Genomic DNA, 144,106 nt, shown 5'->3' with positions numbered 1-144,106 from the left:
TCCCAAACTTGATTCGCTTTTGGCTTTTAGTCTCGGCATGATTTACGTGTGTACGCATATGTGTGTGTGTGTGTGTGTGTGTGTGTGTGTGTGTGTGTGTGTGTGTGTGTGTGTGTGTGTGTGTGTGTGTGTGTGTGTGTGTGTGTGTGTGTGTGTGTGTGTGTGTGTGTGTGTGTGTGTGTGTGTGTGTGTGTGTGTGTGTGTGTGGTGTGTGTGTGTGTGTGTGTGTGTGTGTGTATGAAACAGTCAGTGGTCTCCCTCTGGGAGAGGTTTAGGTATATACCTTTAGCATATCCGCCCTCAGGGCAGTCTGCGAGGACGACGACTCGGCAAACACGGTCTTCCTTATTCATACGAGCTTCCGCTTCGATATGCTGCATGTGACTTTTTCTTCGACTTGTTATGCTTCGCATACGAAAAGAAATATACCTATGCCGAATGTATCAATGTTGGATATATAAAGAAAGAAGCCTTTCATGCGTAGTTCTTCACAATGTATACTACCCAGCTCTTCTCTCTCTCTCTCTCTCTCTCTCTCTCTCTCTCTCTCTCTCTCCCTCTCTCTCTCTCTCTCTCTCTCTCTGTTCATGTATAAGCTATTTTCTAGTTGAATGGATAGTTACACTTTTTCATATAAATTCATGAACTTTTAGCCGACCGTATCCCAGCCTGCTGCTCTCGGTCTTTTCATCGCTTCGTGTCGTGTGTGCGTAGTATATAGAGATTTTTTTTACACGTACATGTAGAATCAGCTTCTCTCGGAAATTTCATTCGAACTGTCAAGTGTAATATCAACGTTCTTTATAATTCGTAATAATAATATCAAACACCCGCAGGCTATTTCATGCCGTTTCGTTTCAATGTGGGTATACTTTAGAGTTTTAAAAAAAAGAACAAGAGTTTGTTTTTATTTCGGTGCATTTATGAGCGTGGCGTTCATTGTAATTGCATATATCCTTTTGGCATTCGAGTCGCTGTGCGAGCGTAAAGAAATTTCCGTGACCGTCTTAGTGGTGCCGGCGAACAAACAGAGAAGAAAAAAAAAACATGAAGCGCGCGGAAATTGATCGACAACAGAGAATAACGAGGCGAGGCAACAGACAAAGCAAAAGCTGCAGCAGCTTCAAAGACGAAAAGACCACGTCGTCGCCGCTGCCGCCCACATCAGCTCTCTTTCCGTATACGCTATACAGCTCTTTTTGGACGCTCGCGGCCCACATGAGTGTGTTGCTCTTGGAATGGAACACGTCACGTAAGAGACGAAACGACAAATTTTCATTGTTGACGTTGCTGTTGTTGACGTCAAATTCATGTAATTCGACGCGTCAGATCTACCAGTTTCTCTCGATGTGTGACGTCGCGGACAGGAACAATGATAAATTATGCAAAGCATCCTGCCCCTATCGGGTTCACTATCACCTCGTTCATGCCAGTCAAGTAGCTGCTTGGCCGAAGTATGGCTATACATTGTTAGAAGTCAACGAACTCGCTGTTGAAAGATCAATTTCTTGCTTCATAAATTTTCCATTGAGCTTTGTGTACAGTCCTCCTACGCATGTCACTCGATTTGTCATGTGATGACAATGGACTTCGTATAGTCTCATTATTCATGTATTTAGCTTCTCGGCGTTCGACGCATTGCGACCGCGTGAGAGCAACTATGCTGGTTCACATTTTTGTCTCGTTGAAGACGACGTTCACTTGAAAAGAAGTTGATCAGTTTTTTCGTTGCCGTCTGTAAACGTATTTTTCCTCGAGCTGGTACATTTTAATGAAGAGCCGAGATAAACAGAAGAGGCCAAAGATTTCATAACAAAACAAGGAGAAAAATGTATCTTAGCTTCATCAATACGATCGGTAAAGGGATTCCTTTATCGTTTTTTTTTTCTCTTCGTCTCTCGTTGGCTCGATATCGAGCAAAAACGTCGGCGAAAGACTGCTCTAAAAAGGAATATTGCTCGAGCACCAAAGGAAGTTCATTTGCCAAGTACAGTACGTAAAAATCTATCGATAAAACGAAGCAAAAGCCTTCGACAGAGCAAGATAGAAGAAGAAATATAGAACAGTGAAGAAGTTTTAGACGACAACGAGCAAAGAAGAAAAGTTCAAAGCTTCGCTCTGTATAGTTCATTTGCGCGGGAGAGAGGAAACGTTTTTTAGCATGAAAACGAGCGGACAAAAGAGAATCGGGCACGACGCGATTTCCTTCTTTCACGCTCGCGCATAACGAATTTCGAATAAGCAAACGCGCGCGGATTCATTGACAGTAGCCGACGCCGCTCTTTTTCTCTCTATACAGTCGCGCGGATTATGGAAGAAGAAAAGGAAAAAAAGATGACAGGATTCTGCTGCTCATTCATTCGCGATTTTCGGACCGAGAGTGGTGGGATGAGTTTCAGTATAACACACACACACACGCGCGCGCGCGCACACACACACACAGAGGGAATGTACAACCGCGGATTTGACGCTTTTATTAGCTCACTGCCCTGGAAAATTCGTTAGCCAGTCTACGCCTACTGTTTTCCGCGCTCTCTCTGCCTCTTTCTCTCTCTCTCACTTCCGCATCGCTTCGCTTTGAGAGCGTGAAACAACGCTACTGTGCTACTGCACTTCGAGTGATATATATATATGTATTTATAGAGCTGGATGGAAACACGAGAAAAATATTCTACTTGTTTTGTATATTTTTCTATGTGTCGACAAGCTTTGACACTGATTTGTAATTCAAATTTCATTTGATGTATATTTTTTAACTTGTCGAGTGTTTTTTTTCCTCGTGGCTCTTCGCTGTTTGTGACACTGATGGGGGACATTCGATGGAACGCTATTTTTTTTTTAATGTAGCTGATTTAGTACTAGTTTAGAATTTTGCAGAGGTTTTTAGTATTCAGTAAAGCTGGAATTTCAGTTTCAGTAGCTGGTTTAATTAACGTCGTTAATTGAAGTTTTAATTTCAAGTAGATTGCCCCATTTGATGAGCAAATATTTCATCAGACGTGTCGAATTGCAAGGTTAGCTGATTATCCACCGATTACCGCTTGTCGATATTATGTAAATGAAGACACGCGTGTATTACTAATAACACTTGCGATACCCTCCACAAATTGTCAATGGATAAATATTTGACACGAATTGCAGATTTATCAAAATTGTATGACCATTAGGTGTTTGATTATATCCGCTTCATTGAAATGCTATTTTCTAGAAACTAGCGTTAACTGCTCTCATTACGTAAGGATTCATCGATATATTTTCCACAAAAACTATTGTCGATTCGCACGTAATTTTGTTCCGACGAACAAAGCTTGCAGGCGACATTGAAAAAGTCAAGCAACACATCAGCACAATAATAAAAAAAAAAGTGGATAAAAATCTACATAAGTTTGGAAAGTCAGCTCGCGCTCACAATATTTCGTGCAGAGAGAGCATTAGTAAGGAATGGATAATGTTCGCTTTCGTCGCGCGGTTTTGTACTTTTTGGCCATAGTACAGTTGAGTTAATTTGTATTCCGAGCAATTTTCGAAAAGTGAAGCAAAGTTGGTAGGGAGAGAGTCGTGGGGGCCACGGTAACAAAAGAGTGCGCCGCTATGCGTAACGACTGTGAAGTAGAAGCCCCGGGTTCGATTTTCCATTTTCAACGTCGCGCTCGATTTGTCGCCGTCGTCGACGCTCGCTCGCGCGCACCTATAACAGCTTACCAGACAAATGAGCCAGGCGAGCGACCGAGAGGAGGGAGAGAAACGAGAGGCGAAGAAGAAAAGTCGAAAGCGATTTGTCATTATAATAAAGCAAAAGCCGAGTCGCGGTTATAGCCCTTATCTTCGCGAGGCTTTGTTCACGACTTTCGTGCCTGATTTTTCATCGAGAGATACCCTCTTTGATTTTTACCAATCACTCTGTTTTTCCCTCAAATCCACTCGCCTCGCTGACGATCTTCCTGATTTCCACTGATTATTATCGTGAAGTGCCAGTTAACAGACGAATTAGTAGCTTTTGTCAGATTGACGCTGACTGAGCCTGTCTGAGTCTTCGTTACTTATACATATATCTTTGATGTAACTAGTTTGTCGCCAAGTTCATTGACATTCTCAAAACAAGAATATCGCAATCTAGATTTTCTTCATTGTTGACGAATATTAATATTCCAAAAGTTAATCCCAACACTCCATCCGAGGATGAAAACTCGGAATAATTACAATTTAATTTGTCGTCGAACTCCAGAACATTTTCGTAAAACTATTTACGTTGCCAAGTAATCGTGAAATTTTCATCATAACTTGTAATGAATTCATCTTGTTTGATTACTGTTCTTCGAGCATCTTGAAAATTACGAGGGAAATCGCAAGTAATGTGAAAAAAGAATGTCCGACGAATAGAAAAGAAAAAGTATCCTGTACTCGCGTGATCAAAGTCCAACTAAATACGAAAAAAGATGAAAAAGAAAGATCGCGCGGGCGTTAGTTCGTGAAGCAAAAAGAGAGGGCGAGAAAAAGGGGGTCAATTACGAGTGAAACTGCTCTGGCAATCGGTAATCGAACTAATTAATGGGGCAACAGAGTCGCGCAGAGTTGGAAAAGCGAGCGGCAAAGCGAACGATAAAATCACTCGAAGCGCAGTGGCGCGCAACCGAGTGTGCATACGTAGGTATATGTGTGTTTGTGTGTGCTCAGTGGCCGAATTTGGCGTGCGCTTGGATATGGGCCATAAATTGCACTTCGATGCACAGCGCGTGCATGCGAGTTCTGGAATAAAATAAAGATAAAAAAAATACGTAGTCAAGCAAGGAAGTCAAGGATCGTTTAGGAGGGAAGGCTTTAGGTGAAATAACTACGGTTTATGTGTATGTAGCATGCGGCTCTCGTACGGTCCGATACCCGCGATTAATTCCTCCTATTTCGCCCTTTTATTTTTTACGAGTCCAGAATTTGGAGCTTGCGTTAATTGCGCATTAAGCTCTCTCTCTCTCTCTCTCCACCGATTTTACATCGTACTTCTCAGCATTATAATGTCAATAACATGTTAAGCCATACCAATGCGAATATCATATCGACTACTTACATGGAAACTGTGTATTAATGTAAATTCTTTTTGTTGCAGGTGAGTTGAACATGCAATCGTGTTGTTACAAATCGACAGACACGTGAGTACAAAACATGTTATCTGTGCAATGCTGTATTATGTGGGCGAGCAAAATCGATGCATTATAATATAGACAGACAGAGGCTTAACTGCGTAACAGTGGGTTGGATGCGCGCATAACGCACAGCTCTCTCGTAATTGTTTACATCCATTCAGGCCAACTTTCGTGCGGTGAACGACAATACCCCACCCCCTGGAATGTAAAGCTCTCCCTCTCTCTCTCTCTCTCTCTCTCTCATTGGAGCGGTGAGCAGCTGTCAAAGCTTATTGTTGTGCGCACGATGCCAACTAATTAAAAACGACCAGCAGTAACGCCGTCGCTGTACCACTCCTGCCGTTGTCATGCTAAACAATTATTTGCTACTTCGGCCAATTGTTATCAGAGCTGCTTTATATACGCGTGTGGTGCTCCTGGCATGGAGTGTGAATTTTCAATACAGTTCAATTTTCAAACCAATAGCCGAGAGGAAACATTGGCTTTGCATTTGTGGGAAGATTTATTATTATATTGTCTGGCCGTTAGAACGAAAATTGGAAAATTTATTATGATCGAATGCGTGCTGCTGAAATAGAATTCACATTAAAAGCTTATTGACGCGACTGCTTTTAAAGTTCAACGCGTTAACGAACTCGAACTTGATTGCTCGTTAAAAATGTACGCTACGATATTTAATGAGTATTATCTAAAAGTACGAGCGAAATATCGAATCTATACACGCGACAAACGATGGAACAGTCGTCGATTGAAAATTCCATTTGGCACTTGAAAGCTCGACATTGTGCCAGCGCGCTCATTATTATAAAACTACTTCAAAATAAATACTCGCTATTTTCTGCGCAATGGTATCTTTCGAAATAACAAAAATAAAATGAGCTAGCGAACAAAGCCTTTTCCAAATTGCAACATTGTACACATGCACATTGAAATTTAGCATGCTAAAAAAGCAAAAAAAACCAAAGAAAAAAGGAAAGGAGGAGAAGCGAAGCCATTAAATCTGGTAACGCAACGTCGACGAGACAACAATAACGAAAGTGCGTACGTGCGTCGTGTGCGTGAGGCGCTTGTGTGTATATATGCAAGAGAAGCGAAAATGAGGTAAAAACGAGGTCGTCCATAACGACGCCGCCGTCGTCGCCTCTCGACAATAGCAAGGCCAAACGAGAACGAGATGCGGGCTAGCGAAAAATAAACGAAAAAAAAAAAATTGCTAAAGCTGCAGGGCGCGATAAATGCAACTCTCTTCGGTAGCTTATACGCCCAATTAGCGGCGTTTCGTCTGCTGCTGATTAGCCAATTTCGAATTACCGACGCCAGTACAGAGCTTGTCTTTTGTCAGGGGGCGTATTTGCGTTGCGTTTTCTAAAGTGAACAATGTTTTTTTCAGCAATCCAAAAGAATGCTACTGTTGTTGCACCTTTGTACTGTAGTAATGCGAGCGAGAGCTTTGGATTTGGCTTTCTACTCTTCGTTTCAGTGAATATTTTCTGTTCTCTACGGCACACTCTATTCGTTAATTTTAATGAAAGGATTTATAATTATGACGTGTTTAGGGTAAAAATAATAAAGCTTCTTTTATACCTGTTTCTAGGTCCGAATATCACGTGAAAATTCTTGGAAATCGTAGATACTGCATATTTCACGACCCGCATGTACATTGACCACATAGAATGATTTTTGCAAAACCGTGGTAAACCTGTTTCGAAAGAAAAAATCGTGCACGCTCCACATACACGCTTTTATGTAAAGCTCTACATCAGTTATTCTCGAAAATGAAAATAATTTCGTCCTTTTTTTCTTCTCAAACATAAAGGAAACAAGTAGCATTCCAGGTTAAACTCATTTCTACACTAATTTTAATATCGCAAGCAGAATGTGTGTAACCCAGTGGAATAATTTTTTTTTTTCTGTGGAAGCAAAGGAGGTTAATTCTGTTTTCCGAGATCAAGTCGTTTTTGTCGTATTTCTTTATGTTGAAGAATGTATTTTACAACTAAAACAAGAACAATAAGTTTCATTACTCACGGGAAAGAAACTTTCATAATATTTGTCGTAATTCGGAGTTAATTCAATTTTCAAACTTTCCATATAGTTTAATTCCAGAGAGCTTTTCACTTTCGTTCTTCCTCTAAAGTTATAATTCTGCCTCATCTCAAACCGTTTAAAATACTTTATATCGCATGGTTGCGGGACCTTAAATCTTATCTCAATAAAACTCATATCGAAGATTTTAATACTTCAAGAACTTACATAACTTGCACATGATATTCACGATGGATTACAGAAAATGTAGTAAATTATATGTTACGCTTGATACGTTTTTCACGCCTATGTCAGATTATCAAGTATTTTACGATACGCCATATTTTCCTATAATACCAAATCACGTCGGACATTAAAACACAGCTGAATGGTTTATGCGGTTCTCGTCGAAGTTTAACCGACGCGTAAGACATTCAGGCAAATATTGAATTTTAGACTGAGCGTAAATGAACCACTAAAAAAAGCACACTGAAAAGCATACATTATCCACGGCATCGTACATATCGGCAAGCGATGACGAAGTAAGGCTACGAGAGCCATAAAGTTGGAGAGCTTCGTATCAGGATAAATTTTTAAAGCCAAGCCATTTCCTCGATACTAAAGGAAGGCGGTCGTGGGCGCTTGATTAAAGCACATACAGGAGGGACGCATAGACATGCGATACGGAGACTCGCGTAGTATATGACGCGCGAGAGAATGAATTTCCGAGGCCTGAGGCCGATCGATGCGAGAGAGCATACGTGAGCGCTTGCAGCATAATTATACGAGGCCACCGCTGCCGCCGGTGATTACCGATATCTCTCGCTCTCTCTCGTTCTCGGGCTGACGAAGGTACAGACTATTAGGATGTGTGTGCCGGCGATATACAGCCAACTATTGGGCTCGCCGAGCGGAGTTTCTTTGGAACTGTGGGCGTCTGCGTGTGTTGCGGGATTACCAACTGATGCCGCTGCACGATCGAATTTCGCAGGATGCTGCGCTCTGCACTTGTCGCTTCCGCTCTCTGCCTCCTCCATCTTCCTCGCGTGCATCCTCTTGTTTCTCCCGCTCGCGGCAGCGACGAACCAGCGGAGCTTGCCTTTTTTGTGCTTTTCGCGCAAACCTCCCGACGCTATCTTTTGCTCGCGGGAAGAGCTGTACGTCGGACAGGGCTATCTTCCTTCCAAGTAATTTCGCAGAGGATTCGGTTAGCGCCAACGAAATGGATGCGCTGGCTGATTAAGTGCTTTAGCTGTGCTTTCTTTCCGCGCGAGAGATCTCCAAACTGGATTAGCAAGACCGCGAAGCTTTTCCAAGCCGCGTCTCAGGATACTAATACGCGCGATCTTCCTGACGGGAGGCATGAGTCTTAGTTCCGAATGAAACGTAGGTACGAATTCCGCGCGAGGCGAGTTGCGTTCTGAGAAATGCAGCGAACGAGAAGCCGGCCATTGTGTAACGTTAAAATGGAACCGCTTGTTAGCCGAAGTTTCAGCAAAGTATAATCGAGTAGTTTGCGATTTTCAGGCTGGTCGATTCGTTTTGCGCGAAGCGCGATTGCATGGAAACATAAAGAAACTGCCTCGGTGATGTGACCTCCAGTTCTTTCGACAGAATTCAATTAAAACGAATCCATGAAATTGGGAGTTCTCGAAAGGCAGCCGCCGCGCCGCTATCTTGAAAGACATGGTTATTAAAAAGAAGTAGCAGCAGCTCTCTCGCTCGTTCGCGCCTCGCTGTAGTATCAAACGCAGGCAAAAGCCACTTCAGGGCGTTATAACGTGCCACTTGTGTTCCTACAATTTCGCCACTAGCTTTTGTTATTTTAACAGACGCGCGCGTTATACATTCGGGGATGCGCCTTTTGTGTTTATGCGCCCTGAAAGAGAGGCTTTTGAATTAATTCGAAGCATCCGACCATAGCATTTATCTCCATCAAAAAGTGACGCGCAAAACTTGAATAATGGATCGCTCTCGCGGCTGTGCAGCGGCAACAGAGAACAGTATAATAAGGAATCGGAAGGAACGTATATGTGAGGCGCATCAGTCGTAAATCCCCGCGAGATCTTCGCAAAACAAGCTGTCAGGATAACCAAGACTTATCATATAGTTTCGCAATTTTCTTCCACCACGCAGATCGAAATCCAAAGTAGACATCCATCCTATGGTCGCAACTACACGAACTCATTAACGTATCTCTCTAAACGCAGACTGTCATCCTTCGTGTCAGCCAAACATTCGTGCAGCAGCCGACTATTGCAGCAGCTCAGTGCTCGCGCGGCGTTGGCTTATATGCGCGAGATCATCGTTGAGGGAGCCAGCGAGCGTGCCACCACGGACAGCTCTGACAGACCAACTGTTCTATTGAATATGCATATATACCAGCGATCCGCTGAGATATATAGCTAGAGAATACTGTCTTCTATTTCATTTAAATCCAATCAGAATTATGCGATCAGCCATTCACGCCACTTGATGGATATTGCATTTTCAATTTCTTTTTTTCGCTACCAGTCCAACTGATATACGATTTATATGTATACTCGCGCATTATGTCATGTGTGCGGAGACAAATTGGAAACGGTTTATAAAACAGAATTTAATGGGAACTGATGAGCCTTTCACTTGTAAGAAAACGCTGTACGTAGGAACGTGAGTTACGCACCAAATTTAGTTGATCAAACGATGATTTCACATTTTTTTTTATTTGTAATTGACTTTCGTCGATTACGCGGTCAACTACCGTTTCATTTTTTCCTTTCTTTAATTTTTTAAAATCCGCGTTAAAGTAACTCATGATCTATAAAGTGGTACTCCTTCCAATTCAATTTATATATATAATTCCTTTATACCAAGAGATCCAAGTGCGTAAGGAATCTTGCCAAGTTATTTAAATTGGATTTTTTCGAGCAATCATCGTAAAAAGACCGCTTAAATTGTAGAATAAAAATAAAAATTCGCACTGACTTTTTTTTATTCCGAAAGTTGGCGAACGATTATTCGTGCTGACGCTGTGCGAAACTTTTTTCAAGGAAAATTGGAGTCAAAAAACAAGAAGAGAGAAAAGCAAGAAAGCGACTATCAAACATTGACCCGAATACCAAATTATATCGAAGTAGATAAAAGAGAAAAAAGGGCTTTTCTCGAAGCGTTTTCAACAAACTTTCGCGAAGCAGAACTTTGTTTTTTATATTGTCACGTGTCTTTACACGCATGTACGTATGTCAATAAATTAAAGTTGCAACCTAAAGAGATTTTAATTGTCTCTTTACTTGTCCATCGCGGCACGTTTTTTTTCATACAAAACGGGAGACAGGTGGTTTGAAGAGAGAGAGAGAGAAGAGAGACAGACAGACAGACAGACAGAGAGCCGAGGACATTCTTCTCACAAAGTTTTCCATCGTCTTTCCTTTTATTTCTTCTCAATTTAGCTACGCGAAATTTTGCTGATTATGCGAATTTTTCAACGCGTCTAATTGCAAAACTGCTCTACATTTTTAGCCTTTCGACGCTGAGCAGTAGAAGTAGTCTTGATTGTACGCTCAAACGCACTCGCGTGCTGCAGAGTGTGTATGACTCAACGAGAGAGAGAGAGCCTCATTAAAATTTCTTCCAGCGCGGAGCAAAAAAATCTTTTTCCGCTTGTTTAAACAGCTACTAAAAAGAAATGTGCGCGCACGCACTGCTAGCTAAATGACAACGAAACTTGTTGATAAGCTGCAGACTCCTGTTAATCAAACTTAAAGTTCCGCGTCTCACGCCAAGTTGTCCGAGATCTAAGAAACTAATTCGTAAATTCGCGCTATTCGATGAAGTTTTATAAATTTTCGTTCTGTCTTTGACGCAAGCTCCATTATTCCGTTGTACAGTATGTGATGGTCTATTACATTGGAAACTTTCGTCGGGAACAAGTTCGTCTGAGATTAAAATGTATAGTTGTCCGATCTCGTTAAAGAGTATCTACTCGACAAAAATCGTGATTCAGTATCTGCCAAGAAGAACAAGAGAAAGAAAAGAAAAAAAAGTGGAAGACGATGTGACGAGAGACAGAGGTACAAGAGGGTCGGTCGCATGCTATATTACAATATCAAAGGGGAAAACGGATGGCGCCCTCGCGATAGATGAAATCCGATGAAACGAGATCCACTGTTGTCGAAGAGTTTAGCTGATCCGCGAGACCGAATCGAAGCGATCCGTCTAGCCTTCGTCGTCGTGTCCCCTTAATATTTGAGAGAGCTTTCGTTTCTTTTTTACTTCTGCCAAGAAAAATCCAGGACACTTGCGCTCGCACAAAGGAACACAGAAGAACGCGGGGCTCTCATCTCTAGATAGATACCGAGCTACTTAACTTTTTTTTTCTGTTGTTTTTTAATTGGAAAGCACATTGTTGTTAAACTTCGCCGTATAGGTCAAAAGTTAGGATGCTTCGTCGTGTATTTTGCTGCTTTACCTCATCAAAAGTTTAAAAAGCTCGCTCCCCTTTTCTCGCGGGAGCGTAACATGTCTTTGCAGCGCAGGTTCACAATTTTTGCTTTCGATAAACAGTCGACGTCAAGTTATTATTGGATAGTTTGCTTTTCATTTAACGGCCTTTCAAGTTTAGCTACTAGAAGTTTAACGTGCTCGCAAGCGTGGCTAATGAAAATATAAATGCAGGTAGCAGCGAATAATTTTTGTTTTTAATTAAAAAACGGTTAAATATACAACTTTTCAAAAATGTTTCCGTAGCGCGTTGATAAAGTTAACTTTCGCGTACACGAAGGTGAAGTCTTTTTGAGCGCAAGTTCAATTAGAATCTAGAATCAATACGCACTGAATAATCGTTGAAAGTTTCGCAGCGTGAAATTGAAAACTATGAAAGTAATCAAGCTATCGCACTTCGATCGAGCGGAAATATTCACTCGCGCGTACGTGCGTCTAACGTGTCAAGCACAATTTATCCTTTTCGGCAAGTTTTTCACGCCCTGCTGAGCATTGTGCGAATGGAAAAGAGAGGCTTCAAAGCCGTTTATTCGTCATTTTCCAGCGAGCACTTTCGACAGGTTGCAATTTACAGCGGCAACTCTCTGCGGCGCGAACTCGTTGCCTCGTGGCTAAAATGATAATGACCTCCATTCGACGATGCTTTGGAAAAGAAGAAAAGGAACCGTGCTGAATTTCGCGCTCGAAATTATACGGCTGTTGACAATTTTGCCGGCTGCCTCGAGCGCCTGGTAATGACTTTAACCTTTGTCGATGTTTTTTCGCGCTTTGAAATGTTTGTTATTCGATTCGAGTGCCACTTCTATCGGCAGCTTCGCATTGAACGGTGCAGACGATGCTTATCGACGAGGACGAGAAAAAAAATCGAAACAGCTTTGCGGGCGTATGAATTGAAATTTTGTTATGCCTGGTAGAATGAAAAATACGTCTTTTCATGCTTCATCTGCGCTCTATTTTATCAAGTTGCAGCGACGGAAAAAAGCGCACTGAATAACGCAAAAGCGCTTAGTTTTCCGATGGTCACCGCGAGGAACAGGAGGAAGCAAGTTCATAAATAATTGATATAATGTTTGTTTACGTTTCTCGCTTTTTTCCAGATTAATGTCACTATAAATTGAACGATGCTTCTGCGGTATATTAACTTCTATGGAATGTGTTTTTGAAAAACTTTAGCCGAAGTGCAAACTAGATTTTACTTTTTGATTGCTCCTGCTCCATGTCATATTTGAAGTTTCACCATCTGAACAACTTCGTTAAGAGGTAACTACGAACAAGTTGGTTTATTGCAGCAACGCGAAACTTTAAGAAGCGTAAAACTCTTATAAGCTCATTAATTATATTCCTCAAGAGATGCGCGAAAAATCGAAGCACGCATGCATTCTCGCGAATAAGATACAGTAGTAACGCGAAAGTTCCTCCCTCGCGATACGTGTTGCATTCAGCATCGCGAAAGAACCTCTCTCCTGGGGCTGCATAATTCACGTGTCTCGCGAAGTGCGACAGTTCTTGGAGATTTATTGGCGCGTATACCGTCTCCAATATTTAAACTTGCTATCAAGTTTTGCGACGAATTGAAGAGCTTATTCCGCCACGTTAAATGAAACTGCCTCTTGAACATTTCTCGCGATGAAATAAAACCAAGAGCTCTGCCGTCCGACGATAGGACTTGGAGTGAAGAAAAAAAAAAGAAGAAATAGCGTCGCGGAATGGGAATTGTTTCACGTGCAGTTTTGGTTGGCATCACATGCGTCCTCGACTCCATGCTGAAAAAGCTTTTTCCGCACACGGCATTGTTCGACCATCGAGCTGGAACCTTTTGTCGAAACGGAAATGAAAGGCGCGATCGGTTCTTACGTAAAAAAAATGACAAATACAATTGAAAAAATAAAGTCACAGAGGAGCGGCAATAGCGATGAGGTTCGAAAATAGAAGGTATCTCTGTCTGCACGCCATTCTGCTCTTCTTAATGTAGGTGCTCAAGTGTCCTCGGCGCACTTTCCTAAGCGGTCAGCGTGTCTCGCCTCGAGTGTCGAACAAAGAAAGGCACGACTTCTTTTTTTTTCTTTCTTCCCTTTCACGTCGAAGCTTGTATCTCCGCGATAGCGTTTCATTTTATTGGAAACGCGCTTCGCGTCGAGAGAGTTTCAATTGCACTTCGATTTAAGCTGAAAGTGCTGCTGACTACAACTTGCTAATTAGTTTGTAACGCTACTTTAAACTGGATTGAACATCATCAATTGCCTCGATAACTAATTGATCAGCGAGATCTTGTTAATTATGCACGCGCACATGTACACTGTTGCTAAAATTAAGCTTTAATTAACGAAATGTTAATGGGAGTGTGCCCCAAAAATGCAGAACGCACGCGACCTCAGGCGTAACATGGCCTAAGCCTGTACAAAAATAGCGGAAATCCTTGCGAGTGAAATCCCGTCAAATAGCCAGATTCAAGCGAATTATTCTCTCTTCTCTCTCTCTCTCTCTCTCTCTCTCTCTCTCTCTCTCTCTCTCTCTCTCTCTCATGCATATGTATACGTGCATTCCGAGTTCGAGCTGCGGTGAGAGATTACCGTGCACCCGTATAGTGAAACTTTTATGTACGGCAAAAATTCGATCGTGAAACACGTAACGAGTTTCGTAAGTATTTAATCGCGTCGAGTGCAAGCGGCAGAAAAAAGCAGGAAAACGAAGAAGGGTCTCTTGTGTTAAAGAACTATATGTATACAAAACGTCAAAGAGGAGCATGGCGCCCCAAATACTACGTTCGATGGTGGGCCATGAAAGATAAAACACGTAGCTTGCACTCGCAAAGTTCTGACGGCAAAAGAAACTTTTGCCGAGGCATAGAGGCTCTTGTTTCTCTTGTACTGCTACACATGCTCCTGCCCATGCTTTGCCGTCTCGCATAAACCACAGCTAAAATTGCAATTGCCACGTTGCCGTATTCGAAAAAACAAAATACTACAGATTCTGAAACAAATTAGAACTCGTATTCCGTTATGCGTTTAATCCGCGGAATATTGCCGAATTTTTTTTCCCGTGGCACGCGGGAAAAAAGAGAGAACATACGACGAGGAATATTATGGGCTCGATCAATCACTTCGAAACTATATCTATGTATGAAGCGGTGACTTCTGAACCAGTGGACTATTTAAAGGCGCAGCTATTGCAATTGCAAAGCAAGAACACTGAGGGCGAGCGCGACAATCCGTATGATGCACAGAATGCAGAAGTCCACGCTTTCTCTCTCTCTCTCTCTCTCTCTCTCTGCGCTGCCCTGCTCTGAGATAGCCATTGTTTTCGTGGAATTTAGCCTTTCTCGCATTTCATCAATGTCGATACCAACCGTTATATAGCCCTCCCATTGCTCGATGCTTTCGACAAAATTGTTCGCCTGGAAGCTCTCTCTCTCTCTCTCTCTCTCGCTCTCTCCCTCAACTTCGTGCAACTTATGAAAAAGAACTGCAGACACATGGTCGCTTGAAAACAGTTTTTTCATCGTATCTTATGAGCGAGTGTGCAGTAACGATTTTAAAATTATGCGAATGTTCATATACTTTTTCTCACGTGAATTCATTGTGCGAGCGCGTCACAATTATGATTAGCTCAATCTTATACCTTGTAAGTAGGTATCTAAGGCCAGCGATCTTTCTCTCTTTCTCTATCTACGTCTCGTAATAATTTTTTTCCCACGTTGACACATCGAGTCATCAAGCTACCCTATTTAACAAAATTATTCTGTCGTAATGTGCACGCTAGAGGAAATAAAAAGTACATGGCGTTGTCCGTAAAATATATTATCATTGTCATTCATCGCAATAAGAAAAGTACATCGTATATAATTAACTGCGTACGCCCGCAAGGTGGTGCGGTAAAAGAAATTAAAAAAAAATAAGTATCGAATAACGAACGGCTCCGTAGGAGAGAAAAATTTATCGAACACTGAAGACGTGCGTGCATGTGTGTGCGTGCGTGCGTGTACGTGAATGTGTGTGAATTATGCAGTAACAACATCCGTGATAAATACGAAGCACTTCTGGTAGTGGGAAAAAAAATCACAGCAATAAACATTGCCGCGGCGAGGCAGCAGCAGCAGGGTTGGCCGAATTTATCCGAGCCACTAAATTTTGATCTCCGCGCTTCTTATTTCGTCAGACACCCGGGGAAAACCTTATTTGTCTGACGTAATACCTTTTTGACCTTGTCACAAGATCGCCTAGGAAAGTTCGTTAGCAATTCCCCGGAAAATTGAATTCATGGAAATATATCTTGCGAAGGAGATGAGCAGCTTAATTAATGAAGGCAAATGGAATTGCAGCACACGATCAGTTTCACGCGTTTATACCGACACGGGCTGGAATCGTCTTTATTTTTTGTTACTGCTGTGTGCTTGATTTAGCTATGCGATCTGCTGCTACTGCCGCTACAGTTACTGTCACTGTTACTATAGGGTTGACGTCACCGAAAATATAGCCGTTGGCGTGCGAGATTCTCTGGCTTTCCCTTACTTTGCGCGCACTCGGTTTCTTTGATTTTTCCTGCCGGTCGTATGAGATATGTGCTGCTGAAAATGTGCCAACGCATCGTTTCTCATCCACTTTTTCCCCCTCTTCTCTTTCGAATTTATCTTGTTTTCCTCACCACAGCCCTTCCTGCACTTCATTTGAATGAAAATTCCTCTTCGGCAATTCATTTTGTTACATCAGCTTACTCGCATTTCCAATGAGAAAGCACATTTTTCAACTAGCTAACAATAATTTACTGGAATGATCATGCCATCGATTTATTGCGATCAATTTGCTTTTTCATCTAATTCAAATGAAGATCATTGTTCGTGGAATGTAGTCGGTGTTTAATCAATTGGAACCTAGTAAAATCTACGGTTTGGCAGTGGAATCAGCAGAGAAATATTAGAATTTTACGTGAACGCACGAGTAAAAGTGAAACGAACGCACGCAGTTCTTTTAACAAAAGCATAAACCGTTTCGCCCATCTTCGTTCTTTCAGTATCGTGAGAGAAAAAAAGGGATCTCATCATTGCGCGACTTGCAGCAACACAGGCACATAACAAGCGCGAGTGCACGCTCCGGCGGCAGACACAAACTTGAAAATACAAGAGGCGTATTTCTTATTACGGTGGCGCGTGTCTAATGTCTCTCTGCTACCACTACGACTCGTCGTCCATTTACTCTTGTATCTTGTACCTCGCCTCTCTGACACTTCTTCTTTTTCTCCTTCTCTCTCGTTTCTTTCTTTCTTTCTCTTTTTTACGAGCTCTTCCGCCCGGTTTATTTTATTTGCCGAGTACTCGGCGTCTTATCCGTTCCCCTGGGTGTTCTTTCACAGGTTATCTTTTTTCGCTGTTGTATATGTACCGTGCACTTCTGCTTCCGCACGGGGAGCAGATGCTGAACTAGGAATGTTTCTGCGAGAGACAGACAGACGGAAAATGTTTCGTCAAATAGCTCGAGACGGATGCGAGCTGCTTCTCTTTTTGTTATTGATACTTGGATTTGCGAATGCCGAGTCTTCGTGTGAAGACGCTCGTCCGAGTGTAAATGTAGCTCGGGACTATTTCCGGTGAACTTGCACACGAAACTTTCAAGATATATTTTCAATGCAAGCTCTAATTCCAGTCAAGGCCGTAGCTAGAATGAAAAATGAAGTTAACTCTCGAGCAAAGAGGCCATTTTGTCAGAGGCAGTCTCATCCCGTCGTGTAGTACAAGAAGGAGCGACGGCACCAGCAGGGACAATCTGTTAACGCCTATTTTATGAGCGTGCTCGTAGCACTATAGCCTCGACTTAATTAATAATCCAATTTATTTTCTCCGGTGCGCTCTCTCTCTCTCTCTCTCTCTCTCTCTCTCTCTCTCTCTCTCTCTCTCTCTCTCTCTCTCTCTCTCTCTCTCTCTCTCTCTCTCTCTCTCTCTCTCTCTCTCTCTCTCTCCTCTCTCTCTCTCTCTCTCTCTCTCTCTCTCTCTCTCCACCGTAATTTCTGCCTCTCGCGAGTCTGCTTCACTTTATTCAGAGCGTGCACGACATGAGCGTTTCGGCGCGCACAACGCGCGTTCGAACAAGTCTACTGCCGCTGCCATGTGCCCGAATAGTTGAACCGGGCTTTAGTTTGCGCGCGCGCAAGTCGATAATAATGGTGAGCCCCGTGTTTAAATATTCGACCAAATTGAATTGCGTACGTTCAATTTTTTTTCCGGAAGATAAAGCATTGCGAACAGGTGGTGGTTTGACAAACGAACTGCAGACAGACTTGACGAGCAATTGCTACGACGGAACGAAGTTGGAGGAGACACGATCGAGACGTACCGCCAAGAGAGAGAGAGAGAGAGAGAGAGAGAGGAAATGCCAGCGAGAGTAATATGTTAAAAGTGGTATATCGGTAGCTGCCCTTATTTTATTTTATTTTTTCTCTTTGTTCCTACTGAATTTCTCATGTCTAACGAGAGAGGACAAAACAACTTTATTTTACTTCAAAACTATTGTGTAATGCTTTCGATGATTTTTACTCGTTCAAAAATTTAGGGTCTTCAGAAGATTACTACTGCAGATGCAATGAGAACTTATCGAACCTGCATTAAAAAACGTAGTTAAAAGTTGTAAATCTTTTGCTTTTTATTTACTGAAAAATTAATCGTTTCATTGCGATATTTCTGCTTGGTGTCAATTAAAAGTTGTTTTACTGTAATTGAAGAGAAAAGAAACAAAATGTCCTTCCATATCGACTCAACTATTTTGTAATCGGAAAAAATGTATCGGTTTGAAATTTTTTTCCAGATTGCGTGATAAAAAAAAAGTCCTTGGAAAAACTAGTAGCAGCTTGAACGAATATGAGATGTCTGAGTATAAGCATTTACTTTTCCTGCCTCTTGCTCGTGCGCGTGAAAAGAAAGTTTATACTTGAACCCGACGAAATTAAAAGTCGTATCAAAGAAAATACAATAACCATGTATAACTCCGCTATCTCAATGAAAAGTTCTCATATAAAACTTTGATGTTTACGCTCCGAGTCATTTTAAAAGCTCTCGGTTTTTCCATCATTAACGCCTTCTATTTCTTTAAAAATTTCTGAAACAAAGTACACAGCAAATTTCGATCCCGTCTCGCTAAAAACTGAATTCACTGTTTTCAAAGAAGCCACAGAATAAAAAAATAAAGTGCTATAGCGAATAACCGATGAATCATCATCATCCACCAGCACAAAGCCGGTTGCCATCCCTCGCCAGCTCATATAGTCCTGACAGTGTACGATCGGCATGCGCGCGCGCGCGTGAGAAGGGCTGTAGCCGGTGGCGGTGGTGGTGGGGACGCAGAGGCAGGAAGGCAGGCAGCCGAGAGCCAGCGAGGTTGAGGTCGCATTGATTTTGTCTAGACAGGGTGGAGACTAGACAACTCGCCGATATCGCTTTGTCGAATGAAGTAAAAAAGAAAAGCTCATTGTTGCTGAACAAAACGGATACGCTGTGTTGTGAAATTCAGTGTCGCTCGTCGAATCGGCGAAGTTCGTCAATGTGTTTTAGGCGATCAGTTATTCAGTGATGTCGACTCGAACGAACTGTCAGTGTGAATTCGATCGATTGTATACAAAAATCGTATAAATTGTCGTGAAAAGGTCGCGTATTTTCGGAGACTGGATTTGCGACGAGAAGCCACGCGTGGGCGTTCACCGGCCGGCGTCGTTGTCGATGCAGCAGCGCGCCGCTATGTAGGCAACTTGCACTCTTCTCGAGCGATGAGTCGTTTAGGCTGAATTGAATTACGCGTCGTATCGTATATCTGCAACTTACAAAAAAGGGGAGCCAAATGCGCTCTCGACAACGCCCAAGCCAACAGCTGTACGCCCTAACCAAGCTCAAGGGATGCTGCTGTCGGCGTCGATAAATTTGGCCGCCTTAGCGACGTGAGTTTTCCATATAATTCGCCGTTTTTTTTTTTATTTAACAACAAGTTTTTTTTTACTAGCATGAACGTTAATCAAAATTTACTTCATATGTACATTAAGTGGGTTACTTTGATGAAATGTTTGTTAAATATCTCGCCGACGTAGTCACCAATATAAATTATGCTTACACACTCGTAAGGTCTATATTAGCGCAGAGTATCACTTGTTTTTTTACGACACCGTAAACAAAATTTTTGTTTCCCTCTTTATGAAAATTGAATAAAGCGCACATAATGCGTTAAAAATGGTGCTTTGCCATATAACGCGTATCGATTTTTTATATGGCTTCCGCGTGTGCGGCGCGCTATATACGTAGTGTCACGTTTAATGAAACAAAAGAAAAAGCGAAAGAAGCAACATTATCGCTCGTACGTTGACCCCCTCTGCTGCTTCCTTTATGGATTTTTCAAAAGTTTACGCAAGCACTTTGAAAGAAAAGGGCAGATTGCGATTGAAAAGAAATGCGATGGGCGAAGACATCTCGGAATGAGAAAATTTTACGAATCATTGTTCCCTCGACTCTGTTCCAGTCAATCGGATATACCTTCCTCGCGGTGATGCGGCGAAGCCGCTGCCGCCGCATCTCATCTGGAATTCTCAGGCCGTATGAAGAAGCGGCCTTCCGCTCGACACGCGCGCTCAACTATTTCAATCGCATCGCCCGATAAATCCGTCCTCCAAAGCTTCATCTCTCAGTCTTCCGAATGGGAAAAAGAAAGGCAAAGTTTCCCAGGCACAGAAGGGCTCACAAGTTTCACGAGCGGCAGAAGCTTGTGGAAACTTACTTTAATTAAAGTTTTTGCGTGTTCGAAATCGCATAATTAACGCTCGACCTCAAGCTGCCGGCAAAATGCGTAATTATCGACCCACAGACTATAGCGCTGCGTTGCCCTTTCGCGATAGTCAACCTCGAATTAATCCAATTTGCGTTGCCAGCCGAGCTCGTAGTTCTATCTGGACGCGAGTCCTTGCTGTTAACCACTTTTGGCCCTTCGCATATAGGGTCGTCTTCCTTGTATGATCAATCGGCTTTTCACAAGGGGTTCGCACTCTTGCAAGTGGATATCTTGATTTATCCAATTGTTCCTGAACAACATAGACGCATACTTATGATCTTACTTTGATCGGTTGTATTATATGGTCTTACTTTGATCGGTTGTATTGTAATGCACTCGTAGTTTTATGTATTCGTAACATTTTTTTAATCACCAGTTGATAACTAACTTATTAATATATTGTTACAGCAACACCTTCCACTCCAGTGATGCCGGGTGGAACGCCAGGGACGCCTTCATCCAAAGCGAAGGTGTGTATTTGTAGATCATAACAAAGAGTTTGGTATATCTCATATTTTGACACACGAATACCAAAAATATGCAATACTATATTTATTTGTAAATGTTGAATATACTCGCCTTTTTGTCCTTTATTGAAAAAATCTAGCTCTTTTCGGGTCGATTAAGAACTCAATATTTACAACTGCGAGTGCTCAACTACGTCTCTAACAACTTAATTCGAATTCGGATTCAATAGAGCTTCGTCCAATAATATATTGCTTGAAAAAGCTCTCGGTGTATCAGTTGGAATAAAAAAAAATCCACCACTCATTCGAGATGTTTTTTATGTCAATATAGGAGAAGCTGATGATACGCAACAAAGTAGTCGTCGCTCTATATCCTTTCCGAGCTATCGAAGGTGGCGATCTGTCTCTCGAGAAGGTAAGAGCCTTCATGAGTGTTTCAATGAAACATCTATCTATATAGCCTAATAGGATCGTATCGTTAATTGCTTCACTGACCTGCCGAGTATTGCTCCGGTTGCTCGCATTCAATACCAACCATTCGAAATGGCAGATGTCGAAAGCCTTTTCAGTTCATATCAATCTCCACATATATGGGGATATGTCGTTGAATATTTCTCGTACTACCCCATTAATTGGTATATTTATGAATTCGGATTGGGTGACATGGTGAGATCAATTCGACGTATATATTTATTCATATCAAACAGAAAAAAAAACAACGGCTTTATTTTAAATGCTAATTGATGCAACTCGCGCTCGTTGAAGCAATTATAGTAATAAATAATTTATGCATCAATGACGAGATTGAATGGTAATTTTTCATTCAGGGAGCAGAGTATGAGGTGCTCGATGATTCACAGGAACACTGGTGGAAAGTCAAAGATGAGCACGGGTAAATAATCGATTTGAGCGTTTTATTTTATCAGTGTTAGCAGCTGCAGCTGATTACATAGTTGTCTTCTGCTTTTAGATCAATCGGCTACATTCCCAGCAATTACGTGAAAGAGAAAGAGCTGCTCGGTTTACAAAAATATGAGTGAGTATCGAGCCAATGTGAAAGTTGAATGTTATGAATAATCCTTCATAATCTAAATCACTCTTAGGTGGTACGTGGGAGATATGTCAAGGCAACGCGCTGAATCTCTTCTCAAGCAAGAAGATAAGGAAGGCTGCTTTGTTGTTCGTAATTCATCTACAAAGGGCATGTATACCTTGTCCCTCTACACAAAAGTGTAAGTATCTTCAAATATTTGTTATGCGGGTTATCTACTTTCGAGATATTGTGCTTACGTTTTTCGATCTTAACAATGCGAGATTCAAAAGTTGAAGCAACTTTTGACGAACAAAAGAACGAGTTACTCTTACGTAATAATGGAACGGCATTGTCTGAAGCTTAACGAATGAAAATAATATTGCAGCCCTCACCCTCACGTGAAACATTATCACATCAAGCAGAATCAGCGAGGTGAATTCTACCTCTCGGAGAAACATTGTTGCGGCTCGATTCCAGACCTCGTTAATTACCACCGTCACAACAGCGGCGGACTGGCTAGCAGACTTAAGGCCAGTCCATGTGATCGTCCCGTTCCACCGACTGCCGGCCTTAGCCATGGTAAGCTTGCCATTTCCCTTATCCTACTCCTTTTTTTACATTTTCCGTATGCTCATGAAACACTCGTTCTATTCGAGTACGAGAAGTAAAGACGAACAGTTTGCTCGTCATTAGACACGTTAGGACTGCTTGTTGACAATGACGCGCAATTTGTTTTTCAGATAAATGGGAAATCGATCCAGCAGAGCTGCACTTGCTGGAAGAGCTTGGATCTGGTCAATTTGGCGTAGTGCGTCGAGGAAAATGGCGTGGCTCTATCGACGTCGCCGTGAAGATGATGAAGGAGGGCACCATGTCCGAGGATGATTTTATCGAAGAAGCTAAAGTCATGACGTATGACAAACTTTTTATCTACCAATTATATATACAATTTTGAATGAAAATCACTATTTTATACCATTCATTCTACTGATACAGGAAATTGCAACATCAGAATCTAGTTCAGCTGTACGGTGTGTGCAGTAAAGATAGGCCTATCTACATTGTAACAGAGTACATGCGTCACGGATCTCTACTGAACTACCTCCGTCGTCATGAAGCTACACTTGGATCGAACGTGGGACTGCTTTTAGATATGTGCATACAGGTAACTAACGCGACATATTATATATGTTCAAGATACTTTTAATCTGTAATTTTATTATTTATTAATAACGAATATTTGTTATCAAAAAATAAAAAAAAGAATTAAGTCAAATAAAAAATTGTTAACCTTTAATCGTTCTTATTGTAGGTTTGCAAAGGAATGGCGTATCTGGAAAGGCATAATTATATTCACAGGGATTTAGCTGCTCGCAATTGTCTCGTTGGCTCAGAAAATGTCGTCAAAGTAGCAGATTTCGGTCTAGCTAGGTAATTGAAAAAAAAAGAAAATTTGTTTATCTTGGATACGTGGTTTCCTAACGTAAAATTACTATTCTAGGTATGTATTGGACGATCAATATACCAGCAGCGGTGGAACGAAGTTTCCAATAAAATGGGCTCCTCCCGAGGTCTTGAATTACACCCGATTCAGCTCAAAATCCGATGTTTGGGCTTATGGAGTACTCATGTGGGAAGTATTCACATGTGGTAAGATGCCGTACGGACGTCTAAAGAATACCGAAGTCGTCGAGCGTGTTCAACGTGGAATTATTCTGGAGAAACCGAAGGCTTGCTTCAAAGAGGTTTACGAGGTCAGTGAATTTCGAATATTCAATTCACAAGTGTTTTTCCTTTAGTCAAGTTATTTTAAAATTCACCGACTAATAAACATTTTTTATAAATTACTATCACAAATAAATGTTAATATTCAGCAAATATTGAAAAAAGTATGGATGAGAAATAAACGTATAAACATAACATTTTTTTCACCCTTATCATATCTTAATATGACGTTGTTCATAAATGAATACAAAACTATAAGCACAAAACGTAGAAGTTTATTAAATCGTCCTATGTGTTTGTTTAGACAAGTATGAAAAAAATAAGTGTATTTTTCAGGTGATGAGGAAATGCTGGGCCCACTGCCCAGAAGTCAGACCGTCTTTCCGTGCGTTAAAAGATCAGCTGCTCAACGTATCTCAAGGTCTGCTCAATGATTGACTCAGTCTCCTGCGGTGCTTACGTTTTTCCTCGCCGACCTCGACCGGCAGCGGGCGCACCTCCATTAGTACCATCACCAGTACGACCAGTACCACCAGTACCACCACCAGTATCCCACGCTCACCCTTCCTTGAGCGTAGCAGTCTGCCCTCGTCCAACAGCTCCACCTCCTACAACTCGGCCACCCTGCCTGCCTCGCACCGCATTCGAAGCAACGCCTCACTTCCAAGCGCCGCCGAACTCTTGCAGCTCTCCTCGACTCTCTGTCGCGTCGCTAAGAATCGACAATCACGGCACGACAAAGACAAAAGCTCGAAAATCAAACCCAAGAGAGAAATGAGCGCTACCAGTCTCAGTCCGGTGAGGTTCAACGACGATAATCTAACAGAGCACCAACAGCAGCCGCCGCAGCAACAATCACCGCAACAACAGCAGCAGCATCTCAGTACGACATCTAGCTCGTCCAGCGTCTGCGATATTTGTAGTTCCTACGGGCATCCGTGGATCGAGATTTGCAAGGCCATCCGAGCCACTAAGGGCAATTGATTTAAAGGAAGACGTGCCGAAATTTCATTGACGTGACGATTCAATTAGTACGTCTATACGAAATTTTCTCTCTTTTTAGCTCGAGTGATATGGTTAGACAAGGGTTGCTAGTAGAATGGTTTAGGACCATTTTATATGTAGCATGAGTAAAGCAGTGTGTTTATTATATTGGTTCGATATGAACTGAAACATATGCGACGACTTGCGTTTGTTCGAAGTATATTACGTTCATTATTTCCATTGTTTTATTGCTCAAAGTGACTGCCACAAGTTAAATCATTTTTAATCAATGTTTAATCATTATTTTGTATTGTTTTTGTCGTTATTATCCAATTTTTATATATTTAGAAATAGCATAGTTAAGAACTATGCTAGTCTTTCGTTACTGTGACGTCATATACCTCGGTTAGTAAATGTTAATTTTTTTATATAGTTGTCACTTCTATTAAACAATGAATTTTAATGAACGTAATAGAAAACGGATAAACAAGAGAAATATTGAAGTCTTGAGTGTACATTTTTCGCTTCATTTGAAAAGGAAACTAGGAAAATATAAGAAACCTATGAATCACTTTTTACCACACAATAAGATCTTTTTAAGAACTTTTTCGAATACTACGAATGAAGATGAAAAAAAAATAATTGAGAACTTGTCATTTTTTATAAATACGCACCGTCTGTTATGATGCGATAGATAATTATTACGCACGTGTGCATGATAGAACTGCACCGACAACTCCCACTAGGGAACGAGAGTAATTATGTTCAATTTTTCATTGTACATTTAAAAAAATATTTTCATGCAATAACGAGCATCGAGAACGTGTTAATGTGGTTTTGAAAGGGACCAGAAAAGTGCTTTATTTATTCATCTGATCCCTGTTGTAGCTTTTCTTTTTTATATATTAATTAAGTTTTCGGTAAATTTTTTTTTGTAATAACTATTGTATCATTAAGTGAAATGTTTCTTAATTTGCAGTTTTATGTTGAATACACATGAGTAACAATATATATTATGAATGTAAGAATTTTCCGCGATACAATATTGCAGTTTGACTAATGAGGATGCCACCGGAGTCACTGTTGAATTGAAATTTCATCAAAGACTAGTGATTATTTTATACGCCAGTATGGTGAAAAGTGATAATGTTAATTTAGAGTTTGATATGCACCCAATACTTAGTGTCGCCCTAAAACCTCTTTAATTTATAGTCTATTATTATAGCTGTACTGACTGACAAGAAGTGTAAGTCCTTCCAGAAATACAAAAAATAAATGGACTTGTCGATTTTGTATTAAAATGAAAGTGTCGAATATACTTCTCCTTGCTTTTTTTACTGTCTACTAAAAATGTATAATCTTTTCGAAATGGAATCACATACCCTAAAAATTATCTTTATGACAACGAACTCATATGACATATAAGTAATAAATAATTACGAACGCTTGTGTGTTATGGGAAAATATTGTCAGTCCACGCAAAAAATAATAAAGCAAACATTGATTTGCAATAACTTTTGTTATTCAATGCAATGCAGTGTTGGATCTTTGTGAATGATCAAACAATAATAAAGTAAGAGAAACGTATGTACATATTAATCATGTAAGTTTAGCGTAAGTTTTATTACTTTTGTTGATTACATTCGTGAAAGTGAATAATCATCACATAATATTATTGTCACATTGTTAGAATGAGAGTAATGAATCTCTTAAAAATTTACTATCGTTGAATACGTTAGCATGATTTAGATAGGATCCAAAATTGCTTAATATTTGCATTTTTACGTACATGCAGATGACGATATTCAGAGTTCAATTGGATGTATTCACAGTCAATTTTGGAACCTAACTACAAAGTCATATTAAATCATTTGTACGATGTAATACAATTAAAAAATCTCAATGATTACATCATTTAAAATTTTATTTTAACGTCATTCATAGATATTAATTTTATCAATGGCGATTATACGATCAAGTAATAAGCATCAATGACTATACTAGAGATTGACCATATCGAACTGTTTCATCTAGCAATCGTAGAAGAGGAAATGTTTGTTAATGAAAAATTCACTAAATGAGCTTAACAGTACTGGTTGAGCAACCATTTCAGTACCCCCCATAAAGTACGTACAAAATTTTGTTGAATAAAATGTCATCGCTTTTATAGTTAGTCTAGAAATAAAATGTTATTTTACTGAATGGATTTTGTTTATAAATTTATTTAAATTCATTTTTTCACATTTTTCAATCCAAACAAATGCGAAACAAATGTAAAAAGAACACTATGATAAAATGAAAAACATATCAATACAAAATCATATAAAAATATAATTAAACAAAAATATATTCATTTTTGTTTCTAATTTTTTTTAGTTATATGAACTTTTTGAACGAATAATAAATTTAGCTTTATATTTCAATTAATTACATTTATTATTTGACCAACATCGAATTCAACATTTTGCTTTGAAGCTGGAAATATTTTTCTTTGGCACTAATTTTGCAGGTGTGTGCAAATGTTTAGGAGTCCAGTGTATTATTTATAAACAAACAATAGTCAACTGTAATGACTAAATATAATGCAAATAATTGCATCCTTTGCTCTAAAACATTCAACATTCAATGAAAAGTTCGCCGTTTTTAATTTGAAAAATTTAACGGATCGGCTTTTTTTACTGTCTTGGAGATAATTTAAATTTGAATAATTTATGATGCAGTATAGAATAGTCTGATTATTATATCGATTTTTTTTGTTTCACGTAATTACATAAAAATTTGTTTACCTGATGAAAATTTTTGTTACATATTATTACAGATTAAACATAAATAAATAATTTTAAATTTCATGCAATATTAAACGAAATGAATAATGATTATAAATCTTGTTACTGGTTAATTGTTATAATTAATCACGCCGATTGATACTCGTTTGCGCGTCAAAACCGTACGCATATAATAGCTCAAATATTCTCGATGACGATTGTAATTTCTATGTTCAATGGTTTATTATGTAATTTCTATTGTTTCAATGATTCATCTGCCTGGAATTTTAAATTATTACCATTTTAACTAACTTCTCAGTTTCGTGTTTTTTTGCGTGAAATTCATGAGCTATCCTCAATTCAGTGAAGATATTATATCTTTTATCGATAGAATTTAAAAATACAAGCCATTTGCCAAATCAACGGGTACCTTATATAAAAATATAAAAATTGTCGGATAAAAGAAGCCAGCCCGGAAGGACGTTTGAAGGTCAACTCTTCTGCGAGAATAAACGCAATCAGGTTCGAAATCGAGAATGTATCCTACAGAAATGTACTATCTGGATCTGAAAATAATTATTTTCTATATATACATTTATAAATACCATTATCACAATGAGTACAATACAAAATTATAGTACAAATTCTGCTAAACAAGTCCTTCAGTTAGGTAATTCTGTTACACTCATACCACTATTTGTAATAAGCATAAAATAATTCATAACGAGTTTGCACCACAACTGGAAAAGAAAAGAGAATATTTAGTGAGATCGGATAAACTTGCTACGATTGTACACAATCATAATTTACAAAAGTAAAAAAATATTTATATTGAATAATAATTCTTCATCTGCAAATAGTAATATTATTACTATAGATGATAATGTTGAAATCAGAACAATGATAAAGAAAGGTAAAAATTCGATTGCATGTGAGATAGAAAACTTTTAATTATTTTCAGTATATAATTTAAAGAATAACGCAAAAGCAATGTAGTTTTACACTGGTTTCAAAAATTATGATAGATTCATGAGAGTCTTTGAAACTCTGGGTCCTGATAAATATAACTTGAAATACTGTGACAATAATAAATCAGTGATTTTATCATAGTTAGACCAATTTCTAATAGTATTAATTCTGTTGAAACAGCATAAGTTTCATTACGAAATAAGCATTATGTTCAATGTAACATTGAGAGATATCAAAAATATTTTTATTACATAGATACAATTCATGTGAATAGAATGGAATCGTATTAAGATTGAAGAATTACAGAAATTGCATGAAAAGAAAACAATAGCATACAAACAAGTAAAAAGGCTTTGTATTCTAATAATCAAAATTGTACGGGAATGCTGAAAATGATAATCCAAATTACGCTGACAGTTGAAAAAATGTACTAAATATTTTTCAATGGACCTGCTAACTATATTGAATCGCATTTAGTAAAAGTTATACAATTTATTTGTGGAAAATTATATTACTTCACAGAAATCAGTAATAATACACTCATTATATTAAAACAACCAGCAAAAAAAATTAATTTATAATAATACAGATATTTTAAGGACTAATGAGACTCCCTGCGTTTTTATTATGGAAAAGAAGTAACTTTAGTAGAGTAAATGTAAAAGTACGTAATTTCAATTCAAGTATTCAAGTTTTTACCGCTATACGATTTTCACTGCCATCTAGAAGAGAATTTTTGAACTAGATAAGTAACTAGTTGATAAAATCGCCTCGACTGTTTATGAAAAAAACTTGAATAAACTGGTTAATATTATTTACGTATTCGTTTCTTCAAGAGACTCAATTATAATTACAAGAAGTTTCCGTTTATAGAGTATATTATATATATTAACTATCATTGAATGAATATTTCAACATATAATTTGTATTTTTCGTTTTCTTTAAAATTTGATTGCATCAAATTTTATATAAAAAAACTATACGAAATGTTTGTAAACGATTACTTAATTCAAATCGATTACAAAACAATAGAGAAATGTTGTTATTTATGTTAAATTTGGAAGGAAATTTTATAACATATGTATGGTATTGTTGATTAGATCAAAATTGTTATAAAAAGACAATAAGTTTTTGGAACAGATAATCGTTAATTAACAGATTTAATAGTACAAAATGTAAGTAATGTCATTTGATCAGAAAGTAGTAATACATAATGTTGAATAGTAATGAGTGCTTTTTTTACATTATTCCTTAATTTCATATTAAAGCGCCAATTTATAGTTTGAAAAATCAGCAAGTTCAATGAGAAAATCAACTATCCCTAAAAAACATACATCCAAATATACGGTATATCAATACCCTTATATATCATACTACTCAGCATTTCTGGTGCAAACAGCTGTTCAACAAGAAAAAAAGCGTAGTAGGCATAAATTTCTGACTGGCTGACAGTGATCGCGGACATCTGGAGATCGGATGATGTGTAGGTAAGTGAGCTGCCAAAATATATATAGTGTTCCGCGAGCTTAACGCTCCCGCGTATCGTTTGGACCTATAGGAGCAGACTCTCTTCACGCACGTTCAGCTCGTCACGTATCAACCAGATAAGATAGTATCGGTGTCGTATGCATGGAAAGACTACAACGTGACGCCAGATCTAAAATATCTTCCCTTTAAAAGTTGTTTGTACGCAAAGTTTCAGGACTTGATGCTCCCGTGAGATTCACTTTCTCGATTGGCGCACGATCGATTCCTTTGCGTACCATTTTGCCGCTTGATTTCCGGTCTATTTTGAAATGGATACCGCGAGTTTCATTGCTTACTGTTATCTCGTCTGTGCACTTTCAATTTGTAACGTTAGTGTACCTGTGACATCTTTTGTTTTCGATAAAGAAGTCGCGATCGACCGCATAACTGCATATTCTATATTTTGTCCTTTTACATCACGTACTGATTACGTACGCAGTCGCGTATACTCGGGATACTCTTTTTCCTCCAGACTGTTGTCTCTTAGCTTTCATTTAGATTTTCCTCGCGGCAAGAGTACCGAGCTGAAAAAAAAGATACGGTCGACATCGCAATATAACGTCAATATCATGCCGGTAGCAAAGTGTGCAAAAAAGAAGCTGTGCGATTAGGATCAGTGTCGTGTGGCGAGAGTAAAACTTGATCGGCTTCCAGAATGCCCCAGCCCTTGTGGAAAATACAGTTGTCTTTCGCTCTCCGGCACGCACACGTGGGCGGAAAGTCGAGAGGGCCGCGGAGCGATACGATCGGTTGGGCGAAGTTTTAGCAGAGAGCGAGACAAGGGCGCGCTGAGCTGGCACTGACTTCTGTGAAATAATGCCCGACTTTCGGTAGTGTAGGCGCTTCTTTTTATTTCAGACACTTGTCGTCGTTGCCACTCGACAATCTGCTACCTCTTCCTAGACTGCTGACTGCGAAGTGAAAGCAATTCATCGCTCACGACGAATAAAAAAAGATGAAATGTCAAGGACGAAGTTTGCATTATATAGGGTGTTATGTGACGTTTCGATTGCAGCGACGCGTGGATTTTGGAAGTGAATGCTGCGGCCGACCGCTTCCTGATTTTACTACTGATTCCCTAATCCGACTATATTCAATTACGTTGCGTGATTCCCGAATCTCATTATGCAAATTTTTCAGCTGTGAATACGACTGTTGGGTTCCGTTCGAACAACATCTCTTGTGTTCCACATTTCATTACATTTATAGTTACATTACCGATTTAAAAGGTAATGTATAAAAAATAAGGATCAAAAGAAATTCGTTAATTTCATTAAAATCAACTGTACGTTTCAAATGAACCTTTAATATTCTACATAATCAACTAGCAAACAAATACCTTCGACCTAAAACTAATCGATGCATCCCTATTTTTATTGACTCACTTTCGATAACATTGAATATTCAAACATCCTGATTAAAGAGTTATCATTAATCTTTGTCATTCTAAAAGTCAGTTGAAAAATTTGCTTCGTAGATCTAGGAAAATATGCAGTACAAAATCCTCGTGAGTTACGGAAATTTGAGCTTTATGTAAGAGCGACAATTAATTATTGTTTGCAAGAGAAAGCAATTTAGCATTTAAAATGTACCAGACCTTTGCTAAATTTCGCCTAGGATAAAGTGGATTAGAGAATTTCTATCGAGATACTCGGCTTTTCAGGGAAATGCGAAATTGAAGTAGGGTGCGTCGATGTGTGAGCCGATCAATCTTCGTTTTATGTCTGTGTCTTGCAAACGGATCTTTCCTTTCCAAGGTGATATCTTTTTGGATTTTCTAAACTATTTTTCTTGTCCGTGTCCAAGCAGTAAAACCGAGACGTATTAGTAAAACCATTCGGTCAAGGTATTTCACATGTCGAGGCTATACCTTGTTGCGTTAAAGCTGATTAAAATATGCATTTGGGATTGCACGATTATTCGTTCAGAATGATTTTTTTATTGATTCTTTGGCTTGCGAAATTGTACTTGATTTATGGATATGAAATATCCACAATGGGATAAATTGTAACTTTTCCTAGCAACTTGTTTTTATCTTGATTCTATTTAAAAGCTATTCCATCATAAATATACTTAAATTACTATACTGAGAGGCATAGAGATAGATTTTTTCACTTTTGATTAGTTAAAAATTCGGAAGTTTTACTAGTTATTTTAACAGAAAGCTATGTGTGAACGGTAATTTTCAAACACGACTTGCCCTCAAAGCTGATCGTAATACTTTGAAACGGGCCACATATAATTTAAAATCGAAATCACACTATTAGTACCTTGTTAATGATTGGTGATATTCCATGATACGTTTAGTGATAAAATACCCTCGAATAATTTAGCTATCAGTATTAGCATTCATATTCATCAACATAACCAAAAACATGGATTACGTAATAACAATTAAAAGGCAGTTTTAATCTTTTGCAGCGAAAAATTTGTGAACGCAGAGGCACTTTATTCATTTTTTAATTTATTTATTTATTTCTCTAGAGTGACATACATAAATTAAGAAACACATGCATGTACGTTACAAAATTTATATTCCAGCAGAGGAATATATTCCTGTTCGCTGGTCTAGATCTTGCTAACTGAAACTAAAACTAAGAACTAGAATCTTTAATCTAATATTATTCTTCACCAGAATCTTATAAACATTGCTCTTGCTGTAATGTAGTACTGCACAATAATAGCATAAACGATAAAAATCGTTCAGGCTATTATTGTGACTTAATAACTGATCTTAACGAAGATTAAACTGCAATCGTCTAATATTAGAACGTAAAAGCTCATTTCGAATTCATACGTGGACATATCTACGCAAAAAGAAAAATTTTCAAAAAGCTTTTACGTCAAATGGCAAGCACATCATTTAAGCGCTCCGAGAAAATAGGATTGCAGAAAAGATGCTCCATATTACGAGTATAGTCCAGAATTCCCTATTGGTATTAAAAGACAAAGTCGGCCCTGACGTGTCAAGCGCTAGGGTAGTCCATTATTTTTCCCCTTTGAAAATTTGATTTCGCATACCTTACATACACACATAGTCTATGAGAATTTGCTGCCAAAGATCAAAATGTCCTTGTTTGCCTCCCTTTATTCTCTTTTGATTGAATTATCGCAAGCTCTCATATCCACTTCTCGATATTGAAAAAAGTATCGCAATTAATCGCTCCAATGCTGTTTTTCATTAGCGTGCTTCTGTTCAACGGAGGAGAAAGAGAGAGAGAGAGAGAGAGAGAGAGCGCGAGGGAGAGAGAGAGAGAGAGAGAGAGAGCGCGAGGGAGAGAGAAAGATCAGAGATGCTAATTATAACCGTGAAGGAAATAAAATATCGAGAAATGGTCCCTGGAAAAGAAATTCAAGTTGTTTGTTACAATCTTTATAGGCGCCAGCGAAAAAAGAAAGAAGAGAGCGAGCAGGGTCGAAATTAATAAGTAGAAATAAGGTCGGATCCGTTGGAGAGTAAGGGCGTCGTTGTGCCATTGTGAATAAGTCACTTCGCGCGAAATAAAAAAGAAAGATTGTTTTCCGTAACTTTGATGAATTTTCGTAGATATGACTTTCTTCAAGAATCTTTTATTTAACTTCACCGAATCATGATTACATATTTGACCAAGCAACCAAACTTCATATAGCTATTACGCATAGCAAAATAATACAAAATATCCTTAAGCGTGAATCAAGCTCAATGAAAATTCCGATGCCACAGAGAGTCGAACGTTTCTCTCAGCAGCAATTCGAAACTGTACAAATCAAACATCCATCTAGTGAGCTAGTGGTTGTTTGGCGCCTGTGATGAACGACAAACATTCGAATATAGCCATCAAAACGTTGGAAATGCCACTCTTACGCTACGTTGGCTACCGTACCAGAATTTCGAGCATTTAATAATGTTACCGATGGCGTGGCTATCGTTCGTGTCAGCCATAAAATAGGTGATAAAGTACATAGCACGCGCAATGGAAACAGCGACAACCGCGAGGTAGCAGGCATGACATTTACAAGCTGCAGCGACCTGTCGTCACGATTACAATCCGTAAGAACTCGGACGTACGTCGCTCAAAAAACGCTTGGCTACTTTCGTGGCGGAGATGTTAAAGAATAACAATAAAAAGCCTCCGCGGTGAAACAGAGATAGAGAGAGCGCTTGAAGTAGTAGCGCGCGTCCACGCGAAAAGTTTATTGCCATATCCATATGAGTTTGAGAAATCGGTCGATAAAACGTGGATTATTTTAAATTCAAAAATTGCTTAGCTTTGTGCAGCGAGGCGAAATTAAAATATAAAATTTTTATCGAAAAAATTTTTCATACTTTTTGATGAAAATGCTCATCCACGCTTTTCCTCTTTAGGAATCCTTTGTCGATGTTCGATTTCACTCCCAGTAATTTCTAAAATAATAATTTCCTTTCCGCGATTAACGGAAAATTCAATTAACACTTTGATGCAGGTTCTTTTACGGATCATTATTCGAATGAATATCAACAGTGATGATAGTATTAGTATCTCCCTTGGCGAATATTTTGTATAGGTGATTGCCAGTGCTAATGAGTTAGAAAAGACAGAGCAATCTCTCATGTAAAAAAAAGGACTAATGCGGGGGAAGAAGTGAACGTTACCGCGGGAGAAAAAAAGAAAAGAGAGAAAAATGTTCTACATTCGACGCGACGTCTATCAATATATAACCGCAAAGAGAGAGAGAGAGAGATTTTTTGGCTAGGAATCCCAACTAATCACTTTCCTTGGCGTGTCTCCTTCGGCTTCTTGCCTAACAAGCATCTCAAAGGCTCTTCTCCTAATTAGGCATTAGGCTTTGTAAGCTTTCACTGAATGGCTTTGACGTACGAGCATTTAAACTTTGATCCGATTGTAATATCGAAATTTTGTGTATAATTTCTTGTGTTATGTGTAAGCACAAGTGCAACAAATCAACAATTACAAAGTGAACAATAACTGATTTAAACTAAAAACAAGCAACGGCTAATAAATTGGCGTGCAGGCACGCGTCAAGAATATTTTCCAGGCAACCAATTCTCGGCGAGAGAAAAAGCCTCGAGTGTAGAAAACGCAAGGGTTCTTTGTACTTAGCTATTCCTCAAAGTGAGTATGCGAAACAACGATTCTCCTTTTATCCTCGCCTGTTAATCATCGCGCATTATCCATTGTAGCAGAGAGAGAGAGACTAGAGAGCAAGTGCGTTCGGCCACGCTATGCACGTGTTAAAACAGGCCAGCTGCTAATGGCAGTGGTGGCAGCGGTAAATTAATTAAAAAATAAATTATTCAGGGGATGCTGTGTACACTTTGCTAGGGACTCATGCGCCCGCCAGCTATCGCTTAAAGAGCAGTGTGCGCTTTAAATGTCAAAAGAGAGAGAGAGAGAGAGAGAGAGAACAAAAAGGGTAAGTGAAGGGAAAAGCAGAGCTTGCTTGGCGCAGTATAAAACGCAGCGTCGTACACTTTGGAAAAGGAAGAGAAGAAAACGTGTAAAATAGAGAGTGTACTGCAAGCGAAAGAAAAGCCTCAGATGTATACACTATTATCGTTGGGTGCGTGTGTAACAGGTTATTTGTGTAGCTCACCGTGTCGGTCCTTCGCTTTTGTTGATCTGATAAACATTGATTTACGCTGGATATGTCGTCGTCGTCCGCTCGGATTACCACTAACGCTGCTGTAATAACAACTGGCCGTGTACGTGTCTGTGTGCGTGCGTGCGATCGGTATCGATTTTTCTCTCTCGACAACGACAAAGAGGAAAACATACGGATGACCAATTGAATCTTCAAATGTCATTAGGAACAATCGCGCAGGAGCCATGCTAATTCAATCGTATCAAATAATTTTCTCCGATTGAATATTCTCATTAAACGTGTGCGCTTGTTGCAGTAATTATCTGCATTAAAAGCACGACTTGTTATTACTGTTACTATTAATATTGCCTATTGTTTATGGATAATCGATAGGCAGCTTGTCATTATATAAGTGCGATTTAAGTGTATTTTACATTTACACCATCGTGGCTGCGTTACATTTCAAATAATGTTACATATATTGCGAAGTAATTGTCGGAAATAAAAAATGCGTCTACTAAAGACAATGAAATACCAACAAAAGTAAGTGTTGCATGTGCACGTAAAACGTACGCTACTCTTCTAATGAAAATTGGCAGTAGTGTAAAAAATGTTGAAAAACCAGGCAAAACTTACTCGTATGTTTTAAAATTCGTTAATGACACTTCCAATGAAATGCCTTTTTTCTTCTATAAGGATGTTTATAGAGCACTTTCAAATCATTCTTTATTCTATTAAAATAATCTGATCTATACGAAAATTCTAGAATACTTAGATCATAACCTATTTGCATTGAAAGCGAGTCATAAATTTTCGCAGAATGGACGCAGCATCTTACATATTCCCGTGTACGAAAAGCTTTTTTAAAGTTACAAGCGAACCGCCGATGGGAATATGCGACACTCTTCTTGAAAATGTGAGCAATTGTTTAGAAAATAGACGGTGTGTTGGAAAAATGCATCTATGCACTGTGTGCATTGAAAAGCATGTATCACTCGATACAACAATACGTAGAAACATGACTCGAGCGATCATTATCGTCATCCCGGACTTATAGACACTCAAGGCAAAAACAGCCGGCGGAGATACTCAGCCGTAAAGCCGCCAGTAGTGATCACGTCGCGGATGGTCACGGTGTAAGTAGTTGTAGAGTTAAGGTCTGTGTCCCCGGAAGCGGAGGTGGCTAAAAATTAAGCCAAACAAAGCCGACGGTCAGCAGCAGTGGCGCAGAGACGAGGAGCGAGGGGAGGGGGCAGCTTGTGAAGACTTGTGGAGTGGAGGGAGGCAGAATTCTCCGAGAGAGCAAGTTGTGCGCAAGCACAGGTGCAAGTTCACCAGGGGGAGGGTATAAAGAGCCGTGGCGCGGCCCCGCCGCGCGCACTTTGTGATCCGCACGCAGCCGATCAACAGTGACACGCATCCGCAGGCAGAGTCAGGAAGCAGTGCTATTTTGTGCGAAACGACTACCTGCTCTTCTCCTACGACCACAGCAACAATCCTAACGGTTAGTGCTATTGTTCTCCTCTACACGAGACAACTTGTCAGTTTTGAGATGTTGATTTTCCCCTGCGTACGCGTAAAACGACAAACTTTGCCACTGATTCTATAAGTAGATCAACCTAGTTGCCGCCAACACTTTTCCTTTTCTCTCTATTAAACGCATTCTGGCGTGAGCACTTGTCGATATTGACTGATAGATCGCTTCGAGATTCATCATGTTTTGAACGCTCTTTTACCATCGTCCTACGCTTTTCCTTCATACTTCGGGCGATTCTACAAAGCTTGGGCTTTTACTTTCCTCTTTCCGTTCGTCTGCCTACTTTTTAATTAAAAATTGCGATAAGTCTTTTCTCACTCGCGGTTTTTCCCAGGGAATTCACCTTTGACTTTGCTTTTCAAACTATTTGAAGTTTTAATGAAGTCGTTGGTAGTGTAATAATAATAATTAGAGAATGTCTAGCAACTTTAGATAAATTATTGAAAGAAATACTCCAGTTACCAAGTTCAATAAGTTCGCTCTTAATTATGAAAGCAGATAGTATTTTCATCGCGTTCCTACGAAATAGCTTGTTTAAGATACGATTAATTAAATTTATCCTGTCATTCAACAAAAATTTGATAGATCTTTAATCAATTGCTCTTGAAATAAAATAATACGTATATCGTTGGAATGCTGTCCAACAAAATACGCATAAATGATAAATAACTACATAAACGCATTTAAAATTGGACGTTTTAATTAAAAAGCTTCCAAAATCCAAACACGCGTTCACAGGATGGTAAATGAGTATTATATTTGCATATTTCTTTATCGAGAAAATTCATTTTATTGGAAGAATTTTTACGTCAATGACACGGCAGAAACGTAGGCACATATATGCATAGAAATACCACCAAAGCTAAATTGTGCCTGGCTAAATAACAAAACATCTTTTTGCGTACGCTCGTCGGCCCGTGGTCGTATGTGCAACCGAAAAGGAAAGAAAAGTACTTTTAGCGCAATTCAACTACGAACGAGAATGTTCCGACAATAATAAGTGAATTACAATCTCGGAGGAGAAAAAGCAACTGGACTTTCATATCCCCGTGGAAACGCTGAAAAATGTGTTTCGATGCACAGCTTTTTTTTCTTCTTTATTCGACTATTCTCTCTCTCTCTCTCTCTCTCTCTCTCTCTCTCTCTCTCTCTCTCTCTCTCTCTCATATCTCACGCGCACTTTGCACCCGACCGTAATATCGCAACGAAAAGCACTTTCAATGGGTCTCGTTAACCCGGAAATACTTAATTGAACGCATTCACCAGTCGAGTGTGTATGTATATAAAGGGAACGCGAGCGAGCGCGAAAAAAAGAAACCTATATGAAAGGTTATTTTTCCCTGCTGAATTGAAGTCACTCGCTTTCGAAAAAGGGGGGGGGGGCGAAAGAGCGAGCAAACGCGCGCGAAAAGTGAGGAGTGCGCGATTTCTCGTCCCGACGTAATTGTTGCCGACGTCCGTTGATGTTGGTTCTGCAGAAGGCACTCGTCAAATTTTCTTTTCTTTTTTCACCATCGCCGGCTATATACAGTTTACCTTATCCGCCATTGTTCGCTGTTGAGAATTACTTCAATCATATATTTTCTTTCGCGTGTAGCGCGATTTCTCGCCCGATCATTTAGCAATTGTCTTTCGAACATTAATTTTTTTTCTCTTTAAAAATCTATATTGTCGAACAAAAGACAACACGTACAAATGTCAACATTAGTACCAGTCAGTTTTCATAAGTGGCTCGTTTCTATCTTTTGTTGGCAAAAAATTTGTTGCACGCTTCCTTTATCCTTCTTTCAAAATGATCTCCTAGTACACAAAGCATTTTTGTGTATTTGAAAGGCAAATATGTCCTACTTGATACGTATACGTTTATGAATTCTGTGAATAAATCTGTTTTGAATATTATAAAATAAAGTATTAAAGTAAATACAGGATTTGGTTGTAAAAAGGTATGAAAAGTTTCATATTTATCGCTATATTGCCTTATTTTTCAAAATTTTTCGCTACCTTTGAATTTCTCAAGATCTCATATTCTAATGATTTTTTTTTTCAATAATTAAACATTTTCTCTCTCAACGCGCAGCATTTGCAAACCTCTTCGTAATAAATATTTATTAGTCGGATGAATAAATCATCGTAAAGCGCGGGGGAAAATTACATTGAAAGAAAAACCATGACGGCGCATTAGTCGGTGATAAACGTCACAAAGCGGCAGCGCGAAAATAGTAAACATCACGACGAGGCTCGCTATTCAAACTGGTAGATTTTCTTCAGCCCTCCGCTCGCGTCGCTTCAGTAGCGCGTTCGCTCGGCGGCTCCATTCTATCGCGCGGCTGCAATTGATGATCGTCGCCCCGTCTGGCTTTCTTCCTCTCTTTGTACGCGTTGGCGTCCTTAATCACTACTCTCTCTCTCTCTCTCGTCCATTGCTGCAACTCGACCTTGCACAAACGTCACTCACGACGACGACGTTTGCTTCCACGACAAAAAGACGACAAAAAGACAAAGGCACCAAGGAGCTGGCTGCTTGTCACATCAACGTGCAAGAGGAAACCTTACGTCCACTTTTTTCCCATTATATGTTTTCACGCGCAGTCCTTAGCACCACTTCTCCTTCCTTTTGTGTTGTGTCGTTCTTCTTATAATGTTCGCATTGTCATATTGTCATCGAAAGCGAGCGAAACGTCTAAAACGTCCGACGCTAAGTCGCTCGCCTCATATAGGCCGCATTCTGCTGGTCACTTAGCCAATCCGATGGAATTTCGATTGTGATTGCGCGCAACAATGTTGCCACCGCTTAGCGCGCGCGCGTCATTTTTGACATAGCCAGACGAACGTGCTCGCTCTGTCGCTCAGTTTATTTGATTTTTCGACCAAATCTGACAATTCCATTGGATCCGAGAACGGAGAACGCCACTAGAGAACGTTTCGGTAGACTGCCACTGAAAGAAAAGTCAAGTTCACGGTATACAAGTTTAATTTGATCTTTATTACAGTTACCGGCGCTTCCCTTATGTACTTTGCTCAGCCACGTGCAAATATTTTCCAACAAATTTCACCTTCGTACCTTTCCTTTCTGCTACAGTGAATCCCGAACTTTTTATTAAATCGACTTTTTATTTTTTTTCCAATCGCTTTTTGTTTGCTCTTTTCGAAGTTCTCACGTATGCTTTTCGTTACTGCCGCGGAATAATTACAATGGATCATATCCCCGTTGACAGTTTTTGGAGATATTTTATTATAAGAAATCAGCAAATTCACTTGTTTGTTTTGTTGAAATATTATAATAAATGGACAGTTGAAAACTCAAATAATGAATACTTCATAAGATCGAGTAAAAATATTCTCACTAATGACATGAAGCATTACTAGTCAAAAATCATAATAACCTGAACTTCGTTCATGAAATTCTATACTACATATTAATTTTTTAGAACGTTGATTGTAGTAAATATTTATCGTTTATAAAGATATTTCTTATTCGAAAATACTGATTATGATTATCGTAATATTATAACTAACAATTGTTCGATCAATTTATGATTAACTCTATAAATCCTCTTAGTGTCAATATTGTTAAGAGGAAAACTGGATAACACGACTTATGATAAATTCATCACAGCAAACTTTTGAATTAATCAATATCCTCGGAAAATAGAAGGAAATTATAAAGAAGAACTTGCAATTCTAAAGCGATTATAAAATAATATTACCTCTCTCGGGTGGGTAACGCTCTCCTCCTTTGTTCAATTTATCGAACGAATCAGATATTCTTACCTAGATCACGTTGGATTCCTCTGGGTATACAAAGATCAAAGTGGCTATAACTCGCGCCGCTTCGAGAATGGCTTAAAAGCTCACTCCCGGAAACTTATGTACGTGAGTGTTAGGCAGCACCTACGTACCGCGAAAAAGAAAATATTTTTTCTACTTGGCGGAATGAAATTTCCGCAGATTTTACGTTTATTGTCGTACCCTTCCTCATGCCGCGCACTGCCAAGTGATTCTGTTATAGGCCCATGCCCTTTGACTTTTTTTTCGCGAGAAAGAGACATGACGTGTCAGATGCACTACGGTTAGGCTTTATAAGGTATTGTACCAGATAATTTTTGCCTCTCGTCGTGAAAAATAAGGGGAAAGCTTTTCCTTCTTTGAAAATGGCTTTGCTCGCTTGCACCATTTTTCGCCAATATTATGTTGGATTGAATATTTTTCACTGTCATTCCAATCCATAATCTTTGATGTTGATCTAATAAACCATCAATTCCATCAATAATATTTCGCCGTATAAGTTTTTTTTCTATATCGACGGCCGTGAAAAATCTCAACCTTTGCTACGAAAGAAATTGGTTTATTAAATTCAAGCCAAAAGCAAAAAAAGCACAAAGTAAATCTATTGAAGCAATACTTCAAGCGAGATCTTGATTAATACGTAAATGAGCATTTCGCATGTGGCAGCCATATACCAGTCTACTAATATTCGAGTAGATTCAAGGAGGAAAAAAATTGTTTCGCCAACTTCTTAAAGTCAGAGCAAAAAAGAGGTTCATTAATTATAATTATTTGAATAGTTTGCCCAAGAAAGTCTCTTTCTGTCTTCGAGTAGAGCTACCTCTTTTCACAGACGACTGCTATTCAAACTGCTCCAATTAAAGGATAAAAAAAGAAAAACGTGATATTTAAAATGGAAATTGCAGGGGAATCAGAAAGAATCGCAGAGAGAGAGAGAGAGAGAGAGAGAGAGAGAGAAAGAGAAGAAAAGTAAGCACATCAAGCTGATACCGCAGCCGTGATATCTGTCTGAGGGAGGGACGGGCGCACCTGCGTCGCTCGCTCGCGCGTGCACTTAATGGAAACTGGGCGTTGCGCAATTTCCAATATATTCCTCGGTAAGAAGGAGGCAAGCGAGAGAGAGAGAGAGAGAGAGAGAGAGAGAGAGAGAGAGAGCAGAGCTACGTGACGCGGGCTTAATCAGCCCATCTCCATAAACGATAAGCGTCGAAGAAGAGCTTGTACGTAAGAGCTGGCTTGCACCTGAAATTAATTGGAAGCGGAAGCCAAAAGCAACGACGACGCCGCCGCTCGGCTTCGCCAGCCGTTCGGACGAATTCGGTTGATGCGCTTGGCTTTATTCGTAAATTCATTCGGAGACGAGGCGAACATGTTTGTCTCGTTGCTTGCTCGCTGTAGACTCTGTTGACTCGCTTACCTCTCTCGCTCTCTATCTCAGCGTGCTTACCTTAACCCACGGCTTTATACCTCTTTCTCGCAAATGCACTTCTCTTGCGCGTGTTTACACGATTAAATGAATTTTGCTTGCTCGAATAGCCGATTGTTTGATCCCGATGATTCCGATGTACGGATAGGTCAACTTGCTTCTGGTTAACTTGTTTTTGGTTGCTCTGGCCGTGATATCATAACCGTGTGTTTATGTAGTTGCCGAACGAGCAATGTTTGTAAAGTAAATGTCGCGGTGAGCTCTTTTTTCCCTGTCCGACAAAAGCAGGCGGATGGAATAGAATTTCAAATTCGTCGGAATTTACATGCACTTGAATGTCCATTAGCATAGTTATGGAAATACACATACAAGGGATTAAACTGCAAGTAGCTTTAAATTAGCTATCGCTTATCAATGCTCCTCGAAACTTAACGCAGCGTATAAATTACATTTGCGATTCACGCCAGCCAGCCAGCAGAGTGAGTCAAAGGCCTTTAAAGCGTTTGCCTCGATGATTCGACGTGGAGCCAATAGAAACGCACTCGAAAGCTATTTCTAATCAATGTGAACGCGCGCTGCTCCCAAGGCAAGTTGCCGTATGTGGCGAAAGAGGCACGGGCGCGTCTAGTTTGAGCTGCTCGGCGGGACGCAATAAAGCGAGCTCGCGCGCAAATCCGCGTCCTCTCATAAACGAGGACTACGCCACGAGGAGCGGGATAGTTTGCAAGTGGAGTCGGTGATTAAGCTTAGGCTACAGCGGGACTAAGTAAACTCGCGTATCGCACGCGCGCGCTCGCGCATCGTTGAGCTTATTGGGAATTATCGGCGCGGCCACGTCAGCTTGCGAAACGATTCGTTCGGCCAAGGCCGCGAGCGTAATTAGCGGTGCACGCGCCAAACTTCCCTCTGTCCCTGTGCACAAGCCGACATTTCCCTCGCAATGTCTGCCTACCGAAACATTGACGCTTTATTAATCGTCGTTGCTCTTTGCCGAGTGTAATGGCTACGATATTTCTTGTTTTGTCGTTTGATTTGCGAAATCTGATGACTGATTTATGGTTAGCCTGCTCGGGATGGATTTGCCGTAATCGATCAGTGGAACGAATCCGACACGGTCGGACATGATTTCTCTTAATGCTATACCTATACGTCGAGATTGGGCGCAAATTGCATCTTGTACAATTAGAATGAGCTGCAGGCGTTGGCGGTCAATGACTATTGACAGATCGACCAATTTCTTTGTCGATAGGATTTTTCGAATGAATTAACGAAAGTGACTCGCACGCGCGCGCATGTACGGGTGTGTGCGCGTGTGCGTTTAACGTGACAAGATGATCAAATTTGAAATTCCAAAAGCTACTTTGAATCTATTGTGCAACTGAGGCTCAATAGTCCTAGTGAGCGTTCCACACGAATCGAGCCTGCGCGATAATTAACTCATGCGTAAGTAAATAGCTTCCATGCATCCAATAGATTTCACGCTTACGAGCATTCATAGTCACATTATCATTCTCGATATACGTGCTTATAATGTCCTAATTAAATCAATTTACAATAATTTGTTGCGAGCTTATATCGCGCTGTTATTTTGCGAAAATTCGATAAACTGAGGAAACCCAGCTTATCATATTGCTATTTTTATCGAATGGTTATCCCTTGTATTGGCAACGTTTTTAGCCGCAGACGGCTAAATTCAATAATACTTTTGCGTGAATGATTTAATTTCGTAGAAATAGAACGTTTGATTGATACGGTTAGTTTGCAATGATTATTGGTTTCCCATCGTCTATTAATAAAATGTTTTAGGGATGAATTTTGTTGAAATACGCAACAAAATATTCACAATTCTTGCATTCAACAGTGGAAACGTCAGCCTGTTAATAGAATAAACGCAAACAAACAAAGTCTTAAATTGCATATATAAATAGTCTCAAATAAGGAGTTTCATTTTTAGAGCTTTAATAACTTGCAGCGTAGAAAAGTCGCTGCACGAAGTTATAGCAATTCTGAGAATCGACGGGTCGAGTCTATTATTAAATTAAATTAAAGCCGAGAAATAAAAGAGCCGCAGCAGTGTTAAGTTGCTCATAACTTCTTCGTTCTCACTCTAAGATTGTTAAATCGTAATTGAAAGCAGGATGAATGAAATTTTGATCGTTTTCAGCTGATAGAAATACTGCGTGGAAACGATTCGGTGCAATGGACGTCCGCGTAAATTGGAATTTACTTCTAATCGAAAGTCGCAACATTAAACCATTGGGTGCGCTCTGCGAAATTGATCGTGGCATGCGCGCGCGCATAAAATACGGAATCGTGATTGAAATTTTTCACGCGGACACGCACGAGTATTAGCCACGATAATCGAACGCGAAGTATAATTTGCCCCGTGACGGTTGGCCGAAATTATTTTTTTTTTTTTCCTCCCTCGCGTTCGAACGCGCTGATAATTAACGAGTGGAATCGTGATTTCGAGGCGCGAATTCGTATATATCGTAGTAAACTGCGGACGCGCTGAAGCGACGCGTGGTTTTATCGAACCTTTTCTGGCGCGAGTAAAGAGATCGTTTTCTTTGAGAGCCCTAACTAATTGGTAAGTTTAACTTCAGTGTATACGCGTGTTCGAGGGGTAAATTAGCATCTTCAAGCGGTCTTTATTATGTGAGAGAGATACGATCAACTTGCGCGTCGAACTTACACGAGTCACTCTTACTCATGCTTTACTTGCTTGTATCGATTGAAATTCACTCTGTTACTCTTGCAAAATAATAGTTTGTTCCTAGTAATAGTGATAGAAATAGCTTATCTTTTATTAAGATTAGGATGAGTAAAGATAATAATGTAATAAATTACCAGTGTTGTTTCAAGGCAGCTTCATACACTTATGTAAGATACCCGCATGATGCGACTATAATATAGTATAGATTGGAGGAAAATTCGATACTCGATTTATCGGAGAACTTATAAATAATCGAAAGATATTAATAGAAGATTGCCGATTATAGACATTCAAGACATGTTTTCTTTCACTACGTGAATGTCGCGACTCATGCATCTTCAAGAACAAATGAATCGTCTTCTAAATTTACAAATTCATCGAATCCATCAAATTCGGTTTCTGCACGATCACCCATAATGTTGAAATTGAGCCGTTTAACGCACAGTCATAAAAAAAAATAAAAACCTCATCCCCTACGTATGTTCGGGGGTAAAAAATATTATTTTGAAAAATCCAATTCAGTCAGCTCCTTCCTACCCAGGTGTGCGCGAAGGAAAGCCAAGTTACGCCTGAAAGTAAGTAATGCTCGTATGCGCGCTTGCGAGATTTTCCGAGGCCTGCACCCACGGCACTGCGTGTGTCCTTCGCACTTGGTCGCTTCGAATGCATTATCATTTCACGCGGTGGCAAGCGCTACCGTTATTATAAGCCTCCGCCTCCATAAACTTTGTTATTTCTGGAATTGCGAAATAAAAAGCCACGTGTCAGAGGGTTAGCAGCGTGCCGTGAAGGTAAACGATTCCAACCTTCATATAGTTCCATATTTTCCTTTGATGCCACTCGATTTCTCGATCGTTAATTTTTTACACCGAAAGTTTATCGTTCAAGAGGTACCGTGTTTGTCGTTTTGGCTCGGACTTTATGATCGTCAACGTTTTGAATAATGTTTTGCCAACCGCTTCGCGGGATCGCTTGCACGCACGCTTTGTGCGCTGCTTTTTTTTTTTTTTTTTTATATTGGCAAATGCGCAACAGGGATGAATTTCAAATAAAAAAATTTTTTTTTTACTTCGGACTTGTCAGAGCGTAACGAATCTACGATAGTGCTTGCTTTTTTAGTGTGTTTTCGATCGATTTTATGATCGTCGTTATGTTGCCATTTGCATGTCACGACTAGAGAATAAAATTCACAGATGGAAAGAAACATGCGTTTCAATCTTTTCGGTGGTTAAATTTCAATGAAATAATTTGAAATATCAAAATAACATGACAACTTTTAATTAAAATAGTATACTAGGTCTAACTTGAAACAATGTTCTAAGGAAAAATGTTTGTTCTATAAATGAATAAACATATTGTAATAAGTCATTTTGTAAATAAACATACTTTTCATTAAACAGTTTACGAAAATATAAATTTGAGCACAAATAGTCATGATGATGAAAACGTTTTAAGCAGTGCATATAACGCGAATGAATAGAGTCCCAGCCTTCGATGGGAAGGTTAAGTTAATATGATTTACGACTGTGCAATCATTCATTAAGGGCAGCGTCCTTTTAAACATAGACGATTCATATTACGTGTAAATAGGTGTATATGTTCACACGACCCGTGTCAGCAAACTTTTTCTATATATCTACTGAGTAAACAACGCGAACATATTCAAGTTTGAAGTGCTTACTCAAGATTTCAAGGTAATTTCGATCTTCAAATTAATCACAGAAAAAGAGAACAAAATGTCTAGTTAACGTGCTAACGTAATTTTCTCGAAAGTACAGCATTACAGTAATAAGGCATAGAAAGGACTACGATGTCGTGGCAGCTGTGACGTGAAGACACGCTAAAGATATGTATAAAACTGAATCTAAAAGCGACATTTGAATATCAACGGAAAGCCGCGAGTTGACGCAGCAATAATTACTGTCCCCTACAAAACAAGTGCAAACGTACTGTAAATCCTATCGTTTGAAAGTATGTTTACCGACTTATAACGAAGAAAATTATTCCGTTATTAATAAAGTTCTTGATTCTATTAATTGAAAGGTTTTATTAATATTTTATTAGATTTTGCTTGAATATTAAACTTTTGAGAAATGTAACGAGCTTTCACTGTCATTGTAGCGCTACTGGTAACTTTAATTAATCGAATAAATTTGAGAAGTTTCAGTATTTAACCACTAATGGATAAGGTAAGTGCAGGAATATTTCTTACTAGAGAATTATAGAGATTATCACAGAATAATAGTAGCGTAATAAACGTATCATTCTCAACGTGGTAACGGAACTGACAGACACGAAAATGGAAACATTCATCGAAAACGCAAGAAAAATCATTGTCGCTAACGAACTGGAAGACTCGCTCTCACTGTTGACTTGACTAACATAAAGCGTTAGAGAGAGAGAGAGAGAGAGAGAGAGAGAGAGAGAGAGAGAGAGAGAGAGAAAATAAGTTTATGTGCGCGCGGTTGCTGCCAGGGTCGTGCGCTTAGATCATAAACTGCCAGTAGCAGTAGTGGCTTCGTGTTGCTCGCGATGAATTTCAGGGTAACGTGAGCGCTCTCTAGGTATTCTCCAACGACAACGCCCTCAATCTTCGTTCCGCATATTTAATAGAAACTCTCGTCGGGAAAGATAGCCATTAACTTCCGTGTTAAAATGGAAGATTTGCCGCGCTTTTGTAGGTGCACGTATACTTACACACACGCGCGCGCGCGCGGGCACACACACACATATCTCACTGGACGGCGAACGCATTTCACCTACCCCCTTGAGTTCAGTCGAGTTATTATCGCTGAGATATTTCGGCAGTCGAGTCGTAGCTGCTGAATGAAAACTGATAAAAAGATTATTTTTTCAAAGTCACCGAGGACTGATTTATCTTCATGCATGCGCGCGCGTGCCAGTCTTCGGTTGGTTTTGCGAATGAAAAAATAAATGGCCATTTCGTCGGACTAATAAGACGACACTGAAACGGTAAAACTACTGCGAGCTTGAAAATGAAGCCTCAAAGGAAGGCGATTGATTCAATGGGCGCGCTTTATATTCAATCCCCTTCAGCTATCCATCAACATTAATGATGCTAAAGCCGCGATTGAAGCTGACGTACGTAACAATCTTGATGCAATAATGAATTCTCCGGCATGGCCTCCAGACGTGTCGAGTAGGACGAGCGAGCGGAAAATTTATTCCGCATTGCGCGCGATATCGCGCCGCGTTTATTAAGATTCTCATTTAATCCTCCATGGCAGTGCCACACGCGCGGCTATTATACTCGCGTCCACGTCAAGCGCGTCTTCTTTCTTTCGAAGCGTCGTCGTCGCGCTTCAAAGGCTATCTATACACATAGTTGTGGCGGCTCGCGCAGCAGCAGCGTCAGCTCGATGAAAAGGCGTGTATGCGCACGAGCGCGTTGATAAAAGATTAAGAAAGAAGAAAAAATGGAGGAGCAGGGCGAGAGCCAGTGAGGGTAATTGGGTTAGCCTTAATTATATCTCGTCGGCTTGGAAAGTCCGCCGCCAAAATTATCTAGCAATTGCACCCCATTAGCTATCGACCTCTTCCTGCCCCCCCTCCCAACAGTGCGTTTCTTGCTAGCTTCAACGCCTCGTCTTCCTCCTCGGATAGCCAAATTTCGAAATTGCGCGCTCGAGCGCGTGAGCTATTAGCTGATTACTCCGCGTGCGTTTGCACTAATGTTACTTTACTCTCTCTCTTGCTCTCATTAGTGCGATCTGTCAGGCTCTCTCTCTCTCTCTCTCTCTCTCTCTCTCTCTCTCTCTCTCTCTCTCTCTCAGCCCGCAGTCTTTTTAGTTTTAACCCTGCGCATTTCCTTCGTATGCGCTGTTAGTCTATCTAATGGTCATGTTGCCTATTTGAATATATATGCATATACATATATCCATAACAAATTTCTCGCTGTGCTTTTCGTTAATGCCAACTTTGTGCTTATTCTTCAAACTTCTAATGAACTGGGTGTTTATATTTTTGCTGTGAAAATTGCCGTTTGGTTCACTATACAAATAAGTCGCACAAATAAAAAACGTAGCTCATTCTCAGAGCTTGCTGAAAAACAATAACGCGTTTTTTCGCGCGAAAATTCTAGTTAAAAGCCTCGTTAAAAAAATGTGAATGTAATTTGAAGTTTTAACTGCAGTTATGACGTCATCTCAATTTTCACTTTCCCTAGGCTGAAAATTCCCTCAATTGAGCCATTAAACATTCACATGGCCTGTTTCGCACGCGGTGATGTAAAGGCGGTAATTACATAGACGTGGTTGCCGGACTATATTTTCGAAATTACCTCAAATACATTAATTATCATTGCAATTAGTTGCTTTGGGCTTCAAAATAGTCAAGAATAACAAAGCGCATGCAATTTTCATTTTGAATCACAGGAATACTTTCATCATCTATCTTATTTTATGCAATATTGTAAATCATAAAAGAATAAATTGATATTATTCACGTTAGAAAAATAATCTAAAAATTAAGCAGGTTTCGCAGTGAATTTTTTAAAATACATCTAATTTGGAAAATATTGTTTCTAATGCAAAAATGCACCAAGCAGAAAGTAGGTATCGTAGTAGGATTAGAGAGTGTTATATGAGCTTTACGACAATCACCACTATAAAACGTATTTTTGACAGCATCATATAATGACAGATATATCAACGTTCGGTACAAGCACCCGTGCAATCCCATTATGTTCATATATACTGCCATCTTACATAAATGTCAATATGTTTATAGTCAGTGTACTAGATAAAGTAGTTTGATAAACGCGCGACTAATAAAGTAAATAGTCCGTAAAGTCCTAATATTTTAATTAATGCGTACGTTTCTTTATTTTTCTGACAGCTTTTTCTAATTACTGTAACTAATTTCAGTTCTCCTTCATTTAATCGGGCGTGATAAAAAAATCTTCCATCTGTTATTTGTAACAAAGGGATGTGAAAAATAAAATGGATGCATATTTTAGTCTTGCCCCATTTCTTTAATTCGTCATGAAATAATAAATTAAAATGTCGGGAACAGAAATGCAACCCGATCAATTGGGAATAAAGGATTTCGTAATTAACATTTGATTCGTGTTGGATCTTCATCAATCAATGTTGGATTTTAATTAGCTTATCATTATAAAATAATTATACTCACTTCAGAATTCATTTGATAGGAAGGAATTTCTTTGATTAATGTACTGCTTCATTCACTAATTCGATAAGACAATATTACTCCGAGATGAAGTCGTTTCGCAGTTTATTGCGGTGTAAAGTAAATGAAATGGTAGTCGTATGAAAGCACGGTTGTAAAAAAAAAAAAGCTCGGCTCAAAAAAAAGAAGTGCCAATCTCCCCAAGTGGAATTCATCATCACGGCTGTTGCAGATTATTAGAAATGTGTCCTACAGCGCAAGAAGGGGGAAAGAAAGAAATGTAAAAATCACCGTTGCGACCGCTGCTCTTTCTCTCTCGCGCGCACGCCGAGCTATAACCGTGGTATGAAAATTTATGCAGCCTTCTTTACATCTTTCCTTACCGGGACCTGCGAACAACCAACTTTAATGTGACTGGGGTTTTCTCTCTTCTTCTTTCATTTTCTTCTTCTTTTTTTTTTCGTTGAAATGAAAATATTCTTTCTCCTTGAACAACTTTATGAACTCAATTAGAAGGAAAACTAGCAATGCGCTATATAATTTTGTGTGCGTTCTCTTTTTTTGACATTAACTAACATGTAATTTCAAATCATTGATGAATAACCTAAATTCTCGCCAACGAGGTCGTCTTCCAACATAATTATACAATATACTCTGCTCTGGTCTATCAATTTTGTGTCTCCAAGCAAATTATGTGCCTATGTGCAAACAAGCATATATAGTAGGCGAGTTAATAAAGTTTTTGATGAAATTTACAAAGTTTCTAAAAGCTTTCGTTGCTATATAGCAACCAAAAAATTCAGATCTGTTTGCCTTGTCAAATAACGCTTTCTCTCTTTCCGTCGAGCATTAAATCTCTTTATAATCAAACGAAGCATTCAGAGCTTCTAATCTGACTTGGCCGAACAATTAATGCGGCAGCTCGTGCTTGCGAGCACTTCTAAAGTCCGAAAAACTGTAAGCGTCTCTCACACTACATCGACGTTCAATTTCACCTGCACACTCGCATCAAATGCAATGCTCGCGCCAGTCGAAAGTTCTTCCGTCGTTTTATTGGCCTGGCAGCTCTTCCTACTCGCCAACATCCTCACGCTGAATTACTACTAATGCTGCGTTCTGAGGACGACAGCTCGACTTTATTACGCAGCTATTGACATTCCACTCGGATTGCGGTTGACGATTGTTGGAAGAGATCTATGAAATTTTCTATAAGCGAAAAAATGGACTAACACTTCAGTTTATATAAGACAAGTAGGAAATTACGTATATTGATTAAACAAGTTGAATGTTTTATAGGACTGTCTAGCTCTACCCAAGTGACTAAACTTTAAGACAAGATTACCACCTCGCTATTGCACTTGACACGTTCCAATGAATGTTAACATATTTTGAGATACGACCTTGTTTGGAATTGTAAGACATCAAACTGTTCAAAGTTAAAAATGCCTACTACCCTTTCGAGAAGAGTTGTATAGCTTTATATAATTGACAGAGTTTATGATGGACTAAGCACATTATGTTAAACGTATTTTGCAACATAATAAGTATACAATAGATACTGGTATATATAGTATATACTGGTCTAGTCATTTCCTTCACAAGCAGAGACTAGAATATTTCAGATACAACGAAAAATAATATATTTCGATAACAACGCAACTGTTGTCAAAAACAACAATTTCAACGTTCTTCAATAGAATTGTGTTCTGATTTTTTTTTCGAGGAAATTGTACTTAATATTCACTTTATACGATAAGTACGCTATCCGTACAAGAGCGCTTCGAGGAAGTTAACTTTTTTTTTGTCGATAACTCGTAAGGGATTTACCACGGTCAGATTATAGAGTACTCCACTCAGTTTTTTATTGCATTATAACAACGTCTAATGACTTCGTCGAGAGCGCGAGCGAGCCCAAAGAAATTCATTTCGTGCGTTTAACATTGCACGAGGAAATTAGACTCTCCTAAATCTTTGGATTTTCTACAGCCTCTACGAGTAAATATCAAATTCGAAGCTACGCAAGCTTCACGCAGTTGGCGTTAATAAATTAAGAAAATAAGTTGTAACTATCTATGGCAATAGTTCAAGCTTAACGTTCATACAAAAATGTGTTATGTCAAATACGCTGACATTTACAGTAGCAACAGTGGGTTGAAAGATATTTCCATGAATTCTCAACGCACAAACATGGCTCAGAAATCGATCGCCATGCCCACAGAAAAAATATCATATCATCACGTTCAAATAGCAGCTGGCGCAATAATTGTTCATTCAGCATTACTTCTTTTGATCGCATTATTAATATTTACAGCCACCGGTCGTATATCATTCGGCGTCACGGCCACGGTAGCAGCAGCAGCTTTATCTGTGTAGATAATGGAAAAGTGTATCAAGGTTTTTCTCTCTTGCTGTGGCGAAGTTTTCTTTCTCTCCTTTTCGTCTTCTTTTTTTCTTCTTTTAATTTTTTTTATCAATAATCAATTTGCCTCGCCGTCGTTCGATTCTATTTACAGCCGCTTTTTAAATTTATGGCTCCTCTGTCGCATGCGTGTAGCAGTTGTTGTATCTTATTTAAAAAAAAATTTTAATGCAAAAACGTGAGTGTTTTGCAAATCGCTGTTCTCTTGTTAGAGAGATAGAACATAAAAGCTTCTCGCGTCCTTGGTGGATTTTCAGAGGGAGTATTAAAAGTAATACTACTTCAAAGGTATGCTCCATAAGGTAAATCTTTGCCGAAGCTTTGTGCAACGATTTCAGTCTCTCGTTACAAAATCGCTCCTTTTCTAAAGACGTTAGCCGCGCACGGTCGTTACGCGCCTTTATTCCGCACGATAAGTATAAGCTTTGCCTTTGATATTGGCAACATTACTGCGGCAGTAATAGGAAAAGCGATTGCTACGGCGTATTTTTCACGCACGCGGCTAAAGGTATCATCCCGCCGATGACAATGTTATACTCAAGGTTATACTCTCCGTCAATGACACGAGTTGCACGAATAAGCATACATTCTAATTTACGTTTGCGTTGACGAATGCGCAACGAGGGGTATGACGTATTTCGCGTGATGTACAACTTTTCCTTTTTGTTGTTTTCGCACGGATCTGACTAACCAAAATGTAAACGACTCGCCATTTTCGCGTAGCCAGCTTTAATTTATCTCGTTGCGGGTCAAACGAAAAAAAAAAAAAAAAAAGTCAAAGAAACGCTTTGGTGGAAGATTAATACGGCTAATTTGCACCTCGAAGTCGAAATCTCATTTCCATGGGTTCTCTTCGCGGGCATGTGCGCGCGAGTCTATTGTGCCGAAACGCTTCCGACGCGCGGGGCAGTGCGGCGGAGGCGGAAACTTGGCAAAGTTCAGCTGTCTGCCTACCGGCAATTTCCAGCTGTCCCGAGCTTATTATTATCGCTACCGTGCGAGCCATATTCAATGAGCGAGGTTCCGAGATATTTTAACGTAGCTAACCTTTCGAAATGCTCACGCATCATCGCAGCAGTGCTAACTGATGTACAATGCTTCTGGTTGTCTGATGTGCGCATCGAGCCTCAACTATGTTACCGGATTTGACCTTTCGTCGTTGAAATTTATGGCTTGATCGGATGGAGGAATGGCGCGCGTACAAGACATCCTGATATTCTCGTGAAGTGGACCGAGTTAGCAACGAGCGACTTTTTCTTGCCATGGCTAGTTTAGATATTCAGAGAGATACGAAAGTTATCTATAGAACATTATTGTACTGACGATTTGCGTCTGAATTATTAAGTTTTATTAAAAATCTATGTTTTCAAACTAATATCTTTTCTATTTGCATGAATATCATTGTACTAAGAAAAATGTGCTTATTTTAAGTATGCAGCAAATTGAAAAACTGTATTGTTTCTCATTTTGCTGTGATAATTTATAATTGTTAAAATCATTATTTTTGTATGGATTTCTTGATATAAGTAATAAGACCTATTTATTTTCATAGTATTTTTATAGGCCTTTAATTAAAGAAAATAATTTATTTTAATTCACTGCATTATATTTAAAACAATCCTCTTAATTTAACAGTATTGCTGTAACGTTTTAAATATTTTTTTGATATGTTAAAGTGTGAGCACAAAAAACTACATGTACATGTAATTAATATGTTGCGTTATAACTGGTGCATGGAGCTCTCTCTCTCTCTCCTCTTGGTGTCAAGATAAAAAGTAATTGGTGAAACACACAGCAATACCTGCAAAAAGCGAAAAAGAGAGAGAAAGAGAGAGAAAGAGAGAGAGAGGAAACGCTAGTAAAAATGAAGGATGGCTTTGAATGCACTCACTTGTCTACGCTTCGTATTCAGCACTCAAAAATTGATTGCATTCAAAAAGCACAGAGATAAAGAGAGCTCTTCAATTTGCCCACGCGACGACGAGGTGACGATTATTAGAAAGCTATCATACATACACACGCGAAAAATATCTCGCCTCTCGTAAATTGAAATTCAATCAACTCTGCTCAGTTCCGGAGTTTCGCTAAGCTGGCAGAGTTAAGACGAAATTCAAAGCAAGCATAACTTAATACGCTCCTCGTATAAGTTTCAGTTAAATCTTCTCAGGGCCAGCGTCACGAAGTTTTGCAACGTCGAGTTTTGCTTGCCTCGTCATTTATTTACCGCGTAGACTCTCTATCATCAAAGCCAACGTTTTCTTATGCTACTTGTATTTCTTCTCTCTTTTATTATACAGCAGAATAGATACACGGCGCATTAACTCTTTCGAATCTCGTGGGACAGATCGCTCACGTAAAAAATAGAGAAACTACGCTAGAGGAAGCAACAGGCTGCGCGAAAAAAATCAGGTAAAAAAAGAGCGGGCGCAGAGGTCGAATGCTTTATAAGTGCCGGGAATATAGAATCTCGCGAGGTGCTCAATGAAAATTTTATGTCGACCCCAAAGAAAATTAAAACGCTCGTGAACAGCATTCAATTAAAGATTTCGCTTTTCCTCTCTCTCTCTCTCTCTCTCTCTCTCTCTGTCCGCTATACATATGTATTTGAATGTAGAGTGGCACGCAAAGATTTCCACTCTGTTACTAAAAAATTACGGGAGAGCTTTTTGTTTCACTTTTCTTTGACTACAGTTCTCCGAGCTGTGCTTTACCTCGTCAAGAGAGGAAACCTGCTAAAAATGCATGAATTCTTTTTTTCTCATTCTCTTGATTTGGCTTCTTTTTTGCCCGACCGGATGCCGAAACGCATCCTTTTAATATATCTTCTTGAAAGTTCGACTGCGAATGTTCGTTGTAATACAATAAGCCGATTCTACTTTTTTTTTTAAAGAACGATTTTTAATTAATTATCCTGCTGTGAGTTAAGGCTGAAATGAGTTCTTGGATTTCCATTGGTAATTTAAGAATTACCGTGCAACAACGCGTCCAGATGGAAAATTAAGTTTACTCGTAATAATAAGTTTATCAAAGCCTTTTTACTCATTCTTGTAAAAATTGTGACTTCAAAAGTAACGTTATACAAACATCTACAGCAAGCATAATTCATGATTCATTGAATTCATGATGAATATTTTACAAGAACATTTTTATTCACAACTGGAGGTGTAAAAATATTTACTGATAAAATTTTTATTGCAACAGCTCGTTTTATCTTCACGTTTTTTCTCGTACGCTGGCTGCATATATTCTATACGAACGAGTAAACAAACAATTCTGAGTATTTGATTGTTCCATATTTTTGTGAAAAATGTTACCGGATTCCCTTTTATTTCGAATAACCTTTCCCTCTTTTTTCAGTTAAGAGTCAGCTTTGAAAAAAAAGTATGGATGAAATCCGGTAGTTCGACAGTCAATAGCAATTTCCTGGTGGGATCGTCGAATTTCTAATCAAGAATCGTTAAATTCGTCGCTGCAGCTTTGTGTACTGCTGTGTCGTGTAATTGAAAAGCTGAAGGCTTAGACGCGCAGAAAAAGAGCCGAAAGAATGAGAAAAATAAAAATTTATGTCTAGAGACTTCTCCCCTGCGGCCTTAGGTATAGCTTTGCAACAATAGATAACCGCGGCTAGCGTTCTCTCGACTCACTCGTGCACAAATGCGCAATCTCCTTGGGCTTCGAGCGCGCACCAACAATTTGCATTTTCGTCTGTATTCTGCGGTTCCTCGGCTAAAAGTGCTTCAGGGGGAATTCACATCGGAGCTTGATGCCTTCCTCTATTACTCATTTCAACAATGTCTGTTCTCTTTTTGATTTTCCTTTCTCTCGCGAATATGTACTTCCTCACGTCGCACTATCATACAAATTGTTAGCTGGACTTTTTAAAGTTATCGATCTTTACAAGATACTGCTAAAAGCTTTTTCCTAGTTGAAAATGTAAATAAACATGAAGTGTTCCTATTTTTTTTTAATTTTTAAATTACGAAAATTTTCTCTTCTAAATGTAAGCTGAAATATTAGAAAGCTCCAACATTCGATGAAAAAACTTTTAAAATTAATCCTGGAAAGGAAGATAACATTTTAATTGATACGTGGTTTCTTAATGTGAATATTGTTTGCAAAGATTTAATTTTACATTTCAATGAAAGCCAATGAAAAAAATAGACGACATAAACAAATCATCAGTGGTTTCTTTTATAAATTTCAAAATTGAAATTACATTTTATTTCAAATTAATTATTCTACGTATCGATTCAATTACACTACAAATCCTACCGTAAAAAGGTTTTGTGTTTATTTAGTTTCGTAGTGAAGGCAGTTTCATTCGAAAAGCTATGAAACATCCGTAACATTTGCAAATAAAAAAATCCTTAACATTGAATAAACTTATATTACACGTATTGTAAAAAAAATAGAAATTTAGAATTTTCAAATGTAAAATTGGTTTTATTGCATTACAAAAAATTGTAATAGCTTGCTATGCGTTTCCAAAATTGTTATTATTATTGTAACTTCAAGAACTACATCCACGTGGAACACTGCAGAGGTAAACTAGGTACCTGTATACATTAGTATGCAGATTCACCTCCCCCACCATTTTTTAAAAATAGTACAGAAGGAAAAAGTTTCGCATAAATTTATTTAAATGATAAGGAACCTATAAGCACGGTACTAGTTTTTTGAGGTCATAGCATGCGTATTGATTTAAAAATATTTTGTCGCGTCATATCATCATACCAAAACATTCACATAGCTCGGCTCAGATAAATACACGATGAGAAGCCATTAGCAGTAATCTTCCTCAAAAAATGTAACCCTCGTCACAGGCTCTTTTCTCATTCCATCTTCGTCGCGGGCGTGCGACATTTACCGCATGCACTTTTCATCGCATTGTCCTCTTTACACGTTCGCGTGCAAAACCGGCGCTATATGTTATGTCGATGAGGTCTTAGAATATCAAGCCCATGAATAATTAATGGAGGCGCGCTCGCCTCGCACCACCCCGAAGCTGCGCGCTTAAAGCTTATACGTGAACCTTGGCTACTGGTGCCTTTTTTACCAGTGAACACGTGCGCAAACAAGCTAGAATTCGCATCACACTCTTCTTCATTTGTTTGGGACGCCTACAGACAGCTTTTCATCCGGGAAAATGTGATGTTTTGCTTTATTTAAATCTCGGATTGCTAGGGATGATGTTTTAAAATATCCACGAGGTTGTGGAACATCTAATGGCTTCGCGTGATAATTTATCAATGACAGCCCGTTAAAGATAGATTTAATTGTACGAGCGCGCCCACAGTGAAAAATTACCGGATTACTCTCTTTATCGATGTGTATTTCCGACTCTGTGCTCTTTCGCCAATTCAATTCTCCGCTGACATTCAATACTATCGTATTTCTAAATCAGCCGCCCGCGGAGCTTCTATTTAGCTGGAATGCGTGCGTGCTATTTCAAAAGTCATGCAAATTTGTCGTGGCCCAATCAATACGAATCGCTTCAAGTGCTCGAGACAAATCTCAAGAAAACATCGGTTTTATCGAGAAGGCCCTTAGACAGTGAAGGATTTAGGGGCGCGTGCACGCTTGTTCTTTCGAGATTAAGATAAATTTGGTCAAATAGAAAAAAGGGGATAGAGAAAGAGAGAGAGAGAGGGAGGTAGGGAGGAGAGAAAGCAGCAAACGTTGAAATGTTATTTAAATCACATTTTTATAGAGCTCTTCGTACATATGTAATTTTACGATCGACGCTTCATAACCGCATGAATTTATGATTCGCTAACAGACAAGAATACATTTGTGTTATTTTATTGCACATCAACTTTTTCATTCCTTTACGAAGTCTTTTTTTATGTTAAATTTTCCGCTTGAATTTTTTTTCATATAAATTGAAGGTCTTTTAATACGATTAAAATTAATATATATGTATAAAGAATTAAAAACGACAAACTTTTTATTTCATCAATTTAATTTCGTATTTGAGAAACAAGAGATTATTAGATTTTAAGTTCAGAAATATCGATTATTTGGTAAGTCGCTAAGTGGGTACTCGAAAGTCGATTCCAAGAGTCTTTTCGAAAGAAAAGAATTTTAAAGACAATAACTTTAAGTATCATAATGAATTTGTTTTATGAAAACGCAAAGTATATATTTCGAGTCATGTGGGACTTCGTCTCGAAAATTGAATCTTATCTGGATAGACAAAAGAATTTCTCGTGGAACGGAAGGATAAAAAAAGAGCAAAAAAGGCGATTCTTTCCTCTATTTCAGTTGTGAATTGCTTTAAATTTTTTCGCTATCTCTTCTTTCGCTCGATGTAACACTACACACATATTTATAATAAGTGTGTATCTGTAAAGGAAAGTTCCTTGGTAGAAAATGTAGCGTAGCACGCAGTAGTTAAAAAGAAAAAAAGGGTCAAAATATCAGACGATGAAGTAAAATAGTAGAAAGAGAAAGAAAGGAAGAAAGAAAAATTAAGACAATTGACCGAGGCGGCAGACGAATTAGGGTAGGTAAAGAGTCGGAATGAGCGAAAGAAGTGCAGTCCTGGGTTGAACCAAGACAATTAACATGAGATTTTTATAGCGCCAAATGAATTTTCAGAAATCACTGCAAGAATGAGTTGTCGTTATTTGCTTGAATGTCGTGCTAACTATTTCATTTTTATTTTATTTTATTTTTATTTTATTGGTATAATTTATATGCATGTATTTTGGAAAATGAATTATATTTAAATCTTTAATTTGTTGATTGATTTATCATGGAAATAAAGAGAAGCTTTGAGTTGTTTTATGAATAGTGGTTTTATAAATTATAATTGATCTTTAATGATATACTGACGGATGTGAAGTATTTATTATCATCTAGATATAAATTGAAATTAATTAACGTGTAAACGCGATGACGCTTGAAATATCACGAAAACTAAAAAAGCCAAGTTTCGAGATGATGCACCGATTAATCAAATGATGTCACCCCGGGGCTGGGAAATAAATAACACCGCAAATAGATTTACAGCGCGAAGAGAAACAGAGAGGATAGTAACTATAACATAACAGCCGATCCAAGTCAATACATAACTCTTTCACTAGTCATTTGTAGCCACAATCTCGATTGTTGAATGCACATAGCTCTCCCAATCGACGATCGCGCGACTCAAAATTTATCTAGCTCGCCGCAGTCTTACGCGCAGAGCGAGGTGTCGGTATTGATTTACCGAGTATCATCGAATCTTCGCGCGATAAAGAGTTTGAGCTCCCCCCATTTTTCTTCTGTTCGCACACAGGTGCAACACATAAAACGCGCAGACACAGAAAGAAGAAAAACAGAAGCGCTCGCCTCGGGAGTTTTGTAGAAATACGCGCTAAAGGCGTAGTCAAATGATTCTTTCTCGATGCCGTGGGACGAGATAAAGAGGACAAATAACGTGCGGGGACGATGAATCACGAGGGCTGTGCTACTGTGCTAAATATGGAACTACAGGAATGATTCTTTTCTGTACAATACATTTTATTCTTTCTCTCTGTCTCCCTCCCTCTTTCACTATCAGCATTGTTTTGTTTGAGCGACACTCGTACATATACATCTCGCGAATATAAATTATGAGGCAAGGGCGGGTGATAAGTGTTATTATGAGTATACTGATAAAGACGGTTTACGACGTAATCAATAGTAATATATGAGACTATTGTTGTAACGTTAGTATCGATTTTCTTGAAGTTTTGGTTAATATATTTTCATTATATTCCCTTTGGAAAGTAGTACTTTATCTACAGAAAATTTGTACTTTTCAAAAGCTAGTGTATGATCGTCGGTTGAATCAGCAACACCCTGCAAATATAAAGCTTGACACTATCGAGTCAAAAGGAAAATCCCTACAATGATCAGAGATTGTATATCCATCTCCGTAAAAATTGCAGTGGTACAATAACACGACAATAAATTCTTTGGTTCACTAGGGTATAAGCCGAAACATTTGAAAGCAACTCAAGTGAGGGGAATAGAGAAAATAGAGAAGACAACATCCCATAACGCACAAGAACGCGCACGAGGGAGGCGAGCAAAGATGATCAATGGGGAAATCTCATTGGAATAACGCAGCCTGCGGAGGATTAGGAAAATATTGCTTTTCGAGGATCTTCTTAATCAGACACTCGTAAAAAAATAAAAGGAAGAATGCGTAGCGAGGGGTGGTGACTTGAAGCGATATACACGAAGAGGGCAGAAAGAAGCAATGTATACATCCGTTTTTTCTTTTTTGTGCCGTGCTCGCGCGCGGCCGTCTTATGATTACCTGGAAAAGTGGAACAACGGTCAATCTTTATAGATCTATCGTATCTCAAAGCGTACCGTTCTTCCGATATCCTTTGAGATGTTGCCTCTATAAATAGCCGACATTATTTGCTGCTTAGATAGGCCATTTGTTGCCTTAACTTGCACGCAACGGATTACTTAGTCTGAAGTTTTCGCTCGGTTCGTTAGTTCTGCGCGATGTCTTTGTTTACTTGTCGCGCGAGCTCGCCGAGTGTTGAGATTTGTTTTTCATTGAGTTTCGCTATACAAATATTTGAAAAATACATACATAAGCGTCGCTCTTGTGTCCATATAAGTTGGTTTCTGAAAATATATAGATTGAAGAATAAAAAGCAATAATTCAGTGCAATAAAATATAGAGCTCTTTTTGTTTTCCGGGAACATTATTCGCATGACATGTTGCGGTTCAAATATTAGCCTTTATGCATCGGCAGACTTGTTTTATCCAAATCATTTTAATAAACGAAATGAGTTATTCAATTATACTATTGTGCAGATAAAAACATTCTCGATATTCTCTTATATTTATAAGCGAAATTAACAAGCTGCTGGAATCTCAAACGAACTGTAAATTAATCTAATGAAATTATCAATTGATATTCTGATGCGTGCGCTGCATACTACCTTGAAATTTCATCGGATAACGAGAAAAAAAAGAGACAAAATACTGCCATCCATTTTTCGTTCATTATCTGTGCGCGCTCGAGGAACAATAAATTAATCCTTTTAAAATATCACGCAAACTCGAATGAACTTTTTTCCAGCGCTCACCCGTCTAAAAAACCATTATTTTCCGCATGAACAAGCTCACGTAGTCGACTTCGCGAATAGAAAGAAAAATTGATGTCCCAAAGCAGAATAGCGCTTTAAAACCAAAAGCACACCTTGCCGTAACTTTTTTTTAGCAATTTGAAAACATGCCTCTCTTAAGCAAAAACGCACTCGAGCTTTTCCTGAATCCATTAGGCCGAAGCAAGGCGAAGTTTCGACCGAAAATAATATTGCGCCGTACATAAACAAAACGAAGCTTTCATGCAATCATACTATTAAACCACTGTGCTGACAAATAAACAATCGACCGTAAATAAAACTTTCTTCGGTGCTTGTTTTTCCGTTGCAAAAGTTACTCATCGCTTCGACAGTCAGAATTGGCCCAATAAAGTTGACTAACTGTTATTTTCACTCGTCTGTCAACGGCTATAAAAAAAGAGTAGTATATATCTGCAATAGCACCAGCAGTCCCATCAATATCGAAACAAACGGGCCGCTTTGTGAGCTTTAAAATTTTCCGAGGTTCCTGCCGCGTCGACAAGAGCTCACTCTTTCTCTTCTTTTTGCTCGCCAGCGGCACCACTACTCTCTTGATCGCACAATCAAGCTCGAGCTACCTTTTCTACCTTTCTATATACATATATATATATCCTTTTCTTTTTTGTCATTTCTCAAGGACATAACTCGTTCTGTTGGCACGCTACACCCGTCCTCTGCTGCGACCAGCTATCATCGTTACGTCCCTCAGTTTCTTCTCTTTTGTGTGCTTTCAGAGCTTGGTGTTCTGTCGCATTGTTTTCTACGTTGAAATATTTAGCCAGGATATACCTCAGAATATAATTCAGTTTGCAGTAATGTTTTTATTTTCTTTTAAAGGGGTGAAAAGTAATTTTATTTCATTTAAAATTTTCATATTATTATTATAACTTACATCAACGTATTATTGTTGCATATTATTGCAAGTTACCATCATATACAACCATGTTAAGAATATCAATCATTTTCCATGCAATTCGGTGCTCAATATCTATGCAACAATTTGATTCTATGTAAGTGTTACTGTTTTCGAATCAAAAGTATAAGTCTTAATTGCTATTTTTTACAAACGTATTAGTAAAAAACGACACACTATGTTCCGAAAATTTGGAAAATGATTATAGTTGATTGATAGCTCTGTGAAATAACAATAAAAAGCAATAAACTATAATAGGATTGTTTAAAATGAAGTAAACGAGGCAAGAAAAGCAAATATTAAAATACAATTTCCATGCTCAAATAATTGCCCATCACCAGTCATAACCATTAGTGTGATTGAAAAAAAAACGCAGAGCGTAGCGAACGAATAAGTCGTGAAAAAGATGATTACCTGGTCGTTTAAGAGTGTAAATTGAAAACATCAGTTTAAAGTCGAGCGAAGCGATCCGTTGAGAAACAAAAAATTGTTTCGATCCGAGCTTATGTGTGTCAACGAGACCACGCATGCACTTCATTAGTACAACTACGAACCATTTTTCTTCCTCAATCCCTTTCAAAGCTTCAGCTTTGCCCTTGCCAAAAACTCCGGTGCTGATCATTGTCTCGTTCCGTCGATAACATAAAGCGTACCATTGCGCTATACGTATATCTGCGAACGGATTTTGGCGCGAGACAGCAGTACCGCCGGCCAAAAGCTGTTAAACGCGTGCAAAACTGCGATTAGTTACAGATACAGGTATGAAAAGACCACTTTTGACATCGCGAATCTTTGTCGGCAGAACGTCCGATGCCAAAAGTATTTGTCTGCTATTTTTGGAATTGCTATTACGGAGCTTCGCTATCATCGTACTTTATGTACTTATGAGCTCGACTGTTATTTTTTTGAATATAAGTATACTGATACTTATATATATAACTTTCAATACTTATGCTAATGACATTGTGTCAATTGCAATATAGTGCACGAATAAGATTTCCGATTAAAAATAATCGTCGAAAAATTAAATAATCAATGTTGTGGAACTGTACTATCGAGTAAGTATATCTACAAAATCATCTTGTGCTACATTTTTATCTCAAAGAAAATTATATCTCAATCTTACATTCGTTTTTATTGCAAGCAACTTTACCTTTCATAACCAGAGAAATTTGTATTTGGGTTATTAAATGAGTTAAAAGTGTCTACCATTCCAGTAGCAGCAGCAGCATGCGCTATGTGCCAAAATGACAAGTCGTATAACAATGATTGCTTAGTATAATAAATTAATGACTTGATAACAAGAAAACTTTCAGTGTATTGAGAGTTGATATGTAGTCATGAACTTTATAATTGTAAGCTTATAGAGAGATAATCTTTGTGCTTAACTATAATTTCTTGTTTGTGGAATATATCGTGCATTGATAAAAACAGAATATGTAAATTAAACTTGTGGTCTTGAATATGGGTCTTTGAGGTAGTTAGATATATATTCAAATAATGCTAATTCAATTCCTTACATCATTGTTATACAACTGTCAATACCTACTACGTCTGACTATACTCGCTCGTAACTACTTAGAAAATTGTTCAGTCATTTTAAATGAAACCATTCGACGATTAAAGTTGTTTTCGCTCATAGATCCTATTTTAATCGACATTCTTAAAGAAGTAATTAATTTTTTCTATACATCTATAAAAATAAAAAGCATTAATGGGTTTAACTAATGCTCTATTTCCTATAAATTGTCATTAACCGATGAAAGCCAAATCGTGGCGAGATTGGATCTGTGGCAATTTTCATTCAATGAGATTTGAAGTATCCGAGAATTCGGTCTTTGATCTTGAATGAAAGGGAAAAAAAGAACTGCACTAGTAATTGAGCTTTAATGACATACAATGACATTTCGCGTGGAAGCGTGCGTGCATCAAAATAGGCGGACGCGGCAATGCGATAAAGCCAAACGCAAGCATATATCCCTCATATAAGCAGCACCATCGGTAGCAGCAGCGAGTTAATAGAGCTTTAATGCCCCTGGAATGGCAATTATGCTAATTAAGGAGTGCCGAACGATGATTGCTAGTCGATTCGCGATCGTGGCTAATTAGCAACCCCTCGTTATCGCGGCTGCGAATACATGATAGCGGCGAGCGCATCCTGATGGCTATATTTAATTATATCTTTAAGGATTCGTCATCTATGGCGCGTATGTCAATTTTCATGACGCTAGGCGTCGGTCGTGAGCGCGAATCGTTCCTCTTTTGCGCACTATGTTTTCTCAGCGACACAGGGAGTCGTAACTGCGTTAAATTCGCTCGCGATTCTGTTGGTTTTTCTATGTAAACTGACCTGTTTTCCCATGCAAATGTCTTATTTGTCAGAGAAGTTTGTGAAACCGCGAGTTTTTCAGCTTTAGTTATCATACGCCGAGTAACGTAACATGTGACTTTAAATTGAGATGTCGAAAGCGGATAAATCAATTTTCCAGATCGACGTGATAGATTGGACTTTGTCGAGTATTTTTATTCTTAGCATCTTGCGGATGAAAAAGTATCTGATGGTTCTTATGAATGAACTTTGCCGTAGATACCTCCTCATAGCTCAAATAATTTTTTCTTATTTCCGTAACGTTATTCGATAGGCGATGTACCAAGAAGCTATTGTTTAGATATATATCGAACGAAGTGCTTGGCATAGGAAATCAATAAGACATTTCAAGCTGTGGAGGCGCAGTATTATTAAGATTTCCAACTCGTTATACACGAACTAGAAGATAAATAAACAATATACCGAGTGTATTTGTACTACCATTGATGCTTTCTTTATTCAGATACTGTAAAAACAAGTACCACTTTGGCAGGTGACCTTGGCGAAAAATCAATTTTACTTTTCTCAATCGTTTCCCATTCGCTCTCGCATGGACGCCTACGCGAGTACATTCCGTGAGTTCGCGCGTACGAGGCAATCGCAATTTTACCCCATTTCGAGTATCAAGATCAGGCAACGGACACGTCGGCAGTAGCAAATAAGTCGATGGCAGTCGAAAATTCCTCGGTCCCGGGCACCTTATACGCGGCGTACGTATATATAGAGCGGGCACACGCGGGACCACTACGGGCGGCGCAATTTCTCGCTTTTGACCAATAGCGAACCGTCGACGCGCGTATTTTTGCTAGATGGATCTTTTATTGCGCCCTGGCGGCTCGTTCTCGGCTGCCTGGGTTTCTTTTTATGCCAACCTGCGCTGATCTATATATCTTCCTCTCACTCTCGTTTTGACTTCTCACGCTTTCTTCGCCTGCCTTTTTTTCTTTTTTTGTATTTTTTACTTTTACTTCCGTTATCTGCAGCTGGGTCGTACTGAATAGTCGGTATTCCTCTGTTTATTTTTAAAGATTTTCGGGGATCGCTCGAAAGAATCGCTATATTCTGACGGGCACGCGAGCGTCTAGGTATTTTTTGCGCAAACCAAGTGTCTGTAGCAAAATTGCTTGCATTCGCGTTCTTCTTCACGTCCAATTACTTGCGTTCTCGCGTACTATTCGTATTTCTGCGTTCACGTTTACACTTTTCACTAAAACTGCAATAAACGACTTTTAATGTAGGTCGCATCCATACGAGAGCATACTTTCTGCAGACTTTCAAATGTGAATGAACTGGCGCATAAAACTTTTGTCGTGTAGTAATAAACAGTAAATTCGTTATCTCGAATCGTCTCGCTCGCTTGCTAAAGAGATTAAAACGTTGTGCAGGGGTGTGTATATATAAACGGTTGCCAGACGCACAAAATCAAGAAACATTAACGCTTACTTCGGTTTCTTAGTGTGTAGTGTCCCCGTCGGCCGATATTAATCTCAGGCGGCCTTACCCTCTTATTAAGACTATCTCCTACACTTCATTTTTATACCGCACTTACCCTCGCTCCTATTATCAACCTATCCATCTCTCTCTCTCTCTCTCTTTCATTCTCTTGCCTCCCGGCCTTTTATATATATGTAGCCTCGTCCTTTTTTTTCTCTCTCTCACCCCCCAAGATTGGCCGAGATTCTCCAAGAGAAGTAAGTACCTTTCGTACGCGCGCGGCCGCTAGCCGAATTATTTTTACGCCGCCGCGGGCCAAGCACGTACGACATACCTAGGGACCGAATAGCAACCGTTTGGCAAATCGTCCGTTTAACTTTCACGCCGTGCGCGATCCCGCCTCGTCTCTCCTTTGTTGCGCGGATCGAAACCACGACGAAGATGCGTTACGACTTGCGCGCAGCTTTATTACACGCGAGAAGCTAAGTGCACGTCGCTGTTGTCGAGTTTTAACAACGACACCGCCGCCGTCGAGGTTGTTATGGCGAATGAGCCGTTTTATTATTGTTTCTGTGTTTCGGCGATGCTCATTGCCTTGCAACAACTTTATGAGTTCTGCCAATGATCCATTCAAGCTCGCGAACTCAATACTTTCTAAACTAGGTGTATAACGACTTATAACAACTTGTTGAGTATCAAATGACAAAGTTGTGGGGAGATTTTTCAGTTCAACATGTCGACTAAATTATTGAAATGAAACCATACCTTCGATTTCGCAAACTGACAACTTTACATTCCAACAAGCTTTTATTATTATCATATTTTTGATAAATGATCAATAAAAATAATCGGATCATTGAAAATTATTAAAAAGCTACTCAGCTATGCTATAAAATTTTATTTTAACAGAAGCACATTATATGTTTAGTGAAGGCACATACAGATTTTAGTAGAATATTATATACGCCACAATTGCCTCGTAATTTTCATTTTGAATAGCATATCGATTTAGTAACATAACACAAAATGAAAAACTACCACTAAGCATTACAATTCACAAGCGTTTCTTTTTCTAAAACACATAAAGTTCTGATATTTGACGTAAACTCTTGTTCACCAAACAGCTTTTTCTTTCGGTTTCATCAAAAAAATTTAATAAAAATTCTTGATAACACTAGTACATTTTGATTTTCGGTAATATTATGAGACATAACAAGTCGTCTTCTCTTAACAAAGAGAGAAATTCTTTCGTTTTATACTTTCATAAAATTACGCATTTCACGCTGATAAAATAAAAACATAGGGTAGAGGAAAGAAGAGAGGGTGAAGCACGTGAATTTACTTACAGCTCGAATGAAGTTTAACGCGTTTCTTTAGTGCCGTCTGCAGCTCAGCTGAATAGCTTCCTCGTACAGAAGGCTCACTCTCTCTCTTTCTCAAGGGTGTATAAAGAGTAAAAAATACGCGAGAATCATTTTTTAAATTTCGCGGCTCGAGAAGCCAGAGCAGCTAGCGACCGCGCGCAACCAGTCGAGCGCGAGCTGCTGAAAAAAGGCTGAAAAAAACTTTATCCAAGATTACCGCGGGAGTGAGCTTCGGCGGCAAGAGAGAGAGAGAGAGAGAGAGAGAGAGCTCACTGGCGCATGTTGTAAATACATCGCCGGCGGATGATGCGCTGAGCCGTGTGCCACGCCACCCAGAGCTTTATTTAAAGTATATAACGCCGCCGTCTTGTGCTAACTCTGCCACGTTCGACCCCAAACTGACAATGCACAAAGGGGCTTCAATTTATTAGCCGGTCATGAAGCTTCTCTCTCGTCTCTAGCTCCTCGTTCTTTATTTATTTTCTCCTTTTTTTCCCTTCACTGCCAGTGTATAGCAGCCAATAGGTACGATGAGCGAGATAATGGCCTTCGTTACGCCGAGAACCCAGCGGAGAATTGATTGGAGATATTTTCGACGCGGAAGCGAGCTGATTTTTAGAAATTGACAATATTACTTTTTCATTGATTTAGATTTCATAACAAACAAACGGGCATTTGATCAGCAAACTTTGTGTGATAAGCACCAGTCGTTTTGTGCATTAATTGGGCTTTATCAACATAAATTTTCTATTCGACGACAAATGACTCTTCTAAGAAACATGAATCACACTTTACAACAATTGCAAGGCTGTCTCACACGTGTCTTCGAATTGACGTCAATACAGTCACGCTATTTAAGAGATTTACAAGTCTTTAATCTATTTTTTCATTACAATGATATAAGAATGAATTACAAACGTCATAATAAATTTACCTAACACGTAATCACGGACGATACGATAGCGTAGTGTGACCTTAAAAAACACATCGCTAGAAAAATTATTCGTTAAGATCTAATAGCTTTGTAAAATACATCATCAAGATCAAACTTTCAAAAAGAATAATCAGTATATCATACATGAAATTTATCTCCGAATGTACGTGACTACTGAAAAGAAAGATGAACCATATCCCTCCAGTCGCAAACGACGAACTTTACTGTTCTTCATTATCAAAGCTCCGTCGCGCCATCATAAAAAAATATGATGTTTGTTTTAAGAAAAAGAAAAAGGTCGACGCAATGGTATAATCTACATTATAGTCTGTTGAGTCAATTCAGGGAGAAACCGTCATCATCGTTTACGACTCTCAATCAGATAAAGAAAAAAAGGTGGAGACGAGGGAGGAGAGGGCAAAAAAAAATACAATATTTTTAGATATCGCTGATTACCTTTGCGGTGCCATAAAAGATTACGAAGGAACCTGCGTCACACAATGTTTAGCCATCATCTCTCTCTCTTTCTCTCTTTGCGAGCAAGCAAACTTTTATCAGTCGCTTCGGTATTTTATATTGTGTGAGTGTGTGTATGTATGAGGGTACATTCTACCGCGGAAGCCAGCGTTTAGTGTGTCAACAGCGTCCTTCGTCAAGCGCGACGCGCAAGATTTTTTAATAAAAAGGTGAGCGACATCGTTTTTTCGGAGCACTTAATTTCCTTGTATCTGCAACCTCGACTCGGTCGTGTCTACTGTGCCTGTGTGAGTGCTTGTGCGCTGTGTGTGACTCTCGGAGGAGAACAGCATTACAACCAAAAGCATTTTTAAGTGGCGTTAAGCTGAGAACGTTCGCTCTTATACCGACAGCGATTGTTATTTCAGCCTCATAATATCCGTAAGTATGTGAGAATTGCATTAAGCATCCATCAACTTTCTCACTTTAAACTTTGCGGGCAATTTTTAAATTTAGGCCACACGTGTTACTTATTAAAGCCTATTAACATCAAGTTCAACAATAACATATGAAAGTAAGCTTAAATTTTAACTGTAAAGATTATGCAAACTTTTTATCACCACTACTTTGGTTCTTCTCAAAATATTTTCGTAAATTAGAATTCTAAGTTGGATTGTTTCATAATTAAAGGTTCATTTCAAATCGAGTAAGCAATATTCAGAATTCTAAAGTAGGTTAAATACTCAATAAGTTTTATTTAATAATTGCCAAGTAGAATAAACAGATATATCTATACTATAAAATTATCCGATATTGCAATGCACTATCTTCGTACCATATTGCTACTTTATATATACCGTAGCATTGGTTAATACGTTTCTAGTATAAATTGCACGCATCGACTAAAAGACGACCAATATTGAAATAAAAACTAGTACAAATGAAACTAGATTCCGCGAAAGAATAGCAGAGTATAAAGTCTAAGAGCGAATTACATGCCAAATTCATTTTCCACTCAAAGTCAACCACATAGAAGTGGAAAGAGAACGATTCCGTACGTATCAGCGGTAGTGCGGCTGACTCTTTAATCCGATGCAAGAGGGGAAAAGCTCGGAGGCTCGGTTTAGTTAGCGACGCATATCGGAAATTCCTGGGGCGGGGAAAGGGCTTTGCATGTAAATCGCTAGCTGCTACAGCAAAAAGGGTACGACGAAAATCGTAGTTCTACATATATAGCCACGTATGTACTCGTATAGTACCAGAACCAATCGAAAAGCCACGCTCATCGATTGCCCCCCCCCCCCCCCCCTACACAACTCTCTTTCTCACGCATTCGTGCTTATTACAAAGAGCGGCGCCACACCATCGCGCATCCCCTGGGAAAAGTCTTCCCGAGAGAGAAAGAGATAGAGAAAGACAGAATCCATACCCTCGTCCTTTTGCTGGTTACGTCTAACTGTCAATCTTTATCCTCTGTATCTTGAGCCTAGATATGCTCCGCATTTTTATGCCTGGCCTTCTAATTTTCTTGAGGTCCTTTTTTGAGCATTACGAATATATTTGATTATCCGGGAAATAGGTGAAGGTTGTAGATCATAGATGGTATATAGCGAAGATTGTAAAAATATATGAGTTTTTTTACCCAAGAGAAATTAACCACGATACTCCGGATTGATGGATTATTTGTATTTTTTTTTACAACTTGAATGAAATACTTTACTTCAATTGATAACTAAATCTTCATAGATTATAAATTTATAAAAACAAATGATTACATGACATTCATAATACTTCATGTCTTCATTTTATATTGTTGCAGAATAAACATGTCGCTATCAGAGTTCCGTAAAAAGAAGCTCCTATTCGTTTTCAACACGTTTTTCGGTGAGTGCACTTTCTTTTTTATTACATCGGCTCGTACGACTGATGCTCATTTTTCATGAATTGCAACAACGTATATATCGATAGAAAATAAAACGAAAACGATAAAAAGTGAAGGGAAGACAGACGGATCTTGAAGAGGAGAAGCAATGGGCCATTCGATAGTCAAGTTTTCATTCATTGCAAGACTTTATGACTGATATAAAAAGTCGCTGAGGAATCTCAAAATCAAAGGAAAAAAAATAAAACGAAAAAAACGAGAATGCTACTAACACCGGAGAATTAAAAAACTAATTTCTATAATGGGAATGTTTCGCAAGTGAAATTACTATTCTCGAAAAAAATATATAGAAAAAGACATTACATTCAAGTGATCACTGATGGAATTATTATAGCGGTGAAGACTGAAAAAAAAATGAAAATATGTGCGATCTTTGCAGAAAATTTATAATATTCTAATGAAAAATGCTATCCACTTACAATAAGTACTTTTTCAATTATAGGATTTTTCCAAAGTAAAATTCTAAAGAAAACCTTTTCAAATTTTTAACTAAATTATGCATCACGTGCAAAAGTCACGAGTTGATATTTTCAACATTTGATATATAGAAAGTAGAACCATTCAATTTTGTTATTGATAATTTATCAAAAGTGCTGTGACTTTACGTTTTCCATCACATTAAGTTTAGTCCCAATTCAATCCTCAGTTAAGTAGTAAAAGTTGAGATACAGTACGACAACCATTTGGCACAGACGAAAAAACTCACTTCGATATAGCATTGAAAGAGAATCTACTGTACCAGAACAGAGAACGAAAAGTTCTGGTCGTTCGGCGAACAACACAAGACATGTTGCACACGTATAAAGGGCAGATAGGCCCGTAATTATCGTAATTATAACAAAACAAGGGAACACGGGCGTAGCAAAACCACGAAGGCAGGTGTACAATAACACAGTGGACGTCGCAAGCGCTTAATACATGCAAGATGAAGCTCGCCAGTAACGGAGAGCGAAGGTCTCGCGTGCGGCACTAGCACGAGCGGGATAAAAAGCGACGGTTCTCTCTCTCTCTCTCTCTCTCTCCTTTTCGCCTCGCAGCTCTCATTAGCCGGAGTTTGCCTTTGACGCGTGGCGCTAAACATAACTCTCTCCTGGCTCATCTCGCCACAGCAGCAGCAGCCTTCGATCGAACTGCTGTCACCGCCACCGCCGCTGGCTGTATGTATATACTCTCGGACGAACGAAAGACGAGCGAGCTTGTAATTTGAAAAATTCACGCCCACTCATCTGGTAGCGTCCGGCGATTGATTTTTTTTTCAGTCTCTTCTTTTGAGAGCACGCCGGCAGCTCGGAAATAAATTTTCGGCTTTCTCTGCTCTGTATCTCTTTCGCAGACCTGCATCGGCTTTTTCGTCTTTCTTTAGAAAAGTTTACGATAAGAGTGTTTTGTACTTTGATGGATAGGTTTTTGCGAGTGCATCAAGATCGCGCTTGCGTTATTTTTGTTTCCTGTTGTTTCTCAAAATTTTCGTGAACGACGAGTCGGCAGGGATAAAAGAAAAAAAAACTTAATTTATGCTACACACGAAAGTATTCGATTTGTAGGGCATAGTGTTGCGTCATAGCGACTCCGTGTGACCTTTTATTACTTTGTGTAAACAACGCAATAAAATCACGGCGTAAGCCGCACTGGAATGCATTGGAAAACCGCCGAGGGACGTGGACTAGCAAATAAATGTAATCAATATGGTCGAGCGTAACACATCTCTCTATTAAAACTAGATTGCGTTTGTCTGTCAGAATGCTTTAATCAGTAAAACACAAAAACTTGCATGGTTTACATTTCGCTAAGAAACGGTGCTCTGTATTTAATTATTTTTTCTTTTCACTGGAACTTTTTTTTGTTTAGTTTTAAGTGAATAATTTTTAGTTAATACATCTCAGTGATAGTTATTTTGAAAGTATAGAATGATCATTTAACGAAGTGATTATTATAATAAATATTTAATTGATGGATTCACATAGTAAGCAAAGCTTATTCATATGCTATGTAATATGTGACGGGCTACAAGATATTCCTAATTACTAATTTATATAGACAATCCGAATTTTCCATTTGAAAACGACATCCTAAGATAGATACTGGCTTCATTTCCAATAATTTCGTTGCATTAATATATACTATATTACTCGATTTCTACATTTGATAAACCAATATTCTGTATATTGTTAAAAATAATAGGATATTCTACTACTATCACCAAGTGTCGTAGTTTGCTGTCAATAGTGCAAGTCTATTTGCAACATTAGCAAAAAGAATTTTCCGTTCAATTTAAGTTTGAAGTAAGCTTACGTCATACTGGAAAGGTATTCCAGACATTAACCTTGTAAGCTTAGATCTGTAAACTTGATCGCTCAAATAGCGGCTAGGGCTTTTGTATGCTTCCTGTCGTAATATAACGACATTCATATATATAACGCAGCATATATTGATTCGAGGCGACACTAAGTCAAGGTTCGCTTGTAATGCATGTAATGTAATGTAACATCCACTTGAGGAGCTTCGTATTCGACAGTTAACAACTAATTACCTTCATTCGCTATATTCTTATCTCTTTCGCGATACCATCGGCTCCCTCACTCGTTCTCTCTTCACGCCCGTTGCTGATTTTTCTTTATTATCGCTAGCTCATCGATATCGGGATTTATGCCTTCAATTAAGAGAATGGTAGCATTTGCAGCTTTCTCAGAACTTTCAACGAGATACGAAACAAGCCGAAGTTGCGGATAAACAAAAATGGCGCGCGTATAATTCTGCTGAGAATTTCAATTTTCATTCGTGGCCAACTTATACTTTTAATGCATCGCGCAGCAAGGGCGAAAGAAATTATTGAATGTATTTGCATAGTTTTTGAACTACGCCTTGCGCATAAATTTGCATGTTTACAGCAATGCTAATATACATGAACGCGTATAGTGCGAGAGTGTCTCGCGTAACTGAAACTAACTAGATTATGATAATCAAAGTTTCACCGGGGACAGGCTGTCCCTAAATTGTGTCACTGGAGCTCGCGTGGACTATAGATCACCTGTTGTCGTTTCTTCATTCCGCAAAAATTACGGATGCTTCGATCGCAGAGTTCTAGTCGAAAAAACTATCAGTCAACGTGCGATTTCTCGTTTATCAGCGACTCTCCGATTTTTCTCGCTCTCGTCTTCTCGAAGTGGCGTGATAAAACGCGACGGCCTGACAAATACAGAGTAACGCCTGGAATCTATCTCCGATGATCTGATGAGAGAGGCTGTCTGCAGTTATTGGTCAAAATTTAAAAGATTTTTATTGACAGATTGGAAATAAAGCACTAGAGAGATGCCCCATTCTGTTAGATTGATAATTTGATTTCGTTCGTGTGGTTGTTATGTATTTTTTTTCTATCGTTCAAAGCGATGTCGCGCTTCGATAAGCTTCGCGCGTAGCTTTTCTTCTAGCTTTTTGAATACTAGTGCAGGCAAATGATTTGAATTGCAAATAGAATTATTCATTTTTCAAATTACATTTGAATATTTCAAATTAATTTTTTTCTTTTTTTTTGTCGTTTCGATAACTTTATTAAGCATGAACTTGAGCTAGTTTTATCTTAATATTCGCAGTCACATCAAAATAATCAATACTAAGTATATCGGTTCTTTATTTTACTTTTTTCGTATTTATACAGTAAAGATTGTATGCAGCGAAAAAGACATGATGTGGTTTAATATTTATGATTCACAATTTCAGAATATTTTACTTTTATTATCTTGAAACAGAAAAAGCGACTAACTTATACCGATATAAAAATAACATTAACGTAAACTTTTATATGCTTTTTTGTTTTTAAAATTATTGTTAAAAATTTATATTAGAGGCTGAACATTGTACCTTGTTGCTTTAACCAATACAACAGAAATTTCTACTTCATTTTGTAATTCAGTTTTTCAGTATCACGTATTTGTCGACCGTAATAATGAAAACAAGCGTTGATGTTTTATGTCGTTTAAAATTCCTTCTGTACATTCGGTGAAGTTTTTATAACAGGCTGATGTCAGTTGGAGTTATAGCTGCAATTACGAAATAGAATATTTTTCTCTTTATATGTTTTTCAATTTACGTAGAATAAAATGATGAGTTGTTGTCGAAAATCATTTTCAAAACTGAAATAAGAAAAATATGCACCGTTGCTTTATAAAAAAAAAAAAAAAAAATTAATCAACAAATTTATCAAAAATTTAAGGAGTTAAATAATGAGAAAAGTTGTTGAAAGGACCGCATTGTTCCAAACAGCTGAATTCGCGCTAGAGAGGACCGTGTCCGGCATGCATATGACGGAATTAAGACCGTATACGCATTCACAGTGAGAATAATTAATTTGGCGACTCATATCGCCGGAAATCGCGTCGCTGTCGGCAAAGCTCAAAGTGCATACATTAATACGATCGTTGTGGGGGTCGAAATCCGACTTGGCGTCATTACCAGTAAAACTAATGATACCCGATTCAGTAAAGGTACGTGCGCGTGTTCGAGAGATTTATGGGTTTGTAAAAGTAGCTGAAATTTTTGTTTGGGAATTTCTTTTTAAATTTAAAAAGTTGTTAAATGAGAGGATGCGAGAGCGGATGTGGTGCAAAGGAAGATAAAATACCGGCGACGTTCAGTGACTCTCGGAAAGGCGAAGATGTTGCAGGAATTTCCGGGACTTTAATTTAGCGCTTTGTGAGGACTTCCTCGGTACAATTTATACTCTTGCGAACGAGAATCAGCTGATTGCCAAAGTAGGAAAAATATCAGGCCAGTGGAATTAAAGAAATAGAACATTTTTTAATTTTAACTCACACTTTATTTTTAGTTAACAAATTATACACGTATGTGAACCTGTCGTATATACAGCGTATTTCTCGATATCCAATAAAGTTTCTTTTTGGTCTTCTCTACAAACTTTATACATGAATTCACGAACAGCATGGAATAACAATCACGTTTCTGATTTTTGAATTAAAAAAACAACTTGAAATTATTTTGTTTTATCTATTGTAGATGTCAATCATAGCGGATCCATTGATATCAAAGACTTTGATTTGGCCGTTCAGGTAATTTACATAATATATTCCGAGATTTAATAAAGATGTACTTTCTTGAGAATATTAATTGAAAATATTTATGAATTTAGAAAATATGCGAGGCGAGAGGCTGGGGTGCTGGACATCCTAGATTTCAGCAGACAAAAGATACCTTGAACAAGGTTTGGGATGGTCTACAGAAACGTGCTGATGCTGACAATGACGGTCAGGTAAATATTGTGCATTGATCACATAAGTTATATGCTTTCATTCTTTGAAAAACGAAAATACGAGCAAAGTAGTTTTTATCTCTGAAGATATTGTTTTACAAACAAGAAGAATGATACGTGCAATATTAGGTCAGGGGTAGTGAAAAATATGATCTAAAATTGAACGCTTCGTATCAGCCTGGATGCTTAAAATCATAGAACAAGTGCAGATAAGAATAATTATATCTACGAATGAATCCAGACTTTAGTTAGATAGGTTTTAGAATTAAAATAAATAGATAATGTTGAATAAGAGTAAAATGTTATTTCGCTCACGAATATAATATTCAACAATTCACTGTTGATCTTTATAGAAATTAAAATTTAATTTTTAAAGGTTCGTATACTTTTTACATAAACTTTTCATGTAATAGAAACACGAGTAACGTTTTTCATCTACAAAAAAAGAAGAGAAACCTTGTAAATTTGGTTTTTTTGGTTCCAAAGTAAAGAGTTGCCCTTTGGGAGCTTGAAAAATTTGGGTTGCGCAGCGCGTGTCGCTACTTCCCAAATGCTCAAATGGCAAATAAATAAGACTAGTGGAATCTAGTTCAAGGGTAGTCGATGCATTTGGCTCGTGATGCACCGAGTAAAGTGGATTCGTGTGCGTGCACGTACATCTAGGCACCAGGTTCTTTAGTATATTGGCATTGCTCATCTGGCTGCTGAGTCAAGCCTTGGGATTCGTTGCAAGGGCTCTTAAGTGGCTTAGATTGTCAGAGAGTCTGGCGGGAGCACTGAATGGATAATCCATTTGATAAATTGTCCTCAAGCACAAAAGTCACGAGTAGTGTATGCAAATTACATTCCGCATGAGCGTACATACGCACGCACGGGCGCGCTCCTCTTCTCAAAAGAACAAAAAGTAGTAATAGGAAGAAACGATAGAACTTGACTGTACGCTCGATTAATTCGCTTTGCTGGCTTCTTTGCAGATCAGCCGGGACGAATGGTACTCGATGTGGGAAGAATACGCCAAAGATCCGGGACACGCCGTTGAATGGCAGCAGACTTACATGAATCTCGTTTTCGATCTTGAGGATACTTCTGGTGAGTGTGCTTGTAAATCAATGACATTTCTTCTGTGATGGCTCAGCTTTCACATTTACAACTACAAGATGCTTTTACCAAAGTCAAATTTTTCAAATAATAATGTTTTTATTGGAATTTAAATATTTAATACTGATATAATGGAGATCGGATAGCTAACTATAAAAATACATTATTTAATTTAAGATTAAAGATTAAATTATTTGGTAGAAATAATTTTTTTTTGATAAATTTGCGGCCTACTTTTTTGTATGGCCAATAAAATTAAATGTTACGGAAATGTTACTGTTGATACCTTTATAGTATAAAATAGGATACTTAATTTAATTTGATGATACTGAAATAAAGCGATAGATCATGTATAAACTGTTCGGAACATTAATAAATTATCAAGTTCATATCGTGATTCTATTTAGTGAGCCACACCGTACATATTATACTAAAGAATATTATTGAACGTGCAGTCTGAAATTCCATATACAAATGAATATTATGTTCTATTTAATATTATATACACGGTGAACCTATAATATTAGATATTTGCAGAAGCGAAAAATGGTTTATCACTGAATGATTGATATCCGTTCATTTGGAAGAGTAGCATCTAAAAGCTGCAAGTAACTAAGATTTTCGCTTTTCCGAACGCTATGAAGGACGAAATAACATGATATTTTGATCGAAAGTCATACGAGTTCCCCTTGACATATGGAATATTCAAGCCGTGCATGTTTGATAAGCCTGAGTTAACGAATTTAGCATAACGCGAGACGTAATGTGCGATATTTTCATCCTGAAAAAGATCAATAATTGAGATGTTTAAATGACGGCGATCGCTGGTTGCTTGCAGGTGACGGCTCAATCGATGAAACGGAGTTCAGTCAAGTGTGCATAAGTTACGGCGTCAACGAGACCGAGTCGCGAGAGGCCTTCAAGAAGCTTCAAGTCGTAAGTTTCTCTCCGTTTTCGATTAGCACCTTTGTGTACTGGACTATTTGCCTCTAAAGATCAAGCGATACTTGCAAATAGTTCTCACAAGTTCAGTTGTTAACAATACAGATGTGATTTTGCAATCAGTTCTGTTTCTCGAGATAATGAACTGAACTTGATGCTTTCTCAATTTTACTTGCACATTTACAAATTGAATCTCGAAAAATTATGCAATTTACTAATGTAAAACATAGAAAAGCTTGACATTTTTAATACTAATAAGAGTGATTCGGATACCATTGGTAGATCTGCCATTTCATGAATAATAACAGAAAGATAATGTTTCTACAATATTTCTCTGCAGAAGTTTTCTATTATAAGTATTCTAACTTTATCAAAATTGCTATTAGACGAAATAATCCGGAAAGAATCTTGAGAATACGTTTTCAACTACTCTCAAATTCTATAGTAAAAACATCTAGAAGATCATAAAGATCATCATCATCATAAGTAACAACTCTATTCATTAAAACTATTTTACGTTTTTCTTCAGTTAAAAAATTTAAAAGTACTAAATTTTGTTTAACAAGCTACATAATGATATATTGAATGCTGCAGTAAATATTAAATGTGTTCAATTTTGTGAAATGAAAATGTTTTTATGGAAAAATCCCCGAGCATTTGAAACTATATGTTAACATATTTTGTTACTTTTCAGGGAAGCGAGGTAACTCGTGATAAGTTCGAGAAGCTCTGGCAAGAGTTTTTCACGTCGGACGATCCGAGCACGCCCGGCAACTATATATTCGGTAAAACATCCTACTAAACGAGCGCATCTATGTTAGAGACCAGCGTATGCACAGGCGAAGTTTATTCGTTCCGACCGCTCAACAGCGACGCAGGCGACGACGGCTTTGAGAAGCGCCATAGAGAAGAAATAAACGATTGTATAACCGTAACATAAACAAAAAATAATAATAAAATAACAAGCACACACAGGCCAACGAAGAAAGAAATAGAACAAACAAATTAATGGACATACGGAGATGGCCGTTTTGCGCCGAAAGCGTGGACGGGCTGCTATATCAATTAATTGCTAACGATGCTGCTACTTTTGCTCTGCTTTTTACACGATTGTTGCGTCTCTTTGTCATTCGATCTTTATTTCAGCTTTATTATGCTTTCCTTTTTCTCCATCTAACCGTTACGTCTTATTATTATGTGAGTGACTTTATTGTAACCCCGTTACAATCTCTTTCCTACTCGATTTGCACTTCTAGTTTGGATTTGGAACATTTGCAAAAGCTAAAAAAAGATCAATTGACTTTTCAATATGACGTCCTTGTCTTTTTAATGTTTATGTGAAAAAGCAATAGCTATTGTAATTATTTAACGTATTAATGTTTTTATTCTATTGTTGTAAAATTGATGAATCCATTGTAAATTATAATATTCCAATTCGCACACTGGATATGACATTTAAAATTTATTTATTCAGTCAAACAATTACAATTCACCGTATTACATATCTTCGCAATATGAAGAAACTATCTCGAAATATCTACAAATTATGTTTTGATCTACAAAACGATAAAAATAAAGAAACCGTACCAATACCAAATTCAAGAAGCTAATGAAAAATACATATTTTAGTATTCATGAAAAAGACAAAGAAATTTAAGAAACGTAATTATAATCTTGAAATCACAGAATATATATACATAGACAAAATATTTTTCGATTAAATGACCGATGTGCATGGGAAAAAGTATAAACAAGAGTGTATAATGTTACAAAAAGTCGTCTGAAGAGACGCAATGCGCCAAGGCATAGTCAATAATGCAGAAAAGGATAGAATGCAAAAAAAAAAAGAAAAATCAGTATTGCGCTACGTGTAAATGAATGTTTAAACGAATATAGATATATATTTCTTCGTAGAAAGAAAAACAAGTACATATAATCATAATTGTCATTTAGAAATTATCGTATAAAATTATGTCATTATAGAGTGTCAAAAAAATGGAGTTGATATGAGTAAAATAATAAAATGCATATATATGAGGGATTAGAATCTCTAACAAGCCTGGTACAAAGTAAATGTAAGAAAACATTCCATGGTAAAAATTTATAGGAAAGAACGAAAAGTAAGTTTTGTCAGATTTTCTCGATGGTTTTCCGAAACGTCGATCACTGCCCGGAATTACGCACGGATAGACGTTGTTAAGCTGATCCTCATCCATGAATTCACGTTGACGTATAAAAATGGAAGATGCGAATCGAATTGTAAGAACAATGATTTCAAAAGGATTTGGATCGTTTGGCATGAGTGATTCGACGTATATGTAAGAGACTTTTTCCTAAACAAATGTGGTCTTAGTATTTCAAAATCCACTTTTCACAATGTAAAACTTTATCTCTTACGATTGTTGGAACTAGCTACAATTGTTTTGAATATTGTTTAAGATAAAATACCTCAAGAGATCGAAAAGTATTAAAGTTTTCAAAATATTTTATCTCTAATTTATTTAAACAATAGTGTCATAAATTAATTTTCTCATACAAAACATATATTTCAATTTATTTGAAATTGAACCAACATTGATTTCCACTAACACTTCTTTACTATCTTGTGACTCGATGGTGAATGTTTATGTCATTGTTGTTCATAATATCTAATTGTAAATGTAAACGTACAATAATATATGATGAAAGCCTGTTGAAATCGTCGACTATGTTACACGTGGTAATTATTCTAAGCGGATAATATATATATACATATTATAATGCATTGTTTCACCTGTGAGATAATTTATCAAAGAAAATAAAATATTAATATTTGTGTTGAAATGCCTAAACAGTTTATTTTAGTGTACCATCTGTTATATTATATCAGCAATAAATTAAAGCAAAATTTCATTTTAAGTTTAAAGTATATATACAGATAAAAATAATAACTAACTCAATCATTTAAACAACGTAAGTCTCATTTTATCCTTTATTAATTTACTGTAGTATTGAAAACAGCTTTCTTTATGCATTAATTATTTTATAAGTTCAAATTTTGTAAGAAGAGAATACAAATATTTATTTTTATTTTGTGCATTTATTTATTAGAATTTACGATATGAGTTATGAAATGAATGATAATTTAGTAAATGTTGATAACTTGCCACTTAAAGCTGAACCTTAGTACTATAGAATTCTTCCTAGTTAAAAGTCGATAAAGAAGGAATCTGTGTCATACATCAGTTTCCTATTTGTTCATTTACTTCCAGTGTCATAAATACATTTGACCTTACAAAATTTATAATCCAGTAGAGGATTTAGTATCCTGTACACTAGTCTGAATTACACCAGTATTTCACATCAGAAGATGTATTTTTAAAATAAAAATTTAAATAGATCCTAAAATAATAACCACTTTGAATTAATTATTAGCTGAAGTAATCTAAATTTTATTACTATTATTACGATATTGCATCACTTTTTTAAATTATATAAGCATTGTACAATCTATTTTATTTGCGAAAATCTTTGAAAAAATTACTATGTCACGTTCTATTAATTCTAATTTCGAGACATTTTTGATTGAACTCCAAAAGTTATCTAATTATTAGTGTAACTAATAACAAATATTATATTAAGGTTACTTATACTTCTTATAAAACATTGTGAATTGCAAATAATACTTGAATAGTATCAATACCTATAATTGTTAGAAGTCAACACAAAAATGTATATAAATATTTTTTCAAAATCGAGATCAGTTAAGGCTTAGTTAATTAAGCATGTTAATTTTCATCAAAAATCAAACATACCATAATTAATGCATATATTCTTATTAAATAGATGAATTAAATTTTATATTTTCAATGTCACGTTTGCAATCGGGTTAGCTAACATTAAAAATAAATGATTCTGAATTAGTTATACAAAAGAAACAAAATCAATGTAAGTTAAAAGTCAAATGATTGAGTGATTTCTCCACGAAATATAGCATTCGTAGGTTTCAAATACTTTCTCGAAAGCATTGCCAAAGTTATCTTCCTAAAGTGGAAAGGCCCGGTTCTAAGCTGCACGTCGATGTACGGAATCGCGATGTGAAAAACAGACTGCATTCAGTTTTCTTTGAATGAGCACCTGTTGCACAAAGTCCTTTATAATAACAAGATTCGCAAGGCAAACTCGAGGAGAATTTAGCTTCGCTCGTGCTGTGCGTTTTTGAGAGATCTAAAATCATTGAGATTCGAGCAAGGCCTGTCGAGACAGGCATTACTTATTAAACGTCATTACACACCTTTGCTTCATCTTTCGCAAAAAGTGATGATGCGAATTTTCTCTAACACGAAAATGCCGCGCGTGTATGATGAAATAAACGCGAGTGATGGTTAAATTGCTCGATTGGTTTGCCATCTACAGACACGTGTCTTTTTTCGAATTTGCAATCGAGTTTGACGTTCTTGTCAATTTGATACGCACTTAATCGATTACGAAATAAAGTTTACAAAGCATTTAGGTATTGTCAATCATATTAAATTTTCAAATATAATTTTTTTTTATAAAGATTGAGCTTTTTTTTTTATTAAACTGTATTTATTCAACATAATACTTTTTTAATTGTACAAAAACAGAAAATAGTATTTATTAGAAAATAAGATAAGATTGAATATATAAAATTTTTACCGAAAATTCAATTTGAAAATAACTGGCTCAAAGTATTCTATTACATAAAAAATTTTCCAAATATAAATAAATGTTTGAAAAAATTATATGTTTGGAAAGATCAGCCCTTATTAAAACATGATCAAATTTACGATTATGCTGTGTAGAATACTGTGTGCCAATTACTTTTGTGTAGAAAGAAGTAATATGAGATAATACTTCATTTTTTAAAATTAATTCTTACATTATTTGTATTACGCAATAAGAAACGTACTCAATTGCAGTGATTTTCTACGGCATCAGTATTATATTAGTATTCGTAATATATTTTAACATCGTATGTTCTTTTGTTACCAGTTGAAAACACTTGCGAACATTTTTCAAATTTAATATTCTGATAATTAGTTTTGGTTTCTATCATACCTCTCACTTTACAATGTAAAAAAATAAAGATGTAACATCCTTCATTTTATTCTATTAACTTTTTCTTTCTTCTAATCAAATTTTAAGACGACACTGTTATTTTTACAGATGGTAATCAATTATCGATTTGTGTAAAATATTCCAGCGTAATTTGAAAATCTATTTCTTATTGTCAAAAAATGACTTATTAGTGGCATATTTTCATTTTTCCAGATTATTATTTATATTAAGTATTAATAAATTGAATTTTGCTATTGAAATATAAATGTCAATCTTCTAGATATATAATAGAACTATTTCAAATTATACAAACATTCGAAATTTCTTGCTCTTTTTTACATGAACGATTTTTATACGATTAGAAGAAATAGTATTTTGTTTTCATATTCAGTAAATACGTATTATGTTGAATGAACACAAACAAAATTTAAAAATCAGTATAGAATGAAATCATGAAGAATCGGTATGTATACGAAAATGGGGAAAAACAATAAAGCATTTAGCTTATATAGATTGTATCAGTAACAAACAAATACAAATCAATAAAATGTTTATTTTCAAACTCGATGCTCTACAAATATCAGCATCTTTTTCAATCTGTATCTCTACGATAATTAAGCAATCTTCATTCTTCCTCACGCTCTCTATTGTTTTTTTTTATAAAGCAATCAGTCTGACGTTTGTGCCAAGTCACAGTCTCCTCAATGCACCGACGCATCCTCGTCTACACGGAAACGTTGTAAAAGAAAAAAAAAATCTAACAGTAAGCAGTAATCGCTCGGTATGTCGACGAGACGGCTAATCAAAATACAAATAAACTGCAGCCGTAGGCCGTTCACATCAATCTGCAGCAGGCGTTACAAATCCATCGAACAATTTGTCCCGCGCTCGTCTAACTGGATAATAAATATATACATACATATATATAGACGTGCAACCAAGTCGGCAATCTGAGTGTAAATCTATCAGACAATTAAGAATCCAATTACGCGAGTGCGCGAGGCCAATTAAGAAGTCGACACCTGAGCCATCACGCCTTCACCCACTTCATTCGCTCTCTACACTCGACATATAGGTACGTCTACCTTATAGTCCTTATACTGCACGCGTGTCGGCAAGACCGAGCGTTTTCGCCTTTTCCCTTTACTGTTCGCTGATTATACTGTACTTCTTATACGTTGTTTTTCCATCGTGCTCGTATTAAATGTTATTGTCTAGAATTTTATGATTCATTTAGCAACATAAAAGCTGCGTAGTTGTTGATGCATGATAGATTTACGTTTTTATATTTTATTGAAATATTTCAAAAATAATATTATTTTATCGTTATTGCTTCATCGATAGATAATTTTTGTTGGACCTATAAATTTATAAGTGTATATTTACGGTACGTCCTGCTATTAAAAAAAGTCACGTGTATTTTAAACCCAATGAGGAATGTGCCCTTTTGATCCAAGAAGGGCACATCCTGTTTCCGAGGAAGTGCGTGTCTGAAGGACTGTAGCAAACTAAATTCGAAACAATGTGCAGCATATATAATTATTAGGTACTTTCAAGGAAAACATAAACAATAAACTTTTTGAGCATTCACCGAGAAAACACCTATAAAAATATAATGGGTTGCACATTGTTTTTGCATTTGCTATAGAATGGGGCACATGCTCCTTTCATTCCGGTCTGCTGTAAAAGATTCGATTTCTTCAGGTTATCGGTACGTTAGAAAAAAACATTCTGTCATCTAAAAATGAAAATGACTCGCACGCACATTTACGTAAGCGACAACCATATTTATTACTCGAAAGTTTTCTTTTTATACAGTGGTAGCAAGATGCTATTTTGTCAAATGGAAATAATTTGGTATATATATAGTTGCCTGACATTTATAGCGATTCGTTTAGCAGCTCTATATCTCGTTGATAAATAAATAATCTGTTTGCGCTCCAATTGTATGTATAACAACAACTTAGATAAACTTACTACATTAGCAAATGATTCAGCGGTCGAGTGTCTGAAATATTCTTAAAACTCAAAGAACCACTTAGACTCTTGTAAGTGTGCTACTTAATTTATAGATAAATATAAAATAATTTATCATTGTGTACGAGGGAAAAACCAGATTAAAATTCCGAGCGACGCGCGGTGTAGAGATAACGAAAAGCACCGAAAGCAACCGTGTAGCATCGAATTTCGAACAAACCGGATAAACCTTTGTTTTCGAGCGACACTCCGTCCTTGACTGTTCGCGTTCGTAGGCCACGCATATCTTGCTTCCGGTCTACCTCTCTGTCTTCCTCTGCGCGAGCTCCCCTCGTTTCCAGTCGGCTTCGAACGTACACACTCGAAGCTTCCAAAGCGGCGCATCATCTCGGTGCACGGCCCGCTCGGGCGCGCTCGCGCAAGGTGGTCACCTACAGCTTTCCTCGCGTTCCTCCTCCTGGCGTAGAACGTACGGTCGTTCCCTCTCTCGCGCTCGCAGAGCCGGCTTCGTGCGAGTGCAGCGGAGCGGGCTGTCGTGCAGCACCACGCGGCAGCGGGCCAGTTGTTGCTCGAGAGCGGCCGCGCGCGCGCGCCTCGACCATACACGCCAGCCGACTCGCTTTGCTTTGCCGATTTTTGCTCGTTAATGCGCTCCGCGCGCCCAGTTCAGCTCGTTATTGCAGCCAGGCGGAAAACGAGAGGAGAGCACGTGAGCCCGAGTGCTCGCTCGCGCGATCTGGACGGGCACCGAGAGTGCAAAACCAGCGAATTGTCAGCTCTCCGCTGTGCGCAGTGTTGAGCCGCGAGTGCGCGTAGCCGGCACTTGTTGCGCTGCGCGAGCGCGAACCGATATACACCCTCCTGCATCGAGGTTTACGGCTCCTTCATTTTTGACACTGTGGCATTGGTCCCGCCCGCAGCTCTGCATATCCCGCGTATCAGTGATAGTTATACTGTCTCAGTGTGCGCCACTGCCTCGAGTGCGAGTTTGTTTTTCCTCTTCTTGTTCGCGCGCGCGCGCGAGGAGTCGATTTCATAAGCGCGGACGCCTCGAACTGTAACGCTTTGCTGCGGCTAGTTCTCCCCTTAGCGATGCAACATCCGCTTACTTTTATAATAATAATCGTATTATAATCGCTCGCCTTCGAGTCAGTCGCTTTTGCGCGAGCGATAAAACGTCTTCGTTTCTTTTTCTTCAATTCGTAACTGTAAACAAGTGGTGCGCGCGAGGCAAAGAACGAGAAGAACAATCGAGTGTCGCGATATATAAAAGCAGCGTCAATCAAGAACAACTACGCGCCGTGGAGATGCGCGACGAGGAAGTGTAGTCGTAGTGCCGCAGCAGCAGTCCTGCAGCCTAAGATGGATTATGATCGCCGCGGCCACGAGTCGCGGAAACGATAATTGGACTCAAGGAAGCTTTGCCTGCCGCGAGAGGAGCACAGAGAGTGAGAGTCGACGTTGCGTGGGCGCCAGCGAGAATCAAGGTAAGCTTAATGATCCTTGCTGCTTTACCTATGATATAACCTGCCTTTATATTTTTTGTTTTATTCAAGATCATTATTACCACTCTAACGGTAGAAGTTGTTTTTAAAGACCAGTTTCCATTTTTAATGATGCTGCGAATTGTTGGTACTTTTATGTTGGAGCGATTGCGAGAAATATTAAACTTTTTTATGAAAATGACGTGCTGCGTTGCTCTGACAGTTTACGTTCGTACTTATCGCCGGGCTTACTTCCTATCGTAATCATTTCTTTTAATTAAGCCGCCAATTTCAACCATCGTTATTGCTTCTTTTTTTATCGTGTTACCGTTTAACAATTTTTGCTAAACAATGTTTAAAGTTGGAATATTTATAAGTGGTATGGTTAGTAAATATATCTGATGGTAAGGTCATCTTGAAATTTATAAGCACATAAGATTTTTTTCTTTAAATTAACAATTTTTCAAAAATACTAATTGTATTTTTTTTTCTTGATACGCTTCATACGTGATCTCATAATTTACGTATTTTAAAGTATTTTTTTTTTAAATCTGATGATAATACAGAAATGAAAAAAGGAATAATCGAATACAAAGTAAATCATATCAAGTGCATCGATAATTCGATTTAGTTAATATTACGAGAAGTAAAGTAGTGACATACTCTATTTTAGCTATATAACTCAGATAACCTTCGTGAAAATTAACTATTTTTTTTACGTCGCAAATGAAAGTTACGACAAAGTCATTAATCACTTCCCTTAATGGTGTGCGGCGACGAGGACTGTTTGCTCGAAGCGTTTACGAAATTGGCTCGAAAAATTTTTTTAGCTGGCTTAAGTAAAAGAAATTCAGCCAATATTAATAAACATTTTTCTCCAGTTTTTTAACAGTAAACAAGTAATTAAGAATGCAAATCGTGAGCGTGCACAGTGGGATTTTTTTATTTTTCGGTTGACCTGATTAGACAAAACGGTTGTAATAACTTGTTACTCTCACTTTTGAAGGCAAACTAAAAACCGAGAAGAGCTCTTTGAACACGTAACGGTCAAGAGACTAATCCTTTCAGTGGATTTGACTTATTAAAGCAAATATACTCTGTATATATGCTTTTCTGATTCGGTATAGGCATTGTTCATCCAACATTTAGTTTCCATTCTTTGAATGTCGACTTCTGATCAAGACAAGAAGTCATTGCAGCATAAATATTACGCGAATCGACTTTCTAAAATCTCAACAAAACTAATTATTATCTGAGATTCTCGCTGCAATCGTATATGAGCGGTAGCTTTGAAATCGGTCATCAATTAGTTGCTGTACGACATAAGTATTTTTATTGAAATTAAGAGCAGGTATAAATTGACAAGCAGGTCCGGTCGAAATCGCAACTCATTAAATTAAAATAGCCGAGCAAGCGTGCTCTCGCGTAGTAACGTAGGGTTAACGGCATTCTCCGCTAGACAAACACGCCGAGAGAGAGAGAGAGATCAACAGCCGCGAAATCTCGTTAGTCCGCGAGTTAAAACTAAAGCCTTACACTAGCGTCCCCAATGCGAGCGAGCGAGCTACGAACGAGTCAAAGAGATACGTATATACACAAATCCAAGTGGAGCGAGAAAAAGTTGACCGAACCTTGACCGAAAACGAGAGTACGAGAGGCGCGCGTTAGCTTACAGGTGATGGAGAGTGGAAGGCGAACATTCGCCTTTTATATATATCGGAGCTTTATACGCGCACAGGTATTACGAGAGAGGTGATCGCAGGTTGCGCGTGGGATTTATTGTAATTGATGGCTCTTTAAGTGTTTCTTCCTTTTCGTTTTTCTTCTTCTTTACTCTGTCACATCGCTTTCGTAATACTCGCGTAAAGTCCCTTTTGACGCAAAGTGATTGTGGTAGTTTTTGTCTCATTTCGTCTCCACACAAAAATGGACCGCATAAGTTGACAGTTTGAGAGATCGAGCATGTACCTGACAATGCGTATTGAGACAGCGTACTCGAATCTGTGTGTTATTGACGTCGTAATGGAAATAATATTGTCGTTTCGTGATATCATCGTCAGTATCAAGAAAATTTAGATAATTACGTACAGTGAGCAACGATGATATAATCATCTGCAATTCAAATGGTACTTAAAGTCAATTAGGAATTCGAATAACAAGACTTTGAAAGAGCCATGTACGTGAATCGATAGACTTTCACATCAATTTGTCAAAAAGAAGAAGAAGAAAAAGAAGCTGCTGTATGGCGAGTTGATATCGAAAAGAGAAAAAAAGACGTTTCGGAAGGGTTGCACACAATAGGGACATTACAGTGTCTGGAAAATGTCGAGTTTGGACTACCGTTCGGTGGCCGCGTCCAAGAGTTTAATGATTGGGAGACCAGCAGAGGTTCACAGCAAAGAGAGAAAGTCTATCTGATGCGCAAGTGCGCGCGGCGGTCGATGCAGGCTTTGTATCTGCCGAAGCCACGCGATAGCAGTCGCACTCGCGCGATGGACGCGCTAGTTAAGGACTCGCTTCGTGCTTCGTCGAAGCCGTATGATTTACCACACTTTAAGTATGTCTGTGTTTTCTACGAAAGATTCCACGTAAAAATACCTACGCGAGGCCGCTCGTTACTTCTTTTTCTTCTTGCTTTTTGCGCGAAAATTGCCCCCCCCCCCTTCTTCAAAGTAGCCAAGTAAATGTTATTTCGCAAAGCGATTGTTGTCGATGGCGTAATAGACGTGACTTCATCTCGACGCAAGTACAGATGGGAATCTGGTTTGGTTTGACATTTTTTTCCCGTTGAACGAGAGCTTATTAGTCCTACATCGATACCGCAGATCGAGATCGCACTTACATGCCACTTACGCGTCTATGTAGTTTTACTTGTTGCGACAAAGCTATTTTGTTGTATACAAAACATTATCGCAACTGTAGCGATAAATTGTTCAATGAATATTCATTAAAAAGAAGAAAAAGCCTTGAAGAAAAGTGATAACTAATAACACCTTAATTTTACCTTTAATTATGAATCCTATATAAAAAGCTGATCCTTGAAACTCTCGAAACTTGAAGTATTTCCCAAGTGTTTTGAGAAAGTCATTGAATTTGTTTTAGAAATGTTAAGCTCCCATTATTGAGGTAAGATTTACAGAGTGTAGGTCAAAGGCTCAAATTTCTCTTCGATTCTTGTTAGTCTTCTCTCCAATTTGCTAATTTCCTGTTTGGTACTAAAACACAATTTGTACATCAAGAGAAAATAATGGCATTACGTCGCTAAAGCTATAATTATTTTACAAATTATACAAAAATCCAGGCGTGTAATTAAAACCGCATTTTCCCCACTTTTTCATTAAAACGACTATACAATTTGATATTTGACAAAAGATCGCGCAACGTCGTCTTAAACAGCGTCTCTTCGGTAATAAAAATCAGTATTAAACTGAGTTGAAAGTAAACATGTACTCTACGAATATCCTGAAACGAAACAAGGTCAAACTGTTCATAATCAACTAACGCACTTCCGAACGAACGAATTCAGAAGAAAATGAGAAAAAGCGAAAGTAAAAGAAAAAAAAAATAAAAAAAACATGGCAAAGAAACTCTGCTGGCAGCGAAGCAAAAACGAGGAAGTCACTCCAATTTCCGGAGGACACAAAAGCATTACATAGGCACACACGCGCGCGGCTCTCTTCCTTTTGCTCTTATTCTCCCCACGCATTCCCACCATCAATCAGCCCGCGAATCCGTTGAAACACAGAGAGCAAGCAAGAGAGCCCCGGAATAATTAGGGAAAAAGTCGTTACGCGCCCGGGGCTTTTAAAAGTGCAGGCACGTGGAACGCCACCTGCAGGTGGTGGACAGGTGGTCAGCCAGGCAGGCAGTCGTCTGTCGAGCGGAAGGGGCTGCTAGTTGCAGCTCGTCGTCGATAAAAGGCCAGCGCCAGTCTGTTATCGGCCGTCGCTGCGCGCACAGCAAGCTTTCGATTTATGGATTCGCCAGTGCGATGCGCGAATGTCCGAGAGCTTTCGCTCTACGTACACATAGTCAGAGAGGGTGGAAACGGAGGGTAGGTGGCAGTGGCGAGTTTAGTTCTTCGTCTGCGCTCGACCGCCTTAACTGGGTTTGTTGTTTCTTCTCGCTGTATGCCTCCTTGTGTTTTTTCAAATGTGCTATTTTTATTTTCATTTCGCTTGAGTTGCTGTTTTGGTAACGTTTTCCTTTGCTGTCTTAAGGAAATTATTTTTTACACGATATGCTATTATTCTTTTCACGGGATACATTTGATTATTACGTCAGCATGAGGTATTGCAACATACTTTGCAATGAAAAACTGAAACGTTTCCATATTCTCACATTATTTATTTTATTGCTATTTTTGAAGTTCAATTATGATTCTATATGCTATGCATTTGTGTGCCTATTTTTCTTGTCGGATAGCGGATGTTGGATGACACTATAATTTGATTCGGTACCTCGTCGAGTTGATATGACGATAAAAATACAAAAGCAAACTTATTTTTTCGTGTTTTATTTTTCTGTAAATATGTAATATTAATATGTAATTCTGATTTATTGCTTAATTAATATGTAAAGAAAAAAATTTATAAGAAAAAAATACTATGATCTATTGGCATATTACAATTGCCAATACGACTATTTAAAACTTTTGTCGAAGGCGTTTTCGGGAGCATGCGTTTCTTTTCCGGCTGTGCAAGGTCACGCTTACAAATGCGGCTGTTGAATTGCGGTAATGACATTATTATCGTGTGGTTATTTAGTTATGCGTAAAGTTTTATGAATTCAGGGTTTCGATTTGTTGCTAAACTTTCTTTTTTTTGTACTTGATTAATTTTTACGTAATGCGAAAGAATTTGTTTTATTTATATCGGAAGAATCCACCCCTGAATAACAGTTTTCAACAATCCATGTACTGATTGTTTTTTCCACGTTAAGCCGTAGATTATCATAAATGGCAGTGAGCGCGGGCGAACGATCGAGAAAAAAAGAGAAGTGGAGAACCAGCGGGCGCCATGTGCCGGCCGGCACGCGATCGTAGATCTCGGGTAGCGATACGACGGAAAGCCAGGTGGGAAATCGAAAGGTGAGAAAAGCCGGAGGTCCGCTGCTCATGCGCCGTTGGCGCCAACCCTGCGCGCACCACTGACTCAAGGACGGTGTGAGGGGAGGCCGGAAAAATAAGGGAGCGTTCGCGGCGAGCCGCTCAGTCGCGGCTGACTCGCGCGCCAGCGCGCTTACCCTTCTTTCTTCCACGTGCGTTCTTATGTACCAAGTATTTTTTAAGTGAAGAGTTCTGTTGAGTGACTGGTCTCTTTTTATTGTTTTCTTGTTTTTTACTTTCTATTTCACCTTTTTGATCTTGAAGAGTAAGTTTCGAGAGTGCTTGAAGTTTTTTTTTCTGTTGCTGTTAACATTGAAGGATTAATAACAAGAACTTATTTTGAACATTTGTTATTTTTATTTGTTTCAACTGAACATTCAAATAAAATTTTTCATAAAACAGTCGGGTTCAAAGTTCCATAAGTAGTTATGACGTCACGATAACGATTCTATTTTCAAAATGACGCAGTTCTTTATTGATCCTATGTACAACCAATTGAGTTCAGCAGAATTTATTCTATACTGCTTGCTTTCTTTTAAGTCGTTATTTTCATAATATGCTTTCTTATTAATAATTTCATTTCAATTTTTTTAATTGTTGCTTAAGAAATTACTACTATTAAAAACACCATCTATCATCTTTATCCTTCTAAAAGTTTTACATCCAAACGGCATGCAATTTAATTAGCTGAGTGTCCAAAACAACTCAATTAACACGAAGGAAAAGCACGCGATGAACTCGCACCAAATCACAAAAATATATTTAAAAAAAGAACTAACGCGAAAGTGATTCAGCGGCAATTAACGGGCACACCTCAAAAAGGAAAAAAAAAGAGTCACCCCAGTAATGAAATAGCAGACATGCATATAAAGCCATATGAGTCAAAGGTCAACTCATCGTAAAAACAAAAAGTAGGAATCGTGGGGGGGGGGGGGGAGAAGCAAGTCACAAATCGATACAGCCTCTCCGAAGAAAGAGGGAGGCATAATCTACCGCAGTGAAGAAAAGCAGTGGCAACAGCAGCAGTAGCAGCAGTAGCAACGGAAGTGGGACCGGCGGGTCTTGGCACTGGAAGAATTCACAGATGTGTGGTGTGTTTAATCGTGGATCTTGCAATGCCATCACTCGCTGGTTTCCCCCGTCAACCGCGCGTCCTCGACCTGCGTATGTTCCCTGTTCTCCAACTTCTACTGTTCCAATTTTCTTTTCTTATGGTTGTTTTACCTGTGCGTGATTATCTTTTTCTGGCTTTATATCTATATGCGTGTCGTGTGCAGGGCTTTCGAGGGTCTAAATAAATAAATTTTTGCTTTGGTTTCGACCACCACAAGTAAAACTAGTTTTACTCTCTTCGCTTCACGGATGCGTCGTTATTGTTGTTTTTTTTTTGTTTGCGGTGACTAAGCTCCAGAGAGATTTATCGAAAGTACTTGAAAATTCAGCCGTGACAGGAAAAAAAAAGGATAAGTAGTTAGTTCGCAAACGAGAAAAGTTTTTTAATAAAGCTACTTTGGCTTGGTATTTAACGAGTAGAGTTGCCGACCCCTTTATCTGCATTGGTTTTACCCGAATTCCATTTCTCACGGTACAACTTAATTTCCTGTCGATGAACTTTCAATATAAACGAAGATAGGCTTGATTCTCGGGATTTCTTTCAACTCGTACAAGTCGGCAGGCATTGTTTAACGAAACATCGCTGTCTTTCTCTCTTTCTCAATAAAAAAAAAAAAACAAATAAATTTCCATTACGAATATTATAGCGATTTGACAGCGTCGTATGCACGTGAACAGAAAATGACAAGTCGGGCCAAATAAAGCTAGTGTGTCCAACTATTCGGCTGTTCGACGACGACGGAGCTTGACGATCGTAACGGCCTTATAGAGAGCTACTTGTTAGCCGAGTAGCTCGAGTGCTAATTTTACCGCTAGTTCGCGCTCGCGAGAGTAGTCCGAAATATGCGTATATATGCACACATTCCATATGTAGGCCGGGAGAGCGAAATTGCTAAGGGCACCGTGAGTAAGCGAGCAGATGTCGATTTCCCCTTTGTTGCCCTTCGTATAACCAACTTTGGCAAGAATCTCCTCTCTCGTGGGAAGTAGGATATACATATTATCGATTGTCGGATCAGGAGCTCGTTCACGTCGCCGGGGCGCAGTATAAACGCGACTTTCCGACAGTTTTGAATCTGAAATTGCTCGTGAGTATGACTATCGTAAAATATCGTCCAAAAGCCACCTCGTAAATAGTTGACAGGTGAAGGCATCCACGGGAAAACACAATAAAGTGAAAATGGGGGAGGGTACAGGTGTCTGCTGCATCATTTGTGTGCGCAAGAGTTATATTTTCATCGCGATTGACTGTGCAAGAAGAAAACGTAACGTAATGAACGGTTATTTTCTTATACCGCGGCAATCCATTTCGGATAAATATTAACGTAATGCCGCGTCCTATAATGCTCATAGAAAAAATGCGAGCTATGGGAAAAACGCGCGCAGCTTGGCTAAAATGCGCGATGAACTACCATTACATGAAGGTATTGTGTGCGTGTGCGAGCATTGATGGTGATCATGATGATTGAGCCCACTTGATAACATTATTTCTTTATACCTTTTTTTCTCTTCTAATACTAAACGCAGTCTTTTGTAATACTTGCTTGTACCCTCTAACTGATGTATTCTATATCTGCGTCGATGTATGAGATTTTTTCGTAATTCGAATAAAACTTAAAATGTTTCATTGTATAAAATTATTATTTTTTCACCTCTCCATTGAAACTATTCATTAAATTATGCAGAAAGCCTTCTGAAAATATTCTGCAGCCAATATCCTTTAGTTTTTTGAATTTTATTAAAACAAATATAATTTATTTTGTTGTATCCTATTTATAACAAAAATAACTTATAATTTATCCGGTCGGAGATTATTATAAATAGTAGCGAGCTAAATTATTTTATTTATATATTATAAAGAGTTAATATCATAAGAATTTTGTATAGTTGTATAATTTACAGTATAAACTTGTTTCTATGCGAATACCACAGAAGTAGTCAAAAAATGTCAGTGACAGATTCATTCCTCTGGCTGCAAAATTCGACCCAAAAGCTAAGCTGAAATCGCCAATAGCACTGGCAATAAACAGTGAAAGAAACATCCATCAAACATCATTCATCGATCAAGGAATGAAGTCGAACGAAGCTGTAATTCGTGGATGTAAATCGACTTATCTTCCGAAAATAAAAATGACTGGAAAATCGTGTTTCTCAGCAGCGAGCAGTTAATCGTGTTACGTGAGTGTACACAAGAATCGCGAGGAGGAAGGGAGAAAGGCGCCAGGTGTGTAGATGTATATCGGCTCGTGCCTATTGACCGCGTTGCCATGCCAGCCCGCGCGCGTACACACAAAACACCGGCGCGTCATTGATCCCTCTGTCTCTCTCTCTCTCTCTCTCTCCCCCGACTTTCGTCTTCTTGACTCGCACCAAGTTACATCCTTGACTGGCAACTTTGGCTTTGCTTAGTGGTTTTACGGGAAGAAATCGTCCAATCTCGCCAAAGGGCTCAAGTTAAAATAACTCGATAAATTGTTCTTCGAGCGCACACGTGTGCTTTTTAAAATGAGTTCAAGCCCATTTTTCACCTCAAATTTTTTCCTCCGAATTCCCAATTAGTCTGCAATCAGTCAGGTGAAACTCGCAAATAACAAATGCAAAGAGTGCTAATCGTTTAATTCGTTGAAAGCATTTAGCTGCTTAATTAATTACAGTGAAGCACGCTTTTCGTTACTTCATAACTTAATAACCAGAAGCGGAATAATCATGTATGAAGCAGCAAAAGTCGTGCGTCTATGACAAAAAGTGGGAAAGGCTATTAATTAGGCGAGAGCACACGCCTCGGTGCGAAGGTGCGCACGTGTTCGCGTGTAATTTTCATAGGCAAACACCTCACTGCCTGTCCGCGCGCAAAAACGCCCGCTGAAATAATTGGACGGCCGCCAAGACAGCAGCTACGCGTACGCGTGTATCGAAGGAAGAAGGGGGTGAACAAGAGGGGAAGTGCGATGCGGTATTGGCGCAAAAAAGTGTCAGGGGAACGAACGCGCAGAAGGTAAAAAGAAAAAGACGATGCGAAAGAAAAAGACGAGCCGAAGGGACGCGCCAGCGCAAGCAAGCCTTGGTAATGACAAGGTACACATTTATGCCGGTTGTTGCCCCAGAAGCGCGACAGTCGTCTACGTAAGCGTGTGTATTTTTTCCCGAGATTTGCTTTCTTTTTCGATCCATCGATCGCGCAGCATGGAGAACAACTGCCAGTTGTACGCGCGCCCGCGCGCGCGCGTATGTGTGTCTGCGGATGTCGGCGGACGACCAAAGCAGCTCCTCTCACTTTGGACGAGATCCAATTTTTCACGCGCGACTCTGTAATGAAATTCAGCTGGCCTGAAATATATTAGATTGAAATTGCCTGTCCGTCATTGCAGCGCGCGCGCAACCGACCGCTCGATATCCGCATCGATATTTCATTGCGTCGCGGGGCTAAGAATAAATCAGATTCTCTCTATCTATCCCTTGCTCTATCTTTTTTCTTTCCTTGGATTATGCTCGCTGAAATTTTTGCGATTTTTTATTGTTTGCGCGCCACGTGGATAAAGGTTACAATAAATTTGGAAGATTTTCAGGGATAGCATCAGCTTTGTTTATCGGAGTCGTAGGCAGAAGCTTATAAAGCGATAAGCCCGTCAATATGTTCTTCGCTATTGACAATCTTTGAAATCAATGTCAATCTGTACTTTAACTGAAACAGCCAACAGCGTGTATTGGTCGACCTTACCTTGGATCATTGACACATATATCCTTTTAGAATACGGAAGAAAGACAAAAGAGTTCTATAGCTGTGATAACGACCGGACAATAGATAGGGCTTTTACAGAAATTTCTGTAGTAAATGACATTGTTTGCTAAAATACTAGGTCACGCAATGAAAACAAACATTTGATATTTAACTTATTTATAATAAAAATGGTTGTTTAAAGTGTCAAGCATATAAATTGCAGGCCGAAATGACAATTTTCATTATGGTATATAGCTTTCATTAATTTCGTATTATACGAGAATAATTAATTATGCGTTAATTACTTTTTGTCTACTAGCGTCTCACAGCTAATTAAACCGGCTTTGATTTAAGTGTTGAATCATATTTTGAAAAATCGATTGATCACGAACTTTCTCACGCTATTTTTTTACAATACTTCGCAATTACATTGGACTTCAAGTGGATTGTATAAGTAACGAAAATCAAAACATCGTGAAAAGTACGCGGCAAGATTGGCAATAGGAGGCAAAAGAATGGGCATTAGTATAATCCGCCTGTAAAAAAGCGAACGAACGACGGGAGGCAAAGGGCCCCGTAGAAAGAGCAAGCAAGTAGGAGAAGTCAGTCACGTAGCAATAAGACGGTTAGTCTCTGTCTCTCTTGCTCGCGCCACCTGATGCTCGCGCTTCCGTCTCGGACCACTCGAACCGGAAAATTTGCGCCTCGTTTTCTGAACCAACGCTCGGCGATTCGCCTTGTAATAAGTTGCCGGAGGAAAGAGAAATTACTTGGCGCGCGATTGTTCCTCTCTCTTTCTTTCTGTTTTTTTTTCGACCTGGGTGTGGAGCTATACGAGCAATTGAACTGAAAAAACTGTGTAGCTATAGAGCGTATTATACTCTCATTCAACGGGATTGTGCAACAGATATTTTTATTGAATCTACGCTTATCTTGGACAATGAAGTTGTTGTAATTTGCATCTTCATTTGAAAAACGAACGGCAGCGATATTTTTGTCGCACTTGTAATATTGTCTACGAAAAGAGTTCGATAAGAATGCTGCACTGAATAATTTATGAGTCTCAGTCTAGTCTTCTAGAATTCAGTGTAATTTCGAAACCAAATAGAATACTAAGTATTCGGTGTATCCTTAGTTTGAGCAAATACACTACGAAATCCGCGAAATCCGCACAAATGATGTTATTACTCGAAATGTAATTTATTTTGCTTGCGAACACGGTAGTCACCGATCAGGCTTGCTGACACATTTACATGCCGTTTACTTGATCGAATAACGGAATAACTGTTTCTCTTACATACGTACAATACCAATACCAATGACAACCAGTTATTTATGGATTCGATTTAATCGCGAATTCAATCGCGCTACTTAGAAAATTGTTGAACGAAATTCATGAATAAAAAGAGTATACAGAAGAAAAATATAGTGAATGAAAGTTGAGGTTATACAAGGAAAAAAAAGAATCTGCATATCGACAATCACGAGATTTATCGAATATGCACGAGGTCTACTATCTATAGTCTACCTAGATACGTATGTGCCGAAGAACATGAAAATGTTGAGTATCGGTAGTGTGTCGATGAACGCATCTTCGTAATAAAATTTATAAGCTTTGGTAATGTCCAAATGTGTCAAGTACAAATTGAAATACGCTGAAGTATTACGCAAAATCAAAAAGCTGACTGGATATTGAAAATAATAATTGTGACGGTGAATCGCGCACGAGGGAGAGAAATTGAAAACCAACAATGAATCAAATAAAATTCACTTGAGTTCATGCGAGGGTGAGATATAGAGAAGGTGGTAATAAAGGAAACGAGGTGGGCGGGTGCAGGGGTGGCATCGCTTTGCCACCACCCGCGCGCAAGAAACTCGCGACACGTGACGAGTCCCTTCGTATGTATAGCAGCAGTCAGCTATCAAAATGACTGTTATGCATAATTTAAAATAACGCGCGAACACGTAGAAATCGCGCATTCGGGAGCGCTGCCATTATGATGATTAAGCTTGCCCGAGGGGAAGAAAAAAGAGAAAAAACGTCCTGCTCACATTGTAATCCGTGTGTATATAAGTGTTATGACGAGGGGTGAAATTATCGAGGAGTTACCAATGTATTATGCATTTATTGGAATGTGGTTTACTTCGCATAATTGTAGGTACTCTTTCAATAAGGGTGATCTTTTGACGACAAGTTCATTGACCCTTATATCAAGGTGTCAAGTCGTTCGTATATTATTGACGAATGGATATTGTTTTTTTACATATTTATGAAGTGATCGTACTTTCTCTTAAATTGCGCTAGTGCTGCAAATTTGGTATTAAATAAAATTAGACTTTCAAATTGTTGACAGCTTTTTTCAGAAAGAAAATTGGTAAAGCAATTTGCATATTCTTTTAAAATACTTAACGATTTGGCAATTTACATGTTATTATTTTTTGCTAATAAATCATTAAAGTGATTACGATATTTCTTCTATCTAATTTGATAAAAATGTTTATTCGTGATAATGTAGATTTAAAACTATAACAGCCCGAAGGAAGAAATAAGTTCATAAGGCTTAATACTTGGTAATGTGAGGGGGGGATAAATTTTCAAAGAAAAGCTGTTAGACGAAAATGAGGTTTTCAACGTTGCGGCGTAATGATATATTTGGTTTTGTAGTCGGAAGGAAGGGTAAAAGCAACAAAATACAACCCAGGAAACTCATTAAAGAACTGAGCATAGCGTAGCTGAGAAAATCTTGTTACGCTGTATATACTTGTCGCATTCTATTTACTTTCCTGCCTGTAACTATCTTAAATAAACCGCATTATTTGCAGTCAAAAGCACAGCGTTTCACGTATTAGTTGTCAAACACACTAGGTAAAAATTAAGCATTGTCATAGAGTCGATGAATAACCTCGACGGCCAATAAAAAACAAGGCGAAACAATGCAAATGCACACAGGTCTATACACATACACATATAGCAATTTCAAGAAGGAAGCGAACGAACGAACGAACGAACGAACGAACGAACGAACGAACGAACGAACGAACGCGCGAGGAGGCGAGTTGGCGGTGCGCCGCTGGCTATCAAGTCAGGCGATCGGCGCGTACATAATTCCACGCATTATCGTGTGGCAGCGACGGCCGGCCTCGCGAGCTTTCATCCCCGTGCAGAGGGGTAGTAGGTGGTATATAGGCGCTGGTGGCGGCACACAACTATTGATCCGCGAGGTTCGGTCACGCGATTCCCTCGTAGAAACGCCTCTCAAGCCTTTCCTTGGCGGCACCTTTCTTTTTTTGTTCTTCGTTCACTCTTCAATCCTAACTATCCGTACGCGCCTCTCTCTCTCTCTCCTTATTTTCTTTTCTCATTTATATGGAACATTCGCGCGCCCTTTTTCCGGTGGCTCTGCTCGATTTTACATTTATGCTGCATCAGCTGAGCTTTTGTTTTCTCTATGTCGATCGATGCCGTTATAGCTTTCTTTACCATGTTGTTACGAGCGTTCGCGACAAATCGCTTTTTAAACTGTATATATTAGAGTTTCACCAATATACATTAGAGGCTATTCCAATTTGACTTGCCACGCAAACTCATCAGACAGAGCCGAAGCGAGGGCGAGTTTTAAGGACTTGAACGTTGTTATATACCAAACGCCGGCGTGTGTATGCGTCTAGTTCAGCTTTATTGCAGCGTACCATATATATATATCTGTGTGTGTGTGTGTGTACATAGCTCGTAAAACGGACGCCGCTTTAACGAGCTTGCAGCGCTTTCAGATCGAAATTCTGCACGCACCAACAGACTAATTAAAAAAAAAACCTGTTATTTCGGCTCGTCGCGTGACAAGCTTTCATTATTCATTTATTCATAATCCACCAAGTGACGTGCCACTCTTATCCACTTTTTCTTCCTCTCGAGAGGGTTGTTTGAGTGAAACCAGAAATAAAGCAAAAGCATTGTTACGTTTCGAGCAACTAACGAAAAAGATCCAGTTTACCATTAGTCTGGCCAGCTTCTAAAAACAAATTTCTGGCAAAATGACTTCGTTGAAGAGAGCAGCGACAATGACAGTCATGCAAGTGCCTTCCCCCCCGGCCGGTATAATGACCAGGCGCGTGAGCCGCAAGCCAATAGTGCAAACGGCAATAAACGTTGACGAGTGAGAGGGGAAGGCAAAGCAGTCAGCGGAAGATCGCGAGCGCGAGATACAGCTCGTAATAAGTTATGCGGGGCTTTCGCTCTCTCTTTCGCTGGTGTGTAGGCCCCGGCTACTTTCTTTCTTATCCGCTTTTGCGATTGCAGTCGGCGCTGAATTCGTTGAGCGCTGCACGCCGTCGCCGCTGATTTATTGCCGGGATTGTTAATAAGACGAACGTACAGCAGCTCACTTTTGCCAATTCTCGGCCGCGGCTGTGTTAATTTTCCATTCGTGAGAGCTTATATAACTTTTATTGGGATTGATTATTCGCATGCTGCAAGATTTTCTTTTAGAATTCTCTCGCATTATTATAAAATGCATGCAGCTGGAAATAAAACTGCTTATCGACTTGATTCATCTTCCAGAATGTTTTATATTTCTAGTTGCAATGCTCACGCAAAAATTGAAAAAGATAGACTCGCATTTTCAATTTGTTTTCATTACTACTATATGTTGCTACAGATTGGTTCTAATGCTTAACGTACACAAGTAAAATACATGGGATGAGAGAAAAACACTAATTCTAGCGATTCGACATTTATTTGTTAACAATATATTGTATTGCTCGAGTTCCAATTTACCATATAGATTAAAAAAAACGTTAACTGGGCCATCGTCAATCAGTAAAACTGTAAAAATAGAGAAAAATGCCAAAGAAATACCAGAGAACATAAACACGCGAGAGCATCATAATCTTAAACAGCCGCACGCGAAAAAAGAAAAAAAATTGTACGGGAGGTAAAAATTCGTAGGCTGGCGGGGCTCGCCGCAATTTTCTGAAGGCGCTCGGGGTCGCGCGAGATCGTAGAACGTAGCGGCTCGGCCGATTTGCCGCGCGTGGCTTTATCACCTGACATCGCCGAGAGAAGAGAACGTTACTCGCTGCTACCCCGTTCTCCGGCCTGGCGCCGGCCTTATCGTTAATGGTTCTATTTTTGGATTCCCTCCCTCGTTCGCGGCTTAGCCTCGCGTGACGCGGCCCATCGCTAGCCCTCCCGCCTCGCCGGCTAAAGCAAAGGCGTTTTAACATTTGCTCACGTGTGTGCGTAACTGCCCTGCCTGCCCCACCCCCCCTCTACCGCGCCCGTGTGCAGATCCGAGAGGGGTGTGTTTGCCCTGGCGCGAGCGATAGTCGAGCGATAGTGTTGGAGCTCGGTGGTGCGGCCGATGACTGAAATTTCTCGATGACTGCGAGAGCCTTCTTTTCCTTTTTTCACTTTCCTTTGGGCGCGCGTGATTGATGCCGAGCGTGCACGGCTATGTATTATGATTGATGCCCCCTCCCCTCCTCTTGGGATTTGACAGGGCCACGAAATTATGGTCATATATTAGCTCAAGATTTTGAAGGATTAATTTTTAGCTTGCGCATTGGGCCGAAAGGTGAGAAGTTAATTACGCAACTTGATTTTCATGAAACTCTGAAAATCAATGCTTACGCTGATTTAAACAGATTGCCAAAATGAATTACGCACCTTTGTCGTTGGGCTCATACGTACGCAAATGAGGAAGTCCTTTAGCGCACGGCATTTGTTTGCATTGATTCAGCCGGCTGATTTACGAGCATTAATGAATTTGTATAGGCGCGATAGGAACTCGGTCGTTCGGTAAATGCAATATACAAGTCCGTAAAGGCGCCACTCAATTTGTCATCTGCCCGTTAAAATATTTAACACGAAGAGAGAGAGGGAGAGAGAGAGAGAGAGAGAGAGAGAGAGAGAGAGAGAGAGAAAGACAGACAGAATAATAAGAACACTGATGTCGGCAGAGCAAGTAAATCGGCACTCGTGCCACATCCTCGAGGCTTTACGATCGTCTCTTGCTCTTTCCGCGCGCGCTGCAAGCAAACTGGGAGGCCTTTTACGACGCTGAAAAATTAAGCAGCGCAGCTCGCTCTTCACGGCTGCTGCTGCTAATCGAATCATTATCATTTGCTGCTTCGTCGCAATTAAACTTCTCCCTCGGCTCATGACCTGACCCCACCTCTATACCCCCATCACCTCATCCTATGGGAATCTCGCGTATTGTCGACTAACTGTTTATATGAAACTTTGAGGAGAAATGTTCGCGCAGCTGCTCCGTGAAGCTGCGCGTTGAATGTCTCGTAATTTAAGAAATTGGCACAGCGTTGTTCCACCGTTTTATAGCCGTGTATTTTCGTTTTCCTTACGTTTCCGAGTGCTGACTGATAAAAAAAGAAAAATATTCACTTTCTCGTCGGCATTGTGCTACACGGGGGAAACTCTTAATCGTATTTTCGCCTAATAGAAACGTAATTTAGCGAATCTTACAGCTGATTATACTTTGAAGCTGCGATTGCGATATATGCAGATATTTTCTTGGTTGTAAATACTATAAAACGTAAAAATTGGCAAGAACTCCCTCGCAATCGCAGCGTTACGCCATAGCGTGCAGCAATCGCTCATCATCTTCCGCCGAAGAAAACAAATGGACACGCAGGCTGTGTGTATATGTGTGTGTGTGCGCGCGCGCAGGTATATATCTGGGCGAAAATCTGGCCGAGGAGCTGCATTTATACGATTATTTATAACCGCCGGTGCGTAGTACGTATACCCTGATCGTGACTTCGAAACTTCTCTGTCTTAGGCTTAGACTCGTCACGAGCACGTAAAGCCTCTATCTCTCTCGTTCGCCGGTCTGCGCCGCGCGTGTCATGCGCGGTTTCGGAATATAATGGTCGAGCCGCCGTGATTAGTCGTTTCCTGCGACTGGTGCGTGCGCTGCACTCTGCCTCACAGCGGTCGCGGCTTTCAAAAGGCACAAATTCGAAAAGAGAGACTTTGCGGGTTTGGTTCTCTCTCTCTCTCTCTCTCTCTCTCTCTTTTAGGATATATATGTACTGCTTGACTTGTGTATGCATTTGCCTGACTTGTATAATTCGTCGCGTGAAACTCAACAAATAGCTTTTCTTTCGCGAATTCCAAAAGAAATTGATGTAGCTTCGACGAAACTAGCGGCATTCACTTGCCTTCCGATTTCTTCTTTTTATCGAATCGGAATCCAAGGTTGAACAAAGGATAATTATAAATTTCGAGAAAACATTAACGCTTGTAAAGAACTTTGCTCAAAGTTAATTGAGCAGAGGATTTGAGGATGAAAATAGAGGTTTGCATTCTCACGGTGCTTATTGTTGGCATATTCGACCTATGTGTCATTTATTAATGGAAAAAAATAATTATATTGATGTCTGCACGTGGAAAGGAAACAGATATTGGAAAAAGTGGATTAGTCATTTGAGTGATTGATAGAAATAAGCATCGAGAACGCGACAGAAAACGGGCAAAATTGAAAATTCACTAGATATCGATCAAGTCGCAAACTATCGGCAAGATATTAAGTTCGAAGAAGGAAAAAAAATTACAGTTGGCATGTGCAGGTAGGAGCAAGGCCTCTGGCATATGAAAATTCATGGGATCGCTGTGCAGCTTGGAATTGTACTGGTTGGCGTGTGTAGGAAGCGCCGACGGCGGCGGCGCTGCGCCGTGACTTCACTAGCCCCCTGTCGATCGATATACCGTCGTACAAACACTCGCGCGCGTACGCCTCTAATTTTCGTCGAGCCTCGTGTACACGCGCACACAGTCACGAGAGAGATCGAGAGAGCGAAAAATTCATTTTCATCTTCTTTTTTCTCCTCCCGAAGTCTCGGGATTTATGCGAGCCAACGTCGTCTTTGCATGCATAAAGAACGAGGTGCGAGCTGAAGGCTGCGCTCTACCGCGTGTTCTTTTTTTCGTCGATGTACCGTGTTAATTAAATGAAAGTGGAGGGAGAGAGAGAGAGAGAGAGAGAGAGAGAGAGAGAGAGAGAGAGGCAAATGGCGTTTCCTTGGAATTACTCGAAATCGGGTGCTCGCGTGCCGGGTCTCGTTGGTTGTTAAAAAAGGAAAAATGCATGCTCGAAACAAGGCGCACTCGAGGAAATCGAAACGCACTAGCTTCGAGCTGCGAGCGACCGATTTGGCAAGTAGTCGAGAGAAAAGGGGAAAAGAAAAGCCGAATCTCGGTAATCTGGTTGGGAACCGATATCCGCGAGTCGGCCTCTTTTCTCGCCGCGCACAAAGGTATTTTCCAGAGCTGGAGTAATTTAAGATGCGCCCGCTGGCTGAGTAATAGACCGGGCCGTTCAACTTTGCCTTTCGCGGAACTTGCCCCGCGCTCGCTCGCTCGCTCGCGCGGTGCAGACTTCCGACAAGCCGGCCGCCCCCATACCCAAGTCTGCACGAAATCTTGCTCGTACACGCGCCGCTACGGGGCTACGCGTACCATGCCGCAGTCTCGCTTTGCAAAACTTACAGGAAATTTCTGTGTGTGCGCGTGTGAGCTCGCTATATGCGACTGCATACGTATACGTGCAGTTCAATTTACTCGCGCGCAAAGCTCGCTCGGCAATGTTTGCAGATTTCAGATCTCGTTATACTTGGGGCTGCTGCTTTGCCTCGCGAGCTTTTATTAATTAAATGCTTTTCGGTGAGGCGCGATCGAGCGCGTACTTTTGGCTTCTGCATTTCAGTTAGATAATTGTTGTATTTTAGCATCACTAGGCCATTGAAAATCATTGGCTGCATAAGCACAATCTCACGAATTAATTGTTACGTAAATCGAATTCACTCGCTTGAATGTAATTAAAATCCGATAGAACATTGAGTTTTATAGCCGTACAGCGGTTTCAAATGGAATGTGAACTTATACATACAAAATTCGAGCTTGAAATAGTACAAGGCTCTTTACGAATCAGAAGGGCGCCGCATTTCATCCAACAAATCTATTTACTCATTTTCTCTTATTTTCAAGTGGCGTGACAGGAAGACGTCGAAGCGAACTTTCCAGCATACAAGCTACAACGCAGTAGTTCTGTAAGTCGATTCCTGGAAAATTCTTTGACAATGCGCCCTAACCAGTCCAGCCCGCCAGTATATACTTTATGCAGGCGCATGAAAATTATTCATTTTACTAGGTCAGATAACAGTCTTTTCGGATTGATGCAACCGAGTGTGTAAAAATAAAAACTTTTTTTATGCTCACGCGAAGCCGATCGATATACACGTCACGTCGTTACTCTGAAAAAAAATAGAGCAAAACTAGAAAATAAAATAAGAATACGTATACACTGAACGGTACAGCGTATTAAGTCCCGTTGTCCAGATGTGAGCTTTGCCCATATGCCGGAACTGTAGCGTGCAGAGAGGGCCCCCCAAAGTCAATGCAATTCACTAATTATAGATATTAGGGGCGGACGCCAGGCGCGTATACACGTGGCAGTTGCGCATGATAATCACGTAATCGACTGTATTGGTTTGTGATGAATTTATCTGCTGATCCTTTGGTTCGTAATGGTTATGCTGGATACCAATCACCACTGGCGCAGTTTAATTAGGAATTGACGTTCGTAAATGTATTTTAAGTAGAGCGCCACATTGGAAAACAATTGTCGATTTACAGCCTATTTTGATCCAAATCTACATCGACTGCCGATAGTATTGAATAATGCTATTGACATTACAGCGATAAGTAGTTTAATCTGGTAAAGGTTATGTCCGCATGTTGCATCATTCCAAAGTACGCGGAAAAATTTATTGAAATGTTATATCTTCGTGAATTCACACTCAATAGTGTTGACACGGGCGATATGTAATTCCATCACACATACGAAATTTGACGTTATTTTTCAGACACACAGCCGTCAATAAACCAAGTAAAAGGAAAGGTATTGTCCACAAAAAAAAAGTCTAAAAAACTCCTTCGTAAATGCAAAAAAAATCTAAACGCTCAGCAAAGCAGCTCTACGCGAAGACGTCGCGATGCGTGACGCTCACCTGCGCTGCTGGCACGGGCGAAGGGGAAGAAATTAACTGAAAATAAAAGAGGCAGAATGAGACGAGACATGCTCGTATACGTATACTGCTAAAGAAAGACAGCTAATATAGCCCCGAGGCTTTGTTCGCATCACTTCCGCTCGTGAAAAAAAGCTCCTTTCCGACGCTGCTGCCGCGGCTAATCTTACTCTCGGCTTCTGCAAGGTTCTCTGACTTTCCATGTTTCATTCCTCTATTTTTTCCTGAATTTCATTTTTCATGTGCTTAACAGTTATTAAAAGCGACACTTTCGCCATAACAAGAATAGTATAAAAAATCTCGTTCCATAATATTATTTCATAAATGTTGCAATCATCCACTAATAATAAATCGTGACAATCGTCGCATATATGTTGCCTCGATTGTTGCAGCGGCGACGATGACACAAAAGGTATTTCAATAACTCAGCTGCGCGAAGCATCTCTGACGAAATAATTTCCATGGCACGTTATAATCGAGCGTAACGTTTTCATCAGAGCCAAGCAAAATCGCACAACTCCATTAAACAAGATTAAAAAAAAAACTAACAGAAGCCCTCTCATCTCGTCGCGTCGTATTTTCTGTCTCTTATACTTACCACAAGTCTACAGTCTTGCACGTGTCTGCGCGGCCCGGCGAAAGTGCATCAGGCAATCGAGGCATCACTGTGTTGTGCCCTGGTTAATTGAGCACTATCGAAGCTTCGCTGTTGCCTTCGCTAACGGAGATGGATGGTTATAGCTATGCGACGACCTCGACACCACAAAATAGATCGTCGTATTGTTTTAAAGTCAAGTTCTAACGCTACATATATTCGTTCTATTATTTTTGTTTTTCTGTCATATATGTATATGTATGCGTGTGTGTGTGTATGTGTGCGCGTGTGTGTATGTGTGCGTGCGTGTGTGTGTGTGTGTATGATTCGAGAGCATTTTTCATCGGCTATTGTTGTAGAATACTCATTATTGACTTTTAGAAAGTGTAATCCAAGCTAAGCAGTGTCATCTAGGGGTCGATGCTCCTTATTAATATGATCACTTCTACAAAGATGTACGTGTCGAAGTGTCGAGTAATAAACGGCAATACATAATTTATATTCTCGCTCTCTTTTCTCGAACGATAGATTACGCGTAATTTACCGGTTTCGTAAAGACAATCCGTATGTAGTTGCCAACATATTTTGATATTGCATAAAAATGACCGGAAAACAGATATGAGTTTCATAATTATTACCAACAATGGCGATCCACTTATATTTCATAACAATCGCTTTGCAACGTAACTCCTATAACATAGTATATTCCATAGAATCAAATAGATACCCAAAGTCATAAAGCAATTAATTAATGAAACTCTAGCAAATATGTAAAGGAAAGGGCAAGAGAAAAAAGATGATAGGAAGGAATTCTCGGCATTCTTGCTGTACACGCCGAACCTATGATTAGAATATGACAGTGTCTAATTACGAAAAAAGTTGAACGACTTCCTACCCGGTAACCGAGCAATAAGCGCGCGTTGTACATCCCGGCGTCAATGTCTAATGGCCTATAAAGAATTTCCTCGTACAAGCGCGATATTGCCGAACGAACCGTGAGTATAAGACTCGCATATGAATAATACATGTTTGGGCTACGTAGGGAGGGATTGTAAAATGCCACTAAAACAGCTTTCGAGCACGAAAGAGAGAGGCTAATTCTCGGATTTTTCCGGGAGTGCGATTGGTTGCGTCGGCGTTTTTAGATCATTTCTATCTGTCTATCTTTTTCCCTTACTTTGCTTCGTATCCTCTCTATTTTCGGGCAAATATTAGTTGCACAACTATCTCGCAAGTGGTGCGCGCACGAATGGCTGAGAGAAGAGCCGGTGACACTATTGATTTTCTCGCTGCCGGGCTTCGTGTCAATGTTTAGGTTTGGAACTGGTTGCCGTTGCCATGTTCGAAATATAAGCGCCGCGTGCGCGCGTGTGCGCGCGCTCTAGGGGGACGGATTCGCGCGAGCTTTCTCTTGGAAAGTTTATTATTTTTATATTATCGCTTTAGCCAATCGTAAGATCAGCTCATAGACGTTCGCCTACAATCGTGATGAATGTTTTACGTATTACTTACCGGCTCTATACCGCCGGTGATGATCTGCTCATCGGGGGAACATATCTTTTCTTTTTTTTCCAGCAAAATCGTTTGCGGTGAAAAATACAAATCGGCCATTATTACATTCTCAACGCTTTCTTAATTGACTGTAATACTCATCCAAAATACGCTTCTGAATGTTAGCAATCACAATTAAATTTAATAGCTTCGAACCGTGATTCAATATAAAAATCGATAAGTGTAGTATACATACGTAACGCCGTAAGCGAAAGCTGCCTAATCAATACCCAAGAGAGAGAGAGAGAGAGAGAGAGAGAGAGAGAGAGAGAGCGTCTGCATTTCCAAGCAACGACGGGCGCCTCGGTTGGAAAGAAACAAGAAAAAAATGCGACTCACGAGCACGCCGCGCTGCTAACAGGCGCGATCAATTATCGCAAAAATAAAGTGTCGCGCAAGCACTTTCGCGAAGAGATGTCACGAGTGGAGCGAGCCGAGCACCAACAAGTGTCGCGCGACTTGTTAGCACGAGGCGTCTCTTTTGGTCAAGGCACGTTGGCACACATTACGCAAACAACGCCGCGGCTTATCGTGTACGTGTGCGAAATTCGCCCGAGGATTATTACGGCCATCCCTCAAGGCGATGTGTGCGCTGGTGCGCGATGCCCAGTCGAGTTTTCCTTCGCTTATACGCGGACACGCGGCTCACATTGTCTCGCAGTTATACACACTTTCGCGATGACTGTCTCGCTCGCGCAGCTTAGATATCGACCATTATCTACTTGCATGCTCGTGATTTCGTGTTAAGACACCGTAATAATCTTACGATTCGCCATTCCAGCTTACCGTGTATAACGACATTAGGTATGCAATTGCCGACGATCATTTTTCAATTGCTTCGAATATCAGAGTAACAAGTACAGATCTGGAACAATCGGACAATTTCCATGCTAATGATCTATTTTCTTATGTGACATATGATTGATATCGTCATTTGATTCATCGATGTAATCAACATAAAATTTTTAATTTCACAGGTCGTCAGCAGAGTTTTTGTAAAACCAGTCCATTGGGTATCTTATTTGCCAAGGCATACATTCTAACTATTCAAATATATGCATCCAAGAGTTTTGGAGATATTTTGCCTTGTATGTGATTAATTAAAGTTACGTAGGAATTGCTAGCGTCTCTGGCAATCTCGAATGATCGCAGCGCTCCAGTTTTCCGCGTAATTCCAAGCAATTGCCATTGTCATTCAGCGGGGTGCCAGAGAATTACGGTATTGATCACGAGCTCTCATCGATAACGTTGACGAGTGAAAAAAAAAGCGTTTTATCGCGACATTTGTCAAACTGTACCGTGAAAAGAAATATAGCAAGAGCGAGAGAGAGAGAGAGAGAGAGAGGGAGAGAGAGAGAGAGGCGAGAAACGACTCTACAACGTGTACGTTCGCAAGAGGCACGCGTGTGTGTTCTCGCTCGCGAGCGCGGTGGAGGTTGCTTTATTTTTCCCTATCGATCGTCGCGTCGTCGTCGCGGCTAATGCGCCCGCCGCGGTCTTTTGAGGTCAGGGCGCTGCGTCACCCGGCTGATGGCTGGTGTGTGCATGTGTGTGTACGACTATGTTAGTAGCGCCACGACGACGACCACGGCTCTCTTCGAGGAAATCGGCATCGCTCGATTTACTCCCTTAATAAGGGAGATCCCGTCGTTTGTCGTGTGCACTTGCCTCGTTGACTTCATGCGATTTTCGCGCGCGACTCTGTTTTTTTCACTCCGCGAGCAGTGCTTTTTTACGAGTCCCGCATTCATCGGCACTGGCTCATATGATTTTTGAAAGATAAATGGTACGTTTTTAGTAATTCAAAGTATATTGTGCATATGAATAAAAATTTTTTTTTTCATGTATACATAAAATGAAAATATGTTATAGTCTAAATATTTTGCGTAGATAATAGAAATAGCATCATTACGTTACATACTGTTTATTGAAAGTGAATTTCTAAATTGAATTATTAAAAGGAATGTGTATTTTCACACTGGGAATGCGGAAGAGAAAATCATTCATATTAAATGCATTGATGGTTCATGAATAAAAAATTATTCGACTATTATAAAATAGAATGCTTATGTTAATGATCTATGGATTTTTGAAATTAATTAATTTTCCTGCTAAGGTTACAAATACATTGACGAAATAAACAACGTTTGGTAAAGTATGATTTTATATTTAAAAAAGTGTAAATTTTGGGAACAAGAACCATTATTTCATTGGCACGTGTGTATTTTGATGCCAAAAATGGCAATGGAAATTTACATAAATGAGTGTTTTATATACATTCTCTTAATGTAGGTTAAAATAATTTGATTAATACAATATTCTAGGTAAATCTGGTTTTTCAGTAAATCGTTGGATTGAAAATGATAAAGAGTAACTATCAATGTGAATTTGAAGATAAATGTCTCGGGCGTTTTTACGAGCAACGTCTCGACGATGAATGACTAATTAAGAATAATAAATGTCACCGCATGCGCACTTGCGCATATAATTTATTGAGTTGTGCTCGAAATTCGTAATGTACCTTATGCTTAGTGATATACGCAGTGCCAAGACAAGGCGGAGTTTCAAGTGTTTGAATTCAGTGAATTCAGGATATAATGTACAGAGCATGATTTTATACACAGCCGTGATTTTAAAATTAGTTTCGTCTGGGAAATATTGTGCAATCTGAAAGAGGAGAACCTTGTTTGAACTTGTAAAGACTGTAGCAACATTTCTAGATCCTATAAAAGAACATAAAAATTCACGCTATAGATTATAGAAGAAAGTAACGAGCCTTTGAAACTTTGACAAGATGTAATTTATATTTTCTAAGAAAATATATTAAAGTGAAAAATTGATTATCATACCTATCATAAATTATAGCGCCCATGAAGAGCCGCATAACTTTTTGTGATTGAAAGTTTAAGACGTCTATGAAAAAATTGTTATAGCAAAATGTCCATTATAAGTTACAATTTCATGATACTGTTACATAATAAACCTTAATCCTACTAATCCTCAACATCCAGCATTCGAAAGCCCAGAAGAAAAGAAAAAGTACGTGACGAATTCAAAATAGTCAGTATAATTGCGCAGAGGGCGAGCAACTATTCAGTTATCAAGCACCAGTGAAAATCGGACATCTGAATAAACGAAAGATAAAATAGGACGTCAACGATACAATCGACCGTTTTCACCAGGGAGACTTTAGACGATCTTTATAAAGCCTACGTCTCAATTACGATCAACAAAAGGAAACCATCAGCTTGAAAATACGAAAGGAAAAGTAGGATGGAACACTCCGTGAAAAGGAAGAGAAAAGTTAAAATTGAAATCCTTGCGCATCGTCGTACATGCATGACTGCCGTCGTCGTCGCAAGGTCGCCATCGCTTTCTCACGACTCGCTTCTCGATTTCTCGTGGATCTTCGATTGTTCGAGCTTTTTTCGTTCCTCTCTCCAGCGAAATTGTAATTTTTTACCGCGCCTTGCGTTCTAAACTCTCTCTCCCGATTGTCCTGGCTTTAGAAAAAGAAAAAGGAAAACAATTGTTTATAAAGTATAGCATTACATGTTTACGCGAGCGGCGTGATCGTTCCTCGTTTTACGTTTTTCGCTGGAAGACATAAAAAGTGCATTATCCTTGAGAGAGTCTGTCGCTTTGTTCTCTCTGAGATGAGATCTGATGAAACAAGCTAATTTCAGCTCGAGCTTTATTCTTTCGTTTGAACATACATTTGCCTTCACGCGTTTCGCGCATACACAAGACGATGCACGATTTTCAATTTCCATAGCTTATTTATCTTGATCTTCTTCTTCTTTTTTTTCTCACGTTGCTAGAGAGAACGAGAGAGAACAAAAAAAGCAATTGACTTTCTGCCACGGTGAATTTACGAGCCGACTCTCATAGATCACCGTGGAGGTGAGGAAGCCCGCTGTACGAAGAAATGTTTTACGAGGAAATTACCCGTACACGCGGAAAATGTGCATACATTGATTAAAAATTTATCATACCTGCTAGCAGCTCGGCACTCTTAGTGATACGGAAATAAATCATATTCGCGTTTATCTTACTGCAGAAAAATATTTGAATGTGAAAACAATTTCACTGGATAATCATAATGCGATTTGGCGTGCTGCAACACTGGACTAAAAAATAAGTGGCATCTCGATAACTGATGCATTATTATTTCAACAACTTTACTTGCAAATATATCGGCATATCAACGCTCCATTGCCGAAACTAATATCAAGTATTATTAGCGAGTAATGTTATACCTTTACCTAATATAATGTAATTACAGTTCGCAAAACAATCTAAGGTAATGATAGTTTCGATATAGGCATTCCTTATTTAACTTGTGACCGCAAGAAATATGCGAAACAATGCCTGCCAAACCTCGAAATAATGGTCACGAACCCAATCCGTATACCACGGATACTCCTTTGGATTTGCGAGCGCTGTACGTAACATCTCTCCCCTCTCTTCACTACTCCTTGGTAAGGTCAATACCGCGAGTCTCAAGCTACTTTTGGCAGCTTCAAAACAGCCCCGATTTTCCCAGAGATGTGGCGGAATTTCATAATGAAGTATATGGCAGTGGGGAGAACTTGGCGGCCTAGTTTATTCTGTCGCGCACGACTCCGTTGCCGATTCTCTTTTATTCGATACCTCGGCCAACACTCTTATCGAGGGGAAACTAGATCTGACGTAACTATGATTTGGCGGCTTCTCTAAAGCAATGACATTATTTGCTATGCGCAATCAAATATTTTCATAGCAAATGAGATTTTCAAATGGCTATCAAATTCGATGCCGACTGAAAAGAAAACCGTTTTCTCTTACAATGTTTTCCAGGAATTTCTAAATTTAATTGGATAAACATTTGTGAATCAATGTTTGTGCTTTTTTGCCTTAGTACGGAGATTATCGCGTAGCTCCGGGTCATGAATTTTGATTAGTCCCAAGGATGTGTTTTCAGATATGCCGAGCGATGATGTAACCAGCTACCCGCAGTCCATTCTAACGAGTCTAGCTTTCCGAGATAACTGCTGCGTTGAATTATTTTCATAACTATGTAATAAGCATACAAAGTGCTGCTGCGATTATGATGCGATATTAATTGATTTGGAAGCGCTGCCAATTTGATTTTCGAAGCTTCATTTGTGTTAATTTTTTCTAACAGTAGGTACTTGGTATTTAGAAACTATTCGTTGAAGATTACAACTAGCGGATATGATAAATATTGGCTTAGAATAAAAAAGAAGCCTGCTATCCGTAAGGTAAATGGACATTTTTTAAGGAATTATAAATGACACTCAATATTTCACATTGAAAAAAGTGATGTCGTCTAGAATTACGAAGCTCCGATTTCCGTTTCAGTTAATGGAAAATTGTCACTCAATCCCTCTACCGGAGAATAGCAGCAAGCATTAAATACGTCTCTGCGACACCCAATGAAGTGTCCAGCATTTGAAGCACCAGTCCACGCAAAGCACTCTTTAGCAAGCAATTTGAATTAATAATTATCTCACACGATTATCAACATTGCAGATATGATTGATCGCGTTGTCGCGAAATGAATGCGGCAGAGAGATCGTATTCGTCGTCGGTCTAGGTCAAGAAATTTCCATTTCCTTCGAGATGGAGCCTACTTCACTTTCTCGTCGCGTATACTGTCATCTTGGAGTCGACGACGTTGTGCCACACTGACCCAGTTGTCATTGACAATCGGTCACCGGTCTCTCCTCTCTAGCACCAGTTTCTCCAATTTAGCCGAGCTATAGGGCTAATGACGCCTCTATAGCCGAGGCTATACTGCCTTCCTAGAATAAGATCGCTATGTGTATATGTATCTAGAGACGCGCCCGATCGATATTTGTAGTTTTATTGCTCGTTATACGTCCATAAAGAGAGCCAATACGTACAGATGAGATGACGCTGCATTTTTACGGGTTGATCTATATTTGGATTGATATAACGCGAGGGTAGAGAGTAATTTGAAAGTGTTCAAGTCGTAGAGCTTTTCTCGCGTGTCATGTAACAACGATAATAGCTTTTGTCAATTTTCGTGGCAGTTTAGATATTTCCTCGTAATTGTATTTGAAAATGCAAAAGATTTGATGCATTTCTCATAGTTAGTGCAGTCCATAAGATATCTTTGCGCATAATAAATCTTTCAAAGAGAAAGTTGCTAAGTGTTTTCGACCAAGCTTTTTTAATTCTTAAAAGGAATAAAACTTCAGACAGTTTTCGTTTTATTTTTAAGCGTTTATTAGAGCAAAAGTCACAAGCGACCGCTCTCGACGCGAAAAAAAAAAGCCAATAGCAAAAAAAAGGGCGAGCGCAAGCTCGTGTGTCGTTTGTCCAGAAAAAAAAAAAAAAAAAAAAAAAAAAAAGGTAACAATTTCATCGCTATGACTACAAAAACAATTCATCACTATGACTAAAGAACAATTGCTCGCTCTTCGAAAAATCAAAACTTATATTAGCCTGTCGGTAAATCGCAAACTTCTTTATCCTATCGGTAACATCCTCCTCACCTACAAAATTTTATATTTTGTATTCTTAAACTTTAATAGTAAACATCAATCATAAATAAAACAAATTATATAATTTACAATTGCGTCTTATTTCATATCTATTACTCTTACCAACTCTCAAGAAAATTAAACCCGAATTTGTCCAGCCAACCGTCCGTAGACAAGCCTCTGCGCTTAACTACCCCGTAGCTTTGCCTTTTACTGAATCAAAATTCATTGGCAAAGATTCTGCGCCCACGAAAGCAATTCTTTCGCGACGCGGCCTTGACACAAATTCAAAGAATACCTTTCTCTTTTGAGTGAGGTTTTACAGTCAATTCTCAGACAAGTGATCCCGCATGATCTATTCATGCGTACTTAACTAATTTATTACTAGGTCTTGTTAACACTCCGTTTTCCGTTCTTAGTTCAACAACTCTTACTCTATTATCGGCGCCTGGTAAAACACGAATTACAATTCCCTTTTTCCAACAGTTTCTTGGTACATTTTCATCGGTAATTATAACTAAATCGTTTATTTTTAATTGAGGTTGGTCCTTTTGCCATTTCTTTCTAGAATGTAATGTTGGAAGATATTCGCGTAACCATCGATTCCAGAATTCATCCGCGTACATTTGAGCTTTTTTCCATTCTTTCTTTAAGTCTAAATTTTTATAAGTATATCGTGGTAAACATAATTGTCCTGAAGAGGATCCAATCAGGAAATGATTTGGGGTGAGAGCTTCCAAATCATGAGGGTCGGCTGAAACGTGCGTTAATGGCCTAGAATTTACACTATGTTCAATTTCCGCTAAAATGGTACGTAAGGTTTCTTCTTTTGGATGCCTATGTCTAATAGTAGCCGCTAACGCACACTTCACCGACCTGATAAGTCTCTCCCACGCCCCTCCCATGTTGGAGGCTGTAGGTGGATTAAACTTCCAAACTATATTATTTTTTGACGTAAATTGAAACAATTTTGCATAGTCAATTGATTCGATCGCCTCTAACAATTCTCTATTAGCTCCAACGAAACATGTTCCATTATCAGAATAAATATACACCGGGAAACCTCTCAATGCCGAAAATCTACGTAAAGCCATGATCGCAGAATCCGCGCTCAAATTATCGACCAATTCGATGTGTATTGCCCGAACCGTCATGCAGGTAAATATCGCTCCCCACCGTTTCTCTTTTCTTCGTCCTATTTTTACCCAAATAGGTCCAAAGTAATCGAGACCGCAATGACTGAAAGGCCTCATTCGATAAGCCAGCCTAGCATCGGGTAGAGCACACATTCGTGGTTGATATGGTTTTGCTCTTAATTGTCGACACGTCGGACAATGCGCAACGATACTTCTAAAAACGCGACGTAAACCAATAATGAAATACAGCTGACGAATTTCATTGATAACCGCTTCGTGATGCATGTGAAAAAATTCTTCGTGATAATGTTGAATGATTAATCTCGAAAGTCTTTCATCGCCATCGAGTATTATCGGATCTTTTCGAAACTCCTGATTGATTTTATTTTGGATTCTACTGTCCGATCGCAGTAAACCATTTTCATCGACGTAAGGAGATAAATTTGTAATTTTACTATTTTTACGAACCGTACCCGAATATTTTAACGAGGCAATTTCAGCCTGAAAGGAAATAACTTGACTTTGAATCAACACTAATGTCTTTGCTCTTTCAAAACGTTCAGTCCGAGTTTCGAATAAGTTTATATTTCTTTTCATCCAAATATCAAGAATCTCAAGAGCTTTTGCTAAAGTGAGCGTCAAACGTAAAAACGTCGAGAATCGATTAAAATCAATTAATGGAGAGAAATGATTAGTCAATAAAATAAATTCTTCTCTAGTAATAAATTCTTTTTCCGTCTCGACTGTCTTTTCGGTGATACTCAAATCTAATTTATTGTTTAAGTCAATTTCCGAATCAAATAGAAAGGGTGGACCTGATAACCAGCGGCTTTTATTTTGCAAAGCCTCCGGCCTAAAACGCGTACCGTCGTCAGCTGCATTTTGACTTGAGCTTACCCAATGCCACTCATCCGGATTTGTTTTCTTACGAATTTCACCAACACGATTCGCGACAAAACTTTTGAATTCTAATGGATTCTTTCGAATCCAACTCAAAACAGTTGTAGAATCTGACCAAAAGTATCGCTTTTTAACAAAAAAATCATGTTCGCGTACGACAAATTCAGCTAATCTCACTCCAATCAGGGCGGCTTGTAATTCTAATCTAGGAATCGTACTTTTGTCGCTAAGAGCTATAGCACGACTTTTCGCCATCACAAAAGCTACGTGAAACCTTTCCTCGCCTATATGAAAGCGCCAGTAACAGACAGCTGCGCAAGCATTTGAGCTTGCATCGCAAAATACGTGTAGCTCGGCATCTTTTTTTTGAAAGTCTCGCAACTGATAACAACGATTAATTTTAACTGACTCAATATTTTTTAACTCGAGAAGCCATTTTTTCCACACGATAAATTCGTCATTCGAAATCAAATCGTCCCAATGTATTTTACTTTTCCATATTTTCTGCATTAAAAATCTTGATTGAATCAAAAAAGGTAACAAAAATCCTAAAGGGTCATAAATAGACATAATGATACCTAGAAACTGTCTCTTAGTCGGACTTTGAACTCCTTGCAAAATTTCAGGTGAAATTTTCTTGCTGTTAAAATTAAAGGTTAAACAGTCTGAGCTATTAAGCCATTTCAAACCTAACACCTTTTCTACACTCTCATCCAGGTTTAAACTATTTATAATCTCTTTTGATTGAGCTGACGAATGAATATCAACAAGAGCCAAACGACAATTACTTGACCAACTGTGCATTTTAAAGTCTGACTTTTCATTGATTTTGATCACTTGTTTTACTATGTCATTCGCTTCTTGACTAGACTCAAAGCTATCTAAATAATCGTCCATGTAACAATTTTCAATTAATTTTTGTGAAGCTATAGGAAATTGAGATTGAAAAGTCATCGCATTCTTATTTTTAATATACAAAGCTGTGCTAGGTGACGATTTGGCTCCGAATAATAATACTCGCATTCTACAAATTGTCGGCTCATTTGTACGATCCGAACCTCTCCATAAAAATCTCTGCGCGTCGCGATCCGAATCAATAATTTTGATTTTCATAAACATGTCTTTTATGTCCGATTTGACTGCAATTTTGTATTGACGAAACCGCATTAAAATTCCTGGTAAAGATTTTAAATAGTCCGGGCCAGGTAATAAAAGGTCATTGAAACTGACAGATTCGGATTTCGAAGCCGCATCGAAAACTAAACGAACTCTACCGGGCTTATTTACATTGCGAACTCCGAAATGAGGCAAATAATAAATTCGATTGTCACTCGATTCTTCAATGACCTTTTCAGCAAACCCACACTCAAACAATCTTTCCATTTCTTTATAATATAAACCAGCATATTCTTTATCGCGATCTAACTTTCTTTCAAGAGATAATAATCGAGACAATGCTTGAGCTTTTCCGTCTGGGAAATTACGTTTTTCGGATTTCCAAAGTAAACCTACTTCCCATGAATCGTTCACGTAATTGCTAGTTGAATCTAGAATTTTAATTGCACGAGCAATACCCGGATCAACACATTTAAACTGAATAATTCCGATAGCATCGAGATTGAAATAATTAAATACTAATTCATTAAGCTCTTTGTCATTATGTGGTTTCGACGGTCTTTTCACAACCCCTGTGTTACACAAATTTATTGATAATGTTTTGATAGAAGAGTTAAAATGACCGTGGATGGACCAGCCTAATAAACAGCGCGAAACAACTAAATCGTCTTTCATAATCGTGCGAACTTCTCGTGTAAGAATAAGACGACAATTGTCTTGACCGATTAACATGAGAGGAATTTCATTGAATGGCTCCACGTAAACGTCAGTTCGCTGTTTGCAAAAATCAGCTAATTCTTTAACAATAACTTGTCTCGACAGTGGAATCTCATTGACAACTAATAAATTATTTACTGCGAAAAGATCTGATTCAATTTTGACATGCAAATTTGTTTTATAATTTGACTTTAAAACTGCTTTTTCACCTGCTATACCTTTGATATAAATATTCGTTTTGAATTTAGGAGCTGATAAACGTTTTATTACAGAAGCATCTATAATGGAAATTGTTGCGCCATCGTCAATCAAAGCGTAGATTAACGCTGATTTTTCGTTTACTGAGAGTTCAACCCGAATAGTTTTTAATAAAGAGCACGAAGCTAGTCATGAATCAGCGTTGAAAGAATTGCTTGGAAATTGATTTTGTTTCAAATTTTCCTCACTATCAATTTGAGCAGTCTTTTGAGCTTCAACGGACTTTGAAAGTTCATCTTTTGGAGTGAAATGTAATAAGGTGTGATGATTTCGTTTACAACGAGCACAAGTGATTTTGGATTGACAATTTTCACGCGAATGACCCTTTTCAAGACATACGAAACACAAACGTTCGCTCCTAGCAAATTTCCAACGCACATTCAATTTTTCTTTCGCAAAATCGCGACAATCCTTAATCAAATGATTTCTACGATTACAAAGAAGACATGATTTCTCAGTTTTTCGTTTCTTTGCTTGCGGTTGTTGATCATCATCGTTTTCATTAGTTTTATTATTAGTATCGATCAACAAAATATTTCTCGAATTGTCCCGATCGTTGTTATGCGGGCGTTTGTTTTGAGCAGATGCCGTTTTCAAAATAATTAAATTCTTTTTGATTCTCTTATTTGTCTCTTCGAAAATAAAATCAGACAATTTTTCCAAATCAGTTTTGTTTTCACAGTTTGTTGAATCAAGATGCGCGTAAATTGTTACAATTGAATCGGGCAATTTTCTAATTATGTTGTCAATAATTTCAGGATTTTGCAAGTAACCTTGCCAACCATTCAACCCTTTTATTGCCGAAATGGTGTTTCTCAAAATGGTCGCAAACTCAATCATTCGCGACTCATCTACGTTCAAGTTTGGTAATTTTCGAATGTCATCACACAATTTATCAAGAATCAACTTCGAATTCCCGAATCGCATTTCTAATGTTTGCATTATCAATTTCGTATCTTTGCAGGACATAAACAGAGATTTTACTGCTTCAAAAGCTTTATCTTTTAAGGCATCCGCGATACGAAGAACATTGTCTTCTTCGTTATAATTTCCCGTCGCAGTTGAAGTCTCAAAAGCATTTTTGAATCGCAACCATTCGAGTGGATCACCCTTGAAAACGGGCAACGATTTTGCAGAAGACATTCTACTCAAAAATGTTGAGCTTTCATTGCTCGCTATGGAATTGCGCGACATAATTGAATTTTCCAAAATATCAGCTAATCTATTTAATGGATCACTAGAATGGTTCTGATTCAACCTAACCCTATCGGGAATATCGCTAGTCGTGCTATGGAATCGATTGTCATAATTATTTACGTCTCTAAAGTTCGCGTCTTCATCGTTGTTGAAGTCCTCTTCCATGGATACGTCGAAAGGTTCATTGAGAGCGTAGTTGGGGTCGAGGTTCTCGTCGCCGTTGTCAGCTTGTGGTACGAAGTCGTAGTCAGACGCGTTGATGGGCGCTGCATCGACGACTCGACGTTGTACAGCTCGACGACGAGCGTTGGCGAGCGCAGCAACAGCTCGCACACGAGCGGCGGCGGCCCGGCGAGCAGCGCCAGCCCGCTCACGGGCGGCGACGGCGGGAGCCGGCGCAGCACCGACGCCCCGCCGAACAGCAATGGCCCGACCTCGGGCGGCGGCAGCAGGCGCGAGCGCGGCGGCCCGGCCACGAGCAGCAGCAGCAGCCCGCGCAGGGACGGCGGCAGCGGCCCGGCGACCAGCGTCAACCCGTTCACGAGCGGTGACGGCGGGAGCCGGCGCAGCATCGACGCCCCGCCGAACAGCAACGGCCCGACCTCGGGCGGCGGCAGCAGGCGCGAGCGCGGCGGCCCGGCCACGAGCAGCAGCAGCAGCCCGCGCAGGGACGGCGGCGGCGGCGGCTCGGCGACCAGCAACGGCCCGACCTCGGGCAACGATAGCAGGAAGAGCCGCGCCGCTCTCGCCGGCAGCACGCCGCCCCGGACCTGCGTCACGCCTTGGAGCCGCTCTCGAAGCGGCGGCCCGGACCCGAACTCGGCCTCGAGTTGCAGCAGGAAGACCGCCGACAACTCGTCGAGGCGCCGCCTCCCGGCCACGAGCAGGAAGATGTTCAGCGCCTCGGACACGAGCCCGGCCCCGAGCGCCAGCAGCTCGAGCAACTCCCGGTGCAGCCGCCATGACAACGCCACTGTCAACTTGACGATGAGCATCGTCGTCATAAGCGACCTCCTGCTCCTGACCTCCTCGACCGGCCATTCTTCACTGACACTTTTTTTTTTTTTTTTTTTCAACGAAAATGCAAGAATTAAAAAAAAGAAAACTCGGAAACTTTCTTTATTCCCGGGTTTCGGCACCAAAATGTTTTCGACCAAGCTTTTTTAATTCTTAAAAGGAATAAAACTTCAGACAGTTTTCGTTTTATTTTTAAGCGTTTATTAGAGCAAAAGTCACAAGCGACCGCTCTCGACGCGAAAAAAAAAAGCCAATAGCAAAAAAAAAGGGCGAGCGCAAGCTCGTGTGTCGTTTGTCCAGAAAAAAAAAAAAAAAAAAAAAAAAAAAAAGGTAACAATTTCATCGCTATGACTACAAAAACAATTCATCACTATGACTAAAGAACAATTGCTCGCTCTTCGAAAAATCAAAACTTATATTAGCCTGTCGGTAAATCGCAAACTTCTTTATCCTATCGGTAACACTAAGTGTATGAAGTAAATGGACGTAAATAAAATATCGAAATGAAACACACGATTACAGTAGCCAACTATTCAGACTCAATTATTAGTGTTTCTAAGCATTTTGATGTGCGGCGATGCTTGTTTATTCAAGATAAAACGTATAAAACGATAGTGGTTTATCGCAGGAAATATGAAAATTCAACTCACCGTTGCACTTACGGATATCATAAAAAATATCTATCATTTCTCTAATAAATGTCACTGAAATTACGAATTGTACAAATCATGCTTTTTACGATTTGCTTTCCAAAAGTGTACAATTAGTTGAAATAGTTTCCGCAATCTGTAAATTCTTCAACAGCTTTTAATGAACTAAATGAAATATAACTTCTGTAAAAAAGAATGAAATGTACATAGAGTAACTAGCAGAAAATCGGTCAGTCAAGACAACAAAGTCACACGCACGAATTGGCGCGTAAAATTGCTGGCAGCGCAAGCGAGAAAATTGCTCAGTTACACACAGAGCCAAATGTGTCGCGAATGCGACTGTTGCGTCAGGGAGTAGAGCGAGCACCGAGCAAAACCAAGGTGTTTTCCTTTTTGCCGTGTCGCTCTCCACGAGTAAATAGGGTTTGGGAAATTTACACTGCGGTACTTCTGACGATTCGCTGCTGTTTGACCAGTTAATTTGCCAGCGCTTGACTTCGTAACGAGCATACTTTCAAACCATTCAAATATCCGTTCCTTAATTTGAAATCATTATAGTATTATCTCGTGTAATGTAAGTGTCAATTTTCAGAAAATCATCATCACGCTACTTAAACGTTATTCTCTTTCTACACGCTTAATATTCAACTATCGTTTTCTCCCAGAGAATAATCAGAGTTCAATGTAGCGTTCAGCTTCCGTCACACGCCTTAATCAGTTTCTTCAACGAGACGTCTATGTGTATAGCGAAAAATCCGATCGCGTCTCGCGGCCGTGCGCGTGGGACTTTTCATCGCACCGAATAAATAAGCTGCTGCGAAATGTCGCAGGCGCGACGCTTTCTAACGACACGCTGCCACGCGTAATCCTCGTCGCGCGAGCTTCGACTCGACCCACATTTCGCGCGCTTTTCTTCGAGATTGCGAGTCGCTTCCCGCGCGAGTGCGCATTTACAGGCGGTTAACTGTCTGCAAACGCGGAAATCAAGGCACGCCGCCGGCTCCCATCCTCTCCTCCCAGCGCGCATCGCGATCAGCTGGCTATCCCACTTTTTTCCCTTGGCGACGCTCGCGTCGTGCAACATTGGTCGGCAATGAATTCTTCTCCGGCGAAATACGTGGTTTTTCCTCGGCGCGTTACGAGCCCGTTGTTCGCCCACCGCCCGCCTGTCCAAGATTGTAAATCCCCTCAAACGTATATCTTCTATCCTCCAAGTTTCTTCCCGAGGATTTTAGCTTTCAGGAAGCTTTCGAGTTTGTGTAGCCAGCAATACTACGTATCTTTGCAATAACGGCTCAAAATGGAAACTGTAAATGTCATTATAAACAAGTACGAGCGGGCCGTTGTCAAGTGCTGCCGAATAAGTATCGATTAAACAAACTCTGCAAGCCAAGCAGAGGCGAAAAAATATGTTGCTGTACCGTACAGCTATTGCGTAAACGCTCGCACGTTCGCGGCATAAGATGCGAGCTAACCTTTGTGTCTGCGCTTCATATGTTTCTACTGTGTTTTTCTCTCCGGGATGACTTGTAAATAGAGCAATGACGTCCGCACCCCTGACGCTTCTCTTATTTTCCTGTGTACTCTCGACTGTTATCAGTACCACGTTCGGCCAATTGAGTTATTACATCAAATTGTTGCGGCGAATAGCTGCATCATTGTCGGGGCAAACTCGTTACGACGGTAAATTGCATACGAAGCATGCCAATTCCCAGTTCAATATTCTTAGACCATATCATTCTATTCATGAAATCAATGAAGACATAGCCGGCTGTCTCGATGCGAACGCTGTTAGGTCGAAGGAAATCTATCTTACCGATGCATCCTATCGAACCCATAATTTCAAAACTGCCGTCCCAGTCAATGAAATTTCGAGAGAGAAATGAACAAATAAAACATTTCAGGCGCTCCCGCGGACTTTGCTTTTTCTTCCGGGAACTTTTTTATTTTTACGTAGATGCGTTGAAAACACCCACTAGTCGCGTGGCGCGCGCACCGCGCTAACGGGCAGAGAAAAGTGTCTGCGCCAGCGTGTGCGTGTGTTGGTTGGGAGGCGCTGCAATTACGGTTCGTTAGAGCGACTAGGCTTAGCCCGTTATCGAGTTATTCGATCGCGCTCTCGACACCAATAAAAGCAGTGCGTTTGCTGTCGACAAAATTATTCGCGTTTTGCCATTGTCGAGCCAATGGATCATCCAAGATATTTTTGATTTCGCCGATTCGTGGATATCCCGGGTCTATTTGCATGCCGAGGAGGAACTGCAGACGCCAGGTATGCAAACTATGAAACGACGGCGTCCAACAGTAACCGCAAAATTACGATCGTGAAACTGCGGCGCGATATTCCAGCAAGGATCCCGAGCTAAGATTCGAATAATGACACGCCTCCATGGTGCAGCTTGGAGCTCAAAAAACGCTACTACACGAGAGCTTTTGGATAAAAAGCGCGCAAACTCCCGTAGCTAGGCGTGTGCGCGCTCTATAGCGTATAATGCATTCGCGGATTGGTAGATATGTAACGTGTGTTCTCTGCGAGCGGTGCTTAACGGGAAATCTGACGGTGCGATAAGAATCGTTATAAAAGCGCACGCCAGCCAGCCGCTCTCTCTCTCTCTCTCTCTCTCTCTCTCTCCCGTAGGAAGTCTTTGTACTTAGGATGCCCCGGCTCTCTTCTACTGGGATTCCAGCTTGGCAAATTGCTACAGAGAGAAAGAGATCGACAGTTTCGTGGGCGTGTGGTCAGGTGATGTACTCCGCGCAAGCAAATCGAACGCGGCAATCGATCTAGATTGGAATCCGGTCAGGAAGGAATTGACTTTTGCGGTGCAAGCTTCAGATGCTGTATCTTCGGTTGTATTGTTACTGTGCTATTGTTTGTATCGTGCTTGGATATCTTTCACTTTTTTATACTTGTGGTTTTTAAGTCGGACAATCCATACAACAATCATTAATGATATTCTTTCTGTTTGCTCTTTTAATAATTTATTAGGAGCAGTTGGCTTTTCTATTAAACATAACGATAGCTACCTGTTACAACAATTCAGCAATCAATGTGAACAGTCGTATAGCAAACATTTTTACCGTGAATATTAAATAACAATTCGAATCAGACCAATGAAATCATGACGGGATAAAAGTATAAATGCGTGCTCATGCGCTAGAACACGATCATATCGTACATAAATTAATACCCGTCGAGTGTTGTCAATGCCTAAATTGCTATATCTCCGACGTTGATTGACTCGCGTCGCAATCAGGCCTCACCTCCTTCAACAACTCTCACTCTCGTACAAAAGACTTGATACGCGACTACTTCGAGTCATGATGATAATTGGAGAGCTCTCGTAATATCATTTTGAAGTACATACGCACCATATAAAGCCTTGACTTACGAAATTGACGAACGCTCGTATGCTGACAATATAAGTCTCGCTTGGCCTTGGGACACACACTCGCCAAAAAGCCGGCGTTCCGTGTCGCGCATCAAGGACGCGTTCACCGGTCTTTTGTTCTTTTCATTGTGTTCGTGGGATAACTGCAACGGAAATTGATGATTGACATTTACCACCGATTCACATTGCGTCCCTTCCTATTGAAGATATAAAAATCACTTTCTATAAAAAGAATCATGTGTACTTTATCTTGTCATTAAATTAGAAACACTGGACTTTTCATGTAATCATTTTTTTATTCGCAGCTTCTCTCTCATTCTCGCGCTCTTTCCACTTCCATTCTACCTGTAACCTTCTGCCTGCAGTTTCTGTATTACGGAATCGCACGAGTACAATGTAGCATTGTACAATGAAAATCCGCGAACCCGTTATCTTTGACGCAGGTACTTTATTGCCGATCGAACGATAGAATCTCTGGTGCGCAGCGGAATTGAACCTTTAACGTCGTCTGTGTGAACGCGATTGTTTAGGGGAGCATAAGTTGATCATATCTGCCGTATAGCCAGCCATTTCTTACCTTTTTTTCTTTTTAGTTTTACTCTTTCATTCCTTTCCTTCTCTCTCTCTCTCTCTCTCTCCCTCCGTCTCTCTCTCTCTCTCTCTCTCTCTTTCTCTCTCACTCTGTTCAATAATTCTTGCTTTCTTCCCGCATGTTGATAACACGGTTTCAATCATACCGAAGTGCGAAAGATTAATAAATACTTTTTGTAATAGAGGAATAATAACTTCAACCAACATTTTTTAACGATAAATTGTAGCTAAGTGAATCACTACTCAAATTTTTCATTGTTATACATGTTTCGACCTAAAAAATCAACACTTTCAGCTAAGTTATATGATTAATTTGAAAAAAAATTAATAAAATTACCTTATAACAAATCATAAAGATAAACTTGAAATAAATAATTAAAGATCATTAAAGAGAACATTAAATTATTTAAATCCAGTCAATCATTTGGCAAATAACAATCATGTGAAAATATTTGAATGTTCACTCGCGAACGAAAAATGTTTGCAAGTATCGTGACATGTAGGCAAGTGCGAAAATCGATCACATGTTCAGTTAGCACGCGATCCGTCAATCTAATAGACGAGTCGGCGATAGCAGCGAGCGAGTTTGAACGGCAGCCAGTAGCGGGCAGCGATTAATTATAAATAATTAGCAGGCGTAATCTCTCTTTTCTCTCGTTTTCTCTCTCTCTTTCTCTATCTCTCTTTCTCTCTTTCTCTCGTTTGCTCGCTTCTTGAGTTGGCTCACGATAACGGTATATTCACGGACTAGGCTGCATAATGGTGCACCCTGCGAGCCATTGTTCAGGGCGCTCACGCGATAGATAGCGAAAAAGAATCATCTTCCAAGATTGAGAGACTCGCCGGTATGTTATGCTCGCGTAATTAACTGTATTGGTAGAAAAAAGAACAGACGGCTCATTCATGTTTTTTCTCCTCCTTCTTTTTCTTTGCCACATCAATTTCTTGCCTTCAATTATAAGCGCAAGTTCTAATTGCCACCAGCAAAACAAATTTTGTCCTAAATCTTGACGAAATCACAAGTGTAAATATGCAATTAATAAGACGGTTGCCTTGGTATGCTCCCGTGTGCACGTGAAATTTGGCAAATTTTTCTGATCGTCTATGAGAATGTACGTGATTTGATTGATATTTCTTTCAATATGTGCAGTATAAGTATTTTTGACTGAGTTTAGTAAAAAAGAGCTATATTGAAGGTTAAAACAAAATTTATAAAACGCACAACGATTGTCATTGTTAAGTTTTTATGCTTAATTTGACAAAAAGTTTTATGAGCGTTCATCTTACCTAATTGGACGAAAAGAGCTTGACTGCTGTCCCCAATTAAACACGAAACTTGGCAGTAGTCGCGTCATTAATGAGACACAGAGTTCTGCTTAGATCGCATTTCTTCAATCTTTTCTTGTTTCTTTTCTGAGCCACTGAGAAGAGCTTTTCCGCGTTATGTATTTTTTGTTTGATTGGGAATTTTTGTTGAAAAAAGTAGTTTTAGAGGTAGCCGTTTGCAATGTTTGCATTAAAAGCGAAAAAAGTTCAAATCCAAACATCTCCCGCGCGGGAACGAATAATTCACATGAAAATGTATTCTATGCCAGGTGAAAATAAAAACTTGTTAATTTAAATACGAAAGATTAATTGGATATGTAATCGTTTTTTACAGACAATTAAGATTGGAGATGGGTCTTGTAGAGCGAGGAAAGGAAATGCAAGATTTGAATACGCCAAGACCTGGGAAATCAAGAGATCTTTTTGGCGTACAGCTTGAGGTAAGATTTAAATTAGCTCATCAATTTTTCACTCGAAACCCGATTTAACTAAGCAATCAAGGCATAAAAAATACATGTTTATAATTAGGCGAATAAGCGTTAAAATTATAACTATCGTAAAACAGTGAAGTTGATAAACGACATTATCGAAAATATTATTCTTATGAAGAGGGTGTTGTAAAAAATTCGCTGCAAGTATGTAGCCAATCGAGCGTGCATCCTCTGTCTTCGGCTGCGGTCTGTTCATTCGATTTCTACCGTAAAACACTTGGCCTAGTCAATCGTAAGCTCTGTAATTCTAGAAGAAAATGGCATCGAGCGTATCGAGTGTGTTTGGATATCACTTTCTCCTCGAATTAAGTTATAACATTTTGCATGAAACTACGAAAAATATTTTCATTTAGCAATTGGCAAAGCAACATTACGAACAGCTAATTGCGGCTTATGTCAAGAGAGCGAGGTTGTCAACAGGGAATTGAGTTATATTGATTAATATCTAAAACTGTAAATACAGTGCAAAGATGCAGTGATTCGTTTTGATTACGAAGAAAGTTAACATACATTAAAACTACTCATTAGAGTAGCCTATTTTCATTTTCATACCGTGGAAGAAAAATAATAGTGCAGGAAACATCGAGAAAGTATACTCGAGCCCATCCGCTCCAGTCATTTCATCATCACTTCCGCTCTTCTATTATCCTTCCTCTTTCTCTCTTTCAGTCGCTTCATTTTTTGTTTTGTTCTTTTTTTCTGGAACTCACTTTACGAAACGCTTCTCGTATTATATACCATAAAACCGGACTCCGCAAGATATTCCGAGAGAGAAACGGAGTAAGAAAGAGAGAGATGAAAGAAGAGTACTATATAAGTAACGCGACAACTGTGGCGCCCTAAGGACATCAACCGCGCGCAGGCAAGAAAAAGAAAAGGCGACCCAGAAACTGGCGTGGCGCCGGTACTCTAACTCATTCATTAATTAAAATGCTTCGCAGCTATTGAAATTAATACACTGTAACATCTCCAAGTTATTCTTCATAAATAATGAATATCCTGTATTTTGTTATGACTAGTGATGTCTAGCGCGCTCATCTTTTTTGTCTTTTTTGCATTCATTTTAATGCACGAATATAGATCAACACATTTATTGGTGAAATTGAAAAAGTATTAAATATTTTAATGATTTGATATTAGATATAGTCGATCATATTATTTATTGGTAAATAAATATGCGGTTATATACCCATGATTTAAAAGTGTTATCAATGAAGTTTCAAATTTTTATTGTACAATATCCTGTGTTGAAAAATCATCAACAATTTTTAAAAACACTGTAAAAATTTTATTTTAATTTAATTTAAGTTCTAAAAATATTATAGTTTGCTTACTATAATCATATCCTTCACAATGTAAATAATATACTTCAGCAGACGTTTACGGTTATAAATAGTGCAAAAAAATTGTTTTGGAAAAAATTGTCTAATATTTCACGTAACTGAAGAGAGCCGAAATTACTGTACAATAATACGAGAATTACTATTGAGAATAAAAATCGCGTACGTAAAATGTACCGACCGGAATATCTGTGACTATATTTTTAATCTGTTCAAAAATTTTTACGAATATTTTGTACACTTTTACATGATTACGTAACCAAGTACAAGCAAAATAAACTAATGAAATTATTCAGCATAAATTTGCTGGTGGAAAATCAAATTTGACACATTTAAGTTTGTTCGCAATTAAGCTTCTCGTTTTTCTCACTAATCAACAAAGAAAACAAGAGCGGCAAGTACACATACGTAATACGCGTTACGTGCACTTGTCGCCAGTAAGTGTGCTCCCTTTTCTTCATACCACCAAACATAAGAACGCGGCTATTAAACGCTCCATTAGACATTTTTTGCCGAGAGGAAGAGAAAGCGTAAAATACAAATTGTCTTCTGAACACGAGCCGACACATGCGCCGTCTCTTAACCACGGATAACTAATCCGCTGCACTGATTAGCCTTTTCGTGTAGCTTCTTTTACTTTTCTTGTATCGCCGTTGAGGCGCATTTTATACAAGGTGTTTTACATTACACCTGACTGCAGCTTGTTAGACGTGTAGTTCACTTTCGCATTGAAAAGACACCGTCGAGTGGTTCTGTCGCTAGGTCTCTTATTCTAGATTGTTTTCCTATTGTGTAATCGGCACACGCGAGTATCTCCGCACTTGTTAAGTATGCATAGAGAAATTTATGCTTGGACTGTCAAGTGAATAGCATCTTCTTTCATATTTTTATGAATTTACACTTTCAAAACGTAATAATATTGTTATATCAACAATATATTGCTTTAAATGCTTAAATTTTTTATAATGCAACGTGGTTAAATTACATCACGCTTTTTAGTAGATTTTTACACAATAACTTGTTCTCTTGTCAAACTGAAAATGATTGTAAATGAGGCTCACTCGTTCAAAGTATATTCAAACAAGAACAGGCACGGGAATAAGCTTAACGAAAGTAATGCTGTAGAAAGAATGGGTCCTTTTGATATATATCTCGTCATCGGAGTTATCCTCGTTTACACTCACTTATCCCGAACGAAAAAGTATCGCCGCTACTACCAGTATTATGTCGATTTAATGGCTTTAGAATGTTTCGTCGAAGGTTTTTGCGAGGAATTTCCAGGCTTTCTTCTCTCATGGGATTGATTCTTGTTTCAAAGATTTCAACGAATACACGCTCTTCAATACGATTTCATGACGAGAAAGCGCAGAGCGATTACCATTCGATTAGACCTTTCGAAGCTTTTCAACGCTGTGAGATAATGACGGTTGGATTTCAAAGCTAAATTTATCGTTCAATTATGTTTTATTTGAAGGCTAATAAAGAAAATGTCATCATGAAAGTGTTTTTCACTCTCATTATGCAATTACTTCCTCGAAGGATAATTAATTTTACATCTTACTTCGACTAGAAGTTGGCATAACAATGAACTTTTTCCAAATTGCACAATGGAAAAATTAATTGCAATACTTACTTAGGCAAGCAAACTCATGATTGATAAGAGCAATAATTTGTACTTGTCATAAACGCATTCATTGTAAATAGAATAAATGAATACAATAGGGCAATTCAGCTATACGTATGTTAAAAAATACAGACTTTAACGAATATAGAATGAACAGCTATCGGTCCAGCTTTATGAATTATGTTATACAAAATACACGTAATGAGCAACAACTTAAAAATAAAAGTATTTTATCTGCTGTCAACTATTTACTCAGATGACAAGTTATAATTATGAAGGACGGTAATAGCGGCAGGTAGAACAGACAAAAACATCTTTGAAAAAAAAGAAACGAAAGAAAGCCCATGATTAATTCACCCTATGCAATCTGTTACCGAGCATGACACGAAAAAAAGGGGCCGTGGCCGCGAAGTGCTGTCACGCGTTATTGATACAACTTGCGTCTAGGATACGCCCAAATAGCGTACCTTGCACGCAAGCGTCCGAATTGTACTTTAACCATCGATACTGATGAATACCCGCGTGGAAAATCTCCTGCGTGGTTTTTTTTCCAAGTTTCATGCGATGACGTGTTTGATTGTAAGTAACATTGTGAGTCAACGTCTAACTGAAAATTTGAAAAGGGTGACATCAATTTGAAAGCTTTTTCGTGCACTATATCTATTTTGGTATAAAAATGTTCAACGTTTTTCATTAAAATATCCTAAATAACAATTATACTTATACTTTCAACAAAAAAAGTTCCATTTGATTAATAATAGTTCAATTTTTATATTTCCTCAGAGATTATTATCGGAACCTTTTACTTAATTGTTCAACATCATTAGAGCAATTTATATTTTTAATCGAAATGAATAAATGAAAAACCATGTCGGTACTATATTTATAATTTTACTGAGTGCTTTTAGCTTAAGCCAAACCAATCATCAATTTGTTTGGAAAGGAAAGAAAAAAAACTCCGTATAGCTAGAAAAATAATCAAACTCAAACAATGGACTTTCTCATAAGCTCATCAATGTAATAACGTAAAAAGTCGTGGCAGCAGCGGTAGCAGCAACGTGCAGAGTATGCACATACAAACGACTGGGTGCAGGCGGTTGGTGTGGCGCACATGACTCGCGCAATTTGATCGCGCCTCTAGATAGGTCGGCCAGCAAATGACAAGCCACCCTAGCGCTGTTGCTACACCCCCCCCCCTATGCGCGGAAATTATGCCGCGTATTTACATTAGCTGACGCTCCATGTGTGTTTGGCCTGTGTGCGCTTGTCGGCTTGGGCAAACGATGCTTCTTCGTTTTTTTTTGTTTTTTTTTTTCGTTAGCAGACGTTCTTTTTACATATTAATCGTGGGACAAGCCATCGCCGGTTATTTTTCTGCCTGGGAGAGACATGTTTCGTGATAACAAATTCGATTAGTTTAAACACGAAGGAGTGGAAAGCTTCCTCTTTTGCTCTTCTTCTTTCATTGATTTTTTCGGATCTCTTAATAGATCGATGCTACATTAAGATATCTCTATCGATTGCACCATATGGGCTCGGATAATTCCGTTAATTTTTTTAAAGATACAAGTAAAAATAAGATAAATAGGTTCCTTGAAAAATGTCGATCTGCCGAGTAATTGGCTCTTGCGCGGGTGTGTGAGGACCGTAAAGAAGCGCGTAATCAAGCTCCGCTCATAATACTTTTATAGGCTTTCCTTTTCGCATTCCTGGCGTAAAGAGTTGAAGCGAAAACACGATGAAAGCCATAGTCCTCGCGAAGCTTTTACAGAACGAACTATTCGTTTCGAATTTCGTTGTTTCCTATTCTTCCTTTCGTTCGCCGTGCCATCGGAGAAAGCGTATTTCGGCCAACGGCTATTGTTTTTACGCTCGATCGGATTCGATTTTAGAGTGGCCATTACGGAGATGTGATTGGAAAGATTTACGATGATTGTTTGGCTTTATGCTTCGATGCATTGTTTTCAATTGCTGAATTAAGAGCCATGATAATTTTTTCTACGGTGAATTGATATGAAATCATCGGCGTAATATCAACATCTCTAATGGAATTTGTAATGCGATATATTCATTAGAAAAATATGTAAAAAACGATTGATACAATACGGAAAATAATTTTGCCGTAATTTTATTTTAATATCTTCATCCTTCATAAGTTCAAGTAACGCGATATGCTCTACGCGTACGTCTATTACCCAGTAGAGGCATCCAAAAGCAACCAAATTAACGGCTGCAGAACTTTCATCGGATGTAGATGAACGAGTAGCATTTTACTCAGTTGTAGCGTGAAATGTAGCTGAAAGCGTTCAATTACTTAGCATTAAGAGGCGATCGATTAGATCAGATTTTCTTTCTTTTCTCTAGATTGCGAATGCCCGTAACCACTTTCTTAGAAACTCACTAGAAATGTTTATTCAATTCCCCGTTAGAAATAAAATTGTTAATTTCATATTAATAAGATAAAAATCAAGCGTTGAAAATTATTATTCGATTTTTGGTCCTGTAGATATTTAAAGTGATTCCACATTTTTCAAATCGAGCATTTTTTTCAATAAAAATATCCACGGACAGTCTATACTGCAAGACGTATGTAATTTGAGAATAGGCATCAAGCAATACTTTCCGGCAGTACGCGTGTTGGCTTTACTTACTATAAGTCGCTATCAATTATTTATTTATTGCAACTACTACTTTATAAGTCTATCAATTCATTTGAAAACTATGCCTTTAACGATTCACATGTAATGTATTTTTTCATAAAATGTTGAATTTTTTTCCATTCTGAATGTAACGATGGCCATATTAAATGTTGTTATTTTTTTAAGCATCAACAAATTTCATGAAGGCAGACTCAATTTACACTAGGATTTACAGCGAATGTAGTCGTAAACAGCGAAAACAGGCCAATGTATATAGTACTTCCTTTTTCGTAAGAGTGCAGCGGCCAGGCGTGGATGCAGCACCATCTAAGCTCATACATAAGATCCACTAATAAATCCCGAAACTCGGGGTGTAATGCAGCGTAATTGGCTCTCCTACTCTTTTTTCGCTTATACCTATATAGTATATATACACATATATGTATACTAAATCTGCAGGTTGAGAGCGAGCAGCGTAACGGATCGCAAAGATATAGATATGCACAATAAACACGCGCTCTCTCTCTCACTCACTTTTGCGCTGTGCAATAATCAGTCATAAAATATCGCGAAAATATATAGAGATCCGCTAGAAGAACTCTTCGTGGCTAATTAGAGGCTCTCGCAATAGAAAGTCGTGTATAGCCCTTTTGCTTGGACGTGATTATTGTACATCGATGCGCATTGTTGAATTGAGATGGACAGGAGAAGCTTTGATTACACCTGTATTATACTCTAGGTGTATACCGTGCCACTTTCGATCAACACGTCGACTTCGTGTTTAATTTCCTGTCTACGATGACTCACGAGTTTGCAGTTTGAATTTATTATTGAAACTTGCGCATTACTTTCCGCGGTTGAACAATGAAATACATTTTGTTTACACGGTGACTGTTGAATTTAAGTGCCGGTTGCCAGTTTCAATGGTTCTTTGTACAATATTGTTTCAAAATGATTATCGTCCGTAGGCCTCAACTTTACAAACTTTATTATTAATATACCATTTCAACGTCATTAAAACGTTATTTCTATTAATTATTTTTAGTGCTTGGGTATTGTTATTATTCCGAAAGACAATCTCAGTTGTGAATTTCTTCTGCTGAAATTAATGTAAAGTTAAAACAATCAATATTGTGAATGTAAAAAAAATTATTTATTAATAATTTACGGGATGTTCACTGCAGCTAGCTTGGTAATTAATCCTGTTGAAAGTTTTCCATATATTCGACTCTAGCTAAAGCAGTAAGCGCTCGTCACGCTTTCACTATAAACTGTATAAAGCAGCTCATACTACCTTATCGGCGGCGCAACATTTGGCGCGAAGAAAGTTTTTATTTGAAACCATTGCTTTTATCTTAATTTTTCATTCATGAAAGATTTCTGGATAAATAACATTTGACAATATGAAAAACCGTTACATACATTACTTCTCTGCAATTTATGTGATAAAGCTATATATATTAAATATATTGGACATTTATACTTCAAGGATTCTACTGGTTATTATTTTATATTATGGAGAATCATATATTCATTCAATTTAACACGATTTAATGGAAAATACAAAATGATCGCGCTAAAATAATTATTTGACATGATATTTTTTCAACTTGCATAGCTTGTTTTATTTTAAAATTATAAAGCATTTATCTTTCACAATTATTTTTTGTTAAAAAAATGTTTTTATATAAACGAGTAATGTGACAATGAACATATTAATGTCTACTATAAAACACTAAAACTGTACCATACTTTTGGAATACGACATGTATTATGAGATTGTATATATATTTATTATAACTAATATAGTGGTAAGAATTTTACACAGGTTCTTTTGATATATTTTTTATAATGCAACGTGTATTTCTTAATACTATACGCATCCATTTGGTTGTATGTACTCATGAACGCTAAATGTAGTTCACAGAATATTAAATAATACAATTCAATATACATATACACAGCGGTATTGGAGTACATTATTTTATAAGGATAGTGCATTTTTCGAAAAACATGTATGATATGATTTAAAAATGAAAGCCCTATATATGGCTCATCACGAAAAAATTCAGGCTTTTCTACGATTGTAAAAGCATTCAAAATTCTTTCTAGTTATAATATTCTATTATATTCATTGATTCGAAGCTTACGAATTTTACATATTTGTGTTTAAAGGTTTGAAATCTCGAGATAATTATTCAAGACATGCGTTGCAATTGAAAATAATAGGATATCCAAGTGTTCGCAAATACATATACATTTAAAGGAGCATCCATCGGTCGGTAAGCTAACACACCTGTGTGATTCTGTCGGCAGGTAACCTCTCTACTATTGGAAGCGGAACGACGCAAGCTGGCGGTACTGCAGCGCGAGCTACAAGCTGCCCTGGCCGAGGGTGGTAGCGTCAAAGTCAAGGAAAAGCAGCGTCAGGAGTTGCTGCATGCCATATCGTGAGTCGATCGTTTGAAAGGCTTCCCACGCAGTATGAGCTCCTCTCATGCTACGCGAGATACAAACTTTGCCAACATCGATCCTCCTTATCATCCACCACCTCCGCCGCCGCCGCCACCGCCTCTTCCGCGTTAATGGGCAAAGTTTGCGTTTTTCATTTTTAGCGCGTGCCACGTCGCAATTTTCAACAGCAGATTGAATCTTGTAACGAAGCTTTTTATCGGTCGATCATTTTTCGATCGACAAAATTGCGAATTACTTGCTAACCGCCTTTTCGTGAAATGTATTGAATAAATGCTAGGGTGGCTTGTAATAAATAGGCTGATTTCAATTTTTAACTCGCTTAAACGTGAAAAGTAGTCGGTGCGTTTCATTAGTTTTTATTGACAAAGATAGTCAAACAAAAGCTTCGAATATCCTCTTCTTTGATACCGAGCTTTCTTTTTAATTGACTTACGAATACGCAACTGTGTTTGTTTCCGTAGGAAAATACAAGCCCAGCATCAACAACTGGACAAAGAATACCGAATTCACGCGGCTGGAGTTCTGCTCTGCAATTCCCGGGCTTCCGGAAAGGTAAGCTTTCGCCGAAATGATTGATACTTTCTGTGTGACAAGGACAACCTAGACCCTTTTATTTTCATCAAATCCTTTTCATACTGATAATTAGTTTTTTTTTTCGTCAAATGTGTACCAGACAAAATGACTATGTAACGGTTCATTTTCGGTGCTCAGAATAAATGATGATTAATATATCTACTTATTTTCTGCATCATTTTTCAATTGTCTTCATATTGCATTAAATCATTTAAGTTACTGTGAAAACAATTGCGTTAATGGGCGATACAAAAATTTGCCTTATTATATCTAAATACTTAAATATTAGTATCTATAAGTAAAAAAACATGATAAGAATATCGATTATATGTGTTTAGATTCGACAAATATTCAAAAATATTTTTAAGTTCATAATTTACTTTTGCATTATTTTATATCCTATGAAGAATATTTTTAATGAAGTGTCTATAGTTTGTAGCACGGCAATCACTTTCGTCACGACGGCTACAATTTGAATTAATTATAGGATGCCAATAATTTCATTGGTTTTAGCATAAATCGATAGTGCGCCACTATCAACCTACAACGATAGCATATTACATATTTTATAATTCAAGCTTTTACATACCTTTTCAATACTATTAAGTAAATGTACCCTCGACGTGGGTGCGATATCGTGGAATCTTTTAAAAAATTGGTATGGCATCGAGTTTCAGACAGGTTCAAAAATGGTGCAAAAATTTGACATTACTTTTGTCGGCGAAGAAGGGATTTTGTTAAAATTCTGAATAAGTAATCGAAATAATTAATAATAGTCGTGAGTATTTGGAATCTTTTGAAATATGTTCCAAATTTGAATCTCTTTTCCGAGAACATTTTGAATATGTTATACTTTTATTATTATAATTGTGATACATACATTTATTTGCCAGATTTAAATCTCCAGTGTCGTAAAAGTTTTTGCTGAAGAGATTCGTTTCATATCACCATTCTAAAAACAAATGCATACATTAAGGAGAATTAAGTGTACACATTTGCTGAAATACTACTCAGTCTAGTACTCCTCAGTCTGGAAAATAGTGACATGAAATATAACCAATACGTCGATAAAGCAAATTTTCCAAATAAATTCGGCTTAGAAGGATCCTAAGTAGAAAGATTATTCCGATTATCTGAGACAATCTATTTGAGTTTAAATTTGATTGTGTAAACCGTTTGGCAGAAAGCATGATCATAGAAAAAACTAATCATTTATCTATCATGAAATATGAGCAAAGCACGAAGCCAAACGAACGCACGTATCAGTCGCGCAAAGTAGCAATCAACACATGACGCGCGTCGTGACTGTGCAGAGTATCGTCGAGCCGTCAATTTGCCGCATAGTAGCACATGGGCACAAGCGCACGGAAGCCGGTCTCTGGATGCATACGGCAACAAAATAATAGCCGGCAATTGGCGACGATGTGCCTGTGGAAAATTAAGCTTAGGCGCTTTTGCGAGCTAGACTCTGCAAGGGAATCTCGGCGCTTATGAGCAATGGAAAAGGAATTAGCGTTTAAGTAGTTGGGGCGCAGAATTTGTAGCCTGACTAGCGAGCGAGAAGACTACTCGCATAGAGTAGGTGCAAACTGAAGCTTAAAGAGCTCGCGCGCGGGAGACAGGGAAATTTCAAGCTGCGCGCTATAGTCTGGCTAAAGCTTTTCATTTGGAGGTCGGAAGCATAGCCCGGCGAGAACTCGATTTGCCGGGGATCTGGCTCTCGATGACGTTCGAGTAATTATCGGGAGCTTGCACGCCAAATAGAAAAATCCGCAGCTTCTTCACCAATGAGAAAATATTTATTTTCTGGCTAGGCGCTGAGCTTCTTGATACCTCGGCTAAAGTGGTAGAGAGAGGGAGAGAAGTATTATTGGAGAAGTATCAGAAATCCGTAGTTCTGTTGACGAGCGATCAAACTTGCCTCTCAGGTTTATCGTTCTCCGATATACGCAAGGCAATAATTGCATCACATCAAGCGCGAGAGCGCAAGGATACGTAGTGTGGCGAGAGAAAATGACAAACGGACAAAAAAGACGGAAAAAGGAAACGGGGCAACGAGTTCCGTGATAGCCAAACCATTTGGATCCATTAACTTTAGTCTCGCGGCGAGAGTCGTAAAGTTTCACCTCTCAATATTAGCCGCTGTCTTTTGTTTCCAACTAAACTCGTCGCGCACTCGCGAACACACCTCTCACTCTTAACTTCTTATCGAATAAAGCACTTTGCTAACCACTTAGCTAGGTCGCCACAGTTATTCGTTATTGTTGAAACGCCATCATGCAAAAAAGGTCTTCACTGGGATATTGCGACAACATCACGACGCCGTCGTCGTAAGAGTTCCTCGTGCGCGCTACTCTCCACGGGCAGCTTTTCAGATATCTCGCGTTCAAGTGCCCGCTTGAGACTCCGCATTTTATACTCACTGTGCCAGCAAGCGAGCTTTGAATTTGAATATCTTCTACGTTCCGCGGCAAATCATTCAATTCCATTTTTTTTTGCTTTTTACTCACCTTATGCCGTTCTTCAATTTTTATTTTGACTAACGTGAAATTATCGCAGTACATTTTCGTGAATAGCTTGCGAAAGACAATCGTTTACCAAATTATCGAAACTATAATACATTGTTAGCGATATCGGAATGCGTAATATTTCAGTAGAACATCACACTTTTGGGTTCTTCAACGAAATGTTCAAGCAACTAGAAAACAAGCAAATTTCTTTCTGACCACTTGTATATCTCTTATATTCGCAGGGAGGAAGTTGAAAAGGGTAAAAAGTACTCCGATCTTGCATCAAGCAACATACCTCTCAAAAGGTAAGCTCTGATGGGATATTCGATAAGGAAATGTATACACGGAAATGAAATATGTTGTGGGCCGTGAGGGAGGCTGTAGTCGGAGGAAAAAGCAGAAGGTCTTCATCCCTTCTATAAGAACGTGGAACGCTAAGAGTTTCGAAATAAATTGACTGTCAACGATATATCCAACGAAATATTGTCAGCAGTTTGCAAAGACGAAAACCTACTCCTTCGCGGCTGTTTGTCAATCGTTCAATATATCTCGCTCTCGGTGTGCCACGTATACAATACATACAGGCTCTGCAAAATTTGCCTCTGGCGCGTAATCACCGTTTAGCGCATTCGCAGCGTCCGCCAGTTTTTTCACGTCTCGCGGGAGCTTGCGAACGCGTCGCGCGCTCACGATCCGTGATTGCGTATCGCCGTGCACAAAGCACGCCATGCGCTTGGCTAACCGAAATTATTTTCGATCCCCGGTGAAACGGCAATTTTGTTTATCTCGCTCGATGTTTTTCACGCTGTCAAAAAAGAAAACAAAATGGAATGAAAAAAATAAATAAATAAAAGTTTGTTGTTTCTTCCCGCTCTTCTTTTCATTTAAACGAAAAGCTATACTGCGAAGCTTTTACCTACTTTGCGACGAGAGCTGGTTTTTTAAGTGCCTCTTCTTTTTTTACGAGCTAAATGGATGGATTTTCGACTTTGTGGTAGGATACGCATGCATGCCAAAACGAGGTAAAATTGACGAGCAAGTTTCATGAAAGAGAATTAATACTGGAGGATTTCGAGTTTTCGAGCACGTGCTTGTAATTTGTAGAATTGTATAATGACGTTACTTGAATGTGATGTTTATCGAGTTCATTCAATATAATGTGCACTAATTTATGCAATTTGTAATTTGTTGACGTTATCAGAGGTAGTATTAACATGTTGCGTCACGAGACAAAAGTCGAATCGATTGTTGTGTAAAATAAGTGTAACATATCTAGTTTCAGACCATCCGGGCGAGAACTATTGTTTACTACCGGAATTACACTGCAGGTTTCTTAAAGTTTCCAAAACTTATTTACGTGAAATTGCAATAGGCAGTCGAGACGGCGGATGTACTCGCGAAATTGGATTGATCATGCATTATGAAAGAAAAGTTGGTGCATGGTGTACCAGGGCAGGGAGCATAGTCGATAAACTTTTGAAAATTCCGACCGGTAAAGAGCAGACTTTATTGCTTTTGGTTGCGAACCTGAATTTCCACGGCCAGTACATTAGCTACTTTAAATTTATGAACTGTCTATCTCGTGCGAAAGAAATAATAAAATCAAATTTCATTTGACTTCGCGTTAATCTCTTGATGAAGAACTTTTTAACTAACTCACTTACCGCGCATCGTAAATATTTTCCCTTCATTATATTCTGTTGTAAACCGAAATACCATTTGGAATTGAAGAGTTCTAAGCAAGTCCGACTTCAGTTTCCGTTTGTAAAGGTAAAAAGGATGTTTGAACCATATTTTTATCAAAGCTCACTCGCTTTCTCTCCACCACATCAAAAGGAGGCAAAGATGAAAAAGAAAATGTAACGCATTGAAACACACGGTCTCCATATATTTTTCAGCGTGCTCCACATTTCTTATTTTGCATGTATAACATTCTCCATATAAAATGTTTTCTTCGACGAAAGAAACGACTTGAAGAGAATTTTCTAACAGTCATTTGCTTTATTTTACAGAATGGGAGGATATAAAAAAAAGTTTGTTAGTGTCTTAATCCTCACGATTAACGGGAGAGACGTTATTCCTTCTTCGGGATGATGAAATTATTTGACGTGCGAAGAGAGGCGAAGGCTCGTAAGCCCCGTACAGACACATGGGGAGCAACTTAAATACTTTGTAAATGTTTAAGCTTGTTTTAGTTTGCAAGTTTTCTCTATTTCCTTTAAAACTCAGTGGAGCTGAGGCTAAAGCGAGCAGTGCTTCTTTTCGAAGCGCGGCGAAACTACCAAAGAAACTTTCTAATACTCAAACAAAAGGCGCTCGATCTTCTCCTTACGATAGTCAGTTAATATCCATCTTCATTGCTTAATAAATGAACTTATTCACTATACGATTTGATTTTTTTCTATGATTCGCCAATGTTCGGTAATTAGTTGCACATTTCCAACTATATTTACAATCTGATAATGGTAAGTAAAATATTGCGATTTTAAATCTATAGTACGTGAAGGTAATTCTCCAATGATCCATACAAAAAACTAAAGATAAAGTGAACTTTTATTCTACAAAATTGACTTTAAATTTGATTAAATGGTGCTTTGTATTTCTTGAATCTTGATACTCTTTAAGTTGTATGCATTATATTATTCGCAAGTCGATTTGAATTTCTTCCTTTATAGTTGATAAGTTAACGTCCTTCCTGAATATTTCATTTGTAACGAACCACGGCGCGTTTGTAAAGTTTTCTTCTGGAATCTTTTAATGATAAAAATGTATGATTTTAGGGCTGTACCCTAGAGTTGAATTCCATATGTCATTAATGATTCGGTTATACATTTTTATATGAGCACTTTATTATTGATTGATAATTTGGATTTTCTGCTTAGTATACAGATGGTAAAATTTTGTTAACTGTAAATTAAGTCAATCTAACTATATGCCAATTTGGATACATCTCTAGGTATTTAGCTTTGTCTCCTTGAGGAAATAATTTGTTGATTCTATGCATTGGAGGACAAGTCTCTTTGTAGGTTACCTGAATTAACTTTGTTTTCTTTATTATTATTCTCTATTTTTTAAACCATAGTAAAGTTTTATCTAGATATTTCTGCACCTTACAAGAAGCCGTTATTGCATTCGAATGTAAAATAGCCGTGTCGCCAGTGTAAGTGGCGATATTAATATTTTCCATGGTTATGAAAGATCATAGGTTTAAATTAAATATATTATGTCAATGCCAGCTCAATTTGCCGATAATCATTCTTATGTGCTACTTGTTTAAATTAAATATTTTACTTCCGAGATATAAATTCAATTTTGTCCGCTAGCATCAGATAATACATTGAGAAGAACTTGAAAATACTGCCAAGCTAATAACTCACGAAAGTGTAAACAGATAGCCGTAAACGTAAATCTTGAGCAAGCGCGTCGATTATTAACACTCGATCGGATTTGAAAGGGAAATGCAGCGTGCGCTTGGGTCTTAACTCAGCCTGTAACCACAGCAATTTACGATAGGGGTGCAGAACGTAAAAACTCGGTTACGACATATTTTCCGGAAGCCTCCCCCGGACACACGATGCAAATGTCGCCGGTGGTCTCCGTGTTTCCCTCTGCCACCCCTTGCAACCCCTACTCTTGTAGCGGCACTCAGGGGTCCGAGAGGCGATTGTTGTCGGCGGCGTTGAGAGCGGCTCAAACAGCCAGACAAGTGTTCAACTCGCACAAAGCTGCACGCGCGCTCGGTAATGCTCCCACCCCCGACTCGCTGCTCCCTCTCTTTCTGTCTTTCGAGCTTTACGCCTGCTGCTCCACACCGCCGCCGCGCGTGGACTCATTTTCCGGAGTGCTTTTTCGATGTCTCTCTCTCTCTCTCTCTCTCTCTCTCTCTCTCTTTCACTCTTTCACTTTCTAGCTTTTTCGCGCAGGCAGCTTTATCGCGTATCGACTCTGTTCCTCGAATTGTTAACCGATTGTTTCCTTGAGATTCTGCACTTCTGAAGGCTGCAACTCGTCGCAGTCGCGCAAGTGCGTTAAGTGGTTTTTCAACTATATTGAAACGCGCTTTTTCATTTTTGCTTTTGGTTTATGAATAAAAAGGTTGGTATTAGAACGTGGATATATTTTCATTTTTAATATGATTTTAATTTAATCAAAGAACGATTATCAAGCTTTCGGACGAATGGAACATTTTAATTAACGAGAGTGAACTGCCCGTGAAAAGCGAAATTCAAATTGATAATCCCTTTTTGAGGCTTCAATATTAGATTCTCATCTTCTACGTTTTTTCATTAATTTTCATGAATTTCCATTTTAAATGCCACTTTTCTCATGATGCTCTCCTCGTGTCTACGTCAATTGTATTTCTTACCTGTTGATTTGTGGCAGCGCAAATGAAAATGGGAATGCGAACTTTAGTTATTTAGAGGCGGCATTGTAACGAAAACCCATTTAGCTTTTATAAAATGCAATACAAAATATATCTATTTATTATGATACTAATTGCAATTAAAGCTTTCGTCTCCAAACTTTTAGATGATTTTAAAATCAAGCAAAAGTGATAAAGCTTTCTTTGATCAACATTTCAGAAAATATTTTTGTAAAAATTTACATTTCTGCAAAAAACTGTTATTGCCCGCAGTCAAATAACCGATTGAGC

General features: G+C 38.8%; 3 protein-coding genes across 6 annotated transcripts; all 3 read left to right on the top strand.

Moving 5' to 3' along the window:
• Positions 1-12,826: 12,826 nt before the first annotated feature.
• LOC131671605 (tyrosine-protein kinase Btk29A) lies at positions 12,827-24,137 on the top strand. 3 transcript variants are annotated; one of them, XM_058948155.1, is made up of 12 exons: positions 12,827-12,905; positions 20,846-20,907; positions 21,239-21,319; positions 21,732-21,796; positions 21,875-21,940; positions 22,008-22,136; positions 22,323-22,516; positions 22,678-22,849; positions 22,934-23,102; positions 23,250-23,368; positions 23,439-23,691; positions 23,999-24,137. In XM_058948155.1, exons 2-12 carry the CDS (start codon positions 20,866-20,868, stop codon positions 24,098-24,100), a joined length of 1,392 nt encoding a protein of 463 aa, XP_058804138.1. In that variant the 5' UTR covers positions 12,827-12,905; positions 20,846-20,865; the 3' UTR covers positions 24,101-24,137. The 3 variants fall into 3 exon arrangements, with proteins under 3 accessions (XP_058804138.1, XP_058804137.1, XP_058804136.1); XM_058948154.1 differs by having other exon boundaries at positions 21,236-21,319; XM_058948153.1 differs by lacking the exon at positions 12,827-12,905 and adding an exon at positions 19,141-19,559 and having other exon boundaries at positions 21,236-21,319.
• A 12,696-nt stretch (positions 24,138-36,833) lies between these two features.
• LOC131671604 (calexcitin-2) lies at positions 36,834-81,161 on the top strand. Of its 2 annotated transcripts, none has more exons than XM_058948151.1 (7): positions 36,834-36,973; positions 70,913-70,977; positions 76,046-76,098; positions 76,179-76,298; positions 77,273-77,387; positions 78,235-78,332; positions 79,033-81,161. In XM_058948151.1, the coding sequence occupies exons 2-7, from the start codon at positions 70,920-70,922 to the stop codon at positions 79,138-79,140; spliced, it is 552 nt and encodes a 183-aa protein (XP_058804134.1). In that variant the 5' UTR covers positions 36,834-36,973; positions 70,913-70,919; the 3' UTR covers positions 79,141-81,161. The 2 variants fall into 2 exon arrangements, with proteins under 2 accessions (XP_058804134.1, XP_058804135.1); XM_058948152.1 differs by lacking the exon at positions 36,834-36,973 and adding an exon at positions 69,315-69,534.
• Positions 81,162-86,774: 5,613 nt separating this feature from the next.
• LOC131671575 (uncharacterized) lies at positions 86,775-136,969 on the top strand. The gene is made up of 4 exons (XM_058948083.1): positions 86,775-86,863; positions 128,135-128,240; positions 136,211-136,344; positions 136,831-136,969. Exons 2-4 carry the CDS (start codon positions 128,151-128,153, stop codon positions 136,943-136,945), a joined length of 339 nt encoding a protein of 112 aa, XP_058804066.1. The 5' UTR covers positions 86,775-86,863; positions 128,135-128,150; the 3' UTR covers positions 136,946-136,969.
• The last annotated feature ends 7,137 nt before the right edge of the window (positions 136,970-144,106 follow it).

This window comes from Phymastichus coffea, unplaced genomic scaffold (assembly GCF_024137745.1).
Source record: "Phymastichus coffea isolate CEN01 unplaced genomic scaffold, Cenicafe_Pcof_1.1 PCOF00129, whole genome shotgun sequence".
NCBI lineage: Eukaryota > Metazoa > Arthropoda > Insecta > Hymenoptera > Eulophidae > Phymastichus > Phymastichus coffea.
The sequence above is the reverse complement of the archived record's forward strand: the minus strand, read 5'-3'. Positions and strand labels throughout refer to the sequence as shown.

Bases quoted from the DNA above. Each gene is read 5' to 3' on its own strand.
- LOC131671575 (XM_058948083.1), top strand. From the start codon at position 128,151: ATGGGTCTTGTAGAGCGAGGAAAGGAAATGCAAGATTTGAATACGCCA. The intron at 128,241-136,210 runs GTAAGATTTAAA...TTCTGTCGGCAG, and splicing joins TTTTTGGCGTACAGCTTGAG to GTAACCTCTCTACTATTGGA. The intron at 136,345-136,830 runs GTGAGTCGATCG...TTGTTTCCGTAG, and splicing joins GAGTTGCTGCATGCCATATC to GAAAATACAAGCCCAGCATC.
- LOC131671605 (XM_058948154.1), top strand. From the start codon at position 20,866: ATGCCGGGTGGAACGCCAGGGACGCCTTCATCCAAAGCGAAG. The intron at 20,908-21,235 runs GTGTGTATTTGT...ATGTCAATATAG, and splicing joins CGCCTTCATCCAAAGCGAAG to GAGAAGCTGATGATACGCAA. The intron at 21,320-21,731 runs GTAAGAGCCTTC...TTTTTCATTCAG, and splicing joins GCGATCTGTCTCTCGAGAAG to GGAGCAGAGTATGAGGTGCT.
- LOC131671604 (XM_058948151.1), top strand. From the start codon at position 70,920: ATGTCGCTATCAGAGTTCCGTAAAAAGAAGCTCCTATTCGTTTTCAAC. The intron at 70,978-76,045 runs GTGAGTGCACTT...TATCTATTGTAG, and splicing joins CGTTTTCAACACGTTTTTCG to ATGTCAATCATAGCGGATCC. The intron at 76,099-76,178 runs GTAATTTACATA...TTATGAATTTAG, and splicing joins ACTTTGATTTGGCCGTTCAG to AAAATATGCGAGGCGAGAGG.